Genomic DNA, 144179 nt, shown 5'->3' on the forward strand with positions numbered 1-144179 from the left:
TCATGTTAGCAATTATTGAGACAGCTATGGCGACTATATTGAACAGTGAAGGCGCTGACACGCAGCCTTGTTTTATTTCAGAGTTGGTTAAGAAATGGTCGATTGTAGAGCCATTATGCTGTATTCTAGCGGTGTTGTTGGTATGGAGGCTTTCACATACTGCTAAGAATTATTCGGTTACTCCAAGGCGTCCTATGATTTTCCATAGCGCTCTCCGATTCACCGAGTCGAAGGCTGTTACACATAGGCCGTATAGATCCTTGATTTTTGTTCACGGGCCTCTTGAAGCTGTCGCAGTGTATGGGGGATATGGAAAACTCTGAGGCTTTGTAGTCCAATAGAAAGCTAGGCCGTATTATATTGTTGAATGAAGTGGAAATATGTTATATGATTTGGAATGCAATTAATTAATGAAATAGAAAAAAAAAAGAAATCAAAAGTCATAATGAAAAATAAATGAATATTTACCTCTCCTCAAAAACTCCATGAGAAGGCAATGCAACATCGCAAAATGACAGCGATAATTCATATCCATGGCAATTCCATTTTTTGCCGAAGATAATACACTCGACCTTTCTCAACATTTTATGTACGTTATTTCATAATAGATTGAAAAAAAGTCACTCAGATTTTCTCCATTCATTTCAGAATCAAAAACAATTATCAGCTAAAATTTTATTCAAAACAAAAATGACATAGAACACAACATAATACATATTGAACACATAATAATATTCATAACAGAGATCATAATTATATTAGAAAATTCTGAAAATCTTAGATAAAATTCTTTGGCCAAATATCATGCCTGGAAAATGCATATTCTTTGAAACACAGTCAGAAAGCAGGAGCCAAAAGATAATTCAATAAAAATTCATCGAAAAAATACGGTAATCTGACATAGATCTAATTTATCGTTTGGTGTTACTTCTTTTATACACATATCAACAATTTTGTGGGACTTATGAATTCAACACTCAACATCGAATCGGAAACAGCAGATTAATACATAGGATATAGTATTCTATTGGTACTTTTTTCGTTGATTCTAAGTCCATTATTTTCTGATGTCAAAATTAGATGCGATTTTTCAGTCAAATTAAACAGTCGATATTGTTGGATATGAATTATTGTAAAAATCACAAAAATACACAGAAAACTGTTATCATTATCAAATTCTTGACAGCTAACTATTTGGATTTACATAAAAATTGATAGTTTTCGTAATTCATTTCAATAAGACTTCTGAAAATATTCCCGATAACCTCACCTATGAAGTTGAAAAATGCTCAAAGCAAAATTCATCTCTTACATTCTAGAGAAATATTCCATATAAAATTCAGAAAGATTACAAATACTGACATACTTTCCATTCAAAATACTCAAATAAACCAATACTGTATGAATATAATGATACAAATACCATATAAAAATAATGGGTGTTATTTACAAGTAAGAACGTGAAATGAAATACATATATTGTCATAAATATGAACTTAAAATTACTTTTGATTCAAACAAAACGATATAAGAATTTAATCTTCTGGAATGTCGATTGTGAACAATAAACCTATTACCTAAGAAAATAAATTATATATTTGTACTTATTGGAAGTATTCCCTCTGAACAATATTGCTGAGAATTGCACAAAAAATGCCATCATATGATCCGCAATCTTTCAAATGTCAATAAGTTTTGGTCACAGTTCAAGAAACATTTGATTCTGATTGCAGATTAGATACATAACCGGGAAGAACGTTGAAATTCATGTCTCAATCAAAATTAGGTGATGTCAATTTTACAACATAACAAGATTCAAACTCTCAAACATCGCCCACATCTATAAGTAATATAAATTCAAAATATCCGAGTCAGGTAAATGCATGTGATCACTTCATTTAGTTTCAATTATCTTTAATAAGCGTAGTTTTTATTAATTCAATTTTCATATCCCAATTTCGTTTCGTTTTCAAATATCTGACATGCACGTGTATCATGGGATTCCAAATTGTTGTTCACTGAAAACAAGTTATCTATCCTGAATCAATTATATGTGTACAAGAGAATTCGAAAGGGTTAATATATCGATGTCGATGAAAACGTGAGGGATCTATAAGATCCAATATTAACTATTCAATTTGAATATTTAGGATAAAGAATTCGAAATAAGAGAAGCTAAAAGAAATAACAAGTTCAACAAATACGACGACATTCTACAAAATTCAAATAATAATAATTTATATCAGAAGTAGTTTGTAGAAGCGCATCATGAAATTATCTGTAAAAAATAAATACAAATTTACTGTTGTATGCATTTGAGGAATTCAATGATTCCGACGAAATGTGTTGTAAAAAATATAATCACAGAATTAAATGAATTATCTATATACAGAAAAAAACGCCCAAAATGCATATCTTTTGTGTTTACTATTTTGTAGAAAAAAAGTCAATATTTATTTCAAATAACGCATATTTCCATGTATAATTGAGCTGTTTGTCATGCACGAGGGATGGAGGGTAGTTGATTTTATTTAACTGGCAACACTAACTTTTCCAGCCAGAAATGGATAGAACTTTTGTTGCTGAGGATGAATTATTGATCATTAATGGGTTTCTATTAATTCTTTTTTATTATAGAAATAGAAGAGTTGAAATTATTGAATTTTCTACTTATTTTGCGGTCAATGACATTTTTACGAGTGATTGATATGTTGAAGTGTTATCGAAAACATGCCTTCCGTAGGATAGTATTTGAATTTGTTATCGAAAAAAAATCTCAGTTAATCTATGAATGTGTGATTTATACGATTTTTCTTCTTTCATTAATAACAACTCTACCAAAAAGGAATGTTTTCGATAACATTTCAAAAAAAGTAATAACTTCTTGAGTGTAGGTACGCCATTGACCAAAAAATACATGAAAAATGTAAAAATTTTAAATCGCGCAAGGTTTCAACATTTCATCCACATAAAAAAAAGGCTCGATAAAGAAAAACATAAATGACAACAAGAAGTGTATACGTTGCTGGCACAAAGTTAGAATTGGCATTCTTCAAGAAATACACTTCACACGAAAATTAGGGAATGAAAAAGTGTCAAATTTTCAAGCGATTTTCAACAGGCTATAACTTGAAAAAATACAGCAATTAAAAAAACAAAACTCAGTGACTCGTTTCCGGATGTAACCTTCAAAAAGAAAACCCAAGGGTTGGTTTCGGAAACTTAAATAAATTCTATGCATATTAAAAAAAAAACTCACTCCATGAAGTTGAAATAGCCACGAAAATAGAGCATTTCGTAGTGTTTTGGAGAATCGAGCGCTTCATCGAAAATATCGTAGGAAGCACTAATGTTGAGGGTGCCTTTTACTGTTCGATATTCCCCCTCAAAAAAAAAATTCAGTTCAATCCAGCCACCCTTTTTTTTGTTCCACTCTATTGAATTTTTGAAAAAAAATTGAGGAGCAGGATTTTAGCTCTGAAAAGCTCATAATCTTCATCGATAGAAAAAACAAAACATTTTCACTCGATGAATTTGAAAAAAAAAGAGGAAAATGAATAAATCAATTCTTACAAAAATTAAATCCAGTGGGACACAAAAACGCAATCAATGGCTTATCCTTCTATAGAATACATTCAAGTTAACGAGACCTATCTTGAATCTGTGCGAACACTGGCTGCTGAGATATTGACAATGAAAGGTTAAACGAGCTTTATTCGTCCTTTTTCTTAAGATTACTGGAAAAAAAGGGATTCCAAAACTAGACATTTTTTTATTGCTGTACGCTTAAATTTTTTTTGAGCCACAGCCTGTTGAAAATCACCTTGAAATTTGGATTTTTTGCTGCTTCAACTTTTGAAGAAAACAGTAAGTAATGAAGGTATGAATTTTGTGCGTCACTTTTCACTCTCTCTCTCTGTATATTCAATATGAGGGAACTTTTGAAATTTGAAACATTTCGTTCTCGAAATTCATCGCTTACGTTTGCCCCTTAGGAAGTTCTCTTGAACACAGACAAAATTCGTTACCATTTCTAGATTCGAGGCTTGTAGGTAAGCGTTATACAAATGGTTTCGGTGGTTTTTTTGGCAGTAGTAGGTAGTACGGTGGATTTTGGTTCCTCGTTCACCGGCGGAACTTCGTTGTTGTTGGAAGGGCAAGAACATAGCTCCGCCTTGTTTTTCAGACTGCACGATCTAGATATGTTGCCGTATTTCATCTTGAAGCTTCCTGATTTGGAGTTCGATATTTTCCTTTCGCGATTCTTGAAACTGAAAAATATTGGAATATTCGACAATGATAAAAGTTTGATAGCATGCAAAGAGGTTTTCTCGCATTTGTCTCACTCTCCCTAACATCAGCAATTCCGTGCGCGATAATACATAATACTGATTAGAGCTTATTTTCTACCTACTAGTCTCGGGTTGAACTTCATATGATGCTTTTTTGTTTTATCACGTTGCATCAATCTGTTTCTTATTATTCTTTGCCTTTCATCTTCGAAACAGTTCCTCTTTTGGATATATATCTTGTTATTCTTAACTTCAATATCGATCTGTAGTTTTTCAGGCACATCTGTGTGATATGAGTCGTCTTTTGAGCTTCCCGGTTGGATACAATGTAATGGCTCCTTTTCTTTTTTTTGTTGTTTGAAGGAGGTTTTTTTTGTATTTGCCTTCTTTAAATTTTCAATTTCTGATTTCACAAAATTCGGAGAATTCGGATTAAACTCATTTACTTTTTCTTCGAAATCTCTTAATATCTCTCGTACCCTCGATCGACCCTTTTCGAAAACATCTTTACACCTTGTTTCCGTTTTATCTTCATGAATTGACAGAAGTTCGAACTTTTCTAGTGCACTCATTCCCGGTGGTTGTCCGTTATTTTTCACAATTTCATCCCTATTTCTCTTAATTTCACCCCCGTTCTCGAATGCGTATAGTTTATTTCTAACTTTTCCTGAATTTCTAATAGTATCATTTCCTTCATGATTGGAATTTTGCTGAAGTTTTCGTTCAAAATCTCTACGAATTTTATTGACGCTCGAAAAATTATTTTCTTCCGCTTCATTCTGTTTGAGCTCATATTTACATCCTGCTACATCATTCATGCAACATTCTGACCCACCGCTGGCTTGTCCTAAAAAAACTTTTTTCTTCGCATCGAGGGGCTTCTTCTCGCTTATCATTCTTTGTCCATCCTCGATATTTTTTTCGTTCTGAATTTGGGTCTTTTTTCTTACATAATGAAAACTCATATTTTTTCGCTCACCTTTCAAATTTTCTGATGTATCTCCAATAGTTAAATAATGCATATTCGTCCAAAATTCTTTTGGTCTGTACTCGCAAGCCATCGCAACATCCAAATATCCTTGGCATCTTGCTAAAGGTGTTAAAGAACTTGCCACGAAAACATCTTCACAACTCGACCACTTTTTGTCTTCTTTTCTTTTGCAATTGTAATTTTCCATCTCCAATACGAATTCGTCTCTGTCTTGGACTCTTCTTCTTTCATCTGCCAGTGTTTTGTCGTAATCAGTCCAACTTGGTATATCACTGTAATTCCTGTTTTTCTTTATGACTTTTGGGATTGTTGCAAATTTTTCCCCATTTTGTTCAAAACAGTAATTTCCTATTTGAAATTTCCGATCGATATTTGAACCAATATACTCATTTCCGGAAGACCGTTTTTGCTCCTTCACCTGCTGAATTTTTGCCTCTCCTCTATGAAGAGATTGTTGTTTCTGTGGTACTGCATCACAACCTATTTTACGATCTGGATTGAGTTTGATTCGTTCAGTTTTTATTGGGGGTTTCTCAAGATCCAACTCCGTTTCTTTTGTGTTCTGTTCAACAGTGTGTTTTTGTGTTACCAAATCATTCTCAGATTTCGTAAAAACAACCTTTTCTCTCTCATAATAATTTTCTTTCTTGAGTTTTTCGAACTCTATCAAGATATCGCCTAAGCTGGAGCTATTAGCATCAATTTCTTCAAGAGTTGTTTGCTTTTTTGATAGTGGTTTACAATTTGCCATTCGACTTCTCAGCCTACTACTTCCTGGTTGAGGAGAATCTGGAATTTTCATCTCTTGCACATGTTTATCACTTCCATCATGATTTCTATTGTTCGACAATATCTCTTCTGGAAATCTGAAACCTAAACCTTCAAGAGCCCGTCTAAGCCCTATCTGTAGGGCTTCATCTTGTGAGTTATTTCTTGCACTACTCGCCCCTTGTTTTGGAATAGCACCTTTTCCATTTTGTCCTTCTTCTGAATTAGTTACACGATTTGCTTTGAGAGCGCACGAAAAGCACAAACGCCCATATTTATTTTCATTGCGACTTAAGTCAACTTCTTTTTCATTTATTCCTGCTCCTAACTCTGTATTCGTATCTTGTTTTTTGTTGTCTGAAAATTGAAAAATATGAATTTTCTGAATTCGAGTGCTATTCGAACTAACGAAAAGCATCCCCCTAACTACTTTTATCCAGGAGAAAAAGAATTTTTTGTACCGAAAAGAATGGAAAGCGAAAGAAATTAAGGTGGCGAATATTCAGTTTGTGGGAAACTTAAAATTGTAGATATTATAACTAGTGCTTAAAATACGAGTTGCCGGTCAAAATATCGAGAAAAAAATATATCAAAGAATGCTCGAAACACGATAGTGCAGAAAATCCAACTATCATGACGGATATAATTATGTAAGTTCAAATAGCTTTTTCGATTAGAAAGCATTTACATGAAGCCTCTTCCTTTTTTGAGTATATAACTAAAAATAAGTAAATGAGTTATTCGCTGCAACTAAACTAATGGGTCTTCCCTACACTTACATGTGAAAAAATGCAGCTTGCTGGAAGCAATAAGAATATCCCTTAACCCTGAAACTGGGTTGGACATGTGAGGATATTGCATCAACTGAACTCAAACCTCTTGGCAAAACCTTCGGATGTTATGCCAATCATCTTCGATTTCGAAAAGCCCTTTGAAACGGTCTTAGCTGACCGTCCTAGTGCAATAAGTTTCGTAAATCGTCTGGACAAAAAGTCATCCACGTGGTTTACCGATGGATCAAAATCAGAAAGGGGCATCGGCATTGGCGGATATGGACCTAAACTGATTGTCTCTAAAACCCTGGGAAGGGAACCCTCTACTTTACAGACCGAGACACTGGCTGTTTACGTTTGCGAACCTCAAAGGGGCGCATATCTACCATCACGAACAGCCAGGCCACTCTGAGTTCCCTGGCATCACACTACCAGAGATCTCTGCTGACATAGGAGTGTCGTAATACCATAAAGCAACTGGCTAGAGGCAATAAAGTGACTCTGCTATGGTTACCAGGGCATTGTGGTGTTGAAGGGAATGAAGAAGCCGAGGAACTTGCAAAAAGAGCATTAAGGTTAACACTTGCTGGACCTGAGACTTCTTGTGGGCTCGGAAAAGACCAATATAAGGCAGCCGTCCAACAATGGGTGTTAAACAACAGAATAACCCTCTGGAAAAATAATCCTGGGCTTATTCAGTCAAAGAAATTCGTGATGATTTCATCGACCTATATACCAGAAAGTTGATGAAGCTATCACGGGCTGAGCTTCGGGTGATGGTGGAACTGTGGAGGGGGCATTGTCGGAAAGTCAGCAAATAAGATTTGTTGGCTCTGTGGCTGAGAACCAGAAACAGCTGCACACATGGTATGAAAGTGCCCAGAGCTGGCTGCCCCAAGTACCATTCATATGGGGAAACCGGCCATGAATATTCACGAGGTTACGGTCAAGGCGCCTAAGGATGTTGTTGGTTTTATCAACACCATTGACGACCTCCTTGGATCTCTATGAATGAGTAGGGTAGAGAACAAAAGATCTACATGGCCGCAGTTCCCAAAAGGTTAACCGAGCCACAATGACCCCAAGTTCAAATAATAATAATAAACTAATTGGTCAAGTGTTACCTACTTAAATAATATTTACTGAAAAAAAAAAACAAAGAGAAAAAGACAATCGCCTTCGGAATACTCTACAGTCTACGGGATATTAATCTGTTGAATAGCTGTGGAACAACAGGGGTCGCATAGCCACTGGTTTTCAGGAAAATTGCTCCATAAAACGGTTCGAGTGTGAAGAGAAGAAGGAATGGAATGTTGTGAAAATAATAAATTTGCGCACAAGGACAAATTGATACAGCCAGTTAGAAGTCCTTTAATTTCGAAGATTCTTTTAGTTCTAGTGAGAAGATGAACTGAAGAGAATTCAAAATTCATTATGAAACTGGCTGTTAACCCCGGATTTTTCTTTCAAGAAATCGCACATATTTTATTGATGTTTTCAAGGCTACTCTCTTTTGTGACAGAATATAGAACTCTTGAAAATTAATAAATTCACCAAAAATCGCACACACAAAATATTCGCAATAGCGCACTTAACATCTCCCCAAGTCCAATGCGATTTCACTGAATATTAGATGAGGAGCTCGAAGGCAACTCCTGCGGTTATTGTTTACCACATGGTTCAGTAATAGAGACTATTTGAATCATTGGGGTCATCTGTTCAGCTTCAGATACCCTAAAAATACTACTATATCTTGAAAGCTACGCTTGAGTTGCGTTACAACCCTCGTAAACACTCTACTTCTACTGTGCTATCTACTTCGAAATTGTGTTCGTACGCCGAAGTAATAATGACTTTGATGACACTTTCAGTCTCATTCTTCAAATATGTAAAAAGTACCGAAATAAAGCATTTCTCAAAAACTTTCCCCAGTAACAAGATACCGAAAAAAATATGGACATCCATTTCCATTCGAATAACAAAACCATATGGTTAATATAGAGATTAGGTGTTTCTCGTGGCTTTTCGATAATGCAGATAACAGACGACCTAAGCTCGCATGAGGATTTATTTTATCGATGATTTCTCGAACTTTGAATGGAAGATTTTTGCTGAATAATCGGTTTATTTTGACCAGTCCTATATTCTATTGAAAAAGAAAACAAGTTCACAGCTCCCAGAAGTTTCCAGTAAAGTAATTTTTTTTCGATAAGGTACTACTGATTGATTTCTGATTGCTGGGTGTGTTGGACGGATAAACCAAACCTGCCACTGCGACCAAGCGGTCTATTGTAGCACACAGACAAGCTCTTGGAGCTAGATCTCTCCCTCCAGTCCCATCCTGCCCAAAAAGGAGATGATGTCGGAGGGGCAGTGATTCTTGAGTTCCTCTAGGATCATCTTCGGAGAACCAAATACTCCATGTTTGACCCTGTCTGCCGCCTGGCAGTCACAGAGGATGTGCTCAATCGTTTCGTCCTCCTCTAAGCAGAGTCTGCATAGCGGGTCATTGACGATGCTGAGCTTTTTAAGATGGGCTCTGAGTCTACAATGTCCTGTGAAAGCTGTCATTATAGATCTCAGATTTGTTCTAGAATATCCTAGCCAACGACTGGTGTATGGGCTGGGAGGCACTGAAATAGCCCTATGCGAGTGACGCAGTCCAGGATGGTTGCGCCAATACTCCAGGACCTTTTGCCTTATCCAGCTGTTGTTCCGGTCCCTGACCAAGGAATTGGAAATTTCTATACTAGGTTCTGGGCCAATAAGCGTTGATGTTGCGCCTTCTCTGGCTAGAGCATCCGATACATCGTTGCCTCTGAAGCCAGAGTACCCAGGTACCCAAATCAGTTGGTACTAAGAATGTTTCGTTTTCGCAGACGTCAAGGCAGTTCTGGGACTAGTAAGATTTACAAGAGAAAAGAAGGTTTGCGTATAGCTAGTAATCCACAATGATCATCTTATCCGCCTAAGAACCCGATTATTGCCAAAGTACGAAATAAAAAGAACATAACGTGATTGTAGGAATTCAAAGACATAGCTACTGGTGAAACAAAAGTCTTCAAATACGAAAAAACCTCTTTTAATATATAATGATGAGTGTCTTATGGGAAGATTGAAATGAATCAGTCACAATAAAAATGTTTCGAATCCTTCCCAATTAGAACACTCATAAAAGCTGTTCATTGGCAGTACCAACCTATTCGACCTAGAGCCGTTCTGTTTGGCTCTTCTACTGGTAGATCTATGTAAGTAACTCCTTTTGTCTCTAGAATTGGATCTCCTTATACTAGGCCGCTTCTGTACAGATTCGGCGCTCAAAGAGAGACCTGCAATTCCAACTACAAACAAATCTTTATGTGAAAAATATTCTACCTAAGCAACTAGTCATGTGAATACAACAATCAAGGGGGACACCGCAATCAAACCGATAAGTTACATAATCTACAATATTGGTTGGTAGTTTAAATGTTGCTTGTCTCTATGACCTAGTCATACTTAGAACATAGAATATCAGGAAGGAGCTTTTTCGAATAAGTGTGACGGGAATTGTGCGACGGAAACGGCCATATTGGTCTTCCAAGTTTTGATTTGAAAATGGGCCGACTTGGAAGTCAAATGAACAAAGTGATGTAATTTTGGTATTTTGGATTCTTGAAAGTCGCTAGAAATAAAGATTTTGGACATTTTAGCGTGAATACTTGGTGATTAATCTAGTGAAGTCAGTGTTATAATCCTTTTGAGTATTCCTAAACATCATATTACAAAATCGGAAAATATGGTTAGTTGTGCCGCTTGTGGCTATTGCTTCACATTAAAAAATGAAAATTCCAGTGTTACACTTCATAGGTAGGTGATTTTTTTAAGCTGAATATCAGTTATTAATTATGAGTTTCTGAATTTCATGACATAACAAGGTTATCCCATGACAATAACACTGCATGGGCGTAGGTGATGTCAAGTCATAGACCTTATAGTGATACCATTAAGTATATAGCCAAGCAGTGTTAGGCGGGGTGAATTTCCGCTTTGATTATCAATTTGAACGAGCGTGAAAAAGCTTCTGACTTTACGTCAGTGCTTCCCTAATTTTTTTGATTAATCAGAATCCAACTAACTATTGAAGTCAGTTTTTTGGAAACTTCATTGTCCTACACCACTGTTGAAACGGAAATATAAGTCGGCCATATTTCTCCTCTATTCCGGTCAAATTGAAACGAGCAATATGCTCCTTCCTGTTATTCTATATTCTAAGTAGTCATATTACTCAAATTTATCAAATTTATAAGTAAGAGTGATATACAGGGTGAGTATTGGATTTGTGCATATATTTCAAAATTCGTGTGGATTAATGCAGCAAAAATCAATATCAATTATCAAGTAAAAAACAAATATCACATGACTATATAACAAGAGAGAAGTTGACCCGATCCCAACTTCTTACATTAATTGACCGTGATTATAAATAATAATAATATTATGCGCAGCTCAATATGCAGATAGATGCGAATCGGCATGTCTGGTTCATTGAACTCAATGAATTTCTTTATTGACTATTTTATTTATTCATTTTATACAATTATTTTTATTTTTTGTTTTATTCATTTATTAGGTTTAGTGATTTATAACAAAGGTTAAAATATAGGTATTTCGAAAATATGAAGTTAGGAATTTTAAATTTGGTCTACATAAATGGTCACATTCAGGATATTTGTTACTTGGTAATTGTTACGTGGTACTCGATACGTGATACGGGTTATTTGATGCTGCATAAATCCAAATTTAGACTCTTCTCATCAAATGGAAAATTATCTCAAATTACTATTTCTCCGAATTTCTATCAGTTACAAAGATATTTTACTTTTGGTATCAATTTTATGGCAAGTTAGTTCCTGGATCCTTGATATTAAGATAAAAAGGATGTTATTTTATACTGAAATGATCAAAATTACGAAGTTAAAATACGAAAAAATCTTGCCACTTGTCAACGAATATTTGAAAAAAGGACGAAAATTGTTTGCTGAAACTTCGAAACATTCAATAAAACAATATCTTTCCGTTATTAATCATTATTTAAGTTAAAAAAATAATATTTGAAAAAATTAGGTATATCGGTAACTATCTTCGAAGTTATGAGAACAGTGAAAACTCAATATTTCTTCAATAGTCACAAGGAAGAACAATTATGGCACCCCGAAACAATAAATACAAATTGCAATCACCTACTTGAGATACATCACTTGAAAGATTTTGAATTTAAAACAGATTATGTGTTTCGCTAACAAAATAGCATCTTCAGGTGAGTGAAGGTAAAAATATTGTGATATTTTCATCGAGTATCGGACACATTAATCCAATATTTGTATAGAATGCTTCACGGTTATACATATAAAGAAAATATTCGTGATTAATTCAATATGGCAATATTGACAAATAAACCAAAAATTATTAATCAGGCGATTATGATTTGAAATATGGGCCTAATAAATGTCCTCAGCGTAAAGGAAGAAATTGTAGAACAGTATATTATTAATTGGAATTTTGCGAAATTTTTGACGAGATCTTAAATGGTGCATCAGAGGAAGAAGGTTGCCATTAGAATTTCCTGTTTGGGGATGGCTCGTAGACTTCGAAGATATGCCAATGGCAAGTTTTCGAGAACTCATCCTGTATAAATACAATATAAAGAGTGAGTCTTTGACTCGTACAAATATTTCAACAGTAGATTCTTGAGGTCAAAAGAAACACTTTTTTCCGAATCGGCTCTGTTAAAAAGATACAGGCTGTTGAACCATAAAAAAATGATATTTTCATCTCACAAACGAATTTATCGAATGAAATGAATTTCGGAATACAGTTTTTCATTTATTTGAAGAATCTTTTTCGAACACAAGAAATTACCCACGTCTTCCAGTTTTGTCATTATGACCATTACGTACCATAATAATATCGAAAATTCAAAGAACCGAACTCTTGAAACTAAGTTGGACACTATCTATTGAATATTAGAACGTTTTGTGAAATAAAAATATTTCCTCGTACAATGCGCTTTTTCGAGTAATTTGATGTTCAAAAATTAAAAAGTATCTGTGGAATTTGAAAAATTGGGTACTTTGGCTGAATACAACTCTGTTCAAAAAATCCAGACGTGTAGTGTCATAGATTTAGCTAGTTATTCTGAAGGTAATTTTGTTCTTCTATGGGTGGCACAGCTCATTATGAAAAATTAAAACGGCTATATCTTTTTATCAGGACCAAATCGGAAAAAATGGGATAGAAAGTGTTTCTTTTGACCTCAAGAATCAAGTGTTGAAATATTTGTACGAGTCAAAGACTCACCCTGTATACTATTGAAATAAACGTCCAAATCAAAGACCCAACCTATACATGAACTTGCAGTCAGTGTTGAAAGTTGCGGAACCCTAAAACTATTCATTAAAAAGACAAATTTCTTTAAACCACACAACCACAATTTATAATTTTTTCTACGACAAACTTCACTACTTTGACATTTACAACATTTACCTATTGTACCCGATGAAGACCTCCTCATCAGAGCGTTGGTCAATGTCTTCACGTCGATGTCTTCAAGGAGCATATCGACCGATCCTCCGCAACTGCAACAGTCAACGGAGGGGGCCAAAAACCATTGCGAACGAGTCTTCATTCTCTCAGTCTGTCTCTCGTGTACTTGGGGTAGATAAGTCAAACTTTTCGTACTTTCCGCGTACTTGTTGACCTCCTTCAGTTCGTCCAGTGTCATTTTGGGTCCAGAATGATTCTGGCTGGTCCGCGAACTGTGGCTGCCACTAGACGAATGGGAGGTGTTGTTGCCAGCCTACAAAACATATTTTATAGAATATAAAGTTAATGAAAGCACAGTGAATCTAGAAAATCCAATGAATTTTTTTCCCAGAATTTGTAGTGAATAACAGGGACGTATTCGAATAAAATATTTTGATATTGGGTGTTTGGAAACATGAACTATCCAATGATTAACGGTCACGCTTATTTATAGTCAATTAAATTCCTCTGAGAAAAATTATTACTGTCAGTAGGAAGTTATAGTTGGGGAGCCGACTATGCTTAATCGGGATTTACTCGAGCGTCGTGGAGACCTAGTGGATTTTGAAGATTAGATGCACTTTCAGCGGTGGGGAAAGCGTCTGGCGGTTTTCAAAGATGTAATTCAGGTCTAATTTTTGGTAGAGGTACTCTACAAGGTCCAAGGTCCCCTTATATTGATCCGACACGCTCGAGTAAATCCCGAATTTCCCTCTTGGGCTCCCCAACTATTGAAACAATTCATTCAAAACGATCTCTACATCAAATTTCGTCGTTCTAAGATGCAAATTGCCTAACTCACAAAATGACAGTTTTGCAGGAGAACTAAAAAACTTCGTAAATTTGAATCTTTATTAGAAGCAAACTAAATTTTAATATGTTTCAACATTTCTTGTCTTTCAAATTAGAACTTGGGCCGCTGTCAGATCATTGGTTTGTGCGTTTGTCACTAGAATGCACTAATACCTTTGTTTTCATCAAAAATGGACTTGGGCAATTTGCATCTTAGAACGACGATTTGCTACAAATGATGTCTCAAGCACCTTGAGGTTTGTGTAAGGGTAAGTGTTATGAATAATCCAAAAATGTGATAAGTTATAGGGTGTCCTGTCTGAAATAATAAAGTTTGGTCTAACTTTCCCTATAACCGGAAGTACGCCCGAGACCAATGTATTGTAGTCGAATAGATCTCGGTTATTCATTATGATTAAAAAATTATCAAGAAAAAATCTCCAGATTCTCTAGACAATATCGGGTGATCCAAAACTCTGGAAACGGTGAATTTATTTCGCGCACGGTAGAAAATCGATATTATAATCGATTTCAAGCGAATAACCCGTAATAACCGCTGGTTATTGCTGGTTTTGCCCTTGGTTATGCCCCTTCACAACTTCTAACCTCACTTCAATAACCAGAAGTTTGACCCATCTCTCGAGTATGGTTATCTCCGGTTATCTGCGGTCCAAAATGATGACGTTGAAGGGCTAGTTCATGACGTCAAGATATAATAACCGATAATGACCAAAAGCGCCTGAATGCAGTTGGTCATTGTTGGTTATTGTTGGTAATTACCAATGATGACCAGGTTATTCGCTTGAAATCGATTTGATACTAGGGTCTTTAGTAATTTCGTCCGAGGAACTGAATTGCCTCATCAAATTTTATGCCCGCTGGGACCTTGTATGAGATATGAGGCGCAACTTCGAAATTTTTCGTCCATTTTTGGCCCGTGATGAAAATTTCACTACTTGCTACTTTTACTTATTGAACTAGGTGAGAAAATAAAAATTTTTTAGTATAAGCTATGCTATTTTTAAAAAATAACACACTTTAAACCGTTCACTTAAAACTAGAACGAATAAAAAACATTACAAACACAAAGTGTTAATATTTCACAAAGCTTCCTGAAACACTGTTGACAACTGTCAAAAGTCACCGTTAATACAATTGACAATTGTTGTTTATGGAATGTTGTTCCATACGAATATATTGGCTGGACCCAAAGTAGCCCTGATCTTAATCAGGTGCGAGCTTTGGGGGGAGTTCGGAAAGGGGATACCCGCATGGCGGTGGTTTATCACCTCTACTGCGGAATTTCGTGCTGAAGGGGTTCCTGGACCAGTTGCAAAGGGCCGGCCTTGTGGCATATGCGGAAGACCTTGTCCTACTGATCAAATGTAAGGTAATGGGTGTCATTTTCAATCTGATGTAGAATGCTCTGCGCATGATTTAGCGATGGTTCTTTCTAGGAGGATGGTGCCCTGCAACATCAAGCTTCCTAATTCGCTTAGGATTGAGCCCATTCTATCTATCTTGCTCTATCTGAGCAAGTTCGACATCTTGTTATGATACTGGACCGTAAACTACGGTGAAACAAAAACATCGAGACCCAATAGAATAAGTCGAATATGGTTTGTTGGTCTACTCGGTAAGGCAAGGAGCTTCAAACCACGCTTTATGCACTGACTGTATACTGTGGTGGTGAAGCCTATATCAACCTACGCATCTTAGGTGTAGTGTACATCCATGGGAAGAACTGTAGCCGAACCATTAGGACTAAATGCTAGGTCAGAGCCTGCCTAAGCAATACGTACGTAGATCTACCCCTAAGGCAGCGATGTAGTCTTTTATTTCACGGTGGTGGATATGAAGACATACCTAAGATTCTGGGAGTAGGGACAGTGGACTGTTTAGGGGGAACATGAGTGCCCTCAAGATGAAGAGGATGCTTCTTCATAGAGGGGACCGCGCGGACACCAGCCTCTACCCCTCCTAGAAAGGCCACTTCCTGTGCCTTACGGTCCTACTTGGCACACCGATGGCTCTGTGCTGACCGCTGGAACTGGAAAGGGTTCGAAGCATCTCGTTTCAACCACTCCCCTAGGAAAGGAACGTTCCACAGTCTGGGCTGAACTGTAAGCTGTTCTTGTGTGCAAACTGGAGAATTTCCGTAGGAGATACCTCGGAAAACACATCTATGTATGTTGTGACAGTCAGGGAATTCTTAAATTCCTTTTCGAGGAAAAGGTCAGCTCATACTTACTAGGGGAATACAGAAAAGCTCTGAGTGAGCTGGCTCCGGTAACCTTGTAAAAGTTATTTGGAAGCCGGCGCACGCAGGGTTTCCGGGAAACGAGAAGGCAGACATACTGGCTAAGCGTAGAGCCCGCTCAGCGCTGCCGATCGGTCGTACATCTGTCAGGAATTTATTGGATGGCTCGACAGACAATTTTTCTCTGAGCATGGGAAATGGTCCCGGACAGTCGAGAGATCTCATTGAGAGATCACTCTCTAAGCCTGAGATCAAAATCTAATGGCCCTTGAGGAAACAGCTAAGTCTGGAGACAAGTGCAATGATTGGCCACTAGTTCAATAAACATTTAAAGGAACTGGGACTTATTGGTTGTTCCTTGTGCCGCTGGTGCAGAAGCAGTGATGAAATTGTTGAATATACACTATAATTGGAAAATTTTTGGAAACAAGGGAACTTTCAGGAGGTGGTCATAATGTTTATTCGCACTCAATGTTAAAAGATCAGACAAGTTTGCTGGCTCTAGTGTCCGATTATTCTTGTTTCATGAATCATGATGAAATAAGTAGGCAGAGGTTTTTAATTACCTGGAATAAACCATTTTGCTCCAGGGAAATTGAAAGTCTCGTACATGACTCGAGGAGGGAATGCTCTGTAATTATTCCTAAGGAAGACGAACTAACTTGAGGTTGAGTAACCTCAAGTAGAGCTGGAGTGGACTGACATTCTTCTACGCCGGCATGGCCTGAAAAAAGTGAATATTTTAGATATGTTCGGGTTCGAAATGCTTGAAAGTGATACCAACATGACTCAAATAGTTATTGAAGTGATCCAAAGTTTAACTTAGAAAGAAGCAAAGGTTCTCAAAAAGTCCACATAATTCTCAGTGAAATAAACTTATTGGTGAACTAAGATAAGGACCAAAATGTGTTTTGATATTGAATCATTAGGGTAGGATGAGGCACAGTGTTACACGAGATCTGTTACAATACGCATATCTTCGTCTCTGTTTTTCACTTTTATGATGTTATATAGTTCATCAAGAATGATTGACATCTCTGGTGGCTATGGAAAATCGAATGTTAGTTGGTAATAGCCTAAAGTTAAGAATTTGTGTTGCGGAATTCAAGTTGGTATCCTGAAATAAACAGTGGCCTATAGACCTATTCATCATATGTGAATCTATGCACTGACCGAAAATAATTTGAAATTTGTACTGCTTCTTATGATCTTAATTCAATCGAACAAATTGGAAACATAATCATATCAATTTCGAATGCTGATAAATATGGTCTGAATTTAAATATTTATTCTTTTCAAATACTTTTCTAGGTTATATTTATAAATTTCACTTCCATGATTGAAACTACATAAATTATATAAGACCAGATACATATAAAGCTGCATAAGTGTAGACTTTCAAGGCCTATTGAGGTGTCAATCATTCATAAACGGACTATACACGTTTATAAAACCCTCAAGCAGTCATCTTTGACAACTGCCTTTGCCACAGTTTGTATTATATTTAGGTAAGTAATGTTGGTTTTCCTTTATTCATCAACTGTTGAGTTACGGATTACCGTTGAGTAGTTTTTTGTAAACTTGACATTGTAAAAGTCATCAATATCTTTTTATACTCTTTCTAGTTATTAAAAGAAAATGGTGCGAAATCGTCAGAGGAAGACGTTTTACTGTATTTATAGTGAAAAAGATGTTTACTTTTCCTCTTTTTGTTAGTTTCCTATTATTATTTCCATGTTGTAACATTGTGCCTCTTATTCTGTAACTATGTACACGAGATACGGGGCTGAGTGCTACAATAGACTGATTTAATTGAAGTGCAAATTAAATTAAGAAGATGCTGATAATGCTTTTATTTGTATAATTTTTAATAATGAGAGATTGTTATAGTTTATATCCATGCCGAAAACAAGCTAATTAAAACAATATGCTTATCCCTAAATTCTAGTTTTTTTCTTGTACCCCACCTTTTACCCTAGTATTTTGTTATTTCAACATTGGGTAATTGCAAGAGATCCCAAGTTATTTATTCAATACGCAACAACAAAGATTATAATCAATGTTTTATCAGTGAAATCGTACACATTATATTTTATAAACACTGATAAATTTGGTATATTCTATGATTAATTTTTCGTTTTTTCTGAAAGAATTGTATTCAAGAAGAATTGTATACATTCACCATATACCTCAGTAATTCAATATTTACATATGTACAAAATTTCAACTCTCCGTCAAGAAGGGTTGGGAAAAAATAATCAGTGATATTAGAAATGTTATACCAGGAAGGAATCATTTCAAAAACATTTTTTAGGAATGCATGACATTGTTAGCATAACATGCTACAAGTATTATGATTCTGTTGTCTGAGAATCAAAAGCTGTAAAAATTATTCCTTCCAGATTAACACGCCTTATATCAGGAAATGGGAAATCAGTGAACAATCGAATATTAATTTTTGAAGTTCATGTTGATATCACTTTCCATGTATTTTTTATATATTCAATAAATCAATCTACTTACATAATCAGTGTTGTTCATTGTTAGAATACCTGATACTTCTATTTTCAAACTACTTCAATTACCGAGCAATACGCATGCAAAGAAAATAAACAACAGCCCAGGAGCAAAAAGAGGAAATTTCCAAATCAGCTTATGCCAAGTGTTCCAAAAAGCAGGTGCTCTCGACCAAATTACGATTGTTAGCTTCCAATGTGAGGACCATTATGATGTTTATTTTGGAAATGCATTTTTCTACCGTTAGCTAAGTTCACTGATATGATTTGGTGTCTAGGTAGTCATTCGATATTTTAAAATGATTTACAATAAAAACTCACTGAACACAAACAATTCTTTGAATTTACAAATTTGTTGTTCAACAACTTACTTTCGGAAAAATGCGAACACAAAATTGTGTAATAAAAATGGCAAATTTCTATAAAAAGTTTTATTACAAATAATATCACAGCAATCTTATTAACATTCGATTCAAGCTCAGAATTCAAATTTGATGAACGTACTGTGATAAATTCCAAATTTTTGTGTCCTAAATGAAAATATTAATGGTTAACGATTAACAACATTAAATTGTTCATTACTTCACGAGTTTCAAACGAAAAATAAACTGTATATAAATCGCGCTAAAAACAACATTCATTTTTCATTAGGCAGAAAAGAAACAATCATTTGTGTCGCATTCATTTACAACGTTTCTCTCATCAAATTTGGGTTCTGTATCATATAAATTAACAGTGCAAAAGGAAGAACAAAAATTATTAATAAAAAACAACACCTAACTAAATACGTCTAAATGGTGTTAGTAGCGCTAATGTTACCTTCCAAGCTGTAATCGGTTTGCGAAAGCTCTAGATCACAACGCAGCCATGTGTCACTGCCCAGGGATAAGTGGCCTTCAAAAAAAAAATCAAAATGCGATAGAGAAAAGATGTCAACTCATCATTTCCGAGATATTTGGAAGCGCCACAAAAGCCCCACACACCTCAACCTCGTTTCCTATTTCTGTTAGTTATTGACGAGGACTTTGACAATACACAAAACCAGATATATTGAAGAAATGATTATTTTATCAAGAGAAAAGGTGCAATGTTCGGTAACAAAAGAATTCAGACATAAATTACCTCTTGCTAAATTATGATCTGAGCATCAGTTGCTATGGAGAAATATATACGAAATAAGAATTGAAGTGGTAACAATTGATCTGTTATCAATAAGGAGTGAATTAACTCGCAATATAGGAATATTCAGCATATACTATTTTTTTGAAAAATGCTCCAACAAGTCGATTTTGACTTTAATTTATGCAACTCTCATGTATAATTGATAAGTTCATCATGTAACCTCACTTTTGTGACAGAACTGGATATACCTTTTATTGCTCAGGATGATTCGTTCATTGATGGTTTTTTCAACAACCCCTTTTTATTATAGAGACGAATTTCAATTTTACTTATACATTTTGAGGACAATGATACACTTTAGGGGTGATTGATGTTTTTGAAGGCACTTTTCCTTGATAATTGATGATCTTAAATGAAATTCAAAATATCAAACATAAATGAACATGTAGATAAAACATTTATCCATAAATTGATAACCTACGAAATAGGCATTTTTTCGATAACACTACAAAAAAAATCACGCACCACTAAAATGTATGTCACTGACCTTGAAATATATAAGAAAAGGTAAAAGACGAATTCAACAAGATTGACCATTTCAACTCGGTAATAAAATTGAGGTTGATTAAAACCCCAGTAAACAAAAATTTCTTAGCATCAAAGGGTATATCCATTTCTAGCACAAAAATATAGGATTGCCATTTGAAAAAACTGAACTACCTTCCACCCCTCTTAGTGAGTGTTGAACAAATTCCTCATTATACATGAAAAGTTTCGTAATTTTCTTGTTCCAAAAAGTTTATTTCACACTTTTATTTTGACAAATTGTTTCGATTGTGTGCCGTACTTAGAATATTGATTGACAAGAAAATTGAGCCCTGTACAACAACCATCAAATATGGAACGATGCCTGCGTCTCATTCAAAAACATAATTCACTTGATCAACTGATCCTCGACTTCATAAAGCTATTTGACAAATCAAGCTCTGTGTCGCTATATCCAAATCGCATCTTATTCTTCTAACCGATGATTTGAGAAGAAAAAATAAGAAGTTCATTAAAATGAACTCCCTATAGAGAGTACTAAATATCGGTAGATCAAGCTAATCTTTGATATATTTCAAAGTATTCGAAACTACAATTGATGACAAAACGAGAAAATAATTGATCAGACAAAATTACTAGATTCTTCTATTTTCTTATTTATCAAACCGATGTTTGTGGATTATTAAGCACTAGGCACTAAAAATGACTTTTGTAACGAACTCAAAACTATTATTTTCTCATGAAATGCAAACATTACTTTTTATAACCTTCATTCCGACTATTTTTGATATTTTTCAATTGTTGGTTGAATGAGTTTGTTCAATATTTTTTACATTTATATTATTTAAGAAAAAACATTGTATTTTGAGCCCTTTTAATCCCTCTTTAATTTTATTCGCGTTCATTCTGAGTTGTATACCTTACTGTGATTACATGACCTGAGGTTGGATGAAAATTGGGAATCAATCATTGTCCCCCCTCTTAAAGGTTCGACCAATTCAAAACTGTTAGTTATATATATTCTTAATACTTATCTCTTTTTTCTTGAGTATTCTTTCGTATGCATTATGCATGTAAAGAAAAAGTTTTTGAAGAATACGAGGAAGAATATGAAACGCGTCATTCTTCTTTTTTTTTATTATAAAATGTGCAATTATAAAACAAAGGAAAATATTATAAGAAGTGAGAAAAAAATTATGTTGACTCCTCTCTTTTTTCTTCTCCATTATACTATTTTTCAGCAATTAAATTCAATATAGTCAAAAATACTATTTTTGAAGCAGTCGACTGAAATTACTGCTTTAATTTAGACCTATCCCTAAATACTTCCAAAAATAGGAAAGAAATAAAAAAGATTGTAACTGTTCAGTTCATTTCAAATAATTTTTGACCCTATGACGTGCTATTTCGATACTAAATCTTACCCTCAAAAATTATCTCGGAAAGCCAAAAATATTTTTATTTGTCCAACAGAAAAAATAGGAAGTTTTTTCATTGAAGAAAAATTTCAATTCATGTTATTTCCGAGGTGAAATGATTTTTTCAATTAAATTCCACATAAAAAATTTCTCGAAAAGTCTCGCATTGGCTACATATTCGCAACTTCTACTGATCGATTGATCGTGTTCTAGCAACATCCCACATTCTGGTAGTCTTTACTCCCTTACAACTAATACGGATGACGAGAAAGTCCTGTGGTATAAACTCCTCTTAATTCCCATCAGAGCTTCAAAACGAATATAAAGAAAAGTGAAAATAAAAACGAGCCTGGTTAACAAGAATTTCCACAGTGCGATCCATGAGTGCAAATGTAAGCCTCACCAAATTCAAAATGACTCGATTCCCGGAATTTTGCTTACCAAATAATTTTAGCAGATTTGGGTCAGCCTCATAGGGCTGCTTTATGTGGAAGCGATCGATAATTAACTCATGCAAACCTTCGGAGAACCAATGAGAGGTCTAATACTTGATAAAAACCAACTGACTTATAACTAAGTGCGGGAGTTTTGAAATGGTTTATGACTATACCGTAACCCTAAAAAAATCGATTGTGTTCCTGTCCCAATTCAATACGAATGATTGGAAACAAATAGTTTTAGACACGTCGATGGCTTGATAAAGTGGTCATCCCTCAGTATAAACAGAGACTATCGCATATCAATTCTTTACTATAAACGTCCAAAACGGCTCATTACATCCAACTGGTTGAATTCAGATTTGTCGCGGAGCGATTGAAAGAAAAATGGTAAAAATTCCATTCCTTTTTGAACAGGTGTTCAAACAAGCGTCACTCCTGCCGAAACAATAGGTAACAATAAACAATTTTTTTCAGAACAATGGGTCGATCAGACTGTTCAAACCATATCGGATCCAATGGCACGTCTTATGACTAACTGAAATTCCGAGAAAAAAAGTAGCGATATAACTGATAAGCTTGCTCGTTTCATATGATTAATATCACAATTCCTCGATGACAATTAATATTCAGGTATGCGGTAAACCAGCAATTAGATTCCAACACCTGAATTCGAATAACAATCTAACTGGATTCATTTGTTTAGTCACGAATTCATTCATAAACAAGAAATAGATAACATTGAGTAATGAGTCGCAGATGCAGGAATATTCTTATATATAGTTAGTACTAGCTTAAACCCATGGCTTTATTCTCGTAATATTTTATAGTAAAATTGAAATTAACAATTCCCCACGGCCAAAGACGCTTTCACTTATTACGATTCTAGTCCAGATCTAAATGATCGGACCCCTTCTATTCTCTTCGAATTAGCCCTCACATAGATTTCATTTCTTGCATAAATTCGTGTTTCTTAAACCTGTCATACCCTGCGGAATATCCGATGGAAAACTAAGAGCATTGTTCATCACAAATAAATGCCGCAGATAAGGGTCGTATTTATTTTCATATTGATTCATTTCATGCCAGTCAAAAACTCTCTTCAAATTATATATCTCAAACATTATTTTGGATTGAATTTAAAAATTTTAAAATTGCTCATCGCGGGTTATCCTCGAAATTAATTTATATTCTATGACGGACTTGAAAGAACTTTTTGAGCTCTACAAACTTTTACTGAGCGTCGGCCATAAAAGCATAAAATCAACGGCTTCATTCACGACTTGTTCATGACAAAAATCGATATTTTTCGTAATGTCTTCATTATGTGAGAATAATTCACACAAATACCTACTCGAATGAATTTTGTCCACATATAATATTTAAAAAAAAAGTAATAAATTTAGCTTTTTCATAAAAGTAACATCATAAGAGAAGAATTGGTATCGAATATTAAATAATTACAGGTTAAGCTTCCTCTATGACACTCGCTGCTATAGGTGTCTTGCATGTCGAACAACCTTAATTAAGAAACTACAGTAACTTTCTCGTTGATATGCTATAAAGCTGTTCTCTGCATTCTTTAAAATGTAGGTATGTGAAAATAGGGGTAGAAGCCAATCTATTTACTGAATCAAATTATTTATTTCATCAAAGTTATTTAAGATTACCTAAGATATTCATGTTAGAATTTGAATTCATTATGAATCTTGCTGTATACAATGAACTCTTGATAAAAATGCGAAATTTCACAATTTTGAAGCGTTATTGAACCGTATATCGTTCCATTTTCAATGGCATTGTTTTGAGTTCTCAACTGTCAAATATTGACAACGGGCTATTCAAATCAAATCTCCATTTGGGAAACCTGTCATAATAAACTAATTAAACTGTCATAAGCTCGATCATAAGACAGACTTTCCCCTATTTAGACTTAATATCGACCGATGTTAGAAACTAGACCATATTGGAATTATGAAAGTGTGAAAAATAAATGATTTTTTTTTTACTACAATCTCCACACTAGAAATATTTAGTAATTTATATTGGCTTACATAGATTTTGTATTGTTACGCACTTATTAGTAAATTGCAGGTGCAATTTCAGTCGTCACTCTTCAATTCGGTTGATCCAATAGAAAGATTGCCCTGTCTTATAACTTATAACACAATGTTCAAGGTGCTCTTTTATTGAGTTTCATTAAAGATTGAGTTAAATAATTTTAAGATGCCCTCTAGATACATATATTCAGAGAAATTAGTTATATGTAATACTTCTTCCACGATAAGTTAGGTGGCTCTTTGTTATACGCATTTTCTCTTCTAGTAACTACCCTGTTTAGTTGGGAAAACATTGTTTTGATTGAATATCTGCCAAATGGAAAATTAAAAGGAATGAAATTTGACATATATAAAACGCTTAATGAATGTTACTCCCATGACAGCTTTTGTAACCACGAAATTTTAAATTAAACAACATTTTTCAAATCAAAAATTGGTTGGGAAAATACGAGTTTCATAAGCCACTTTTTTGTGTGGTGTCTTTTTCTTCTAAAATCGTTTTTTTTATTATAAATTCGATAGTTCGAAGAACATCACTGCGGAGTATGGATCGTTCAATGCAACAGAAAAAGAGTATTCGCTTCTCAAAGTTATTGAGAGAGATGTCCCTTCAATTAAACTGATAAGCGAATGATCTGTCAATCACACTAATCGATTCATACTCCGGAATGATTTTATCCTTTCCCATAGAATGGACTAGTTCAGAAACTCTTGCCAACCTTATATTACTCGAAAAAACTCTTCTACTGAAAACGTATTTTTTTTATTTTTCGTAACCCTTATCATTAAACAATACTTGGAATATCTTCGGTTATCAAATCCAACTGAAAGAATAGAAAATTTATATTGCATTTTTTGTGATATGCTCTGATGACTCCTGAAATTATTTAGAATATTTACTCATGTTTCTTGCGTTACATTTATGGTTTTGTCATGATAACCTTTGTAGTTGAAATGCTCGGTAATAGTTCTTCCTTAGGTAAAATAGATTCATTCCTAATGCACTATACTTTCCTTGTAATATGTTGTAACTTCGTTGTATTATCACAAAACTGACAAACCTACTAAACACCTTAGTAATCAATGTAATCTTTTATAAAACAATAAACGTAATGAAGAAAATACGAGAAAAAAGACTTGAATAGAGCCAGAACTTATAATATATCCCTTGAATTAGGTCAACGGAAAAGCACAGGTGAATTTAAAAAAAAAGGTTCCAGAATAAACAGGAAAGTTTTTTCGATTAATATACAAAAGGTTAGCAAGAGTTTCTGAACTCGTAAATTAATGATCGTTCAATGAAGGTGGCTAAAAATTCTACGACGACCGATTGTGACCGGAAGTTCTACAGATAAACAGCAAAATCGAACTAGACAAAGACGTAAGCAAGTATTTAAATCTTCTCAAACAACTAGAAAACGGTTAGTTCACAAATACAATTAGACAGAGTCATACGCATAAACAATACAGGCTAGGCAAAAAGCTACATATACATACTACAAAGGTCAAGTAATGTCAAAGTAAGCAATCAACTCACCAATCAGATAAGGCTCGAGGGCAATGAACTCGTTGGGGAACACCGGATCTTTGACGTTGACTGGCGGGTACTGGAAAGAACAGATCCACTGCCCTTGCACCCTCAGAACCCTTCCGGTCACCCTGGCGTAGAATTCGTAGTTTTCCCTACCAAAGAGATCGCTGGTAGCGAACTCCTCGATCAGATGCTTGACAATCTTAGAGGCTATCTGCGAAATGATAGAAAATACCGGATGAAAAAATATCCGCCAGAAACAGTGAAACCTGCCCAGTATTTCAAGGTCAACGACTATGCATCGGCATTTTAATATTTAACAGGAATATTCAAACATACATTAAACTAAGTCAAAATTGGAATAAGAATCATAACCAGAGCGGTCGCCCTTCCATGTATTGAACTCGCCAAACGATGCAGGACTCTTCGAAAAAACCCAATATCTCCTAGAAAAATTCGATCGAAGAAAAGGTTGCCTTTGTTCGACCCAGTCTGACCGGAATTAGAACAAGGGATTGAAACTTTTTTTTCGTCATGTGTCCTCCCTCATTTCTATTGTCAGAGGAGAGTTTTTATTAATTTCTTTACGATATCCACGTAATTTTTGCAAAAGTCTGATCGTCTTTCTGAGCAGGGTGGCTACCTCCCCAACAATCCCGAATGACGATAGGGCCACATCATTTTGAAGGTTGTGCAATTTAAACTATTTATTGTTATTCCTATTGGGATACTGAAATTATGATCATTTGCTTTTAGGCAGAATTTGAATTCTCATTCCGCCACTTTTCCCATTTTGAGATATTTCTTTCGATATAATTTTAAGGAAAAGAAGTTTTCCCTTTATTTGGTGTACAGTGTGAGAATTGACTACATAAGGAACTACCTCATATTACGAATTCCACATCCAATAAATGACAAGTTATCTGGGTCATTCATAATGAAGGATAAAGTGGAAACATGCAGTGGATCACAGGGAGTATTTTTTTCAGGTGGTTCGATGTAGCTCGGTCGGTGGAGCAAAATCGAAGACCATAAAATACCGAGGGTAATCCGGAATTGGGGAATGAATGAATAACAACGGGGCACGGAGAGAACGAAAGGTTAAAGGTCGCGGCAGTTGCAAACCTCCGGAGAATTATAGCCTGGATTTCGTCCGGGATTCTGACATATTTCTATAGGAATGATAGTGTGCCATCTTTGGAGTTTTCGATACTTGTACGTTCGAAGGTTCACATTCAATGTACAGGGTGGTTAATTGTAAATACATCCCCCTTTAATTTTTTTTGTGACTGTGTACAAAAAAGTTTCGTTAAACATTTGTATGCTTCAAAATGAATTTAGAAATGCCTTTCTCATTTTTTATTATTATTATTCATATTGAGATATCCTTTATACCTAGGTCTGTATAAAAAGACGTGCGTATTAAGTGGAGTAAGAGCGTCCATATTATTTTGGTATATTTTCATGACAACATATTGGCTTCGAATATAAATAATAAAACTCTTCTTGATATCATTAAATTACGAGAGTAAGCAAATGCAGTCTGAATTTTTGTATTTACAACCAACAAAACGTCACAGTAATTCTGCAACAGACGTTTTGTGAGGTGCTTCTAAATAACCTTTATTTTATGAGTCTACCATTCTTTGTAACCAAGATACAGGCTGATAACTAATTTTCGCCATTTTTTCAATTAATTATAACTTATGAAGCACCCAATACATTTTTGTGGTATGTATTTGATTCATATCTTCTCTGTCAGGAGTGCCATCGATTAACATAATAAAAAAAGTCTCATTCCATTTTGAAATTTGATTCACGAATTTGGAAAGAGCAGAAAAAATAGGTAATATTAAATGTATTTCGAGTTTCCGCATCCAACTTTTTCATTTGTTAGCTCGAGTCAAATCTAGATGTTTCGAAAATTAGGTGGCACAAAAGTTTAAAAAATTAATTGTTTTGTTTTTATTCTCCTCATTTCTAGAACCCAACCTTATTGAAAAACCAGAGGGCATGACTGAATTTTGGACAAATTTTATAATCAATGATTACATAACTTCCAAGCACCTTGTAAATTGATCAGACCTTATTTGAAAGAAATGAAAAAGTATAAAAACTGCTCATTTTAGAGGAAACATAGATTAATTCTGAACAAAAATAATGTTGCAACAAATCTACTATAAATTTATTAGTTTAGATTAAGGGTGTTTCGACTATTTTTCGGTGCAAAACTCTAATGAGAGTCTAATCTTGTTAAAGCTTCATATATATTCAGTTGCTCCTGAAGTCAACGATAGTTGACGAAATATATGGATCTTCAATACAAATTGACCCTCATTGGAGTTTTACCTGGAAAATAGTGGAATCATCCTTAATCTTAATCAATAATTTTCCAAACGACTTGTACTCCTTTAACTTTGAATTTTATATAGTATATCTTCCACTTCATTTCTGTTTTTTTATTTTATGTCTGTCTCCAGAATAATCGCTGACCTCGAATTCATAGTTGCTAGGTGACATATTAGAAAATAGAATGGCTCCTTTCAACTTACGTTTACTTCAGCCTTGTATGAGAAAGCATTGTACAGCGAAGCGTAAAGAAATCGAAAAATATTAGACAAAAATCAAATGTGATGTTCACATTCGTAAAAAAAACTCTGGTGCTACTACAAATTTACGCTTTCTATGAAATGCAAATTTTGCATTCACGCAACGTTTCTAAATTATAAGGGAAATTAAGGATATTGTGATTGATTGGAATCCAACTTGAAATAGAGATATCATAGATAGAGGAGCCTCCATTGAAAGGAGTAATATTTCAGGGACCCAATATAAATTTATGAAAATTATTTCATGGCCAACCGAGTGCTTTTATAAAAGTGAATGGAGTCTATATATCGCTATTCTTGCTATAATGGTCCTGCCATGGAGGCTATGAAAGATAACTAAATCAATCGGTATACACAGAATGTAGATTTTTGTGAGTTCGACATATGCAGTTATCTTCCATAGCATTTCGGCGTTAAACTGTGAGCATCAGACTCCAGGAGCAGTTGCAGAATAATGTTATGGGAGGGAAGAAATACACGCTGCTTCATTAAGTCGACAGAGTTTGGTTGAGTTATGCGGTACTGACTCGATGTCAGCACGTTCTCTATGGTGTACTCAGAATGTAGATTTCTGCCAGTCCGATTGATTTAAGAGAGGTATTATAAGGGTAAATCAGCAATTTTTCATATCTTTAGAAACCAATAGCCTAACAATTCGCGTATTTTTTATTGGAAAATATCTGAAGACCCTTGATAAATAGGTCATAATTTCCATAATAACAATGTATTTGCGGTAGCACTCTATATTCATTTGACAGAGATCTACACACAACAAGAATGGTCTAGGTTTAGTTGATTTGAAGGAAAAATCAGGTGTTAGTCTCCTCTAAATATATTATCTCTATGAATAGTTGAACCCAGTTGCAAAGTTTAATATAAAATTCGAATCTCATGACATAGTTGACGAGATTTGAAAATTCAACGTCACTTCCTAAGCTAATATAGAGTATGATACGAGTAGAGAAAGATTGTGCTTTTCATTTTCACGCTTGGTTTGGTTCAACCATGAACATAGAGCATGAATTGAGCTAAATGCCCGAATAAACATGAGCGAGATGTTTGAAGAGAATGGAAAAATTAAACAGTTGTCTATGGACGTACATTCGCTTCTTCTTTTTCTAGTGTACGTCAATTTTGGACTCGTACATCTCTATGCCTATGGTTTCGACCAACAGACTAACCTTAAACTTCATGACGTCCTCCATCTTGGCCACTCGGCCGTCGTGAACGCAAGAATGAAAAAAGCTAGGCGCAACGCTCACTCCCAATGCCTCGCTGGTCATCCCTGTGCAGTGTTTCTCGCTGTTCGAAGCTATCACACGGAATGTACCGAACAGGAGGACGAGTATATGCTGAGTGTACACTGGCAACGACGTCAATATCCTGCAACACAAAAGGGTATTGAAAATTAAAATCATCAAAATTTTACTCATGGAAGTTACTGATGTCAGTTTCAAAATGATCCGTATCGATTTGTTTTCAATCGATAATTCAGTTTTGCGCATCAAACTATTATTTTCCTTGAAAGATGCACAATACCTTCATTTCGATATTTTCAGCAATGAGAATGTATTTGTGATTTATTTTTTCCAAGGACCAGATCGTTGATCGCACCATCAACGTTTTGTGTAAAACCTGTTTAGAGTAGGGATTCACTGGCCAAACAAAACTAAGAAGGAAGTAGGACAGCTGAAAAATTGCCAAAGTTTGACTTTGGTGATGTTGGAATTTCACCCCGAGATGCAAAGCATTATCCTTCGCCTGTGTGCCACTGGCACAGAGTACTTCTCTCAATCTCTTCTTGCTCTGCAGAGCTTGAATGTAGTACAGTTTTTGGCGAAGAAATTGGGAATAGTAAAGGCCCTACAGAGTTTTTATATTATGCTGGGAGGATTGTCATTTCAACACCTCGGGATGTCTATGACTCTTTCCGCATACAATGCGTTGCTATGGAAATATCTTGTATTTTATGAAATCGCCTATTTTCCTTCAAATTGTAGCAATAACTTCGACATTTCTTCTCCAGTGGTATAAAGCCACCATCCTGTCTTCAAGCAACTGGCACAGGGTATTTTTTTTCAAGCTCTCCTTGTTGTACACGGTGGGAAATTTATGTAATTAAGTTTTTCTCGTTAAAGTCGTCTTGTTTCGGAAACAATAGCAGAGGTTAAGGCCCAGTTGTACAGTTCAAATTCAAGCTGAGTTTAAATTTGAACCCAGCTCAACTTTGACAGGTTGAACTCTTCTCGAGTTTGAACTGTACAGGGTGGGCAAAATTGGAGATACCTGAACTACAACTTTTTTACCCAACGAGATAGAGGAAAATGACTCTGCCATTCATGTCGTCTTTTTGCGACAAACTAATAATGCCATCAACTGCATTCCTCTATCTTCTTTTTTTTTCGAGTTATAGGCCGAAATTGTAATTTGGGCCATCTCAACTTTGGTCATTATCTCCGTTCCTGTTTGTGCTAGGATGTTGAAATGAAAACATTATACAGTAACTTTTTTGATAGCAATCTAGTGGCGTACTATGATTTTTTGCAACAGTTATATTTGCTGAGCTATAACATAAAGTTGTGTTTTTTCTTTTGGAAACAGTCGTTTGAAATAAGCTAGAAAGAATCGCCTTTTTTTCCTTATTCAGAAATATATCATACATCGAACTCAGATTCGTTCAGATTTTATAAAAAATATAGTTTGTATGTGATTTTAAATGATTGAGTATTAAGTAGGCTGAATCACAGAATAATATGTCTCTACGCCTTCTTTAATCATTATTTTGCGTTTGAATACTTGATTCAATCCTCCATGGTTTGATCTCGGTTTAGAACAACTGTCAGTTATTACTTATTAGAATTCGAAGTCATTATTGGCGACATTATGGAAATATTCGAAAATTACGAGCAATATGATAATTTAAAATGTTTTATTATATTATACATCATGTTATATCATCTTGGTTGTTTTTTTTTTCATATTTAATATAACGTGCCTTTCTGAAAGAACCAAACATAGCAAACTTATCTGCCAACTGTTTGAAATACCTAACATTCGGTTTATTACGTTCGGGGTAAAGATGGAAATATGCATCACTTGCTGCCATATTATTCTCATGCGCCAAAATAAAACATTTTAACATGTCTTATTTGACCAAAGTTGAAATCGCCCAAATTTCAATTTTGGCCTATAACTCGAAAACAAAAGAAGATAGAGGCATACAGTTGATGGCATTATTAGTTTCTCGAAAAAAAAAAACATGAATGGCACAAAATTAGTGCAAGAATTTACGCAGGAGCAAATCGTTTATTTCATTTTTAATTGATTTTGTTTCAGAGATTGGGAGTGAAAACCCTAAAAAGTTTATTAAAAAATAGTTGTAGTTCAGGTACCACCAATTTTGCCCACCCTGTACAACCGAGCCAAAGTGTAAACTGCATCGAGAAATACTCTGTAATGAAAATGATCATAAGCATTGGCGTGCATATGTGATGTGTGATTTGAAAAAAACTTAATTTCATTTGAAATTTTCCACAGTTCTGTGACCATTAGATTTTGAAATAATCTTGGGGCTCTCTGTCGATTGACAATAATTTTTCGACACATGAATATTCAGCGTCGTCCATTCTTTTCCGTGCGTTCCTACAAAAGTAAACCACTCGTGCCCCAGCTGGACGACCTGCACCGCATAATTAACCGTCAATTAGTTCAATAATAATAATAACGACCAACACAGGCCGGCGAATTCAGAGCGGAAAAATTATGGACCATCAAACGGTACGAAATGTATGACGGTGAGTACTTAAAGGTTCCGCGATTTGGAACGCGTCGTTAGCTTTCGACTTTTTCTATGTCGCGGGTCAACGATCAGATGCAACTAGTTGAACTAGGGCGACAACGGAGCGAATTATTGACAAATAGATCTCTACGGTTATTGTCGATCGAAATTTGGAAACTTTGAACATAAATGGTCCGTGACCGAGAGGGGACACGAAAGTTCGTCAAATATTTCCGACAATCCTATAGCTTTGTTCATTATTTCAACTAGAAAACCTTTTTGTTTTATATTTCGAAGAATTCTATGTATATTATTGGTATATAATGTTACCGCCAATGTGTATAATTCCGACATTCTATTCTATACAATGCCTAGGCAATGTATAGAATGCCTGGGTCTTCTAGGCAATGTATGAAATAATACGAATACGTTTGTCCATTTCATACTTTACCTAGGCATTGTATACAATTAGTAGGTATTATATAGAATGCCTGCTGATCTGCCGGGAATGTGTGAAATGAAATGATTCAGGTGTGAATTCATTATCTTATCAGAATGGGTATTACAGGGTGGGCACAATTCGTTGTCTACTGAGGAGATCTCGAGAACTAGGTATAAGAGCTAGAACAAAAACGGATAATACATTTCCTAGCCCTTTTTCAGAGAAACAAAAAATGGTGAAAACCGTAGCCTCCTACTATTCTTCGTTTTTGAATTATTAGCAAAAAATTAGATTTTGACGATTTAGAAAAGTTCTCATAACTTTTTTGTCTTCGAACTTACAGATCTGCAACTCGAACCTTCTTAGGCACTTTCAAACGTAGAATTTACAGACAAAAGATTTTTTCCAATTCATAAATAACAAATTCAATAAAAAAGGTTTGCATTTAAAAAAACGAAAGCCCGCCTAATGATTCGAAATGAAAAATTATTTTGAGCCCGTCTTTTGATTCTGCATAAAAAAGTGTCTGTAGAAGGTTTAAGTTTCAGATCTGCAACTTCAAAGATAAAAAAGTTATGGGAACTTTTCGAAATCGTCAAAATCTCCTTTTTTGCTAATAACTCAAAAACGGAGAATCGTATTCTCTGGAAAATAGCTCGGTTCTCGAGATCCTCTCAGTAGACAACGAATTTTCCCCACCCTGTACTATTTATTATGTTTTCTTATACGTATGTAATTGATATTATTTTATGATTGAAAAAAAAATTTTTTTAATTTCCTCTTTTGATAGAGCTTTGAAGAAAGAGATATATCTGAAAAGCCATTCTGAACAAAAATTACTAAGTTTTCAGATCCTAGATGATATTTTCACCTAATACTGACTGCTGACCCGATCAATATCATTCCTAGATGATATGTTTAATATTTACTTTTTATTTAAAATTAACATCAGAGACACTCGTTGATCGGCCGCCAATTCAATGAATTCGCAACGAACGAATGCGCTTCTTAAATTGTCAACATCTTCCCTCATCAATGAGACCTAACACATAGGCAATATATGGAATGAATAATATCTCATACATTGCCTGACTTTTTCAGGCATTCTATAATTGTATAGAAATTCTATACAATGCCTAGGCCAATGCATTGTATAGAATTACTTCCAAAAATGCTAAATTCGTCATTTTCGGAAGTTTGAATACATACACTTATTTAAAAATATATCTTAGCGGGGCAAAAGGGGCTTTTTTCTAAGAGGTCATTTTGACATATAATCGTAGGTCCTTTTCGAAATTCCTGACAGGTGTCGATGATCCTCACATAACTCACGAACCAGATGTGTAATTTTGATGAGATATATTGTAGAGAATTCATCCGTCAGTCTCGCTCGCTCATGGCAAACATGTCCACTATCCATCTTTCTCATCATTTTGCCGTAAAATTAAGAACCTACCAAGAACTAGTGCGAATAAAAAACATTTTGACTGAGTAGAATGGGTAAGTAAAAATCGGGTTACTCGAGGTTTTTATTTTTTTCTTCTTTTGTTTCAGTATGAAACTAACAAGTATTATACCATTTTATAATCCTGATTAAATGCGCCAACTTTTAATGGCATTTGCCAAGGCACATTTTTTTAAAGGAGGGCCTATCAAAGTCGACAAATTTTGAAAATTTTAACTTCATAGTTTAACAAATAGTATTAATTCTGAGAAACTTGGGGCAATTGTGTAATTATTATGATGGTTACAATCAATCCTGTCAGCCCGTTTCGGCTTGACGTTGAGTTCTGGGACACCCTGTATATTTTGATGATATTTGGTACGTTCATTCTCCGCAACAAGTACTGACACGGTGACCGTTTTTTTTTCAGTTCCTACAAAAAAATCAGTTTTCAATAAGATTGAATCCAAAGAAGAAACACTGTTTATCATAATTCCTTATATCTGATATGATATTCGAGAAAAGGAGAAAAAAGCTAGAGGGACAAGGTATTTCTGGTACCGCATGCGATTTCAGTACTCAATAATCCTAGAAGAATCTGAATTTTCAGACATCACACTAACCAAAATTTTATAAAACACAATTTTATTCCGCTCTAAGCAATTTTCCAGATTTAATTGAATCTTCAGCCTCTCATCAGGCCCCTTATTTTTTGGGTCACAAAATTGAAACACAAGGAATGAGCGGATTAATCTGGGAAAACTTAACATTAATTTCTAAAATATCAGACCTCTCATTTCGTAGTATTGGTTTCACGTTTGTGATCCAAAAAATTCAATAAAATTGGTAAAATTAATAAATACAGAATGAAATTAAATTTTCTTGAAATTTTGGTTACTACTCTGTTGTTGCATAATATTCAAATTTGATTAGGTTTATTGAGTATTAAAATCGCATGCAGAAATACGAGAAAACCTTTAGTTTTTTCTGCTTTTTTTGAATATCTTATCAAATTCAAGACATTTTGATAAAAGGGGCGTTTTTTTTATTGAACCTTATTCATCGATTTTTCTGAAAAATTCAGTTACTATGTCGGCAGAACAAGTTACAAGTTACTGCAGAGAATTATCGCACCAAATATCATCAAAATATATAGGCTGGTTCGAAAGTTATGGGCTAATTGAAGAAATTGACAATATCAATAAAACACTCTGTACCTTGATTATTAAGAGAGATAGTCCCTTTACAAATTGATTTTTCTGACTCACTTCAGTGTCTCCAATATATCCTTAGCTTCCGCTAAGCACCTTGATTACCGACGTACCTGTTAGTTTGTGATAGCTACTCTGGGACACCCTGTATAGAAAGGTGCCGAAGATTCTGATCTTCAACAAGAACTCGCAATATTTCTCAACAAAACATCGTAGGTAATCTGGATTTCGATCACGGAACTACGTGATTCAAATTGCACGTAAATTGTGTAATCTGTGATGAGTACGATAAACATTAACGTTATTATTGACTTACTGATGAGATATTGTTACAATTAAGAAATTCTCACGTTCGTTCGTAATCAACAAGGTATTGTAGGTAGGTGGTTATATACGAAATGTAAAATTGGGGTCATGGGTGGCGGGACATTTGCATTCTTCATGTTGGGAACATTGTTCTCGGACATGTAATCTATGGTTAACTGGTCGTTAATTCACGCAGGCCACTCGGATGTTTGTGAGTAGTCCGTGAAATGAGGTCGTAATCATTATTTAGGTAGAAGCTTAGCTGGTTCAGTTCCGAGAATCATTTTTTGTTTTTCATATTATGCAATAATGAAACTGTGGAAATGAGCAACAAAAAAATTGAATTAGGTCCATATCAGCGAATTATTCATCCTAATTTATATCGAATCTACCTCCTCTCCCTAAGGCTCAGAATAATCCAATCGTCCTAAAAATGTTTCAACTCACCTTCAAGAATCACCTATCAATGAAAATTATCCCAAACGCAGGAAAATGCGCTTTAATTTCACAAATGCTACTCGTCTAGTGGCTCGAGCGAAGTTTCCAGCATTTTGAGCAACTTTCATTGACATTTTCAACATATTTCCCATCTTCATTAGTAGATATTCAAAATTCACAAATTTTATAAAGGGTGTCTTAGAACGAATAAGCCTGAAATACCCCATAACATTGAGTTCAATTCGGTGGAGAACGTATTATTGAAGGAGGAAAATGAATTCCGATCATAAAACGATCATTTTGAAGGGGATTTTGAGATCTTGGTCAAATAAATCCTTTTTTCTCAGTTTATAGTTTATTTTTCTCAATTTTGAAGATTTGTTGTCGAAACTGTATTCAAGTTTGTAAATTATTATCAATTTTAGGTGAATTACTGTTTTGAAGTATTAGTATTTATGAAAAAAATTCTGAATCAGTTGCAGAGTGCAATAATTTTTTAATCCGAACTTCTTGGCTCTTTACACGATCATAATAGAAGGAAATTGATTATATTGAGAGAGCCACAACTATGTCTCCATTATATACAATGGCCAAAAATTGCAACATTGATGCTAAAGAAAACTTGTCCAAGTTGAACTGGAAATCAGAAGTGATTTTTTTGCTATAAGGACAAGATCCATAGGTCCTTAAACATTGACTAAACGTTCATTTTATCGTGGAAAACTGACATCTTCACAAGATTGTCGTAATCGAAGATTTGCAAATTATGAAAACTTCACTAAGCTTTCCCCATTGTCACGAGATAGAGCAAGATATTTTGAACAGATTAAAATATATTTTTTATGAAAACTCTTATTGAAACACCAAAATATTCTCCGTTTCTCGATGTAAACAAACAAAAGTGTAACTTTTTATTCACAGAAATTGACACCAGGAGGCGTATTGCTTGTTTGGAATTCCCAATAGGGAATACTCCTTCTGACGAAAATGATGTATTTTTTATGAAATATCTTTGAAACGTCACATTTAAAAATAACCATTTCAGCCGTTTCCCAAAAAATATTTTAATTAGGTACTTAAAAATCAAAAATAAAAATAAGTGTTTAAAATTTGAAGTGTTTGGTTTCTATTGCACAAGTTGGCAATATCGACTGAAATATGAGTTGATAATAATGGACAACAAATACACTATCTTGATAAGATAGACAAAGATGGCTGTCTATGAAGTCTGCAACAAACGGGGAAGGTCGTAAAATTTTATGGGGTTTTTATGGCCGGTTGCTGTTGAGGCTCGACAGTGAGTACGCGCCTTATGATGGCTGTAAATCAACAGCTGTTATTTCATAAACAAGCCATTGTTCTTTTTATTTTCTAGTAGGCGCTGTTGCCAAATCGTTATCTAGCAACGAAAGGATTTAAAATTAAAACCTCATATTTGAAGGATGATTTTGAATAGTTTTCGCGGTGCATTTGAAAAATTCCTGAATGAAACTCATAATTATTCAGTTTAAGCTTGCATATGCTGTGATACCCCAAATTGAGGAGAATTTCGCAACATCTCGCCCGCCAACGATGAACACGCGTTCTTACAGCACTTTTTTTACCACATCGTCACAAGAGATAGGTAATGGTGCCTGTATACAAATATGAAACAAAGAAGGAAATATGTCAAAGCCGAGAGTCGAGCCTGCCTCTATCCAAAGAAGACTGCGTAAGGTGGAACTAGGAGAGCATGTTCATGGTCAACAAGGGACTCAACATAGACCAATCAAATGCGTGAAAGAGGTTTTTTTTTTTTTTTTTTTTTTTTTTTTTTGATGTAGCAGGGGGAAAATCTGCAAGACAGACGAACCACCCTCATCTCCTGAGGGGGAACAGTGTGGGGTTTCTCACTCTCCTGAGCTCGAGACCCACTAAAAACCCTACTGCTTCTTGAATTTTGGTTCCGGGCATTTGCCTATAAACCGTTCATCTCTTGATCGGTTTTCTTCTCGCACACTATCGTGCTGGGATTTATGTGTTTATCCTCTATTGGATTAACACTTTATTGAATTTTTCAATAAGTTTCTGTTGTTATTTTAATCTCTTTTTAATTGATCTCTTGGTCTCCTTCGGTAAATTCGCATTCTCCTTTTGTCTTCCTCTGGGTCGTAGTCCACTAGTCTCCTGAGTTCTTGATTCGGATGGTTTTTCGCTGTTTCGAATAATTTCTCTGCTTTTCTGTTCATGAATTCCGTTATGGTTTCCCATTTCAGGTCCTTATAAATCTGTCTATTCCTGACAAACCAAGGTGCATCTATTGCACATCGTAGCAGCTTGTTTTCAGTGGCCTGAATTTTTTTGATATGGCTCTTTGCCGCGAAACCCCAGGCAACTGATCCATAAGTCAGTTGAGGCCTAGCAACGGCTTTGATTATCTTCAATTTTGTCTCTTTCGACATGTGGCTTCTTCTTCCTATCAGAGGATAGAGTCTATTCATCGCTGCTTTCGTTTTGTCGATTGCTTGTTTGATATGACTTTTCCAAGTAAGTCCTTTGTCAAGCGTTATTCCTAAATATTTGGCTTCATTTTTCCAGTCGATTTCTTCGCCGTCAACATCCAGTTTCGTTGTGGGTCGCAGTCTTCTCTTCTGTAGTAATATTGCTTGGCTCTTTTGTCCATTGAGCTTGATTTTCCACTTTATGCACCAGTCATTTGTTTCGTCAATCGACTCTTGTAGAACTCGTTCTATTATTTCAGGGTTTCGGTGTCGAGTTGCTATGCCTGTGTCGTCAGCATATAACGTTAGCATGGTTCTTGGATTTTTCGGAATATCGTGGATGTATATGTTGTACAGAAGTGGCCCAAGTACTGATCCTTGGGGTACTCCAGCCTCTATATCTCTTGTTGAGGAGCATTCTCCTCCCACTTTCACGTTAAATCTTCTATTTTTGAGATAATTCCGTATCAACTTGCATATTTTGATCGAATATCCAGCACATCTCATCTTATATATTAATCCTTCATGCCATACTCTGTCGAATGCTCTGGCGACGTCTAGTAAAACAAGACCTGTAGCTTGTTTATTTTGGAATCCCTCTGTTATGTACTCTGTGAGCCTCAATAATTGTTGTTCTGTTGAATGCTCTCTTCTGAATCCGAACTGTTCTGGTGGAATTAGTTCCAGATTTTCGGTTTCCTCATTTAGCCTCGTGGCGATAATTCTTTCTACTACTTTTCCTAAAGCCGACAGTAGACTTATCGGTCTGTAGTTTTGTGGAAACTTCTTCTCTTTGAATGGTTTATTGAATACTATGACTTCTGCTGTTTTCCATTTTTCTGGGTAGTGTTCTGTCCTCATAATTCCATTCGCGATATTTGTTAGAGCGGCTATACCTTTTCTAGGTAATTTCTTTAACATAACATTCGTTATTTTATCGCTTCCGGGAGCTTTCCTCTTCTTCAAACTTCTTATTATTTCCCTGATTTCATTTGGCGATGTTGGCTTGTCTATTTCAGCAGTCGCTGGTAATTCATCCATTTCTTCATCATTTTCTTCAACCAGTTCTTCCAAATCTTCATTATCGTCGTCTATCCTGTAATTTATTCTCGATTCTCGTTCGATCGAGTCCGCCAATGCATCTGCCTTATCAGTATTGGTATAAGCCATTCCCCTTTCTCCGTGTAGGGGTGGAATTTTAGTCTTTTCTCCTCGTAGGCTTTTTTGCATTCTCCATGCAGAATGATCGATTGTATTCAGTTCTTGCACCCTTTTGTTCCATCTGCTTGTTCTTAGATCTTTCAGGGCATTTTTCAGAACTTGGCTATGTCGGTTGAGGTTCCTTCTATTCAGATCATTTTTGTTCATCCTATATATTCTTCTTAGTCTTCGATTTTCTTGTATAAGATCTTTTACTTCTTTAGGCGTATCGCCATGCGGATGACTTGGAGCTGGTCTCTTCACTCTTCTCGTGCTTTTTTCGTAAGCTTTCAATATAATCTCTTCCAGTTTATCAACCGCACATTCCAGATCGTCTGGAGTGTTTATTGTTGGAATTTCTGTTATTTCCGATTGTATTAAATGGCTGTATTTAGTCCAATTGGTATATTCTCTTATTTCCAACAGTTTTTCTCTTGGTTCTTCTCCAATTGTCAATTCCACGGGATTGTGGTTTGAGGTTCCATCTTCCAAAGTTTCAATCGAGAATTCTTGACTTATATTTTTCAATATCGCGATATCTATTACATCTGGTATTCCTCTTCCAAAAGCAAGATATGTCGGTAGCTCTGGTCCAATAACTATGGCATTTTGTTTTTCGGCGAAATCCTTGAGTTTTTTGCCATTTCTATTCTCTGTTATGCTATTCCATAATGGGGATTTACAGTTGAAATCTCCGATGGAGATTTTCGGGTTTGATCCTTCCAACATGTTGTTTATCTCTTCTTCCAATAGATTGTTTTGTGGTGGCTTATACGCCGAGGTTATTTCGACTCTTTGCCGATTTAATTCGGCAACAATCGTCACTTTTTCTGTTTTTCCTTGTGTTTCGTCGGATCTACTTTTAAAGTAGTGTTTCAGATCTGTTCTCACCAATATTGCTACTCCTCCTCCGGTGTTTGTAATTCTGTCACATCTATATGTTTCATAATTCATGAAATTCAGTCTTCTGTTCCGGTTTATTCTTGTTTCCTGTAGGGCTATAATATCAGGTTGTCTTTCTGATATTATTTGTTCTATCTCGGCTTTCCGAGTGTTGATCCCGTTTATGTTCCACGAGATTATCTTGAGGGATTTCTTCCTAATATCCGTAAGGTCCATTAATTCAGTTTACTGAATAATGCTTGGAGTTTTTTCTCCATTTCCCTCTCAATTTTCAACATTATCTTGTTGAAAATTTTTTCTGTGAAGATATCTAAATCATCGGCTGATTCAGATATCTTTTTCTTATCTTGTTGACTGTTCACAGCTTGTTTCATTGTAAGCTTTTTCTGTCCTTCTTTTTTCTGGACGGGTTTCGGAGTCTCCCTCTTCTTTTCCTGCTCTGTAGGTTGGGTCTTCGCTACTTCCTGAATTTTTTGTTCAGAAGTTGTTGTTTTTGTTGCCTTCTTTTTCTGTTCAACTGATTTTCGGGAATTTTTCTTTCTGGTCACCAACTTGAACTCGCTACATCCTTTGTAGCTAGCTGGATGGCCCTCTTCTCCACATAAGACGCATGTGGCATTTCTCTCTTCACCTTTTCTGGTGAGTGTGCAGTCATTGCTGCTGTGGCTTCCTGAGCACTTTACGCATCTCCACGGGAAGGAGCATTTGTTTTGTGCATGCCCGTACCTTTGGCACCTAAAGCACTGGCTTGGACTTTCAGGCCTCTTTTTATGCTCAACCACAATACAGAGGTTGTAGAGTCGCTTCACTTCGAATATTTCCTTTTTCTGGGTTTTAACCAGGTAGAGAGGTATTTGTTTCTTTGTCTTGTTCGATGTCATTCTGGACACCTCAGCGTCTGTTATTCCCTGGAATATCAGGTCGTCCTTAATCAACGCAAGATCAGCGTCGATTGGTAAATGCCTAATAACGGCATATATCTTCTTCTCCTCCTCCATTTGGTAGGTAAAAAATTCTTTACCACGCTGCTCGAAGAATTTCGTGATTTTTCTAAAATCATCTACGGTTGACGCGATGATTTTTATACCGTCTTTAACTGTAGTTGCACGGTTGTAATTTATCCTTTTTGTGTAGAGAGCTTTAGATATCTCTACCCAATCTGAGGTGCCCATCATCGTGATGGGTGGAATTTTATCTTTTTTAGGCACTTCCATTGCCTTCTTGACAGTCTCCTCATCAGAAGAGGAGCTTTCTTTTCGCGCGCGTTTAGTTGGGGGCGCGTTTGGGGCCTTCGCGACTTGGGTTGTATCATTTTTCCTTGTTTCGGGTTGTGAAACAGTTCCTATAAGGGAATTATTCTTGGAACCCTGTACCGGCTTTGTGATTGCGGCGTACGTGGGAGGTTTCGTCATATTGTTGCGGGTCATTTCCTCCCTCAATAGGCGCATCTCACCGACCAACTGTGACACAGTTTCAGTCAGTTTGACTATTTGAGCTTTCAACTGCCCATTTTCTTCTCTGAGCTTTACAAGCTCCTCGTGTTCGCCTTCGCTGAACTCTTCAGCATCGGTCGCTTCCATGTAGGAGCCCTCATTATCTGAGGTTTCCGACATGGTTTTATAATCAAAAATCTCAAAATAATAAAATATTCAGAAATCTTCACTAAAATAGTCTAATATAAAACTATGGTATAAAGTCGAATGTTTTATACGCTATGATAAAAATCAGAAAAGAGATACGAAAAATAAGCTCACCTGATGTTTTCTGCAGTACCAACGAGAAATTCTCTGGACACTTAGGATGAACACCAACTTTGAGAATTTTAACGAATTAAAATTCCGATAACAAATATAGAACCTACAAAAACTTCGCAGACGGAATCAAATGCGTGAAAGAGGCTATTCTACTGAACAGACCCCATAGACAGGGCCAAACCATACTTCTTCATGACAATGCCAGACCCCCATGTTGCAGAAGTCATCAAAGACGCATTCCAAGGGCTCAAATAGGAGGTACTTCAACATCCGCCGTATTCTCTGGATATTGCACATCGGTGGAATGGATTACTATCTTTTTCGCACCCCATTGAATCATTGCCATTCGACAATGAGGACCTTAACACGTCTTCGGTACCAAAACCAGACAGAGTAATTTTTGGTGAAACGGCATCGAAAATTTTGTCGAGAGATGCGAGAATATCGTAAACAGCAACCGCGAAAACGTAATTGATTAATTTGTTGTTATTATTATTGATATTCGTTCACAACAAAGTCCTTGAAAAACCCTAAGAACTTATTCCCAAACCCAATAGAAATATTCAGCAAACTGACCTATTGTTGTTTGCTTTCTATACAAATTGATCAACAAACGAAAAAAAAAAATTTTTTTTCAATTTTAAAATGACAAGACGAGGTGGTTTAAAGCTTAAGCCCTCGCTTAAGCCCGTTTGCAACAGCCGAGAATTCTCTGGAGAATTCAAAAAATACAAAAATACAAAATTTTGGCAAGAAAACGGCAGAGATTATTTTGTATGCAATTGAATTCTACCAAAAGTACGTATACTGCATTCACATTTATTTTAGCAGTCGGTTGGCCATGAAATAATTATCTCGAGTTTTTGTAACTAGAACGGAGTAGGGTTGGCACTCATAAAATGTCGTTAATGTCATAACGCCGTTGCCACAACTCAACTAATATTACACAACTCAATTAATATTACGAAAATGCCGAAAGTGATTGAAAAAAGGGACAGGATTTCAGAAAGTGCTACTTAGAATTCAGGTCCGCTCATTCAAATAGTGATATTCTAATAGCTACAATGTATCAGACAGTAGCAAACATATTCAATGTAATGTAACGGGCTTTAAGCCCGTTTGCAACAGCCGAGAATTCTCTAGAAAATTTACTAGAGATTTCATGCGCCGTGAATTATGTATCGTTACATACGCACTTTCGGTAGAATTCTCTGTTCAGTTGCGTACTAAATAATCTCTGCCGTTTTCTTGCGAGAATTTTGTAGAGAATTCTCCAGAGAATTCTAGGCTGTTGCAAACGGGCTTAAGAGAATAGAGAATTTATATAATGTTTCATCTGAATCTGAACGATTTATATTTCAGCTGAATATTTCCACAATCAGAAAGATTGTGGATGAAGAGGATGACAAAGAATTTCCCTCTATTGGGAGACCCAAAAAAGTGGTGTCATTTGAGAATTTTATGTTCGAGTGAATTAATGCGAAAAGTTTACTATAGGATTTTCGATGAATGTCATCGTAGAATAAGTTCCCGAAAATTGATTTTTCTATTTTTCATTTGACTTGTCCTATACATTGTAAATGTCTTAAGGTACCAATAAATACCTAATTATTATTATTTTATCAATGCATTAAGATGAACAGCTACAAATACGCTCCAGTTATCCTGCTAATTGTTTATTCATGTGAAATTTTTGTTCAAAGGTGAAGTTCATCTTGATTGAAACTTTCTTTAATTCCTTTTACGTATATTGATGCAAGATGATTTTTGTTGAAGAATATTCATTCATTCATTGCTGTATCCCGTTACCGGGAATAAATCTACAAAAAGAAGAAGACAAAAAAAAAAAGAAAAAAAAAAAATTCGAACAGACTTGTAACTTCTTAGTGCTAGTTGCGACTGTGTGCCTTCCTATGACTAAAGAGACCCAACCGTGACCTGCAGATCATGGATAGTCTCCAACCAGATCTGGCCGCCGCTGTATCCTTCTCGATTCTCCATTATAACTGTGGACCAAAGACCTCCACTGTGACCTGTCTAACGCTAGTTGTTCCCAGTTATGATTAGCATTAACTGATTTTAGGGATTGATGTAGTGTATCCTTAAACCGCTTATACTGGCCTCCTGGTTTCCGAGCTCCCTCAGTGAGTTCACCGTATAGAGCTATTTTGGGGAGTCTTGTGTCTTGCATCCTCAGAATGTGGCCGCTCCATCTGAGTCGGGCCCTCGTTACTTGAGTCTCAATTGTAGTACAACTCGCGCGCTGCAAGACTTCTGCATTCGAAACTTTGTGGAACCATCTGATGTGCATTATCTTATAATTATCTGTTAATTCCTTCGGGAGATACCCATTCCCAACCACTGCATCATATGCATTTCATCTTCGGGTTAATATTTTTGAAATCTACAACCGATGTAACGTATCCAAACTTTAGCCGAAGAAGATAACGAACATTAACTCTCCTCAAGCTAGTGCATATTATGATATTATACTCATACTGATCTCTTGTATTTTCCATGCAAATAACTGGATTTGGTATGCCTTCAATCAGTTTGTATAAACTTCAATTATGTTCGTCACATATTTTCCGAAGAGATTCGACATTGGGATAAAATACGTAATAACAGAAACTTTTACGTAGAACGGGCAACATAGCGTTAATTTAAAACCCAAAAATGTTTCGACAAGCGTCACAACCCCATATTTCCGTACTTTACAGAGTGAAATGTGCCAAATTTCCATGGCCAACCGACTGCTAAAATAAAAGTGAATGGAGTATATGTAACTGTAGAGAATTCACGGTACATGAATTCACAAGTAAATTCACAAGAAATTTATATGTAATTGTCTCACCTGTGGATTTCGTCTCGCTGCCTTTGCAGGTCCTCCATCTCTATGGCCTCGAACAATCGGTTCTCCAACTCCCTCCCGAACACGCCTCCCGGTATCTTCCTGAGGAACTTTTTTAGAACACTTGCGATGGTATACACGCTGAAGTTATCGATGTTGACCAATCTTCCGGTCTGCAGGAAGTGGATTAGTTTCTTCATTACACCCTGATTGCCTGGCGCCCTGAACACGTCCTTGCGGTAGGGCGCTTCCTTATTCAGTTTGAGGATTAATACCTGGAATTAACGGATTTCATATAGGATTATGGGAAAAGCTCAGAATATTGAGCTACTTGGGAGGCCTCAGGGCTCAGATCCGAACGGGAGCCATGAACAGATTCGATTTTGGATCGACCACCGTCTTCAGAACGTATAACGACATTCGGAAGGGTCCACCATATTGAAATTTTAACTGCCAAACGTGTGACGCAATCATTATTAATTTTGAGCAGGTCGAAAATGTCCATAAATTAAAAATCGCTAAAAATAGCACTCAGAGCTCATCAGAGGGATATTAAGAAATATTAAAATTTTTCACTGATTTTTCACAGGCCCCCGTTGCCACTCATGTTAATTGGGCGTCAACTTTTTTGTGAGGAACTATTTCTTTTTTAGTTCTGGGTAGATTTGAAAGAGTTCTAGAGCCCCCGATACAAATATTTAATAGTCCCGGCTAACCGCGGATTCTAAAAAAAAATTAATGGAGATAACCTCGTACATAACTAATGCTATTTTTCTTCGAAGAAAGAAGGAGTTTTGCAATCATTTTGAAGGCAAAAATAAGAGTAGCCCTCGGCGAAGTCAACAAAATATGTTAAAGGAGTTTCTTCGAAAAAACAAAACTTTTCAATTCATCCGCTGTAATAAGATCGGAAATTCAAATTACCAATATTTCGTATGTTGGCAAGAAAATATAATCTCAGAAGAATTCTGAGTAGCGCCTTGTGCTCGTCTTCGCAAATTCTACAAAATATGTCAAGAGAATTTAATCGAAAAAACAGAACTGTTCAATTTATCAACTATTCCGTCGGAAATTCTAATTAGCAATATTTCGTATTTTGCCAAAAACTAATCTCGGAAGAGTTCTGAGTAGCGCTCTGTGAGTGATATCCTCGGAGATATCTAAAAACTTGTGTATGCACCTCGGTATGCACTGATCAGATTTTGTTTTGCCAATTAGGAGAATATGGGATAAGTGTATCAACCATTTGACTTCCTTCAATATGTATACATCAACAAAGATAATGCGAAATATGAAACACAACCTCTTAAACGAGCAACGTTTCGTCCATATCTTTAGACTTATCGAGAGACTTATTCAAAGCTAAAACACAACAAGTTATTATAGAATATTCGAAAAACTCTTGGTGGAGTGGAGGGTTACCCTTACTTAATTGTTGCAGACTAAAGATGCAATATATAAACGATTGAACACATAGAGTATAGATGAAATCATCTTCAAATATTTACAATAGGAAATACTCCTTCTGACGGAAATGATGTATTTTTATGAAATATCTTTGAAACGTCACATTTTGAAATAACCATTCCAACCGTTTCCCAAAAAAATTATTTTAAGCACTTAAAAATGAAAAATAAAAATGGGTATTTGAAGTGTAAAGCGTTTTGTGAGAATTGCACAAGCTGGCAACATCGACTGAAATATGCCTTGATAATAAAGAACAACAAATGCATTATTTGGATGAGATAGACAAAGATGGCTGTCTATGAAGTATGCGACGAACGAGGAAGGTTGTAAAATTTTATAGGATTTTTATGGCCGGTTGCAGTTTAAGCTCGCCAGTAAGCACGCGCCTGTAGATCAACAGCTGTTATTTTATAAACAAGCTGATCGGACATTGTTCTTTTCATTGTCTTGTATGCGCTGTTGCCAAATCGTAAACTCCGCACAAAGCGATTTAAATTTTCAGGCCCAAATTAGAAAATTTCATTCAAAATAAACTTATATTTTGAGGTCGAGAATACATGAAATTCAATATATTTCATTGAATATCTATTTGCTATTTTTTTTTAAATGATGGTTTCTACATGTATCCACCAGGACTCAACTTATAATACAAGTAATATTATTATTTCTTGTGGAAGGCAAGAAAACGGTTTTTTTGTCACTTAAGCAAAGACTAACTTTACACTTAGTACAGCGACATTTTGCAGAACTTTCGCAACCCTCTATGAGAGGCCGCCTTTGACGTACCACTGTTGCAACTGTTTTGAGATGTAACCATAGGGACTCATGAAATAAATATTATTAGAGGTGGTTTCATAGTGAAACCACTAGGAACGAAAGGATTAAAACCCCATATTTGAAGAATGATTTTGAATAGTTTCCGCGGTGAATTTGAAGAAATCATGAATGAAACTCATAATTATTCAGTTTCAACTTGCATATGCAGTGATAACCCAAATTGAGGAGAATTCCCCATTAAAATAATAATAGATTAAAACCGATTAAAACGGACATCACACTTGAAAATATTGGACAGAAAATACACACAATAAATGACAGTTTTGCATCCAAGGGGGGCGCCCACCAAAGTAGCGTAGTACTCACAAGGCACATACATGACACAGGCGATGCTTATTTTCAGATATCGCACATCTGAGTGAAGTGTTAGTTGCCTGAAATATGTCGTTCTCAGTTTAAATCTGAAAATTATACATCGCCTTTGTCATATATGTGCCATGTCAGTGCTACGCTACTTTGGTGGGCGTTCCCACTTAGACAAATATGAGCAACATCATAGCGTAGCTTGGTGGTTAGAGCATCGGCTCCATAGATTAAATAGATGGAACATAAGCTATTTTCCAGACTGTTCATTTTTCCAATAATTCCCACTCCATGCAACTACCAATGAAATGAATTTTCGCTTGTATTCCCCTCCTGATCGCTTCAAAATTTCTAAGACGGCGTGTGTATTTGTAATTGTCAAAATATTATTTCAATCATTCACGTCGTAATATTTTGGAAAATATGCAACGATGTGCCGTAAAAAAGTGTGTTTGAAATAAAAGTGCATTTATACATGGAAGAGGAAAGCGATTCACTTATTCCAGTAAGTTTTTGATATTTTATTCTTGTTTGAGTACACGACTTTATGAAATCAGGGGAGGGAGTTAGGGGACGCCAGGGTCGAATTCTGTTTGAATACGATCTAATGATTTGTGCTTACATTGAAATGTTGAGTTTGTACATTAAAATAATTGATTTAAATTTTAGTTTTCCAAGAAATAAAACCAGACGACCAGACCAGACTGGGTCTTGAAAACAATTTACACTTCTCTAGTAATTTACACTCCAGACTTCAGTATAATGAGAGAAATCGACTTTTACTGTTAATTTGAAAAAGATGCCATCCCGAGTGAGGTAAGATAGGTACATTACCACTTTTTAACTCGCTTTCTTGTCTGAATATCACTTTGTTTGGAATTTTGCAAGTGATTTCTGACAACTTCTAGTTTTGAGGTGAACTTGAAATTTGGTAGATTCTCTTTCTCCTATAATAAATCATGCTTTTTTATATAAACATCCTTCCTGGTTTCAAGATGAACAGTAGAACGAGATTTTAATTGCTTTAACAATGCTTTAATTATAGCCAATACTGTGCCTGTCATCAGTACTGGAGTTTTTGAAGAAAATGGAAGGAAAATGGGACAAAAATCATCAAACATGAATGCCAGTTCAGTATTTGCAGAAATGAAAGTGTCTTGTAGTTCAAGAATAAAACAAGTAAGATACATACCCACCCAGGGTGGTACAAAAAATTCTCTAAACTACTATGGTTAACAGAACTCGTCTTAGGAATGAAAATCCATAAAAATGAGTAAAGGTCATGTTTTGAGGCACACGGCGTTGAACATTTTTTGATAATCAAAAAAGTTTTCTTCATTTGTAAAATGTATTTCAATGGCAATGTAAAAATTATGCTACCTACTACTGTAATTATGAACACAATATTATGACCATTCAAATGGAGCTCGGATATTCCCATTATTTTTATGAGTTATTGAATGAAAATGTCTGTTATCAGGATATTTAGAAGTGAAATTTCAGTTGAAAAATTTTTGCAGGAATAAACACGCGGAGAACAGAAATTGAAGAACAGCTAATTGAAGTCGAAACCGATTTAAGACGATGAGTGTGTCGTCAGTACTTCAAGAAATAATTTGCTACCCTACAAGCCGTTGTCTAGTCATTGGGAGGAAAAATTGAAGATGAAAGCTTGAAAAGCCGAGGCAAATACCTTATGAAAAATTTCTTTGAAGACAGCTGCATGCACGAAAAACATAAATATGGCAATGACCTCAAACAATTTGCTTTAAAGTAACATTATTATTCAGTTAAAGCTTACAGTTTCGTTGAAATTGCTCTTAATTATGATGCACTTCAACACCCAGAAGCACTTTTGAGGTGGTATGAAAATTTGAAGGGGGAAGCAGGTTGTTGAAGTATTTGAGTTGCCGAAAATGAAAGTTTAAAACACTGCTTATTAGTTGATATGCAATATAACTTAATTGAATTTATAACTGCCCATAAAAGAAAAAAAATGATGCTTTATCATGAATTTAGGGATTCTTTCATGGCTAACTCTATGCAATAAGAAATCATTTCTTTTTGATTGCACAATCATTGGTAGATGTTTATAGTATAACATTACTTTTTCATTCCGCCTAATCTGTTCGAAAGACTTGAGAATTTCTTCAATGAACAAACTCTTTCAGATTCTCATTCTACAAATTCCATAAAATTCAGCTGCTTCCACTTCTATTGATCTGAGAATTAACCATTTTAAAGGGAATTTTTTTCATGAAAGTAATTTTTGGTTTTCAGTATATACTCAGTGAATAAAATTTCAAATACTCTGTATGTAGGTTAGGGTCATATTGACCATTAGTGTATGGTAACATTGTATTCAAAATAAATTATTTTTTACACAAGGTGTTTTGGTATTACTAGTTCTATATCCCTTTGTATAGTTGTCTTAAAAAAAAATACTCGAAATCTTTGCAATAAAACATACTTATTTTCCATTCGATATAAAATTATTGCCGACTATCTGAAATATTCACTGCAAGTAGTTCTGAATCAGCCCCTGTCCAGTTCCCCCACCCAAATAATCCAAATTCATATTTATGGCAGTATTTTGTGAATGCGTTTTTGTCGAAATGCTCTATCTCCTGTTTTATTAATCTATGATCGGCTCAGTATATTGCAACCGCAAGGTACTAGATTCGATCCCGGGCTAAGAAAAAAATTTTCTAGTTGATACGGGTACGGGCCACCATTCACTATTGGGTTGAAATTAACAGTGCTGTGCGTATAAGGTGGCGTAAAGACACAGTAACAAAGCCTACACAGAACACAACTGATTCTCCGAACTCGTACAAGCTCACGGAGCTTCTAAGGGGTACTTCGGTACCTACGGAGAATCAGGATAATACTCGGGATAATATAATAATGATAATAATAATAATCATAACATAAAAACGAACAAGAACTCCAGAACTATTTCTTCTTCAAAGAAAAACTGAGGAACAACAGTACCAGAACTTATTTTCTCGAAAAAGACGGCGCCGCGTAAAGTTAGCGCCACAATTATAATCCACGATTTGCCGGAACTGTTCGAAATTTGTATCAGAAACTCCAGAACTCTCTCATATTTAGCCAGAACTAAAAAAAAAAAAATGTTTAAAATACTATTTTTTAAAAGAATTTGCGCCAACTTCACATGTGTTCACAAACCGAAATATTGGTTGAAACCGGTGTGAACCTAGCAGACCGTTTCCAGCAGACCGTTCGGCGGAAACACCCGAACGCGGTAACCAGTGGCGTACAGCCAAAATTTTATAACACGGAAACTATTCGTCGGAGCATAACCATATTTGGTGTGTAGGAGGTTTATATCGATGTGATTAACTACAGAGAAAATCAGCGACTCGCATAGGGATCCAGGGGGTGATTCGTCATCCCTTATATTTCGAAATTCGATAACACGAAAACTATTCGCCGGAGCATAACCATATTTGAAATGTAGGATCTTTATATCAATGTGATTAACCACACAAAAAATCAGCGACTCGCATAGGGATCCAGGGAGTGATTCGTCATCCCCTAAATTTCAAAATTTTATAACAGGGAAACTATTCGCCGGAGCATAACCATATTTGGAATGTAGGATCTTTATATCCATGTGATTAACCACACAAAAAATCAGCGACTCGCATAGGGATCCAGGGGGTGATTCGTCATCCCCTAAATTTCAAAATTTTATAACAGGGAAACTATTCGCCGGAGCATAGCCATATTTGAAATGTAGGATCTTTATATCAATGTGATTAACCACAAAAAAAATCAGCGACTCGCATAGGGATCCAGGGGGTGATTAGTCATCCCCTAAATTTCAAAATTTTATAACACGGAAACTATTCGCCGGAGCATAACCATATTTGGAATGTAGGATCTTTATATCGATGTGATTAACCACACAAAAAATCAGCGACTCGCATAGGGATCCAGGGTGTGATTCGTCATCCCCTAAATTTCAAAATTTTATAACACCGAAACTATTCGCCAGAGCATAACCATATTTGGAATGTAGGATCTTTATATCGATGCGATTAACCACAAAAAAACCAGCGACTCGCATAGGGATCCAGGGGGTGATTCGTCATCCCTTATATTTCGAAATTCGATAACACGAAAACTATTCGCCGGAGCATAGCCATATTTGAAATGTAGGATCTTTATATCAATGTGATTAACCACAAAAAAAATCAGCGACTCGCATAGGGATCCAGGGGGTGATTCGTCATCCCCTAAATTTCGAAATTCGATAGCACGGAAACTATTCGCCGGAGCATAACCATATTTGGAATGTAGGATCTTTATATCGATGTGATTAACCACAAAAAAAATCAGCGACTCGCATAGGGATCCAGGGGGTGATTCGTCATCCCTTATATTTCGAAATTCGATAACACGAAAACTATTCGCCGGAGCATAACCATATTTGAAATGTAGGATCATTATATCAATGTGATTAACCACACAAAAAATCAGCGACTCGCATAGGGATCCAGGGAGTGATTCGTCATCCCCTAAATTTCAAAATTTTATAACAGGGAAACTATTCGCCGGAGCATAACCATATTTGGAATGTAGGATCTTTATATCCATGTGATTAACCACACAAAAAATCAGCGACTCGCATAGGGATCCAGGGGGTGATTCGTCATCCCCTAAATTTCAAAATTTTATAACAGGGAAACTATTCGCCGGAGCATAACCATATTTGGAATGTAGGATCTTTATATCAATGTGATTAACCACAATAAAAATCAGCGACTCGCATAGGGATCCAGGGGGTGATTCGTCATCCCCTAAATTTCAAAATTTTATAACACCGAAACTATTCGCCAGAGCATAACCATATTTGGAATGTAGGATCTTTATATCGATGCGATTAACCACAAAAAAACCAGCGACTCGCATAGGGATCCAGGGGGTGATTAGTCATCCCCTAAATTTCAAAATTATATAACGGGAAAACTATTCGCCGGAGCATAACCATATTTGGTATATAGGATCTATCTATCGACGTGATTGACCACAAAAAAAATCAGCGACTCGCATAGGGATCCAGGGGGTGATTAGTCATCCCCTAAATTTCAAAATTTTATAACACCGAAACTATTCGCCGGAGCATAACCATATTTGGTATGTAGTATCGTTACATCGATGTGATCAATCACACAAAAAATCAGCGACTCGCATAGGGATCCAGGGGGTGATTAGTCATCCCCTAAATTTCAAAATTTTATAACGGGAAAACTATTCGCCGGAGCATAACCATATTTGGTATATAGGATCTTTACATCGATGTGATTAACCACAAAAAAAATCAGCGACTCGCATAGGGATCCAGGGGTGATTCGTCATCCCTTATATTTCGAAATTCGATAACACGGAAACTAGTCGCTGATTTTTTTTTGTGGTTAATCACATCGATATAAAGATCCTACATTCCAAATATGGTTATGCTCCGGCGAATAGTTTCCGTGCTATCGAATTTCGAAATTTAGGGGATGACGAATCACCCCCTGGATCCCTATGCGAGTCGCTGATTTTTTTTTGTGGTTAATCACATCGATATAAAGATCCTACATTCCAAATATGGTTATGCTCCGGCGAATAGTTTCCGTGTTATAAAATTTTTAAATTTAGGGGATGACTAATCACCCCCTGGATCCCTATGCGAGTCGCTGATTTTTTTTTGTGCTTAATCACATTGATATAAAGATCCTACATTTCAAATATGGTTATGCTCCGGCGAATAGTTTTCGTGTTATCGAATTTCGAAATATAAGGGATGACGAATCACCCCCTGGATCCCTATGCGAGTCGCTGATTTTTTTTTGTGGTTAATCACATCGATATAAAGATCCTACATTCCAAATATGGTTATGCTCCGGCGAATAGTTTCCGTGTTATAAAATTTTGAAATTTAGGGGATGACTAATCACCCCCTGGATCCCTATGCGAGTCGCTGATTTTTTTTGTGGTTAATCACATTGATATAAAGATCCTACATTTCAAATATAGCTATGCTCCGGCGAATAGTTTTCGTGTTATCGAATTTCGAAATATAAGGGATGACGAATCACCCCCTGGATCCCTATGCGAGTCGCTGATTTTTTTTTGTGGTTAATCACATCGATATAAAGATCCTACATTCCAAATATGGTTATGCTCCGGCGAATAGTTTCCGTGCTATCGAATTTTAGGGGATGACGAATCACCCCCTGGATCCCTATGCGAGTCGCTGATTTTTTTTGGAGTTAATCACATCGATATAAAGATCCTACATTCCAAATATGGTTATGCTCCGGCGAATAGTTTCCGTGCTATCGAATTTCGAAATTTAGGGGATGACGAATCACCCCCTGGATCCCTATGCGAGTCGCTAATTTTTTTTGTGGTTAATCACATCGATATAAAGATCCTACATTCCAAATATGGTTATGCTCCGGCGAATAGTTTCCGTGTTATAAAATTTTGAAATTTAGGGGATGACTAATCACCCCCTGGATCCCTATGCGAGTCGCTGATTTTTTTTGTGGTTAATCACATCGATATAAAGATCCTACATTCCAAATATGGTTATGCTCCGGCGAATAGTTTCCCTGCTATCGAATTTCGAAATTTAGGGGATGACGAATCACCCCCTGGATCCCTATGCGAGTCGCTAATTTTTTTTGTGGTTAATCACATCGATATAAAGATCCTACATTCCAAATATGGTTATGCTCCGGCGAATAGTTTCCGTGTTATAAAATTTTGAAATTTAGGGGATGACTAATCACCCCCTGGATCCCTATGTGAGTCGCTGATTTTTTTTGTGGTTAATCAAATCGATATAAAGATCCTACATTTCAAATATGGTTATGCTCCGGCGAATAGTTTTCGTGTTATCGAATTTCGAAATATAAGGGATGACGAATCACCCCCTGGATCCCTATGCGAGTCGCTGTTTTTTTTTGTGGTTAATCAGATCGATATAAACATCCTACACACCAAATATGGTTATGCTCCGACGAATAGTTTTCGTGTTATAAAATTTTGGCTGTACGCCACTGGTCACCGCGTTCGGGTGTTTCCGTCGAACGGTCTGCTGGAAACGGTCTGCTAGGTTCACACCGGTTTGGTTGAATAGTTTGTGGCACCGCCACGAAACAAATCTCCCATTCTCGATTTGGTGGAATCGAGGGTGGAATGCGGTGTGATTTCACTGCATGCAAAAATTGAGTATTGACTAGTGCGTACACCATGCTTTTGGAAATCTAATTCAAGAGAGTTTACTTAACACAAATAAAAAAAAACTTTTCATTTTTTCGACTATAATGGGGTGGGAAATTCGAATCACCAATATATCGTACTTATTATGGCGAAAGCGAGAGAGAAATGTAATTCTTTCTTGTTTATCGAAAATACCAGAACTCATTTTTGTGCTAAAGACGGTGCCGCGTGAAGTTAGCGCCACTGTCGGCGCCACTAGATCTGTTTTTTCCACGATTTCTCGTAACTATTGAAAATTCGTGACAGAGCTCTTTCAATTCTACCCAGAACCAAAAAAAAATATGGTGTTTTGAAAAAGTGTGGGCACCAAGTTCACTTGACTATTTTGAGGCACCCGTTTTCAGCCGAAAGAAGAGATGAAAGAGAATTCGTAGTGAATTTAATTGATAATGCCTGTACAAAATGTTTTGATGATTAGATTATTCATTTGCTTAGTGGCAACGAGAATTTAATCGTTGTTTAATGAAACGGTTCGGAGACGGTGCAAACGAGTCATAAGAGTGTTTTTACAATTCTTCACAATAAATTTTCTGAATAATATACAGGGTAAGCCTTTAATTCGTACAAATATTTTAACAGTAGATTCTTGAGGTCAAAAGAAACCCTTTTTTTTTATACCATTTTTTTCGAATCGACTCGATCTCGGGCTCGATTTAAAAAGATACAGGTTGAAAAACCATAAAAAAAAAGTTTTATTGAATAAAATGAATTTTGGAATAGTTTTCTCATCTACTTGATGAATCTTTTTCAAACACCAGATATCACCACGTCTTCCAGTTTTCTCTTTATGACCATTTAAAAATATCAAAAATGCAAAGAACCCAATGGACGCTACGTATGTAATGAATATTTGAACATTTTGTGAAAACAAAGTATTCTTCATATTTTCTCGAATAATTCGCCGTTTTCTAGTCATTTGATGTTCGAAAATAAAAAATATCTGTGATTTTCAGAAAATTAAGTACTTTGGCTAAATGCAACTCTGTTTAAAAGATCCACAGATGTGTTGTCATATACTTAGCTTGTCTGTTCTGACGGAATTTTGTTTCTCCAGGGGTGGAATACCTTATTATGAAAACTTAAAATCGATTTATTTTTTTATCAGGGCCCAAGCAGAAAAAATGATATAGGAAAAAAGCGAGGAAAAAAGTGTTTATTTTGTACACAAGAATATACTTTTAAAATATTTGTAAGAGTCAAATACTCACCCTGTATATTCTGCGTTCCATTTACCTAGAACTTTCATGAAACTGAAAAACTGAAGATAAGAATGCGGTTTCCATGCATCCATAATGAGTATACTATCGTATAGATATTATGAATGACCTGGTTTTTAGGAGCATTTTTCGTTTTTCAAACTTGGCAATGATAAAAAAAACTGCAAAATTGAAAGTCGCATTGTTTCCAGAATTATCAGAATATTTTATCCTAGATTCCATCTATCACAATTTCAAACTTCTCACAAGGATTTACGGCCGGTTTCATAATAAAACCTTATGTCGCTTTAATTTTAAAGCCAGTTTTAAAGCTTCCTTTAACCCTACTAAAAATGACACTAAAGGAAGCTTTAAGCTTAAAGTGACTTTAAATTTAATTATAAAACCTGACGTCATTCTTTCCAAATTGTTCATGATATTCAAATTCATCACTTATAAGAACGGTTGTACAGTTCAAATTCGAGCCGAGTTCAACATCGAACCTGTCAAAATTGAGCTGGACTCAACGAGGGACTCAAATTTAAACTTAGGTTGAACTTAAACTGTACAACTGGGACAAAGTGTTCCTAGAGGTATTCCCAACCAATGTTGAAATAAAAACTTGGATGAAACTTATGCGATAAAAAATGGTTTCTGCAAATTGAAATTTCAATATACAGGCTGCCCCAAATTCGAATCTTACTGAAAGCACTCTGAGAAATATCTGAACGTAGATCATAGACATCTTGATTCATTTTCGAGTTACAGGCTCGGGAAATAACTCTTTCAAATATTTTTTTCAATAATTCATTTCCTTGTATGCTATCTTTAACTTCACCCACCTGAAGATGCTATTTTGATAGCGAAACAAGTGTCGTGGGTTAAAAAATGATTTCGATGATTTTCCGAGTAAACCTTTTTCTAAAGTTTCGTTTTCGTGTTTAAAATACAGCTCCAGATACAGCTTGAAAAGTAAAAGGCGATCATTTACTGTACACGATTTCGACAAAAATAATAATAACGCAGATAAGTGTTCCCGAGAGTGTTCCATTCGGTAAACATAGAAAATAATTAAATGGCCAATATTTCAAGTGAAACTATGTTATTTCAACGTTTTTCCGACAAACTCTTCAAACAGGTGTGTAAATAATTACGATTTCTTCACGATTTCTAGTACAGCATTTCCGCAATAACAACAATTAGTTGAGAAAGTTCGCAAGTATTATAAAAAATTTCAGGAAGTTAGCACCAAAGAGTCTGATCAAAATCGGCGCAATCTTATATCGCAATTCAGGAAAGTTGTCGGAAGCCGGCCGGTGTGAAAAACATCTTATCATAAAACGAGATTAGGAAAGGTAGGTAAATAAGAAAATAACCGAGAAAATATCTGTGTTGATAAGACTATCGAATGACCCATTATATTCATTCATTAACAATTACTTCCATTATGAAAGGCTCCATGAAATGTTAGTATGAAATCTTTGGATTTGATTGTTTTTTGTTTATTTCATTGTCGCAAAGTAAAGAAAAATCCAAGGAAAAATCATTATTATTAATACTCATTCATCAGAGTGATCCTCGGAGTGGTCTATATGTACCTACATACTTTTTCCCTATGGAAACCAAACAATTGTTTGTAGATACATAAATTGCAACACAAACAACGCCCATAGACTAAGGGCAATATTACTTTATCATTGAGAGACAACAAGCTCGCCAAAAAGTTCATTTTTGAAAAAATTAATAAGGATAGGCTTGCAATAGGAATTTTCTTCGAAATTTTCACATATGCTTTGACACCTGTCAAACCGATAACTGATTTAAAATTGCTGGGAATTCGACAAGTCAAGCTGAATGGGATTCAATATTTTCGGACCTTTGCTTTGAAATGAACAGAATATTATAATTTTTTTGGCAGAACTTTCATCATTCCTTATTTTCCACAAATCATTACAATTAATGACTAAAAAGTCCATTCAGAATTGAAATGATCATGTAATTCAGTGATAATTCATTCAACATTCCTATTCTACTTCAGCTTGCAAGTTGATTGAAGATACTTTCGATTTCATTGGTGTCAGTAGAACTGATATACATTTGAAAAAAACAAACAAACTTTCAGTGGAATTAAGTAAATAATTGAAAGATTACTCACTAAAAGTGGTCCCGGGATGTCATTTTTGCAGACTTCTTCTAGGGGCACCCCAAATTTAACCTTCTCCAACCTTCTGGGATAGGGTCCTGAGGGGTGACCACAAGAAGTTACAACGTTGCTGAAGGTAGCAGCTCGCCTATGCATTCTAGCTGCCCAGCTACTCATTTTCACAAATTAATTATATACTGATAACAACAATAATAAACACACTGTCCGCCGGAGTACAAACTAACACTCATTTTCATAAAAACATACTCATAATATAATGGTACTTGGACAATTCCACATAAAAAACTTGAATAAGAGGCACTACAAAAAAGTCTGTTTTGAGCATTTAATTCCTCCGTTCCGCATGTTCATCCTTAAAATACCACACCTCCTACACTTCACACAATAACCCAAAAATCAATGGACGGTTTTAAGTTTTTCCACCAAACACCTCGGCTGTCGAGTATACCATAGAGTTCATAGACACGGGTAGTGAATATTTTTGTTTGGGGGAATTTCAATTCAACTACACTGACCTAAAATCGGTCGCCTCTGAGCAGCTGCGAAATTTCGGATCATAGAGTTATGCTTTGTGCTTCTTCTCAGCCAAAAATGTACGAAATTGATGGGAGTAATTATATGCATATCTGAAATAAAATTCTTATATTTTTTGCTTTCTCTACTGCCTACAAATGTATCAATTCAATCCCTCATCATCAAAGGTTATATTTACCAAAGAGGAATCTTTGTAACGTGCGTTCAAAAAAATTCGTCGTCAAGTAGGCTATGGAATTTTGAACGTCGATATTTCGTGTCTAAACGTAATTCTTAGCTCGTGCTATACTATTTTCCAGGTGAACTGTCATTTTAGCATTTTGGATTGTTGTTGAATTAAAATTAACAGCAAATTATAAAGATGGTTTTTACGGACGTGTGAAAGGCTTTTACTATTGAATCCTACTTCAAAATTGGGAAGAAAATTGAAGAAGAATGGAAATATTTTGTTCCGGCGACTTCATAGAAGCCTATGTTGCTGTAGATCATCAGCCTTCAAAATTTCATAGCCTACTTGACGACGAATTTTTTTGAACGCACGTTATTTACCTGACAGTCAAAATAACCTAACCTAACTCAACCTAACCTATACAACTTGAACTTGACATTTAAAATTTCAAAAACTAAAAACATCTACAAATTCCTAAAATTTCAAGAGCCAAGGCAAAGAAGAGCAGTAATCTTTCTGAAAATGTTTGCGACTTCAGAAAATTATTGAAGCTGGAAATCAGGCTAATGAAAGAATTCATTGGAAGCAAACTAGTATCATTCAATATGAAGAGGAATAATCAACACAAACACATTGAACTAAAGAAGTTCAATGCACAAACACAATGTTATAAAATTGATGGAATTACTGAATAGCTGTTCAATTTCACCCAATCAAATTACTGTGTATGTAGTCCAAAGACTACACCACCATAACTCAAGTTTGATTTATGCTTTTCGGAAACTCATTCCCAACTCCAGAAGTGTACTTGAAATTTTCAGATTTTTGGATGTAACACTACAATTTTTTTCTGGCGTAAAATAGTTGATTTCACATGCCTGCATTAATAAACTTCAATATTAAATTTTTTTTTACAGGCCAGAAACCGTTTTAGGAATTAGGTATCAATTACTGGCCAGCATAAACCAACCTTTAATTAAGTAACAACTTACTTGGAAATTAATGTACTGCAACTAATTCAAAAAACATCAGATCATATTTTAGAGAAATATTTGTTACTCGTTACAAAAATCAGTTTAAATTCCTTCCCATATATTATACAGAGTGACTTATTTTAAAAGATCCACCAATATAACTCCTTCGGAAGACCCTGGGTAAAGAAATATTTCAAAGAAATTACAGATTGTTAGACATACTGGTCGGAGTCACCAGACCTGCCAATCACCAGATTTAACAAGTCTTGACATAGACAGTATTTCTGTGGAGGATATTTACGAAATATTTCAAAGGCACCGACAATTAGAGACAATATGATGAAATGAACCATGATTTCATCCAGGTGCAAACCGCATCATATGCTTTCATCATCTATCCGAAGCTTTGAACAGAGGATAGTACAGTGCATTCCTAATCATGGGGAAACTTTTGAACATTCGATTGGTGAAATGAAATTTTTATTGTGGTTTTTTTTTGTCTCTCACTTTTTCAAATAAGCTCAGTGGTTTGTGTGTAGAAGATTTTTATCATAACATTTTTGGGCATAACACACTTACAACAATCCAAATGGAAGAGATGAAATGTTCCTAGTTTTTTTTACAGAGAATAAGATTCTGCAAAAAAATTTTATATTCCCCATTCAAAGAATCTACTTGATCTTGAAATCTCCATGGTAAGATTGAATGTCTGCATTTGATGTCCCTGAAGACTCGAAAACTTTTATTTGAAACATTTCTCTCCTTAAGATGATATTTCAGTGAATCTTTTGAAATGTCGCTTTAAAGGTACTTCTCGTATTATTTTCAAAGTAACTTGCTTGTTTGTCTTTTATTTTTAGAATCAAATGATCTTAACCATCAAAACTTACACATTTCATCATTTATAAAATGATCATTATAAAATGAACTTGTTATAATCCATATTTGTTACTTTTTTAAACAAAATATGCTCAATATAAATTATATGGCTGATTGAAATTTTGATCAAATTATAAGGAGTTCTCAGTTATTTGAAGTTAAAGCCCAAAGAATAAATGCAAAAGTAGGGAAATCCGAATATGTAGTAATATCTCAAAACTATAATTTTAATACTAGCAGGCCTCTGCCTGGTAGAGGTATCTGGTAGATGTGAAGTAGCGACCGTAACGATCTTTCTTTTTCACATCCTATATACTGCTCTCATTTCTCTACCCCTTACCCAAACAAAAGGGGGTACAAACTCATGAAAATGATGATAACGAGAAGCCTCGGAAACAAGTCGCTGCCTGGGTATCGTCCCGGCATGTCTGGACATGACAGAATGCGGGACGTCGGTGGCAGGATGCTGAGGAAGCGCATTTCTGCTGCTGAAAAAGCTACAGCTCCAAATCATCAACGGGTTCAATCCGATTGCCGACTCAAACCGCGAAAGGTTTTTCAGCCAGTGCTCACCCAAAGTGAACAACGTCCATGAACGAAACTATTGTGTGCATATATAACACCATCACGGGACTAGGCCAGAATACAAACAACTATTAAAAAGACTCCATGAGGAATTCTGCAATGCCTACCCAATTGTAAATGTTACTGAACAAAGAGTAGTACTGGTAGAATCGCGTGACTTGGGACAGTCCTGAAACTTGGGACAATTACCCCCTTGCAGATTTATTTGTTTCTTACCATTTATGAGTGAAGGGCCAAACTTATAAGATTTTGTGTAGCGTCTTTTCTGTTAGTTCAACGACTAATTCCTGTTGAGTTTGCCGTGACCAGACCGTTTGAATTGACAGGAAAAATTAACGAATTCAGGAGAGTACAAGCGCGTTTTTTTATGGCCCTCCCAGCAAACATTTTTAACTCGGCCCAACGTTGGGTTAGTGCTGCGATGTTAGAGTCGGTATACTGCAAATAGTGTCACATCGGCCGACAGCCGCCCGACGGACTATGAGCCGACATGTTGCAGAGTCTGCACACCGCAGATCCGGTGACGATTCGACTGTGCAAAAACACATCGGTTTAGCGTCTAGACTATGCTTCAAATACGCTCCTCAAATTAATCGTTACGACGTCGGTTCAGCTTCTACAAAATATTGGAAGAATGCTTTTACAATTGATCGGCACCACGTCGGCTTAACGTCTAGACAATGCTGGGAATACGCTGTTCCAATTGATCGGTACAACGTCGGTATAATATATACATACCTGCAATACTAATGCTCGTTCTCACCAACAATCTCTAAATTTTAAGGGACACCTAAGCATATTTACGTGACATTTCTTACTACTCATGTACGATTTCTTTCTCATCAGCTTTTAGGAGACACTTAATACCAACTTAACGTTGCTAAAATTGAATTCGTACTAGAGTTAGAAAGAAATGCCAAGTAAATATGCTAAGGTGCCCCTGAAAATTTGAGAATCATTGGTAGAAATTGGCAAATCCAAAAAAAATTAAATATGAATTATTTGATCAATAATTTCTGATCTTTGAATGTTTCTTATGAAATCTCGGAATCATTTCTCATGTTGAAGGAGATCTATTTTTTGAAACCCTGCAACACTTCAATTGTGATTAGGGCAAGAAAATTTATACAGCCAATTGAAAAGAACCTTCATATATTCAAACAACTTAAATATAACGCTCATATAATATTATACATATATAAATACTTGGTTGGTTGAAAGAACACATAAAAACGACTAGCTTACTTGAAAAAAAAAAGTATATATTTATTCACTGCTCATTATTGCCTGCTTCTTTTTCCTCCGCTCTTTTCAATCTGCCTCCTGCTCTGTCACCGGCATTGCGAAGCCAATTCATTACATGATTCATTTCCACATCAGTGGCACTTCTTGTAATAGGATTTATCCTTAACAGATCCTGGATAATAGAATTATTTCATTATTTGTATAAAATAAATTATTGAATTTCATATAGAATATCATCTCATATGTGTTTAAATTAATTAAATATATGTCAACATGCAAAATATGTATTCAATTTAACCCTCTAATACCCAAGTCCGCCTTGAGACTGGTTGCATATAAGTGGATACAAAATTATTCTGCCCATGTCCGCCTTCAGTATAGGTTCATTTTGTGAGTATACAGGTGTTAATGTAAATCAGTTAACTATTTGCGAAAAAAAGATGCAGATTACATAAGCTAATTTGAAACTATACGGAAATAATTTTGAAAAAGAAAAAAAAACTTGGGCATTAGAGGGTTAAGTAACTTCCTTACATTAAAAAATGTCAACATTTTCGATCAATACAACATGAAAACTCACCATGATTAAGCTCAACAATATTCGCCATTGCTTCTAATCCATTTTTATTATTAATTCCTACCCGCCCAATTCAGGGAAATTCCTGATTCATGGCTTATTATGAGTTAGATTATTTTGCGTGTTGTCTCTGCTACGTCCTTACCACCGTTGAGGCCAAATTTGGACAACTGAAAAATATTTGTATATATAGATTTTTCTTTCTTTCAAATTGTAGAATTTTTTCTCTAGAATAAAAAAGACCAAAACCAAAAATTGAAAGCATATCCCAAAAGAGTGGATACATAATTCTACCTACACATTTTTTCGAATATTCTAGATCATATATAAGTATATCAGCATCGAATTTCTTCAATTCTTCGTACCTTTTTATTTTGATGGTGTTTTTATCCATTTCTATCTCTGCATTTTTTTTATCTCCATGCAATCTCAAAAGATCGTTGAAGTACTCGGTTCTAATGATGGTGATGTACTACTTGGACCTAATATTTCGAGAACTCTCTGTTTCACGTGATGATATTCCTGACGCCTACTCCGACGTTTATTAGAAATAGAAATACTATTTTATTTTGATTTCTTGTACTCACCTGCCCTAGGACATCACTGTTACTATGTTAATACAACACAACACAACAAGGAAGTTTTCAGAAAGAAAAATTTCGTCAAATAGCCTACTCTTAAAAACTCTTTTATCTTCGAAACACGTGCACACGTACGCCGCCTGAATGAAATAACGCTTCGATACGGAATTACGGAAATTAGATTGTCTGGAAGCTCTTATGCAAAATCCCGCGAAATTTAAATAGTACAGCTTGACCTTATGTTAAGGGTAAAAAGCGCTGAAGATGCATCTAACCACAACCGATCCGATGAATATAAAACGCCAAGAAGTTGCTCATCTAACAGCAGCGTTTTGCCGACGCTGGCTAGATGCTCATGTTTCGCCACATCTTCAGCAGCGTAAACCATGTCCTCGGATCTTCAAAGGTCCGATGATGTGTAACAGCAATACGCACTTCGCCAGCAGTAACAGCACACAGCCGACGATTTACCGACGATAAATGTTTGTTGGGCTTATACTTTCTACTGTTCTGTAAATGAGTTTCACTTTATGCATGTGTAATTTTTTTTTCTGGATAAGTGGGATATGTTGTGAAACAAGGTTTTTACAAATCAAACGGCAACACGGATCTCATTCATTTATTTTGTTGTTTCATAGAGGGTGACTTATTAAGACAATGCCGAATAGATACAAGCGGCGCATTGGCTGCAGGAAATATGCCGATTTTTTACAGGATATTATTATTTACGTTATTTTCCCAAAGAAATCACCAAAAAGAATGAAAGAAATCAAAGCACCCTTGTTTTGTTTAGTTTTTTACATTTGAGTTTCAATAGGTATATTTTCTTTCGCTGGGGTTTATCATTTAATTTCCTTACCGAATTTCAACTATATAATCACAAATTCTAATTTTTCAAAACTATACACCGTCCCAAGTTACCTATTTCATTCGAGAGTTGAGAAATAAATGGATTTCAACTTGAGTCCCAAGCCTCCCAACTCCGGTGGGTGACTTGCGACAACTATATTTTATTTTTTTTAAATTTATATCCGAATTCTGAAGTATGGTATATATCCTAATCAATAGTCTGAGCATATGGTAAATTTATCGTTTAACGCCCCCTCGGATTTTTGCATTAAAATTTTTTTTTAGTGGAAAATATGTGTTTTAGTATGATTCTTAGTAGTTTTCAATAATGGCATTGTGTCCGAATGATTTAAGGAATAAGAAAGAAGCCACCTCAGCTCTTATACTTGAGGTGACAATCTTGACAGGAAACTGATGAAACCAATAATAATAATTTAATTGATGCGTGAATTCTGAATGCTTGAACTAATCCTTAAAATCGTCCAGGATATGCTAATCAACCTATTTTTCAGTTATCAAAACTAATACCAATACTCTAATCATCAGATTACAGTAAATGAAAAGCTCTTTCGGATTTTCTTGAGGTATATTTACTCTTTCGATGAACTTTTAGAATACTAATCCAACGAAATTCAAAACCTATAAAAGCCTTTTTGTAGTATACCTACCTACTGATTTTACAGATTTCAGAGTCCTTGAAAGAAGAACGGTGGGAAAATTTCCACATTCCTAAATAGGAATGTAAACGAAATGTGGCTTGAGGAAAAATGAATATTTCAGATTACCTACTTACCTATTCAACAATATATTTTTCAAAATCTTTCGTATATAAAATTTGATGAGTAAGGTAATGGTAATCAATTTCATGTGGTCTTATTGTTATCAAGGGCAAGCTTCTGTGGACCTTAAAACATAACGACTAAATCTGTTTCACAGGACGTGAATTTTTTGTAATGCCTTGTTGTGGACACGCTACAAGTAGCAATTTTAAAGCTATATCGAGCTCAATTTCGCAAGGATTATACGGATTCACGATACTAAAGCCTATATTTATTTTAGTGAAGATAGAAAAAACGATTTTTAAGTTATTCAAATGAAAAAAAAATCACGCTACAGTCCGCAATTCCATATCAGTCGATGTGAAATTTTGCGCGTTGGCGATCAACTGAAGCGTGATGGCAAACTGAGATTATTGGGTTTGGTCAGAATAGATCCGTTCTCGGATTTTTGAGATTTAGTGGGATACTTTTTTAGAAAAGAGAATTTCATTACAGGTTATCAAAGAGGAAATATTTTTCTGGTAAAAAAAAAATCGAGATACTACAACATCCACTATAAAAGAGGTAATTTGGATGTTTAGGTGGATTTCTTTTATTTATATTACATTTATTTTTCTATAATTATATTACAGGTGTTCTACCTGATGTCAATTTTTGTAACTAAAAGGAGTACATGTTTGTTGTTTGTTCCTATCGAGAGACGAGATTTTTGATCTTTTACCAAGTAGAGTTTTCTAAAACTCGTGAAGCGCTGTGCGTCTGGCGCTTGTAGAATCTTTTGTGTCGATGCAAGCGTATTGAATCCTCTGATCCACTTCGAAGGTAGATCTACCTACTTTTAATCTTGTTTTTGATTTATCTGCGGAATAAAAATGTCAGTAAAACACCCATTCAAACTGAAGTCATCTTATTTGTGAATTTTAATATATTACAGAATTCTATGTTTCAGTGTTCTTAATTTGCAGCATTTTAAATGAATATTTACAACATTTCAGAGAAAATATGGAAAAAAAAAACTAGATATATTTCAATATAAAAATAAAATTTGGAAATGAACAGAGAGTAAATAATTTATATATAGATATATATTAATTTGAATATATGTGTGTTTACAAGGTGTGGTAAATCGCTCATTCCAAAAGTGCTAAGATGGACCCCAGGACATCCATCGTTTGATCATCTTCCAGTACTATGTCGAAGTAGTTCAAATAGTCAGATAATTTTTTTTCAGCCTGAAAAATTATTATTAATTTAGTTTATTTTATGATTCTCGAATTACTAACTCACCAAATCTTTTTCAAAGTATAAGAAACCTATTTTGAGCACAGCATTTGTATTGGGAAGACCATCAGCCATTCCAGCGTCTCCAATGGAATCTCCCAACAATATCACATTATTACGCTGGGAAATGAGTTTGAAATAATCTGTACCCTCCAGGGCATGCTCGTTTTTGCTATAGATGTGAATGAGTTTGCCTTGAAAACCCTGTACGACATTGTTCTTGTCGAAATCCAAAAAGTTAGATACAACCTGAAAAGAAAAATTATTTTCAATTGAACGAAATTAATTTGAATGCAAAGCATCCGGTTATATTTGATCATATTCACCTGCCCTACTCTTGAAGGGACCATTTATGATTTTTTATTAAGTTATTAGTTTTTTCTCTTGGTGAGATCATCAATCAACAAAGGAAGATGAAACGAAATTATAATAATCTACAATATTAGCGAAAAAACTAAAATTTTTTGAATGTTGATTCTTGATTAAAAAAACTTTTATCTAACTTATTGCTATCTCAGGTTATTAATACATATTCAGATGCCACAAGATCTTATCACTATGTTTTTAATTGTGATCCCATGAATCGGAAAATTTGAAAGTTTAGGAATTTGTTCATAACTTATTGCTTGTTTGAATAAATATGTTTCTGTTTTGGGCTCATTATTTTCGACAATGTACATTTGGAATCGAACACGAAACAATAATTAATTATCGTCCAAAATCCACAAATTTCGTTTTGAAAAGAAACGAATAAAAAAAATGAATCATCCATTCGGCTTTCTTCTAGTGTGTGTAAGTAGATGAAATTTTGAAAAAAAAACAAATATGCGATGGCCATCCTATAGCTCCTCACTCATTCATTTTAAGGATCGGAAATTCTGGCAAGCATATAAAAATCGTATTTCTGAAAGTGTTGTTGCCACACACTCAAAATTGGAAATATCTATTGCTGAAATTATACTTGATATAACATTTTTACTGCCTTAGTTTAGCTCAAGTAAATATGAAGTATAAGAATTTCAAACATTTTTTTCCTACTTCACACCACAAACTGCTTTTGTGGCAGAGGTCTAGCGTAGCGACCTGCAAACAGGCGATTGAGGGGCCAGTTGGCAAGCTCAATTTTCATAAATTCTGTTTTAGAAGATGAAACTTGGAAATATTTCGATTATTTTTCAAATATTAAACCTAGGTGCACTGCGATTTCAGAAGTAGATTGCTCCAAACCTTTACCGAATGTTACCCCAAAATTAGCAACTACCGTCCTCTATTCCATTTACGCTTTTGCCCGGGATATCGAAAACTGCGGTAATGCAACCAAAACTCATATTCCATGTAAATGATGGGTGGTCTTTTGAAAGAATTATTCAACTTATCGTTCACATGATACCTGAGATAAGGATCCATCATGAGAGATATGCAATTTAAAATTTAATGAAACAGGTGTTTGATGAGATATATTTTGAAAAGTTTACCTTGACATTTGTGCGATAAATTCCATTGTGCTTCAATAAAGCAACAACAGTATCACCTAGACCAGCGGAAAATACTAGTACAGGCACATTCTTCTCCTCTAGAGATTGAAATATTTTTTTACACCCATCTCTGAAAACGAAGAGAACACAAATTAATTACCTGACAGTCTAAGCATGGAAATTTATTATTGTTGCAGTGAAAGATATCTTGATGTATTTTACGAGTTTCAGGTTTGCAACATATCTATTATAAATATGAGAATTGATTTCAACATTCCATCAGGATTATCTTGAAAGAATATAACGGGAAAATTAAGCAACATTGATAACATTATCAATAATTGAAAGATTTTATTCATTCTCAGTGATATTAGACTGGATAAAATTCATCATATTATTATGAATAGTATACGGCACCATACCATACATTCATGAAATGTGATAAGACTGGACATCGATATTATTGTTTTTCTGATTTCGACAATTCTTATTTTTCGTTATTCCAATACAGTTTTGAAGTGAACGAATATTGGGATTCATAGAAATACGATATCGATTATGTGTATATTGAACAACAAAAGACAATCACATTTCTTGCGAAAAAGCGGTTGTTTTTATAAAAGAACGAAAGTAGGCAGAATTGGTGCATATTTGATGTCACTATAATAATTCCAAAATATCAAAAACTAGTTAACCAATTCGGTATTATAAAAAATTCAATTAGTTAATAAACTACTGCGCGAAATATCCTAACTTATTTTTGATGTTTTGTGATATATTGCAGCACTAATATTATACAACATCACTAAGGTCATAAAACTGAGAAAAAAAAATTATACAACAAATGGAATTCTATTAAACGCACACACTCAGAAATAGAGGTTTTTGTCCTTAGTGAGTATATGAAATGAGTCACGATTCTACGCCTACTAATCATCAACAACTTTTTTAACGCATTTTCAGGGTAAATTCTTTTTTATATTTTCTATCGATTGAAAATGGTGAACTCGATAAGATCCGTTTTTGGGCAGAAATCCGTTCACGGTGATGCTGCAAAATCCTCCAGTTTTCTCAACTATTAAAGGTCAACATGATTTTTTAAACACAAGCTTTTTTATATCTTTAAATATTCGGTTATTTTATTCATTGGAATTTTAAATTTTCGCCAAGTGTGATACAAATATAAATTCGCATTATGTTACCCATTTGCACCCCAAGTTGAGTTAATTGCTGAGAGGTTAGTTATATCACGTATTTCTTGTTGTTAATTAATTCATTAGTTTTTTGTATTCCTCCTCTCTTCAAAATGGTTATCTATTATTTTACCACAACTGCTTCTCAAAATCTGTTCAAATTCATTGATAGTTTTTGAAGCTACTTATGAGTACGTCTCCTAGGTCAAGATCTTCTGTTTTTTACGGGATAAATAGGTATGTAGCATTATGTATTTCGAAAAATAAGCAATTCATAAGCAAGTTATGAATCAAAATGAAAATTAATATTGTCGATGGGTATTTGAGTTGATTTGAACGTATTAGAACGTACAGTATGAAATATATTAAATGGACAAATATCACTCTCATGCGTTTTTTATTTCATCCTTGATAATAAAAGGAGACAGATTTCTAGTATGAATATCAGGTATATGGTATATCTCCATTGTGTATAAATATTCTTGATATCGCGTACTGTAGGGATAACCACTCAGTGGCTCAAAATGGTCATTCCTCTAGGAGGTTCATTGTGAAAACAGAGAATTTGAAGGAAAAAATTTCGCAAAAAACGCATTAAAAATTGGGAGGACAGAGATTGAGTGGACTATTGGAAGCTAGTTTAGGTGCTTCTTTTAATGCCTTCTTAATGGGTAGAAGGTTGATGAAAACATTTTTTGTTCGTGATCATTGGGGACCCCATCAAGCTGATGATCATTCGAGATTGCGTTATAATGCTTATTGTATTAGCAAAGCTGTAAAAAAATTATTCAGCAACTTCGATGCATCAAAATGGAAAAATTTAGAGAGCCTTTATATAAGGCAGTCAATAAATTATAGTGAAACAAAGAACACAGAGTAGGTAATGTGTTGTATGATGCTTAAACAATATACAGGGTGTTACCAAATAAGGGCAGAAGGTTTTAGGGTATGAAGGGGTCTTTAATGTGAATACAAACTCTTAGGCCTTTGCTTGAAAATTTACACGCTTTAAAAAAAATATATATTATATTTTCATTTGGAAATTGCTTACGAGTTGAAGAATGGACATGTTCTACCAACAAAAAGGGCAAAAAGGCTACGTACCTATGATAATTTTGTTGTGATGTTTTAAAAAGGTGAAAAATTCCTTGTCTATTTTTAAGAGAACTATTTTTAATGCAATGAAATTTCTAAATAGATATGAAATTATCAAGGGATTTTTTCTTCGAATTTCTAATAAAATTTAAGATTTTATACTTTTATGATTGTATTCATAGAGTACAAAATAAAGGCCCTTTATTATTATTATTATTATTATTATATTGCAATAACCCGACTGAGTGGGCAAAACGGATAATGTTGACGTTTTTAGAATTTCTAAATTTGTTCAAGAAGTTCTATATTTTTATTATTATTCAACTTTAATTATTTCAACCTTAATTAACACATTAATAATCACAGCATGAATGGCACCTGTCAAGCACTCTAGCGGAAACTAAGCCACTGTAATGAAAATTCGTATTTCAATAGCAAATTTCTTTATTCTCTGAATTATCCATAAAGAAGTTAAATATCAATTATTCAGATAATTCGAACCAATCTGGACTGTATGAGGTGAATAAAAGTAAAAAATATTTACAGACGTTCTAAACATTAGTTCCAAAGAAAATCACAAATATGTGCTATAACCATGTTTTAGCATATATTTTCATAAAATTCCTTTCTTTGTGAAACGCCGCCAAGAAATGTTGCAGAAGTCAGTGATTCGTTCAAATGAAGATCATCCCCGTAAAATTTGCCAGATATTCTCACAGATCCGTTGAAACAGACAAGAAATCTTAATCGGGTGCCACTGCTTAAATATGTATTACAAAAATGTTCAAAAAATGCACTGAAACAAAGAGTAGGAAAATGCAATTAATTTTATTTAGTATGAAGAGAGACGGAAATTTAAACGAAATACCTTTTGACCTTTCCATCTAATCAACGAAAACAAGTTCTCATTTTTGAGACCGCGATACCTCAGAAGGGGTGCATGTTTGTTCCCATGATTCCTCACGAAATAATGTTTTCGGACAAGGAATCACCCTCTGCATTTTACCTCATCTTCAGCCTTTATAAAATGAACTCGAAAAATGTAATTTTCACCATGGAATATAAATGGTCGGAAGTACTTAATATTAATTTAGGAAGTGATGGGTAGGTACCTAACCTAGCATTTCTTGAGACCTAAGAATGCCGCCTAAAAAACCCTTGGGTTTGCTTTGATTACAGTAGTAGGTAGTTATAGTAAATAGGACGATCTCTTTGGCGGACGTTTTACAACCTTATTTCCTACTAGCATAAAAACACTTAAACCAATTCAAAAGACTCGAAAGAACCGTCTGGGCTCACCGGCGCCGAATTATTTGTAGTAAATCATTTTTTTCTGCTTTATTTTCGATTTATGCAGTTATTGAATAGATGATGCCAATACTCGATGAAAATCCATAATTCAATAACGAACTTATTTATAAGATTTTCACTAACTAAGGGGATATGAGACGATGGGTGTGAAAAATTACTTAATTCACTTTCTTCAGTACAAGATTCAACCAATTCAGGTTGAGATTTAATACTCAAGGTAAAAGCAGAGGAAAGTGAGTTTGTGCGTGAAGAAATGTTTCAACCCCTAACATCTTGGAGAGTAGGTAGTTCTTTCAATGGATCAACAGTAAAATTCAGAGATGAAACATGCAAGTTATTGATTTGGAGAAAAGGCCAACCAAAATAACTTATTTTGAAAATTAGCTATTTCTATAACTGCCGGGAATATAGCGATTCCAAACCGAAAGCAGGAGTTTAGTTCATGGATCACTTTCCTGTAAATATGTTTCACATTCTGATTTTGACAATATGATATTAGCACTTGGTGGAACACAGTTCGGTGTTGAACAAGACCACACTCTTAAAAACATCAACTACTAAGTGGCTGAACCTCTTGATTTTAAAAATGAATCAATTGTTTGTTTAGAATGTTGAATTCTCAATAATTGTCATAGTAAATAGAACTAATACTTCTCAGACTTTTTTCTTGTACGGTTATGGTGAAAATGAAATTTTTTTTATTACTCACAACTTGATCTGTGCATGGAACCAGTCATAATTATTTTTCTATACATCCACTTGAATCCTGAGACTCAGTTTACCTTCGATTTCAGCCGAAGAATAATCTCGAATCTCTCAAAAACTTACTTTTTTTCCCATTCTTCTAAGCCTTATATTAATTCACATACTTATTTTCATTTGTTTGATTATTTTGTAAGATTCTCAATACTTTCAAGAAAATTTCTATTTCATATTCTATTTCTGTATCAACGAATAGGTGCTTTGACAATACTGAAACGGGTGAAATCTTGTATGCAGTTCCTAATTGGTAACACTGATGATTAATTAGTAAAATTTGAGGATATCAGTTGCATATGAAATGACGATTAGAAAACACAGGACGTGTTCCTTCAGAAGAATAACGGCGCGAAAAGTAAACATCGACCTGGTTTTGATGATAGTCTTTTCAGTTAGCACGATCAACCTTCGGTATTATTTCTGTACGTGTTCTATTCGGTAGTGGTATGACGCTTGTCACCCACTCTTTCTTGAATCGATTTTATCTCTATTCCCAGGTATTTTAATCACTTACCTAAGGCATGGTCCGTATTTTTTCGCTATGTCGCTGATTTCCTCTGGACTTATTTCTATGCCCCTGAAAAATAAAAAGCAAGTTGAGGTTGGGTAAGTTATAAGTTATTGGCGAGAATCAAAAAGGGAGATATTGATGAACTTTCGAATTACATATTTCAAATTGTAATTGTAGGAGGGAAGATGGAATTTCGGCATACCTTTAAACTAAAAACTTCAAGAAACGGTATGGGACAGTATGTAAAGTATGGGTGAGAGTATTTTCTGCGTAAGACATTCTGTTTTTCAAATGGAAAATATAAACCGTATGTGGGCTCGTTAGAAAGCTCACGAAAAATGAAATCTCATAAAATTTGTTTTTATTTAATTAAATATTATTTTGATTTTTTCCAAGAGATTTATTCTGATAGCGGAAGTTGGAAGGGGCTGGACAAAAATATTCAATTTTATTCCCAGAGAATAAGTACAATCGGAACTGGATAAAGGTGTTTCAGTACCTTAATTGCAAGTTATTGGTTGAGAAACTATTAATTTCTATCTTGTCACAAATTGAAAAACAGAAATTATAGTGGGATTCCATTCTCCGTAAGCTTCACAAGGAGCTCACACATGATACCTACGTGTTTCCATTTGAAAAACGGATTTTGGATGGGGTCGCTTAAAGAGGTTGCAGAAACACACTCAATATTATTGCCAAAAAATGAAGGTAATGGGTTTCAGCGTTTTCCTTCTGAGTTATCGGTCGAAGAAATATTTTATTCCGAACTTAAACCAACCCTCTATAGAATCCTAGAAATTAGGAACTGATATCGCGAGGATTTTTCGAATTCCTTTTTATTTTTGTCTTCATTTCATCAGGTAGTTCATCAGAAGTCTACCGCGTTGTTGGCATAATTTGCTTCAATGATATGGAATCCTAAGGTTCTGTCTACAAGGTGTACAAATGTTGCAACAGTTGATTCTTAAGGTCAAAAGAAACAATTTTTTCTATACAATTTTTTCCAATTTGGCCCTGATAAAAAGATATAGCCATTTTTAGTTTTCATAATGAGCTGTGCCACCCCAGGAAAAAACAAAATTACTTTCAGAATAACTAGCTAAATCTGTGACACTAAACATCTGTGAATATTTTAAACAGAGATTTATTTAGCCAAAGTTTTCAATTTTCACAGATTGATACTATTTAATTTTTGAACATGAAATTACTCGAAATCTGCGCATTACACAAGAAAATGTGAGAAATACTGTTATGGTTTAAGTTTTCTAAAAATAATTTCGTTTAGTTTGCTGTGTTAGGAAATTTTGGGTAGGCATGGAGACATAAAAAAAAAATAGGGATTGTCAGTCAGAATATTTTTGGAGAAAAGTCACTTATTTTAGTTGAGCATTGAATTTCTTTTCAAGTTGCGATTCCGTTGCTTTGTAATATAAAATTAATTCATAATATAAAATAAAGTAATAATATACGGATCGTAACAATACTTTTATTTTATAAAACGTTCAAATATTCATTACATAGCGAACAACTCAATTTCAGGAGTTGGGTACTTTGAATTTTTGGTATTTTTATGGTACGTAATAGTCATAATGACAAAAACAGGAAGACGTGGATATATCTTGTGTTCGAAAGAGAATCATCAAATAAATAAAAAATATTCCGAAATGTATTTCTTTCGATAAAACCGTTTGTGAAAAATAAAAATAACATTTTTTATGGTTTTTCAACAGCCCGTATGTTTCGAACCGAGCCATCTCGGAAAAATGGCAAAGAAAAAAGTTTCTCTTCTGACAAAGACTCACCCTGTATATCTGGTAATGTATAATGGTTGGATCTAGTTTTTGTAAACATGTTAAATTTTTTGTTAAATGGGACCTTTTCTCCCATCGAGGTATTGAACTCTCTCAAAAGAGTCAAACAATTCGCTTGAGCTAGAAAAATGATTATACTCGCAGTCGAAATATATTTCTTTTACAAACGTGCCTCCAACCCCTTTCTTGCACGCATTTTTAATTTCGAAGAGACACTTTGCCAAACGGTATGGGAAAAACGCCTGCTATCTCGCATATGCATATGGAAAAGAAATAGGAGGTTTTACCCGCTCTCAAATATTATAGAGTAAATTGAATTATGTTATGTTTGTATGCACTGAACGCCAGAATGGCGTCTATCGTTGCATATGAATTAATCAAATCAAACTAGATCTGTTTCGTAAAATGGATAATAATATATGTATTTGAATCGCTTGTAGAAAATATTGTTTGTAACTCTTGTGGAAAGTGGCTTGCCCGCACTGGTTAGGAAAATATCTATTTTCTACTCCGGTGCTTTTTCCATTCATTTTCCCGCTCTAATTTCAGTCTTCACTGCTATTAGCGGAAGTACTAGTTCAGGAAAGTGATCTTTCAGAAACTGAAATAGGTGAAGGAAAATCGGGAAAAAAATGTGGTAGTAAAATTGGTGTTCCCAGCTCATGCATAAAGTGCCTTTCTTGCACTTAACGGCCAGCTTGAACTCGCGTCGTTCGGGTCGTCGTAGGGTGCGAGAAAGTATTACTTTCCGCTCCGCACTTTTTCTACTCACGTGCGTTTCAAACCAATTACCAGCACTCATTTTAATTTTGAAAATGTCACTTAAGAAGTGATTATCTACTCGGCTATTTGCGGCAAGTGATTTTTCCCGCACTATTTCGGCATCGAAATGAATTTCACGGCAACGATTTTTTTTTCGATTAGTTATTCATGTTACTCGCTGTTGTTAGAAAAAAACTATTTTCTACTAGCGTGCGCGTTCAACCTTTTTCCCGCACGCATCTCAAGTTGCAAAAAATCACTTTCCCAAAAGGTTCGGGAAAGCGCCAGCTATTCCTGCACGCATTTGCGTGCGGGAAAGAAATAACAGGGGTTTTTTCCGCACGCAAATATGTCTCTATGCACCGAAAGCTAACGAAGACATGGTAACGACATGCAGAATTACGCCTGCCATTATATATGAATTAATCAAATCAATTATTATTTGTTTCGTAAAACGCATATATTCATATATTTCAAGCGCTCGTAGAAAAAATATTGTTCTTGCGGAAAGTGCCCGAATTCTGCTTCGTTGCATCGTTCGGGCAACGGCAGTTTCGTGCAGGCAAGTATCACTATCCGCACTTTATAGTAAAATAACTATTTCATCGTGGTAAATGTTTTTTCTTACTAGCGTATGGAAAGTATTACTTTCCACTCACATTGACGTTCGGAAAGTAGTACTTTTTACCCAAATCGTGCGGGAAAAAGCCCTGCTATTCACTTTCCGCCCGCATATACGCACGCAAATAAAGGAGTCTCATCAATCATAAAAATTTGGCATGTCTCTATGAGCCAATCATAAAATTCAATCGTTTCTCTATGCGGCGCTCAGCTATTTTTATTCGAAGTAAGAAATAGTTATTTAATCAACTAGGTTATTAAAAGCGATTAATGATTGAGATATTTTAACGTATTCGCTTTGCTCGCACGTTAATGTTCAAGATCATTAATCGCTCAATTAATAAACGAGTCGACCACATTTTGAATTGAATGTGAATTCTTCATTGCAAACATTTTCTATCGATACCTAGTCAAATTTGACACCTTATAAATTTTCTATGTTCATATCGGAATGTCGATATTTAGCAGAGTTCCAGAATTGCATCTCGGAGGAAAGTGAGCGAGCAGATTTTCAGGTACCTTTGCTCTGATCGTAATGAAGGAACGGTATTGACGTAACAGATTGAAAAGATGCGATTCTGGAACGAACCCTTTATGCGGCCGATCGAACAATGCGAGAAGTCCATAGAGGGCATATTCGAGTTGTGACATTTTGAATAAATCACATTGATATCGTTCCCTATAATATCTGTTAAAGAATGTGTGTAGCTGGTGGAACCTGGAGTTGTAGTACATAGATATATTGATTACTCTCTAAGCATCATAATTTTTCTGCAACCTCATCCACAATTCATCCCTTCTCAATTCATCCGCTAGGTACTACGAAAATCAATGCGACAGACAAATAAAATAATTATTTGGAAGCTGCTGAATACTTCTATGTTCTATTACCCATGACAATAATGCATTAATAGGAAATCAACCAATAAAAGGGATCATTAACAGCTGATTTCGTGTACGTTAAACAGTGCTATTATTAAGAAGTAGGCGGAAAAAATTATGATAATGTAATGAGGCGTGTTATTGAAGGCGAGCCATGAAAAGTCACTTCTCCCCCAAATTGAAATTTTTTTTAACGTTTTGAAATTGAAAATAATCTTCATATCGAACTTTGAATTAGATTTATTTTCAGAATCGTTATAATTGACTGATTATTGAAAAATGAGGCTAGATACTGTTGTCATCTTTTACATAGCAACGCTTTTCCCTCCGGCGGAAAAGAAGCAGCATTTCTTGATGATCCTGTCAGTCAAAATATTATGTTGTTATTTTCTGTGAAATTTTTTTTACGGGAGTTGCAGGAGTAGATACTCGTCCCGTAAGATATAACTTTCGGAACTTGTTACGTAAATTACTAGTTTTCGGGACCGAAAATGATTTTTAGTACTAGCGTTTCGAAATTATTACTTTCCACACGCAGTAGTACTCTTCCACAATCGTGCGGAAAAAACCTATATGCGTGCGGAAAGTTCGTTCAACAGTAGTCTCTTGCGGAAAAGTATCACTTACCACACTTGTTAGGAAAATAACTATTTATTTTTACGAGTTGAAAAGTGGAAATATATTTTGTCTAGGTACAATCTAAAAGGTTAATTTTTTTCTCGGGAAAATAAAGTTGAGTTTTCTGTGGACTGAAATATATTTTCCTTGGGATCGAAAAAAGTTGTCGTCGAGGTCAAAATAGTAATATTTAATAAGGAGTAGTGTCATTTTACATGGCGAGCCTGTTTTTGCCTGTGATTGGTAATTGAAGGCGATCCATGAAAAGTCACTTCTCCCCCCGAATGGAATGTGTTTTTTTTTAGACACATTCCTTTTCGGGGTCGGAAAATATTTTGTCTCCGGGTCAAAATAATTTCTGGAGCGAAATGGATTTTTGCAAGTCAAAACAAAGTATGTATTATTTCTTGGGGTGGCCGATATCCTTTATCTTTGTGGAAAAATGTTTTTTTTTCTGATCGAAAATTTTTATTCCGTGTAGGAGTATATATTTTTCGTGGAAAAAATATTTATTCCAATTTTGCCACACTTTTCAAAAATCATTGATGTTTTGAACGCAACTGGAGATGCAGTTTCATAGCAACGAAGTAAAAAATAAATATCTCCAAATTCACTAGAGGATTTGAAAGGAATCTATGAGGGACGCTTGTATGGACGTTTTTAGTACATTGAATTCAAGTAGTCACATCCTATTCAAAACTAGAAAAAATATTGTGTAAAACACGTTGGGAAACATTATTCTTGTGACTCAAGCGGTCTTTGGGGCAACGAGTGAAACTAGTGAGTAATATCTTTGAGTATTCAACAAAATAGTGACAATGGTGACAATGGTAATATAGTCCAAGAGCTAGTGAACCCTCCCAGTACCGGTCTTCCTGTAAGTTTGGAACACTTATGATTTACAGCATGCTAATGGCAATAGCCATGACCTGGCAGGCATCAGCCCTGCACGCCATCAGCCCCTTTATTTTTTAAATTGTAAAATAAATGGAGTGTATAAACTTATTTTTGTAAGCATAAAAATTAAGTAGGCTGTGGTTTATTTATTGTAAATCTTGAAAAAAAATTAACAGGCGATAACAATGAGCAAAAGTATGTGACAGGCAGGTGAATTGAAAGGGGCACACTTGATGGGGTAAAATAACTTTCTCCTGCATAGTTGAAATTTCGTTATGTTTTTCAGTAAACGTTTTATAATAAATATGTAAAATGACAGGCGGTTATGAATAGCATAAGACCTTGATAGGCGTGGAAAAAGCTGCTAAGGACGTGCGAGTAAGAGGTCACTATATACGTGAACGTATATAGTGCGAGTGACATAAAATGAAAATAAAAATGATGAATACAGTTTTTTTGCACTTTTTCTAAAAAAACACTTAACGCATGAGTGGAAACATAATTTTTCAGACGACCCTGTTTTTTATCCACTTTCCTGCGTGCGAAATCATCACTTTCTTTCACTACTGCTGGAAAATATCACTTTCACATAAAAAGTGCGGGTCGTGAAATATTCCGACTAATAATAAGCCAAGAGATTCGAAATCGTCCTATTATTGTAAATATGTAAGTATATACTTACTTAAGTGATTTTTCCGTGTCGGAATACCATTCCTCCATATGCTTCTTTCTTTCTTCTATTGGTATCGTAAGGTCGCATTCTATGGGCTTATATTTTCTAGCGAAGGAGTCGGTTAATTCTACGTGTTCTTTGGGTAGCGATGGACAGCACCTGAATATCCCTGTAATAAAGATATAATCCATGAGGGAAAAGGTTGAGCTGTTTCCGCTTGACTTGAAATGCTGAATATTCATTCTCGAAGGGTTATTGCACAGAGAGTCGGGATTGAGATTACCAGGTAAACGGGATCTTTGTGATATATTCTGTGGGTGTCATTTCAACGGTAATTACACTCAACTTAACGGATTACTGGGTAAACCAGCCCTTGGTCATAATAAAAGGATTTATAAATGCCGACGTTATTTTGACATGAGAGTACTCATTCACTAAAACCTTTATGTAACCAATTCAAAACTGAATCAATCCCAAAAGTCAGTGCTAATCCTAGAACTTATTCGGAATAAACAAATCGAAAATGTTGGGAACTAACTAACTCATCTCTCATGACGTGAATCAAAATAATCTACAGAATTTATTTTAGAAAAGGAAAGTGTATATGTAGAGAAATAAAAGAGGACAAGATATCAAAAAACCAGCAGAAAAAGCAGAATTATAAAATGAAAAATGATCTTTCAAAAAAATTAATAATCTTATATAAAAGAAATAACTTTAATAATTTATCTTTATATAAAAGAATATCAGAAAGGTAATCTGAAATTATACATATGACGAAAAAAATTCGATTCATCTTCTTTTATGAGAAGTTAATTTGTAATGAATGTGGCCTATTCTACATGGAAATCGATAATATGGGGAATCTGGATTACATGATTTTAACTAGTGAGAACTTTTTATCAATGAACATGTTTCACCCACCTATCAAAGCTTCTGAGATAATGGAACACGTATAGGTATTAGTAAAAACAAGTGAAAATCGTGTTTGTCAGTTTCCTCAGTTTGAGTTTTCTGCATTAACTGACCTTTTCAATGTTATTCCATAAGTATTCGGTTGTAATTAACCCTTCCATCTATTAATCATAAGGGGTTAGACACAGAGTTGAGAGCTGATGATAATAATATTAACAATTTAGACCAATGCAACAAATGCTGAGAAAAGTGTAGAGGAATTCTCTGAAGATATATCACAAAGATACAGATTTGCTTTAAAAATTTTGGAATTGGAATGAAAATAAAAACTATAAGACCCCAAAGTTTACCAACAAGAATTTGTTGTGTTTTTCGCATGTGAGTGTACATCAAAGAATGGAATTAGTGAATATTTCAATTATTATGTATTCCCCTTTTTACATGCGGTTCAGTCAATTTCATTATTCATTCTTGTAATAATTTACTTACACCTTTTTCGAGTTCCTGAATAAATCAATGGTATATTATGATAATATAAGTTAGTTCGAAATAACAAATCGTAGGTAGTTCATTTTTCCCGCACAAAGACAACTTTGTATTTCATTTGCTCAAATCGGTTTATTTTTGGTTGCAGCTCACTATCGTGTACACAATTCGCGAGGAACTCATACTCACAAAGAAAAGATTTTGCAGCTGAATGCTCATTTGCTTTCGTAAATCACCGTGAAATTTCTTTCCATGCATGTTATGTTTCGCAAAGATTGTATTCTCTCCTACGTTATGAATATTTGAAGTACTATACATATTCGGAAAATTCTACTCCGAGAATAATTAGAATTTTATGGAAATACCCAAAAGTGTCTATTTTTTTCAATCACAGGTCCAGTTTGTGATAAAGGATAGCGATTTTTGGTCATATTAATAATAGATTATTGTATCCTCACCCCTAATTAAAATTATTCTAAGTAGTTAATCGAAAAAAAAATTAAATAATAAATGTAAATTATAACAACTTCTTTTACATAATTTGAAATACTCTTGTACAACTAGTTTGAAAAAATAATAAAAAATAAATATTCTGAGTGATAAAAATTATGTAGATGATAAATGTGAAATGAAATGGACAGATTGTGAAGAAATTTCGTAAAATCAGGAAAAACTGTTCAAATGCTCTTCCTTTTTCGGAGTAATAAAGTATTCTGTTGAATTTCAGAAGAGCACTTAACTGTTTAGCAGCCATAAAGTATTCCGTTGAACTTTGAAACCCATTCAGAATAAATGTAGAAAAGAAGTTTTACAAGTTTCGTTACCTGAGGATATGATTTTATACATCCAAAAGGAATAACGACTACTCAACATTTCTAAGAATTATAGAACCAACAGACCTTTCGTACTGCTTCGAGTATTTCAATACCTTATGGTAATAGTGGTAGTAAATGGCTATATTTATACAACATATCGCTTTTTCGTAGTTTATGAATCTGTTGATTATAAAATATTTTTGGGAAAATTTTCAAACAGGGGCTTTCCAATAAGATCCTCAATCTTCGGAGAGAAATATTTACTGTTTTCTGCAATTTATTTTAGATTTGATTCAATTTCAATTAGTTTCGTTTTTTTTTCCAAATTGCTTGATATTGGCTATGTCAGATATATAAACTTTTTTATGAATTATAGTATATGTATGTTAATAGCTATATCAAAATTTTGATAATTTTATTATTTACATATGTATATCGAAAATATTCATGAAGGTTACTATAGTTATTTTCCTATCAAGTGCGGAAAGTGATACTTGCCCGCACGAAACTGCCGTTGCCCGAACGATGCGAAGCAGAGTTCGGGTAAGCAGTTGAGTGCGGGCAAGACACTTTCCGCAAGAGTTAGGAACAATATTTTTTCTACAAGCGCTTGAAATATATAAATATATCAATTGCACGATACAGATCATATCTCATTTGATTAATTCATATAAAATGACAGACGTAATTCTGCATGTCGTTACCATGGGTTACTCATCGTTGACGTTCGGTGCATAGAGACATGATAGAATTTCATTTATTCTATAAGATTTGCGTGCGGGAAAAACCCCTGCTAATCCATTCCCGCACGCAAATGCGTGCGGGAAAGAAATAGCAGGCGTTTTTCCCGCACGTTTTGGAAAAGTGACTCTTTGCAACTTGAAATGCGTGCGGGAAAAAGGTTGAACGCGCACGCTTGTAGAAAAAAATTATTTTTTCTCGATACATATTTTTTTGAATTGGACTCGATGTGACAAAAAATATGAGATGTTTCTTATGTAATGTCATTGACATATTGAAATTTTTCCTGCGTGAAGGTTTTTTTATAGATTTTTTCATAGAATATTGTTATCAAATGTTATATTGAATCATTTCGTATCAATTTTCATATAACACAAACCCTATTGAGGTTCCGGTATATTTGTATAACCCAATAACTGATTGTTCAGAGGATCTGAAAATTATGAAAATTAATCTAGACCATTTTTATGATTGATATTTTCACGAATTGAGTTTCATTGGTTTCGCAAATCTCATCAATTTATCTCTGATATTTTCTGACCAAAAGCTTCGGTGAAGGACTGGCAAATTTTCTTATCATTGCATGTAATCAATGATAATAGAGGGTGTATGATTCAATTTTTTATGTCTAATTCCAATGGTTTTTCATATCGATAATAGACTAAAAGCATTGAGTATAAGTACTTCAATTGATACTCAATGCTTAAATTAAAATGAAAATCAGCTTCACAAGGAACCCTTAATTCCTCAAACTCAACTTTTTTTGAATCCCGAAAGGATTATCACACATTATTGTCAACATGAAAATATATCTCAGATAGGGGTTTTCAAACTGTCGGCAAGATAATTGATAGGAACTATCTTTATAACGAGGATAAATTCTTCAAGTACACGTGCCCAAATGAATACCCAATAGAGGTTCACTGATATGATTCATGCTGCCTAATTATTACCTGGAATTTCGGGAAGATTATCTTCGCAAATTGAACATCAATTAGTGTTTATCTATAAAAAATTATTGTTATTTGTAGGGAGTGTCCCAGTGAAACTGATGAGAGTTCTTTAGGTTTTGGTTTGTTAGTGATCGTAAATAGGATCGACTGATTCAAAAAATCAATTGTCATCAGTTGAGTGGCATTCTTTTATTCGGATACCGGATATGTTTCACGTAAACGTATGATACTTTACCTTATTGAATGAGCAAAATTTAAGTACTATCAGAATGATAGTATTTTTCAACGGCTAAAGCGAATGTGCTGTCGGCAAAACTATGGAACATAGGCATGGAAAGTTATTAGTTATTACGGAAAAACAGTTTTTTGTACAATTTACTGGTTTTCAAAATGATATGGAGACTATTTATGAGTATTAATTCTTCATTATTTTTTCCAGCTTTCTCGGAAACAACATAATTTTTCATGCACAATGACAAGATACTTGGAAAAAATGTTGCTTATATTATCTGAATATTCATCAAAATCTCAATTACATAATAGGTACTAATTTTTTCATTTCTATACAAAAACCTTTGTTCACGAAGTTTGAAACACACATTCCACTTAATGAATAAAGACATAGTAATAAAGGTAATTTTTCAATAATTACAACAATGCATTTTATTCAAAATCACATTGAAGAAATAAAATGAACATTCCGAAAATACATACCATAAACAACATGGATATATTTTCCGTATTTCGATTTCAAATTTCCTCACAGTATTTTTGAATGATGATGTTTGAAATGAATATAATATGCACCATTATATTATAAATGTACATATATACATGTATAATTGAGAATTCAGAAAATATGAGAAAAATGTTTCTAATTATATTGTGCGAGTAAAATTTTGCCGTTTTCAGACAAACCAGAAGTAGAAATTATTAGTTAGAAATTGTCCCCATGCCATTAAATTTTGAAATAAAGTAAAAGTGACAAAAAAAATTTTTTATAGTTTTTCTTCGATAACTTCCTATTCTATTCTATTATTATTATTATGCGTATGTTCGATAGTTTTTCCTATACCTACCATGTTTAGAAAGCCCATGAAAAATACCAGCATACTGATAGTTCACTTTGATTTTCTTCCATGAAAAAGTCACAAAATCCAGTGACGCTTACGTGAAACACACTGTACATGCATAACGCCCGTTGATTGAGAGTGGAAAAACATTTTTCTGATTGGAGAAAGTCAAATGACGCAATTTTCGAAACGACTAGAGTTTGATGATGCATTCGCTGTTCATTTCTTCCTTATTTGGTGAAATCAACTTCTTTCAGGAAACGATAAAAAAACATTTATGAAAGTTTTCGATTTTAATTTTAACATTTCTACTTGTGGAATTTCTACACAAATGGTATTTTCTATTAATCAAGTATTTGCACCAGCCTCGGAACTAACTCCGATATTCTAAATATTTGAAATGATATTGTGGTTATGTTATTAAAAACGACGTGCCTTAAGGCAAATTCGCCACTGAATGTAGCATTGGTGCCAAGACTGGTGCAAGGTCTGACCCTTGCGAGACACCAAACTTTGAAATTTTTTTCTTAACGCTTTTTTTTCATTTAAATAATATAATGTAGGTACATATATTGATATCTAGTTATAATTAGTTATATTTTGGTAGAGAGGTTATGGTAAAGAGGTTACATTTGACTGCTTAATAACATTCTCAAGTACCTTAGATAGGATGTTTGCTGCTGTTATGGGACCTATCATTTCCTGGTCTATCTCTTCTTTCTTTTTTGTACATGTATAGGAAACAGTTTTGCACAGGCGGAAAAATTCTCCTCCTTAAGCTTCTTATTTATCAACTCTAACATCTTGATCTTTTCATGGATGTTTTGAACTTCCTGCATTGTTGTGTCGTCACTTTGGCTACACTTCTCCCATACATTTTTCGAAGCGAATACATTCATTTCTGTATGTTCGTTTATTCCGGGTGGTAATAGTATGGTCTATTTTTGTATGCAGTGCACTTGCGATATTAGTAAAATAGTTGGTCATATGTTTTGATATAATATCTTCAGAAGTTATTGTTTCTCATTCAAGATTTAAGGGGTTGCTGTCTTTATGCTCACAAGGTTGATACAAACAGATTGGAACCAACCGCATAAAATGTCGAATCAAAGCTTTTTTTCTGATTTTGCATGGAGGTAGCGATATTCAGGGTGGTACCTTTTGAAATTGACAAGGTGTAAGTACAAACTAGATTTGGAAAAAGTTAAAAATAATGATGAGTTAATTGGTGAAAATCAGGTAATTAAGTTTCTAGTTTAAAACGTTTAAAAATAACCATCTTCAGGGAATTCAATTCAACAGTCTGTAGCTATGATAGCCCATATTTTGTTTTCGTTCTATTTCTTGACGTAGAATGAATTTTTTGAACTTGTATGAGAGAACATTTTGAAGATTTTCATTTATTTCATTTATTTATTTTAGAAAGGTAACATATAATATACAGAGTAATATATTTGTAAGAAAAGACTGTCAATTAAACCTAGGGTTTGTGCCTGACAGTCTGAGGAAATAGTAAAAAAAAAAATCAATTCAAACAAATTAGACATGAGCTCCTAAATTTTTCGACAAGTATTAAGTTTATTCATTTTCCCTTTATTTGATTTTTTTTTTTTTTTCGACCATTTCTAACTAATTTCTAATTATTTTCCAACAGAGAGTGACCGAAAGAAGAGCCATCCTAAATTGAAAAAATAAAACTTCTTATACTTTTTATAAAGTATTTTAGGCTATTTGCTTGCTTCGAATCCTTCGATATTGTGTTGTACAAACGTATACCAATACAATGAGCATGCATCTGCGCGAAAGTTCTCCGTGATCTCGGGATCTGTAGCTGTCCCCTGATTTGACCTCTGGTGGAATAAGAATGTTCATATCCATCCAGTTGAGAAATATTTTTATGAACCATTATCAAAGCACTCTTATAGAATAATTGCTTCAAAGTGAAAACCCGAGCCTCAGAGAAAAGCAATTCGGATGAAAATAAGCGATCCTTCTTCATTATAATCTTCAAAATGAACTTTTGTAGTATTTCCAAATTTACAAGATGAGACGTGTATGCTGCGCCCCATCCAACAATTCCGTACTCCAACACCGATTGTACAAGGGCGTAATAAACCGAGAACAAAGTCTTGCGTGGCAATATATTAACCAGTAATTTAAATTTGGGAATCGAGCATCTGATTACTTTCAACAAATATTTAATATGTTCTTTCCATCGAAGAAGTTGATCTATATGTATACCCAAATATTTTATGGAATCAGTCATTTCAATGAACGACTCGCAGTCACAGCTATCAGTGGAATGGTCCTTATCATGAACAACTATAAATTTCTTTAAGTTCGAAGTGGCAGCCTCCGTCAACGCGAAAGTTATAAATTTTGTTTTTTGTGGATTAATTGTCAGTATCAATTTCCTCATTTCAGATACCACGAAATTCAAACCCTCCTCCGTCCGTCTATACACAGTCTCCCACGTATCATCCATAAATAAAATGACCGTGTCATCAGCATAGGCAATGATTCTGAAATTTGAATTCTGTTGAACATTTAGCAGGTCATTTAGATAGATATTAAACAGTAACGGCCCCAAAACCGTACCCTGGGGAACGCCATAATCAATCAATTGCTCACTACTGCTCACTCCATTTATCACTACAAATTGAGTTCGATCCTCAAGATAAGATTCGATAAGATGAGATAAACTCATAGACGAGCTCACAGATATGTAGATAGGCAATTATGTAAGTAGAATTTATTGAACTGTACAGATTCATATCAAATCAGCACAACAAATTTGAAAATCGAAAATCTTTTCATAACTGATAGATACCTCTGGCTTAAAAAATAATTACTTGATTACAATACGGGCAAGTGTTCGGATCTTATCTCATTTAATATCAGACAATAGTTTCCCATGAGAAATTTGATTACATCAGAATGTTATCACCAACAATGAGCAAATCAAGGCTATATGTATGTATATTATCAGAGAAGACCAGAGAATCTGATGATTGAAGGTGTAACTGAACCTTTACAATATTTTGGTTTATTTCCAATAATAAACATTAAAAAAAATGGTTTTAGGTATCACCGAGGGTATCACACTCATAGTTAAGGACAAAGATCGGAATTGATTTCAATTTCAAATAATTCGCTAATACGCAGTAGCGTAACATTTTCAGGAGGGGGTTGAAAATATAAGTTCGTGCTAAATCTTTTTGTCTTCATAAAATGTGGCATTATACATACGTATATATTTTATTTTTATTTCGGGTAGGGTGCTCGGGAGGGGGTACGCGGCTTCCATCTTCACCTTCCCGATGTCTACGCCCCTGATTCTTGATATCATTATTACATTGCACAGAAATCACCCGTTTTTACTTCATGTTACATTGTGTGAATCGAGGTTGCAACGAAAATACCAAATTTCAATAGTGGTTGTTCTCAATATTTGGCGCTATTTTTGGTTCCCTTAATGGTTCGTCACCCAAAATATGCGAAGCAGCTTGAGGGTATTGCCAACAAACAACCAAGCAAACAACATAAAGGTATAAACATAAAATGCATGATCAAAGAAAAACCTTTGTTCGGGAATGCCATTTAAAAGGGATTGGTTGTTATTACCAACATATGTTAAATTTATAAAGAAACAAATTATTCAGAAAAATTAAACAATTCAGAGAAATTAATAGAGCCCGTTGAAATAAAATTCAAACAAGAAAAGGAGTGACATATGAATGAAGAATACCCTCTAAAATACCATATAGATATGGCCTAATTGACAAGGAAAATCTAGTTGTGTATTTAACTGGTGATTTCCTTGTTAGCGCGACTTTGAACTGCTATGATAACGATGCTTCTAACTAAATAAGATATAATTGAAGCATAATTTGTAATCCTATTCATAGTATGACTAGTATGAGATTATATCTTCACAAAGGCCTCAGGGTCCTCAGGAGACAAAAGAATAAGAATGTTTATGTTATCAGAATTGAAACGACGGAATCCATTCAGATGTAACATATATTTGCTTTTATTGCAACATGTCATAATGGTCTGATATCGATATTTTTGAATGAATGAAATGATTAACTGACAACTCATTTCTGTGACCTTTGATAAACACAACCCCCAACGTCTGTGACTCCCATTATTATGGAATAGAATAGAACTGCTTGAAAACTCCTCAATATGGACTCACCAAAACTACTCAGATGTTTTTTTCCATTCTCATGTTGCTTGGTGATAGTTTGATCAAAGTCTGACACAATTTGTAATTGCTTAAAACCTCCTTCTACAATTTTACCAAGTATTTCATTCACTCTTGTTTTGTCTTTGATGTGCACATTCACTCTGTTCAAAAGTTTGATGTCACTAACTAAGTCTCGGACCATTTTCTGATATCTCTGCATACAAGTACGATGTGTAATGATTGGAGAAATTACAAAAATTGCTTTATATTTATCATATTCGAGGTTAAACGTCAAATTTGTCGCATAGAAATCGAAAATGAGTGGATACAGAGACATCTATACGATTCATGTAGCACAATAGAAATCGTTGTGCAGGAATCGAGTCCGGTCACGTCAGTGCCATCTTCACCACAGTTACTACAACTACAAGTGACTTTCGTCAGGGAATACACCAAATGTAGGAGATTGGAGATATGATATGCACTACATATAACAGAGGACGCCACCATTATGAAATTTATGAATTCAGTTGAAATGATCTATGTATTTTTGAAAAAGTGGTCAGCTACTGGTTTTTGAAGTAGTTCATTTATGAGGTGAATGAACAATACAACTTGCGTAATGGAGAAGTTTTGATTACGTCTGTCATTAAAGGTACATGAATTAGTCGAATCAAATTTGATTTGTTTCGTGAAAGGAATATATATTTAAAATTTCAAGTGCTTGTAGAATAAATTTTGTTCCTAACTCTTGTTGAGCCCGTTTGCAACAGCTGAGAATGCTCTAGAGAATTTAATCGAGAATTCATGCGCCGTGAATTATTTGCCTTTACATACGCACTTTCGGTAGAATTCTCTGTTCAGTTGCATACAAAATAATCTCTGCCGTTTTCTTACCAATATTTGGTAGGAAATTCTCCAGAGAATTCTCGGCTGTTACAAACGGGCTACAAAAGTGTTTTTCCCGCACTCAACTGCGGGAATAATGCTGCTTTGCATCGTTCGGGCAACGGCAGTTTCGTGCGGGCATCACTTTCCGCTCTTTTCAGTAAAATAACTATTTTGATGGTGATAAAAGTTTCCATACCTAATAAATGTCATTCACTATGTGAAAAAATTTCGCCCAATTCTGCGGAATGTCAATTCTGAATACTTGGTTGGGCTAAAAAAAACATTATTTTCCAAGATGAAGCAATTGGTTTAAAATTAAAGATCACAGGTGACAGAGGCGTTTTTTGGGACAACCTAAGAGAAATAAAATTTGAAAAAAGTAGAAAATTGTGAAAACAGGAGTTCGAAAATCATTACAGGATGTTTTCAATAAAAGACAGAGCAATATAAATATACAGGACTTATAGATTTTTTTTTATATTTATCTGATTACATTATGAATTAACTTGTTACCTGATTCCGGCTTGACTTCGACTTCGGTAAAACCCTGTATATACGACGTGAAGAGAAGTTATATGTAAGTACAAAAAGGGTTGATAGAAACACCCCATAAATGATCAAAACATTCCCAGCAACGAAATGTCCATCAATTTTTTGTACACAAAGTTACGATTGTTATTTCAAAATTCAACTACCCTCACCTATGGTAGAGAACGTATGAAAAACTCCTAAATTTTTCATGAAATTTAAAATGAAAATAGATATGTTCGAGCATTTTTTACAAGTAGTAAATTCCAAAGATAATAAAATATAAAGCCCGTTTGCAACAGCCGAGAATTCTCTAGAAAATTTACTCGAGATTTCATGCGCCGTGAATTATGTACCGTTGCATACGCACTTTCGGTAGAATTCTCTGTTCAATTGCGTACTAAATAGGCTCCGCCCTTTTCTTGCGAGAATTTTGTACAGAATTCTCCAGAGAATTCTCGGCTGTTGCAAACGGGCTTTAGATATGAATATTGTGCGTAACTTTTTACTAACTCCGTATGTTCAAAAGAATGGTGCATTAATGTGTCTTTTAATATACTTGTTTGAGACAATCAATAAGAAATTCTAAAAGAATTACCTACATTTCGTATTTATTGAGGAATAGAACCATATAGGTTATATCGAACTCAAGAATATGATCAGTCAGTCTATTTCATCATCCGACGTTTAATTCTATAACCCAGCTTTCGAAAAAAGGCATTATGAAACTTTACACCTTTAAAATGATTCAATATTATCATTAATTCGGGATTTTCTGTATATTTTTAGGACTTCACAATCAAGTAAGTTGAAGGTGATAGGTGAGAACAAACTTCATAAAAAGTCTCGTAAAAATAATTGTAAAATACAAAATTATGAGAGATTATCTGAATTTTAGCGATTAAGTCCTTTACCAAGAATGATTGATAAAATCGACCGAGACTGGTTATTTGGGATAAATTCATAGAAGAAAGTTTCCTGACAACCTAAAACTTGTCTTCTATTCAACATCAAGAAAAAACGAGAATAGCAAATTTCCCTCATCGATTCGCATAATGCTGTAACTAGTACTGGAGGTAAGGATGCTTGCAATATATTTTTGCCAAGTTTTTCTTGAGTGCTTTCCTCTCTCCAGCCAGTCTGCCACCTGGTAAAAACTCATCAGGGAAATTGATTGAAATTATTAGAATTTAACACAAATTTAACGACTACCTTGGTGTGCGACAGTCTTACCCTATTATAGGGAGAATAATAGGTTGATGTTTTTTTCAAGATCAAATATATGTTTTCAACTCACACTGATTTTATCCTTTGAGATCATAAGTTCACATTATCCTATTCACTTATTGTCTTACGGCCGTTTCAATACCATCAATTCATAACCAAACAAAATTTCAATGTCAAAATATATTATTACTGAACATATTCACCTCTTAATTGCATACATTTATTACAGGGAACCTGCAACGTCTCTCCACCTTTCAAAAAAAAAGTTTCTTCTTGCTCTGCTGATCAGACCTCCACAGCTTTTATTACCTTCACGTTGGAAGAAAATTGACGAATTTTTAAACTTTTTCTCAGTTGAGGAAAGAGATGATAAACGGATGAATCCAAATCTGGTGAATGAGAGGGGTGGTCTAGTAATTCGAACTCACGTAATTCGAATCACGAATTTTTTGCATGGCAACATGAGATTTGTGTGCAGGGGCGTTGTCCTGCAAAAAAAACACCTTTGGATAGCTTTCCGCGTCTTTTCTCTTTTAGTTTTTCCTGTAGAGTAGTCAGTAATGTCGAATAGAAATATCCGGTTATTGTTCTACCTTTACCCAAAAAAATCAATCATGATTACTCCATGGCAATCCCAAAAAACTGAAGCAAGAACTTCTCCAGCAGATTTTTGGACACGAAACTTCTTAGGTCTTGGAGAACCAGAGTGTCGCCATTCCATCGATTGTTGCTTTGTTTCTGGATCGTAGAAATGTAGTCTCATCCATAGTAACAATTCGGTTTAAGAAGTCTACATCGTTTTCAAATCGAGCACAGATCGAACGCGATGCTTTTATCCTTGCACGCTTTTGGTCAACATTCAAACATATGGGGATCCATTTTGCAGCAATTTTTTTCATGTCCAAATTGACGTGAACTATATGATGAACGCGTTCGTATGAAATATTCAGTGCTTCAGATATCCGTCTTAGCCCAATTCGACGGTCTGATAAAATCATATCATGAACTGCATCAATATTTTCGGGGACTGACACAGAAACTGGCCTTTCCGATAGCGTCATTATCTTCAATGGAAAATTTACCTCTTTTGAAGCTTGCAGTCCAATTTTTCACGGTCGCATACGAAGGACATTGATCACCAAGGTTATGTAGCATATCTTCGTAAATCTGCTTACCTCTTAACCCTTTTAAATACAGGAAATTGATGATGGTTCGATACTCCAATTTTTCGATTTTCACAATTTCGGTGGACACCTTCTTTCTTTTAATTTATTGCGTAATTCTGGTTTACTTTTTCGACCTCAAACTTCACACTGACAGTTCTAATGAGTTAATGTTCGTTGTTATGGTAACGCAATATTTCTTTATGCATGGAACTGGTGTCGGTTAACTATAGTGATATCAATACATCCTCGTATATAGTTCATATTACAATTACAAAATTACACCTATTTCATCACCCTACAGAATTTCAAAAAAAATTATAGCCCCCTTCCAAAATCACTCGCCACTGGACATAGTCGTATTTACCTGAGCAACAAATAAGGCACAACTATTTCTATAGGTGATTAAGAATCGAGTTCGACATCTAAGAGTCAAATTCTGATAGAAAGAAGAAATATGCGAATGAATAGCATGGCGTTATCACTCACTGAAACAGAAAGAATAAATATTTCAATTTTGAGAGGATAATATATGTGTAATATTCATCCAACGTTTTGCCGTGATTTTTGAAGTTATCGAATTGTTTCTTGGTATTCAATCTGTATTTTTTGAGGTCATGATATCTAGCAACATAATGAATTTGGGTATAACATATTTTCGCTGTATAAAAAATGTTGAAATTGAGTGGAAATTCGAGATGTGTAGAGTGGTATCGTACTTGGCGTTTCATTTGAAAAATTTTAGTTATCATTCTTCACAACTTTGTGGTTCACCCTGCACCAATTCATTATAGATATGTAAATTTCAAACAGCCCTACCACTTTTATATATAAATTTTTTATACGTATACGTTCAAATAATCTACAGTTCTGGTAGTTTTGCTAACTTATAATATGAAGATAATATGCACAAAACTTCAAATCAACGGAAGGTATAGTGTGCATACTCACAATCATTCACAGCAAACAATATTTCATGTAGACGGAATGATGAGGATATGAAAGGAATGAAAAGGATATGAAAGGATATGAAAGGTATAGTGGGAATAGACGGTTCGAAAAAATATAGTATATCCATACCATATGAAAGGTATCTTCTAATCATACTGTGCATACTTCTAATCATTTGCATTGCACAATATTTTAGGTAATATAAAAAGAGGTAATATAAGAAGAGGATACGAAAAAGATAGGATACGGAAAGGATATGGAAGAATGGTTAGGATCAACGATTTCTAAACTTCCTCATTTCAAAAGTTTTATAGGGGAAATACGTACAAAATGACATAGTCGCCTTATTTCAAGATTGGTGTTCTTTAGCGACTTCCCAACAATTGTACCATGTGGAGGCAGCCATAATTATAATACTGTGAAATGTTGTGCGCAATGGCAATGGCCACAGTCGCGCCGCAGTAATCAGTTCGAACGTCTTTCGTGCCTATAAAAATTTATTTTACAGTGATTTTCTCCTTTCTCTCTGGTGAGCTATTTGTTGCTTTTTTGTAATTATTGCTATTGAAATCGATAAACTATGGAAGTATCTAGTGATTCCAGTTAATTTCATTGCAATTATTGGTTGTTTGATGAAATCATAATTTTTTAATGTTTTTTGTTTACATTTGGACAAAATGACATACATTTACAATGGACAAAATGACATAGTATGTCATTTTGTCCATAAAGTTCATGTTAATAAATATTTATCCTTTTGTTCAGTTGATATGCCGTTGAAACTACGAAAGAAAAACTAATCGGCAGTCTTGGAGCCAAGAATCTATGAGTAAGGCTATTGAAGCATATTCCGTTGATTCAGAAGGATATTGCATACATGCAATACTTGAACTTATTCCCAGCTCACATTTGCAGTCAACTGAATGTCTCATTATTTCTTCAATTCATAAAGATGCGAGTAACAATGTTGAATCTATTTTACATTCAACGGCAACAAATAACGATAAAGTAACTTCTTCACAAAAGACAAAAGTTCAAACGAGGCCAAGGTAAAAGAGAAAGAATCTAAACCAGACAAAGGTGATTTTTTTTCAACTTCTGCTCCAAACATTCAAGAACTTATTGCTCAAAACGGACGAAAGGATCCACGGGCATAAAAGAAGAGACAACTTAAAATAAATCTCTGATGATGAGGATGAAAGAAATATTCCTGCTACCAACACTCCATCATCAGAAAAGAGATTGCGACTATCGAGGCACCGTACAACTGCTCAGATCGATGATAGCTCAAGAAGCGAAGATTTATTTTCAAGTTCTTAGCCCGATGAGGGTTGGTTACGATGTAGGATTTGTTCTCTTTTGGGTTCATGCTTATGCGCTGATCTCCCAACGTCTACCAAACGATACACTTGCTAATTGTGTTGTTAATATTTTAGTGTGTCATTTTGTCTGTACTATATGGACAAAATGGTTTTTGTGATCGGTTGAATTTTTTTCTTAATATGTATTTTATTATAGTTCCTACTTAATTCAATTCAATTCGATTCAATTTATTCATCAAAAGGTATACAACCAAAATAAATATTGAACAATCTTGCAGGAATATGCAGCCTAAGCAAGCTTGTATGCTGTCATACCCTGCAACCACAAGTGAAGAACCTTATCCCTATAACCATATAAAGCATGTAAAATTTCTCAATAAGATCCCCAAAACTAAGAAAAAGCAACACAAAGATAAATGACTAATTGACCGATATGTATATCCAAAACAAAATTACTCCAATAGAGTAGCTTCGAATCTAGAATTCAGAATCACACAATTTCGAAGCTGGTATTTAAAAACTCTGCCCTTTACATTTAGCGATGATGCCCTAAGTTCTTGGGGAAGGAGGTCAATGACGGCTCGTCCGGGTATGCAGGGTCGGCTGGGCCGACCCAAAAATAATTGAGAAATGGAAAATAATTATAATTATTTTATTCTTCAAAAATTATTCCAAATGATTAATTTCGATATTAAATTCTCGATTAATTCCCTAGTAATACGTACGACAACTTATTTCGATCAACGTGACGCCCCTGTCGCCCTGAGTTAGTTTATTGCGAAGTTCTCTTTCCTTACGATAAACACGCTACACGCTAGGTCGGCCAGCCGTAGTAGCCTAGCGAAACGCTTCAAGTTATGGTACTATACAGCACCTACGTCGTACGCAGTTATCACCAAGTTGAACATCGTATTACGTCGCTGCTAGATACATACACGGTCGGCCAGCACGAGTTGGGCCTACCTTGCTATGGTTTGGGCGTTTAGTTGTCATATTTCTAGATTCCCTCATTGTCTATTCTAAGATATTATATTATCAAATGAATAGTTAATCATTAAATATTATGTCTATTTTAGAAAAGAGCGTATTCGCACCTTTTAAGAGTAGTTTAGTCAATGAAAATATAATATATCCCTAATTATAGTTAGATTTTTTTATTATTAAGTGAATAGTTAATTTTTGAAAAAGGGTATTCTGACCGTATAAGAGTAGTTTAGTGATTTTTTGATCATAAAAATTCGTAATTCCTAGTGAATTTATAAGGGTACGGTGATTTCGAAGCTTCTTGAATACGCGTAGATCGGCCGGCCGAGCCTCGGAGTGGGGATATAAGAATCCCATCCGCATCGCTGTTTCCATATGAAATTATGAATGGAATTAGGTCAGTGTCGTAGAATAAGAGAAAGGGGTGCACATGTTTATCAGTTTTCTTAGATTCATTTCGTAAATTTTGATAATCTGAGTGGATTCTAAATTTCTTTAATTGTTGAATAATTGGAGTAGTAGCAAATCGAAACAAACTTTGCATCCTGTCACAAGATCATGTGACAGTAGAAGGAAGAATGGTGAAATAAAGGAAAAATTATTACATTTTCACTTAAAATCAAAATTGTAGATGTGTTTTAGTGAACTTAAAATTTTCATTCGTATTGACGTTGATGTTTTGTGTTGTAATAAATTTGTTATCGGTATTTACAGAGAGACCCCGAAGAAGAATAAAACTATTATTCAAAAGCTGGGCAAAAACAAAGAAGTGTAGTACATTCTTTCTCCAAAAACAAGCCTTTATATCGCATTGAAAACGAAACTTTTATACACTGTTGTATGAAAAAAATCAGACTATATCTACAGGATGGGGCATAAGTGGTATTACGGCACTCCCATGTCAGCAGAGATTCCTGGTAGTGTGATTCCAGGGACCTCAGCGTGGCCTGGCTGTCCTTGGTGATATGATCTGGAATAAAATTAATATTTCTTCCATATTAATCAACCACTCAAAATGAAGACGCTGAAACCCACCAATTGCTTTTCAATTGCCTTCTTCTATCAATGAGTAGTTTCTCAACCAATAACTTAACATCAAGATGCTGAAAAACATGTCAATTGATTTCTGATTGCATTTATTTTTGAAAAATAAAATTATATTTTTTTCCACCCCTTAGCCGCAACCCTATCCAACTTATCTTTAGAAACTTAATCGACAAAAAATATATCAATATTTAATTTTAGAAAAACAGAGATTATGGTGGTATTCCGCGTTTTCATTTTCAGTTATTGGTTGAAAAAATAGATATTAATTTTATTTCAGGATATTCCCCTGTATATCCTGGGTCTGGCCGACCCACACCTTATGGGCACGAGCCGTCACTGAAGGAGGTTATGCGATTTGGGGCCATAATATGCCAGACTCTCCTGTAAGTGTTTTTTATGGAACCGAGGAACAACTAGATCCTTACGCAGAATCTGTCTGGTTTGAAACTCGTGGTGAACAAATTGTTTTTTCTTTTTGATCTGATATAACAGTACTTCATAGATGTATAACTGTTTCAAGCTCAATTGTCCAGACTCTATATAAAGCCTCTTAGTTCCAGACCTTCTACCAACTTTCAAGATTGTTTTAATTATGACCTCATTGACAACATCAAGACAACCCATGTTATTCCTGTTCACACCACCCTACACTATAATGCCGTATCTCAATATTGACAATACAAGTGCCTCATAAACACGAAAACATTTTTCCCTGGATAGAGCACTCCTGGTGTTAGGTGTTATGTAGAACAGTTTCTTGAGTCGCCCGACAAGATAGGCAGCGTGTTCACCCCATCTTAGATGCTGATCAACGAGGACCCCTAAATACTTAATTGACATATATAGTTTTCTCCATTGTCGGGCAACGACATCCCAATCGGTCGCACCCATCCCCATGCAAACTTATAAACCGAAAGTCAGGCTGATCAGACGCCGTAAGTGAAAACGATAGATAAATCTTGTTTTATTGGTGTTCAAACTCAGCAAGCAGTGTGACAGCTGAACATAAATGAACTTCAATCCCCCCACTGCACTCTTATAAACTTCCTCCCATGTGTTCTCTTTGTAGGTTATAACAGAATCCAGGGCCAAATATCCAGATTTGAAACACGAAGCAGCCAATTAATAAAAACAAGAAAAAGGGTTGGACCCAATACAGTTCCCTGTGGTATACCAATATCAACCAGCAGTGGTTGACTCAATACATCCCCCCTCTTGACGCACTGAAACCGGCCGTCCAAATAACTCTTTAATAACGTTAATGCAACACCCCTGATACCAGCATTCTCCAATCTGCAAAAATCAAACGATGGTCCACCGTATCGAAGGCCTTTGTTAGGTCCAAAAAACAGAAAGGACTTTCTTATTCTTATCCATATTATGAATGACCCCACTAATGAGTTCCTGTATAGCATCTATGGTTGATAAATTAATCAAAAGACTTTGATACTGATAGTCAATGAGCCTGAAAAGAGTAAAAAACCAAGGACATTGCTTAAAATTGCTTTAAATAAATAAATATGATGAAAAAACAAAACACTATGTCATTTTGTACGTACTTCCTACAGGTAATTGTTGGACGAAATGGTTTATTTCGATGTGTTTTACCGCTTGTTGAAACTGAAGACTCACTTTCGAAATATTGTATTATGTAACGACCAGTTTCACAATCAAGTGCCCTCAATTTTGAAGCTCTCTTCAGTTTCGTCTCTAGTTGAACTAAAGGAGGCTTTAAAATTGGAGGGACTTCAAAATTGATTATGAGACTGGTCGTTATATTTTTATTGAAACTGATATTTGTGTAAAATTGAGAACGGTTTCATGACCGCAATATAAATGAATGAGGAAAATATCTTCCGGCACTTTTTTTTCCGAGATGGAATCAATTCCATTTCTTGGGATAAACAGTTTTCCACCCTGAAATTTTCTGCTTTCCATCGTTGTCAATACTATCTAAGGAAAGAAACCTATGAACCCAAATCTCGATGATTATATGCTTGGGGAATTTCAGACCAAAATGAGCTGTGATTTCGTTATTTATTGAATCCCAGCAAACAAACCAGTCCGCTAAGGAACGAAAGCGAACTATTAGAGAAAGAAAAAACTTATCGTTCCTGCGAGTAGAGAGCGCTTTCTTTGAGCGGGGATTTATTATGAAAACGCGAAAAGTTTGGACAAACAAAAAGCTGGAATAATAAGATCCGAACCTGAGACGGGGATACGCTACCTCAAAAAAAAAACCTTTCCACCTACAGAGAACCTCCTGCAATATCCGTTTCTGACTTCCCAACTTTTAATATCCTAAAGTCATACACCCAGGTTAGCATTCCTGCCTTTGTTCAACTGCCATTACGTTTCTCTTGTCAAATCAAAGGATTCACACTGTTTAGGCTTCATTGTATCACGTCAATACAAAACTCAATTGAATGAATCCTAATTTTAGTACCTTTTACGCATCACTATGGCATATGTGATGGTAATCGGTACCCTCCAAAGTCCTTTCATAATCAGTAGTTTTAGATTTCACCAAGAAAGATAAAAAGACGTTCTGGATAGGTAGCAATACATACAATAACCAACAGTGATCTCGGTGAGAATAGTAAGGTACTTGTTACATAACGTCATCAAGTTTCCAATTGAGACAATCAATATGTTGTTATCTGTTTCTGAAATCTTCGTTAAATGCATTTCCCTAAGTTCATGAATCTACGGTCAGGTTTACGGAAATTCTTCACAAAGTTTTTTCTTCAGACAACAGTTTATTCACCCATATTCATTCCAATGGGAAATAAAAAATACACAGGGTGTATTTGAGGGTGAGGCTTTTTTTTGAACAGAAGGTAGAATTAGTCAAGATGACGCGTTTCACCAAAAATCACCTATACAAAACTTTCAAAATGACAAAAATGAAAAAAAATTGAGAATGATTACTGAAATAGATCCTAATACGACCCTAGACCGTTTGTTAGCTGAATTATCGCAAAGCAGTGGAAAAAACTTATCGATTCGACCATGTGGTTTCGTTTAGGATATTGGCAAGTTCGATATTTCTTGCCGAATTGTTCTCATTTTTTAGTAACTTACATGATTTTGTGAAATGGTCATTTCGATACCAACTGACAGAAGAGACTTGGGACACAAGTGCAAAAAATAAAATAACACTTCAAATTCTCACCAATAAAATTCGTCCAAATTATTCACGAATTTTTCCACAATGGGCATCACAATTTTCTTGTTCGAACATTACAACAATCGTCGTAAAAATGGGATGAAATGAGTAAACATCATAGCACTTTTTCAACATAACTAACATAAGCACTTTCAAGAAACTGTCTAGATTTTCTACATTTCTTTTTTACCCTGAATTGCACGATACAACAATTATGATTCTCAAAAAAGTGACCTGATGGATCTAATCCGATAAACTTGATACTGAACCATTCGCTGTCCATCGTGAAATTCAATGAAATTTTGTCAAATTTCTAGGGGTTGTATCTCAGCCATCTTGGATATTTTATATAGACCATTTTTGGTTGAACGACTTCTTTTGATGAGTTCTACCTTCTGTCAAAAAAAATCCTCACCTTTGAAAACATCGTGCTAATAATGACCTGAACAAATGTTATAAAATAGAGAGAGTAGTTTCTTATTTCATTATAAACCTACTTTTTTCCAACCTTATTATATTTTTAGAAAAATGCATTTTTCGTCGACCTGAACAAAAAATGACATTTTACGTACTAATTTCCAAACGAAAAGTGAGCTATTTTTGAAGGCGAGTACTTTTCGTTCTGATTCACTTTTCGTACTCATTTACTTTTAGTCCGGCTTTCTTCACTAAGCAATATATTAGATGCCGCGGAGAATTTTGTGAATACAGAATTTGATGGAAACATGAATGCCTGTGACAATAACTGTCATTTGATGTTGTCACATCAATTCTTTACGAAATCGGCTAGATTCTAACAGTGGATTAGGTACGTGGTCTGAATGCTAGTGATCAGTATAATCAAGAATGGATAGTGATAACGATATGGATGAAAGCACCACTTCACCAGAGCTCAGGGAATCTGCAATTACGGTCAACTAGATGAGGCCATAAATCGGAGAACTTATTACTTTCATAAAGGTATGTGAGGTCGACGAAAAAATTTATTATGCACCTCCGCACAAAACTGTCTATATATATTTATTGTCTCGCCTACTTGCTATCCTCGGCTACGCCCCGGTTAGCAATTTGCAGGCTCGAGTATAATAGAGAGTTTTTCGTCCTTTGTACATAAATAACTATTATAGTAGTAATTGATAGGTTGTGCCATCTTGTGGAAAAATTCGGACTTAAATCTATCCAAAATCACTTTTTTCGATCTTATTAAATTTTTTTTACGGGACATACCTGTTTCTGAGATACGGCTGGTCGCCTTAGGCCCGGTTGCTCAGTGCAGGAGTAAGCCGAGATTTAAGTTGATCCCACATTAACCTGACAGAATTGAACGAAATAATGCCAAAATTAATCTAGGATTAACTTCAATCCCGAACTGACCAACCTGGCCTTAATGAATCACCCTGTCGATGTGAATATTGCGAAATGAATCTTTTGAGTTCTTGAAAAAATATCAGTGATATTATAAAATCCAAATATGTATTTATTTTTGTCATCGAAGGTTTGGTGAAAATTGCAAAATGGCGCATGGGCCAGTCACAAATTGTTCCTTTCATGTAAAAGAAATACTGTCTGAACTATGAATTTAGTTTGTATTATTGAGATAATGAAGATGAGATTTAAGGTATTACCAAATTAGAACTTAGACTTCAAGTTTTGCGTTTCTTGGGCTTGATGAAACATGTTTTTTATTATTTGGTTTGCACCAGTATATAGTGTTTTGTTTGTTTCGTTTATATTTGGTGAATGCTAGAATTTTTTTTGGGGTTTGTCAATTAAGCGTAAGTTTCAACTTGCAGTGCAGAAATAAGCACATTGCAAAATTCATAGGGAAGAAAGCGGCCGTGGCTCACAACGTGATATTTGAAGTTTATTCTGTTGATGGTTCAACAGAACGCACGTGCCGTTTGATGATGACAAAATGAGAACTATAATTGAATCCAATCGTCATACAGGGTGTTCTATAAGCTCTATGACAAACTTTGACAGATGGTAGCTGTGCTCATTCTGAACATTTTTTTCCTATGAACATATATCCGATTCGTTTTAGTTTAGAAGAAACAAGCATTTGAAAAATCATATTTTTATGTTCAAGTCATAATAATAAATGGAAATTTTGTGACTATAAAAATTGTCCACCTTCGGCTTGAATGCAAGCTTTACATCGACGAACTAAAGATGCCGCCGAATCAGATTTGGGTCGTTTCGAATTTGTTTTGCTGAATTTTATCAAGTAATTGTTGATGAGATTGGATTTCAATATGATAAACAAGCTGCTTCATATGTCTATATCTAAGGGATTTATATCAGGCTAACGAGATGGCCATTGTATTGGTCCTCTTTGACCTATCCATTTATTCGGGAAATGTTCATTCAGCCAACTGACTACTTGTCTCCCTCTATCTGGTAGTGCACCATCGTGCTGATATTAGATCCAATTCAAAACAATGTTGAGCTGGAAGTCATCAATGAAGTAAAAATTTTTTTATACAAATCTGCATTTAAACGATCATTTATAACATGTACTGGAATCAAATCAATGTTGAAAATCCCACCCCAAACGTTCACACTGGAACGTTGCTGACATCGTCTTTATCTAATGGCACATTTATTCTGCAGTGCCATACATGATCATTATGGTTATTGTTGAAACCAACCTCAGTGAAACAAGTGTCAAATGAATAATTAAAATAAAGTCAATTACCATATCAACCGATATTTTTTGTCGGCCTACTTAATAAAAACATGAAAACAAATTTGTTCAAAAGAAGCACAGCTACCTTCTGTCAAAGTTTGTCATAGAGCTTGTAGAACACCCTGTATAACTGTGCGAGACATTATAAAAAAGTAAAATGTATCACACACAGACACACAATAATTGAAACTCATATAAGACGAATTCAAATTTTCGGTTCCGCACGAATTGAAAAAAATTTACTCAACAAAACAAATCAATATTTAGAATCAATGGAAACAACATACTTGTGATACGTATATCCGCCATATCAAACGTAATGTATTCATTTGAAAAGAATTGCCACTGACGATCAAAACTGATGAACCAGTATAAACATAAAAAAAATGCGTTGTATCAAAAAATATCATACTGTAAATTGGGTGATGGTGAGATTACAAAGGTGTTGTTTGAGCTGCTTCCAAATATTCGAACGATCGACTCAGATGTTTACTGTTAAAAACTCGTGAAATGGGAGGTAGCACTCAAGGAGAAAACGCCAGAATTAGCAAATCGCTAAGGAATCGTGTTTCTCCATGACAATGCGAGGCCTCACACATGCTTAACTGTAGGAAAGTACTTGGATTAGTTGGGTAGTGATAGTGGATTTCCCATACAATTTCGACTTTGCACCATGGGAAAATCATTTATTTCGAAGTTTACAAAAATTACACTGATCGACAAAATTATAGCTTTGTTCTCCCACCTAAGGAAAATATATATATTTTTAATCTTCGTAGCCAAGGTATAAACCCACGATAAATAAAAAGTGGAAGTTAGCTCTTGTTGTTTTTTAATAAATATATTCATGATTTTCAACAAAAACAATGCATTATAATATTTGCAATAGTGTAAAAGATTCCGATCGTTTAGATCTTTTGTCTTTTCTGCTGTAGGACGACTCCAGTATTTCTCTTATGATGGACCAACAATAATCAGCAAGCGTAGAGGGTTCCCCTTTGCCTTGGTAGCGTTTTTCGAATGACGCGATGTCTTGATGGAATCGCTCTCCATGCTCGTCACTTACGGCTCCCATATTTTGTGGAGAGAAATTAATATGTGATTGCAAAAAGTGTATTTTTAAGCCCGTTTGCAACAGCCGAGAATTCTCTAGAGAATTTGCTCGAAAATTCATGCGCCGTGAATTATATACCGTTGCATACGCACTTTCGGTAGAATTCTCTGTTCAGTTGCATACAAAATAATCTCTGCCGTTTTCTTGCGAGAATTTTGTAGAGAATTCTCCAGAGAATTCTCGGCTGTTGCAAACGGGCTTTAAGGACATGTTGCATCCCATTTTTTGATGAGCCTGTAACATCGTTTTGACGATATTTACATATTGCGGAGATTTGTGATTGCCAAGAAAATTTTTGGTCACTTCTACAAAGGACAACCAGGCTTCTTTTTCAAAGTCATTCGATGCTGCCAGAGACCGAACTTGTTTCAATAGTTTGTTTATTTTATAAAGTATCGTAGGATACAGAAGTGCGAACATGGACAATTCACGCATGTCTTTTATTTTGATAACGGGAGCTAAACAAACGTAACTACTATTATTTTTGTAATAAGGTGAGGAATACCTAACAAAAAAAATATAAATCTCTTAGGTGGGACATGTTGCATCCCATTTTTTGATGAGCCTGTAACATCGTTTTGACGATATTTACATATTGCGGAGATTTGTGATTGCCAAGAAAATTTTTGGTCACTTCTACAAAGGACAACCAGGCTTCTTTTTCAAAGTCATTCAATGCTGCCAGAAACTGAACTTGTTTCAATAGTTTGTTTATTTTATAAAGTATCGTAGGGTACAGAAGTGCGAACATGGACAGTTCACGCATGTCTTTTATTTTGATAACAGGAGCTAAACAAACGTAAGTACTATTATTTTTGTAATAAGGTTAGGAATACCTAACAAACAAAATATAAATCTCTTAGGTGGGAGAACCCTTGTTGAATAGTGTTATTGATTAGAAAAAATTTCAATAGCCTATTACTAACATATTTTCTACAAAATAAAGGGTGTTTCAAATTACGCGTTTTTTTTTTTTTTTAATTAAATAAAACACATAATTTGCAATCGTTTTCAAAAACTTTTTATTGGCAATTGAAGTATCAGTTATGATACTTCATGATTATGATACAGCTCTACAGACGTCTACTCTTTTGTTTAAATTTCCAATGAAATTTTGACATAATTAATGCTCCAACTCACTGATGACACGAATAATTTCATTCTTTAGTTCAGGAAGCGATTGTGGATTATTCTTATAGACCTGGCTTCTCACATAACCCCCAAAGAAAATAGTACAACGGTGTCAAATTACATGATTTTGGTGGCTGGCCAATTGACATCAGCGTTTCTGGAGATTATTCGTCCAGGAAATTATTGTTTCCATAAATCAATTGTGTCATTTGCAAAGCGCCATCCTGTCGGAACCAAATGTCCTCTTTATCAATATTTATTAATTCAGGTCACAAAACTTCGGTTATCACCGAACCGGTCTCTTGAAATTTTTTAATAATTCGACCAACAGTGCTTTCAGATGGACGATTATGTCAACCATAAAGTTAACCAAATTTTCTGAAAACACTTCTCATAGAACGCTGATTTTCATGAAATAATTTAACAATTTGGACGCGTTTCATGTACGAAGCCATTTTTATAAATGTCGTACATCGTACTTTTTAAATGTTAAAATACCCAGACGATTTCGGTGCGCCATCTATATTTTATTTATTCTTAAAAAAACCGCGCAATTGGAAACACCCTTTAGTAATTAAATACCGAAGATATGAATTAAGAGTGTTATTTTTCAGTTACTTTTTTTAAAATTTTTATTTCGATCTACGCAACTTTTTCATAATGGAAAAAATTTATCACATGAGCCGTGGAGGTTCTTGAGATTTTTTAAATGGACACCTTAAATTTTTGTGTCAGAAATAGATGGACTGGTTCCTGAGGTTGATTTGGTCATTGATGGGGTTTTTTGGCCCTTTCATTATAGCGAAAAAATGGTTATTCAGGTCGAATACATTTTTTATGTATTCTGAGATCAATGACATTGATTTTAGGAGTTATTGAAAACATGTCTCATTCGATGAAGCGCGGTAATAAATTATCTGAAATAAAAATGACACATTCTCACATCTTTCATAATTACTACCCTACGAAAAAAGCGTTTTCGATAACAGTTCAAAAACATCAATCCTAAAGTCTATCAGTGACCTCTAGTGAAGCCCACGAGACCACCGAGACGAGACTTTATTGTAGTCTCGTCTCGCCGATAAGACATGAAGTCTCGTCTAGTCTCATCTCGTTCGAGAGTCTCGTGAAAGACTCGTAGTCTCCTCACTCAGTAGCATACTACAGTCAGAGTTTGTCTCTGCTGCACTTAACCTTTCGAATAATTTTTTCGAATTACTTATTTGCCTTTTAAAGTATGATTATAATACCATATCAAATTTTATTTATTGATTTTCGTACTTAAGACCTGTAGGAGTAAATAAAGCAAAAACTTCCTTCGATCGTCCAGTACCAGAAAACAAATAGTGATAATTCTTCCAAATTTTATGATTGAATTTTGCTTCCCGACAAAGATTTTCAAATTTTCGGCTTCATTCGACTCATTCTGAAGTTGATATTATAATATCAAATAAAAATCACCTTTATTAGGTGTTCATTTAGCTCCAAAGTTTTTAAATGTCATCTGTCGAAAGAATGACAGTTTTGATATAACAGGTACGTTTCAGTCTACAGTAAAGCTTTTGGTTTTCAATAATTCTCTCCGTTCAAATCACTAGTATAACTTCAAAGTATCTAACTGAAAATACACAGATTCTAATGCGAAAATCCTCTTAGCCCTGCGCCTAGACGAAGTAAGCGTCGTTTATCCAGGGTGATTCTATATGTCGAGAAAGTTACGACCTTTCGGAAGCTGTGATTTCAACTTAACTTTGTTTCAGCTCATTCTTATTCTGGTTCGATTCGTTCGCATCGAACAGTCAAAACCGTTTTGTTTACTCTTCCGGTTTATTCTGCTCTGCGCCCCAATCCTTTACCCCGATGCAGATATCTCATTCCTCATGCAAATACCGGTGGCAGACGGAGGAAGCCTTGTTTATCCTTCGCGAAATAAAACGGGAACGTCTTGGTTCTTGATTACTATAAGCTCTTTATTGAACTCCCGCTTCTACGTATTGATGGATGCGGTTAAAGTTCCAACGGCACTTCATTTTATGTTTGTATATACATACTATCTTTTACACGAAGTTTGGTTCGCCTTGATTCGCTGCAATAATGGAATAGTAATTTCTAATGCAAGTGCATAGTACAAAACATTTGAAGGACGGCATCAGATTAGGGCTCCTGTAGGAGTATTAGTTTAATTTCAGTAAATTAATTAGCTCCGATAATCGAATTTCTTTCACAAAGTGCTTATAGTGGACTGAGTCTGACTGCCTGAATCATTACATCATTATATACATGTTTTTCCTAAATTGGAGGTACGAACGGAAAGGGGAGATTCCTTAAGCAATTTTAAGAAAAAAAAGTCCCATAAACATGGGATCGCAAACGTTTCGTTTTCGAGATACAGGGTGTTTAAATTTGAATTGGTATCAAAACTAGTTGTGAAAATATTCATTATTGAAATACCAAGTTGAATCTGATGTGTCAAAACTAATGATGAATTACTCACCACAGCTTCCTAACTGAATTTTTATGACAATTTGGATTTTTGTGAGGATTTCGAGAGAATTGTTAAAATAATGACATAATATCAACCGGTAAAGCCCCCCTATGATAATATAACGGTTTTCTACAAAAATATTTCGGTTGTCAGGTCTTATCATGCAAGTATCGGTGAAGAAATTTCCTTTTTGTGGCGGAGCAAAAATTTGCAACGTCACATCCCCCTCCCTCGTCGACAAGAAAAAAAACGAAGTGTTATTTTTATGGATCCAATTTGAACCTGTGCTGTGTGCAGGTGGTGAAAACGTCCCTAACATAATTCGGTTTTATTCCAGCGGTCTTGCAGTGGGCAGCCACTACACTGCCGATGAATGACCTGGTTGAATCGGTGTCGAAGAGTACTTGAACTTCTTGTCCCCTTGTCTCCTATAAGAACATTTTGGGACGGTTATCAGAAAGCTTGGATCAGTTGGGTTTCCTTGGTCGTTGATACTACGCTTCTTACTTCTCTCACCCCAGCGGTTTCAGTAGGAGATGATGCAAATGAAACTCTCCTTATTGATTCGGCAAAATCCCTTGCTAGTCGTTGGTTCGGTATGTTGGTAGCGGTTGTTCGACGGTAAATGGAAGGATATCGGCTGGCGGTCGGTTATACATACGTCGATTCTGCAAAATAGCACGGTCAATTTCTTCGGTTATTACCCTACAAATTTCTTGACGGTTTCGCTGCAGCCGCTCATCGTGAGTGGTCGGACGGGATGTTTCACCCTCTTCTCCCAAGTCTACCAAGTCTGCTTCCTCAACGGTTGTTGAACACGGTATCAAGCCTGGACCAAGCCTTGATGTGAAGTCCGGTAATTCCAGGTCAATCAGGGACGCTGTGCTGGCGGACAGATCCCTTGGAACAGTACTAAACCAGTGAGTATTCTCCAGCAGTCTCATAGCCACCCTCAGAGAGTGCTCCAGCTCGAATTTCTTGTGAAGTAGAGTGGCAGCTTCCGGAGATACACTTCTCAGTCGGTCTTGAAGGTGCAGTAGCCGGCTCCTTATGCGCTGCAACTCATTATCTGTATCACCAAAATCAAACTCACAAATATTTCCTACAAATCTTACAACTTGGCACCACAAACACCAATTTCCTTTGCCTGGTCAATGTCATGTCTTGGTATAAACGGAATTTCGGAATAGATAGCCTTCTCAGTTGGGCTGTCTTCTCCTGAACGGTGTATTCTACAGTGCAGCCCCGTGCCTCTAACGTGAGTTCGTCGCATTTCAGTCGGTTATGACATCTATTTCACGGCACCAAACACTCGGAAGAAATATTTACAATATGTACTATATGGATATATACAAGAAATAAAGAACGGTCACCAATTTGCCAGTGTAGAGTATTTTGGTTCGATAAGAAAAAATAAATAAACGGTATATGGACGGTTACGGTAACAGGAACTACTCACAGAACAGTAGTCCCTGCTCGGGCGCCAGATGTTATAGACTTTTTCTCACTCTGGCTGCTTTTTGCCTTTGCTCGGGCGCCAGTGGGCAATCAGTGAACCCCACGTCTGTCACAGAATCTCCAAAAATAGAGAGCCAGGGTAGACTGAAATTATCAGTGGAGACGGGTATCAGTAAACACCAGGCTGGTAGCGTCTTCCAAGTCTCTGCTTTCCAACGGTTTTTAGTACCTACCTCTTCTAAAAAAAAACCTAGATGTAACTGAATTAAGAACAAACTCTCACTGGATATAAATGGCTACAAAGTAAATGATCAGTACTTGATGACGTTGAAATGAATAAAGACTGATGATTAATATGAATAAAGAAAATGAGTTGCTTTATTAGGACCGAAAAGGATATATATCTTCAGATTAATTATTATTTTGTAGCACTCCTGATGAAGAGGCAATAAAATATCAAAAGCTTGAGCTGAAAAAGACTACAAGTTGGTTTCATTGACGAATTTCTAATAGTTAACATCCAATTCCCGATAAGTCGAAAAAAACTTTTTGTTCTATAGATCCAAAACATTCGATGTCGTCCGTAGTAGATTCACAGTATAGACACCCACCAGTAGTCGCACTCTGAATAAAATAAACTGAATTCTTTACTCCAAAAGAGGTTTCTCGCATACCTCGGTGCGTATTGTGTTATGCATTCAGTTGAGCGGGAATTTGGAATTATATTCGAATTGTCATTCTGCTTTAACCAAATTTATGTACCGAAAAATGATCTCTATTATAGTTTTATCAGAAATTATAGTTTCAACAGAAATGAGGACGACTTCCATAATATCCCCAAACAAATTGTATCACATTTTTTCTGAGAAAAAATACTTTCAATATAAAAGTGAATTTTTGACAACAGACCATCAAAACTAATTGTTCCATAGAACACTCATGTTTTTGTTAACATATCTGCCCCTTGTTCCTAAGTTCGTTGACGAGTTTCTTAGAGATGCTATAAACTTTTTTGTCACTACAATCACAGTATAGACACCATGTCTACATGGTGTCAATTTGCAAGAAAAGAGAATTTTCTGAAATATTTGAAATAAAAAGGCATATTGTAAGAAAAGATATATATTCATCATGATATAAACAACTAAAATTCATTTTCACAACACACAACATAAATTATCTAAAATAGGGAAGAGTAGTATACAAAAACAATTATATTTTGAATGGAAAATGTAATAAATAGAAAATACATGTATTGAAAAATGAAACAATATTTATTTATATACAAGGAATGAATACATAATAATATTTATTTATTTACAATAATGAATCAACACTAAGAATTAATAATAAAGTTAAACACAATACATATTTACAAGTGTTGTATTTTTATAAGTTTTTCTTTTTTATTTGATTTCTGCATAAAAAAATTTCTATTACGAAATTTCAAATAGAAATGAATCCTCAATCTTACGAAGAGGCTCAATAAATAATCCAATAAAATTCAGAGCATGGATGTTGGAAAGAGGAGCTGTTCTTCTCCAATTCTTTTCTCAATTTCATTCCAACATTGTTTTGGATAGAAAAATTTGGAAATAATTCAATGAAAGTATTATCCAAATTATGGATAAATTTATACCTTTTTTTTTTACTTTATACTATTTATATATACTATTGGGTGGCATCTTCAAATTATCAAATAGTTCACCCTCCTTAAAATTTCTTAATAGCAATATATAGTTTCATTGCTCCAATCTTTTTGAGAGACAGCAAAATTTTCGCATACATAACACTTATGTTTATTTAAACATTGTTTTATTGAGTACCTACAAACATAAGAAAGGAAATTTTTTCGGGCAATTCAATATCATTATAATCCTTTGGATCGACTTTTAAAACTTCAGAAAAAATATTCTTCTCTAGAAGAGAGAAAACATTTTCTGAAGTTTCTTCTGCCTCCAAATCATTGAAATCAATGAGCACTTCTGATAGGTCCTTAATACAATTAAACCCTTGAATATGTCGAAAAAATTGGAGATAAATATTTTTTTTAAAGGAACTTTTGAATTCAATGGGAGTGGGGTTCGTTGCACTTCCTCCCTGAGCCCTTATATTTCCAAAAAAAATTTCCAGAGCATCTTGGTTCATATATCTTGTACAGATGAATATTATTATTAGTATTGAAGGGATCTCAAATTTATTCAATACATACCTTGCTCACCAATGCCGTCTTTGAATACATTTGGAGAAGCATCTTTCTTCAACCTTGATCCAAATCTCATTTCTTTAGGAAAATGCTCACTGCATACCGTTCTTTTGTGAAGAACTTCTGGCTTTTCAACAATCCATTTAGACCTTCCTATTTCTGGAAGCCATATGATTTGTCCGGAAAGAAATTATAAAATACTAGCTGACCCGGCAAACCTAGTTTTGCCATTTAAATTATCTCTAGGGTAGATAATAATAACGAACTCATCATTTTAAATTTTCGATTTACTCGATATAACTTAACTTTTTGTCCAAATGTCGAAAACCTATAAGTACTCTATGATTGCTCGATTGGTCGTAAGAAAAAGGAATGCCTTTTTTCTGTTCTGTACAATTTTTTGTGTGAATATTTTGTTATATAAACCTTGCCCTAACAATAATAAACACAACAAAAAAAGAATTGTCCAATTTGGTGCGATCGTTTGAACAATACAGCATTTTGAAGTAAACCATAGATCCTCTTTTATTAATATAGATTTGACCTGATAATATTACGAAAAGTACAAAATTATCTACGATAGCATTAACACGTGCCTATAGAGAAGTATCAAAGAGGAATCTTTGGTAGGATCTCCATAGTTTAATAAGGTTTCCCTAGAACATAATATATAATAAACAAGAGCCTATACAATAATAATACCACTTACCTGTAATTGTCGGTGGGTATAGCAAAGAAACTAAGTTTAGGTTTCTTAGAACTATTGTTTTTACAATTATACACGCTACAAATGTTGACCATTTTGCAAGAAATAAATTGAATAACTCTGAAACCAATACGAATCAAGATAGAAGATAGAATTTTCACTTCGACAAACGTTCAACGGGGATATTCAACTGAATTTGAGGTTAGACGCACCGATGTATGCGCGAGTCCGAAATGGAGTAAAGAAATCAACGGAGTGCGACTACTGGTGGGTGTCTTTACTGTGGTAGATTGTGGATTTATTATTTCATCATATGATGCTGACAACTACAAGGAATTTGCGTCTTCAAAGTAGCATCTTATGACAAGGGACCTCATGGTCGTTAGTACTCACGTCGTTTATTCTCAACCGAAAACGACGATTCCTCACGGTGGTTTACGAGCTCACATAAACGGAGTCCGCATAATTGCTGGGGTTCTTGATGAACGGCTCCCCGGAGGGGTAATTAGACCAGGGCCTTTCGCCTTCGGTTCAAAAGTCCCGTCTCATATAGCGCAGGCCTTATCCCCGAACTTCTAGTTCCTTTGTGCCGTCGCTGTTTCTTGCGTCTGGATACTTGGACGAGTTAGAACGCCGGATGCTGCGATATCACAACGAGATATCCTGGAATTAACTGCAAACAATCCAGTGTTTCTTGATAATCTTCGCCGGGAAATTATTGCTTTGTACCTGGTAACGGATGGATCCTGTGACTTGCCAAATACGGCATCAGAGAATTTAGCAGGAGTGTTAGATTCCTGAGCTTCTAGAGCAAGTTATTCATTCTAACAATTCTAATGAATCTTGGAATATTTCCAATAAACAATTAACGTTTGGGTCTTGGAGATAGTTGGTAGCTTATAAGAACGAAAATCTTCTCTGTAGTCGAGCCAAAATTGGTTAATACATTCTTCAAAGTATACTTTATAAGTAATCCATCATATGAATTCCTACGAACAAGTTCTGAAGTTCGCAATCATAATTTTGGCTTGGGTGATTTTCTTTGTAATATTGTTTCTAGGAATGGGATTGTTATCAATCTTCCTAGAGGTATGTATTAAGTGATGAGAAATTCTTGGTCAAATTCGAATATGTCAGTCCGTCCGTCCATAAACAGTTTTCAAGACTCTTCAATCGTAAAGCTTCTTTCAGCTACTCATTTTAGTGGAAGTAAGAGGAGCTTCAAAATCAAAGTGACTTAGAAAATAATCATGAAACAGGCTGTAACTTTCAAAGGAAAAGAGCTAGGTACTTAACCTTCAAGATTGCATAGCCTACTTTACGACAAGATTTTTAGCTCAAGTTAGTTGAGGCGTTCTGTGACGAAACAATGAACAAAATCTGTAGGTATTTTTGGATATACAGGGTGATTCATAACTATTGGGACATAGGTTTAGGGCAGATTGTTTGGACCATAATATGGCGATAGGACCAAAATAAATATACCTCAATAAAATATTGCTGTGGAAAAAGATAGAGGGCTTTAAAGTTGAATTTTTTTTCGTTTCTTGCTAATAATTTCACTGTATATTTTTCATCCGTTTTTAAGAAAAATACAATTGAACAGTTCAGAGCATGGGAAGGGGATTTGAAGTAACGATTTATTTATTTTATTCATTTATTTCGACGATAAATCATAATTAAAAACAATGTAACATAAAAAGAATAAACTTAAATTAAATGTTCTACGTGGCCTCCTCCGACTTCTATGCCTTTTCTTATTATTTCAATAAAGGACTTTCGAACTTCGAAGAAAATATTATTCTATTCCCTCATGAAAAATTCAACTTTAACGCCCTCTATCTTTTTCCACAGCAATATTTTATTGAGGTATATTTGGTCCTATCGCCATATTTTGGTCCAAACAATCTGCCCTTAGCCTATGTTCCAATAGTTATGAATCACCCTGTATGTATTAAGAAAATTAATACAACCCTAATAGCACAAAGTAGTCCTATGGACATCCATAGGAGGTCCTCTTCGGACATTACGAACATCCATGGGACGTCCATTTCTGGTACAATGGACCAGGCCCGGATCTAGGGGGGGGCAAGCGGGGCGCTTGCCCCGGGCGCCAGCTCAAGGGGGCGCCAAAATCAACCAGAGGTTAAAATTTTTTTACTTTTGATTTTCTCGTAAAAAATCAATTTCCTAGTGCTAAAATGGAAAGTGTAGAATGGAAACATGATAAACCATCACTATGCCTAAAATCTTTAAAATCAATGAGGGATCAATTAACTGCATATTATTCAGTCATCTACGAATGACCGCCACACTTGGGTGAAAAAGGTTGAAAGATCTGATATGTTCACACTGCGTCCAGCAGTAATTTCTTTGCCTGTCGACTCATCGCCTTCTCATCTGGAACTAAGGGCCAAAATTTCCGATTTTCTATAGACCATAACTTAAAAACTAATCCTTTCAGCATAATTCTATTTGCATATTCGTAATCTATGCCTTAGTAAAAACACCAATTTTGGTGGAAATCAGTGAGATTGAAATTTTTTCAAATTTTCCATAGATGTAGGTACAGAGTTTTTCACCATAATTTGAGCCCCCCTTTAACTTTGTTACTAAGAGAGGTACAAAAAATAATTGTTTTATACAAAAGTTTCACGAAATGGAGTGTTTTAAAATGTTTTCACAAAATGAAATATATACAGAGTGGGCGATTTTTTGAAGAATATTTTTGGTCTCCGATCAAAACCGAATTCATTCTGTACACTGATTCGAGGGCGTAGAACACGAATATGCAAACAGATTTTCAAAAAAAAAAACATTTTTCAAGTTATGGTCGATGGAAAATCGGAAATTTTGGACCTTCGCGGAAAAATTCATAAAATCTGAACTGTTCGTGATAGATGAATGAAGTGTGGTTTTTTATATTCGCAAAGAACCAATTCATCACAAAAAAAAACAGCATATGACTAGTGCCTTTTTTCTAGCTGCTACAGCTCTTCAAAGTTGACCAATATTTCCGAAATTTTGCACTAAAAGTGATTTATTCCTCAAAATACTGATCCTCCAAAAATCTAATTGCATATTCGTGATCTACGACCTTGAATTAATATGTAAAATGATCCGGGTCGACATATGTAGCTAAAAAAATAAATTTTTGTTCGGAATAATTTCGTTCATGAAGCGCGGGTAAAAACGATAGACGAGGGCGGGTTGTAAACGACATTCTTGTAAATACAAACTTTTTTATTTTTCGCACGATTACAATCCGAGTCATTTTTTTTACTAATTCGAGGTCGTAGATTACGAATATGCAATTTTTGGGAGTATTTTGGGAAAAGAATAACTTTTAAAGGAATAATGAGAAAAAATATGTTTTGATGGAACAATGGGAAAAAAATAAGAGTGATTTTTTTCCCAAAGTACTCATCTTAGGAAAAATCTAATTGCATAATCTATACCACCTCGAACTAGTGAAAAAAATAACTCGGGTTGAAAGCGATGACGAATATGCAATTAGATTTTTCCTACGAACCTTAGAAGGGGGGGGGGGGCGCCATCATGAATTTTTGCCCCGGTCAGAAAAAATCGTAGATCCGGGCCTGCAATGGACGTTCTATGGACATCCGAGGGACGTACAAATGTCACAACTTTGAACCGAATTCGGACGTCCATCGCGGACGTCCAATGGATATCCCGTTGGGACCATCATTAGCTATCTCAACGGTACAAAAAATTACCACGACGTTGGCTGTCCTATCTATTACAATTTTAATATCCTAGAACCCAATGTCTTACACTCAGACGCAGATGGTATTTTCTGCGTTGTTCCCATTTCCATCCATACTTACTAGAAAGTTTTTACACTTGGCCCGGATTCGAACTCACGAATACTTGGGGACATCGTATTACTGAGCTCTCGCTGCAACCGTCCTAGCTACTGAGACCATACGATATACCTACTTGTAGGAACATATTCATTATATTGTTAACTGATTTATGGAATAGTAGTCGATCAATACAGAAATACCATATAATAAGAACTAAAGTCTTAAAACTCAAACATAGATTATTTTATAATAGTAATCACTCAAGTATTTAGTCTTCGTTCATCATAACGTTATACATAATATAATATCCATGAGATATTCATATACTGCAAAGCGGAAAAGAAGGAGTTTAGTGAAAAATAATATTAAATTTTGGTGTTCATTGATATACATGTATGTATTATTTGGTTCATATTACGGACTCCTAGTGAATATCCGGTAAGGACATTCAAAAGATGTCCCTACCGGATATCCACTAGGTGTCCGTGATGGACGTTATACGGACCATGTAACTTATACACGTTATTTGGTCCATATTACGTCCCTTACGGACTCCTTGTGAATATCCAGTATGGACATTCAAAAGATGTCCCTACCGGATATGCAATAGGTGTCCGTCATGGACGTTATACGGACCATGTAATATATACATGTTATTTGGTCCATATTACGTCCATTACGGACTCCTAGTGAATATCCGGTATGGACATTCAGAAGATGTCCCTACCGGATATCCAATAGGTGTCCGTCATGGACGTTATACGGACCATGTAATATATACATATTATTTGGTCCATATTACGTCCATTACGGACTCCTAGTGAATATCAGGTGAGGACATTCGAAAGATGTCCCTACCGGATATCCACTAGGTGTACGTGATGGACGTTATACGGACCATGTAATATATATGTATAAGTTATATGGTCCTTAATATGTTCATCACGGACACCTAATGGATATCCAGTAAGGACATATTTTTGACATTGCCTGTATTGAGTCGGTCAGGGACTATTTTGGAACTATATGATACGGTCATATAGTCCGTATTATGTCCATCACGGTCATCCAATGGATATCCGATACGGACATTGTACATAAATTGGACTAACAATGGATATCCATCTTGGACGTCCTAAAACTGTCCGGAAACGGACGTCCAAAGGACATACAAATCAAGTCCATGGACGTTCCGACGTTAAATGGACATGAATTGTACGTCCCATGGACGTTGTGTGCTATTAGGGAACCTTGTGGAGGACAAGCAACTCTGTGAGAGTACAATTATTATTGAATGGGAGACCGATCTGATTACTAATTTTAACAAGTTGCTGTCTTAGTCTTTTGGGATATCTTTTACCAACATTACTTTTCTGTTGAAAATTAATTTTTTCAACTTACATTTTCTGTAAGGTCTTTTATCTTCCTCTCATTTATAATGACGTTTTTTGGCCAGTTGCATATTATTTTTTTGTCGATCGTACATTCCTTTATGGAAGTAAGTGTACTCACCTGTTTGCTGATCGTTAGAAGTGTTACTGATATCCATCAGTATCACTATCCACTCTTGCTTATTATGAACACTAATATTCAAACCACGATCCTAATTCGCTCGTAAGATCTAGCGAATTCTGTAAAAATGATTTAACAACCGCAAATGACACTTTTATTTTTCTTGAACCGTTGATTCATGAAATGAGCTCTCGTACCTTGCCATATCAAAGTAATCATAGTGACGACAGTGGACTAAATGTGTCTGTGGACGAAAAATAGTTGACTTTTCATTCGGTAATCAGTATGTGGAATGTTTTTTTGAGGTTAACGAAAAAATTATTTGCTATATACGCCAGTGATTATCAATTATGGCAGATAAGAAGTTACGATTTGTTGACTAACGCTAATTAACCAATACCATATAAAGACCTCCCTTCAGACTTTTTTTATCGTTCTTCATTTTATTTAACTATCGAGTTTCGCTAATCTTGTTCAGTGTGAACAAAACTGGTGATTGATACCTGAACTACCACTTTTTAACTTTCAGATATAGAGGAATGGACATTGCGATTATGAGTCAAAATTGGCATTTTGGCTATTTCAACTTCGGTCATTATCTCCGTTTCGTTTCTGTTCTAGTTATGAACTTGAAAACATGAAAATAATGGTTGAATGACGAAAGTACTAAGTACAACAGGTCATGCATATATCATCCGTGGCTTGAGTACTTTGATTTTCACATATACAAACTATATTTTAAATTATATCTGTAATATGGGGTAATATGGATAATATACGGTATGTTATAAATTTTCTTATCATTAAAGAAGAGTTGATTCTTTTGTGTCATTATGAACCATTAGCGCAACTAGAGGTGGGACTGGGCCATCCCTAAGCTTCGAAAAGCTAACTGATCGTGCCTTGCTAATACCTTGAAAAAAACATTTTTGGTGCTACATCCAATAGGCATGCAGCTATGTGTGCCCTCTCCATAACCTGCTGATGTTATTGCGAATTGCTATCAAAAAAGTGTCTGTATACCTAATGATTTTGCTTCAAGCTCATATTACAAACAGAAACGGAAATAATGACAAAGGTAAATTTTTACTCATAACTGGACAATAAAGTTGCCAATCGGGTATCAAAAATTTTGCTCACCCTGTACAAATCGGGTCCGTGAAGTTAGCGAAAAGTTGAAAGCACTTATTCTGAAACTATGTCAAATATTTAGTGCCTAATTAGTGCCTATTAGTGCCGCATGATTCTTTGACAGCACCATTGTAGGTTTTGAGAAAATGATAATTAAAGTTCTTGTTGCTGACGTCACGCTCAGCACCAACAATTTCAAATAACCATGAAATTAGAATACCAATATTTAGCGCTTAGTGCTTTTTGGAACCAATTAAAAAAATGAATGGTTTTCATAATATCACAGATTATTTCCTTTGGTGCTGACTTCACGCTATGCACCAACATATTGGAATTTCGTGAGAATTTTTGTTGCAATAATTAGTGCCTAATTAGCTCATATTAGTGCCGTTAAAACGGGTGCGATATCATTTTTAGTTTTACAGTAATTGCCTGATGCTTTTTGAGCAAGTGTGCAGTTAGCGAAAAGTTGGAAGCACTAATTCTGAAACTACGTCAAATATTTAGTGACTCATTAGTGCCAATTAGTGCCGTATAAATCTTTGACAGTACCATTGTAGTTTTTGAGTTACACGAAATTATCTGTTTTGATACCGCGTAGCCATCTATGACATAGTTTCAGAATTAGTGCTTTCAACTTCTCGCTAACTTCACGGACCCGTACAAATCGAAGCCTTATCCTTTATGCAACAAAAATATTAATACGAGAATTGATTATTGCAATCATGAAAAGTTTCATCGAACCATAAAATCTTTCGATGTTATCGAAATACTCTATCTATGTCAACAAAGCATACTACGTTGGTTCCAACCCGTCCCATGGAGTCCGTCCCGTCAAGGGTAAAGAAACAACGGCCATTTAATCGAGTGCTAGCGACTAATTCGGCGCGGTCCCAAAACATACCTAGTGACTCCGAAATCCAAATCTAAATCCCCGGGTGACGATGCCCGGCTACGCGAACACTGAGAAAGAGCAAATGTTCGTCAGGGTCGGGGATTACAACGATAGAGAGTGCGACTCCCCGAATTTCTTGGGATTTGAATAGATATTCGTGGGCCACATGGCTAAGTCCCCGGATTCCCACGCAGCCTTTCCCGCAGGTTCTCCCCCTGCCCCGGAAACGAACTGTTAAATTAAATACAATATACATTTTAAATTGTATCCGGTTGCACTTTCTGGAATAATGGAATATGAGAGGTGGAATAATGCGACGGCACCATCTTTAATTCTGCTACTCCCGAGGTGCTGAATTAATTATTTCCAGGATGGAAAAACTTGGAGATTCTCGCTAAGAAGTGTTATCTGAGAAAGGACCGAAAGCGGGTTCAACGAAGAATTCCTCTTACCATGAACAATGATGATCATTCCATTTTCCATCTCCGAATATGGCAAAAGATCTCCGTTCTTTTTAATTGCGAACATTCTGTATACCAAATGAACGAAATTACCTCGGAATATAAATCGACCAGTGCAACAGGCACGAAGCATTATCTTCTTATATTTTCGAAAACGAAAGGCATATTCTTTCATCTGGAAATTCGCACTGGTTCAACTTTATCTGCCGAATGTGTATCTGAAATACACTCATCGGCAAAATAATAAATACAGTTGAAGGTAGATTAACGCCGAAAGGCAATGAAGGATATCAAAATAAGTCGGACTGGCAGAAATCTATAATACAATTTCAGTATACCATAGATATTCAAAGCCCTGGTTGAAGACATAGTCAATAGTCTCCTAGCACTATTCCGCGAGATCTGGGAACAAGGAGATGTGCCACAAGACTTCAGAGACGCTTTAGTTATCAACCTCTTTAAGAACAAAGGCGATACGTCACATTGCAACAATTACAGGGGCGTATCGTTGCTTAGTGTGGCCGGTAAAATTCTCTCGAAGAATGCTAATCGTCGTATTCCACTCTTAAAAAGACTATAACCTAAATCCCAGTGCAGCTTTCGACCAAATCGAGGTACAGTGGACCTAATTTTTACACTGCGGCAGCTACAAGAGAAGGCCCGTGAACAATAATCAAGGATCTATACGGCCTACATCGATTTAAGTAATGCCTTCGACTCGGTGAATCGGAGAGCGACCATTTCTTAACCAACTCTGGAATAGAACAAGACTGCGTGTTAGCGCCTTCACTCTTCAATATTTTCGCCATAGCTGTCTCGATAATTGCTGACATGAGTATGCCTGTAAGAGGTATTGAAATAAGATTCAGATTTGATGGAGACCTGTTATTAATCTGATGCGCCTCAGAGCAAAAACCCGTACGAAGTTTATCACGGAACTTCAATATGCAGACGACTAAACACTTATCGCTAGCAGCTCAGAGGATCTACAGAAAATGTTGGACACCTATAAATATATATACGAAGCCTTAGGCCTAACACTCAATATCGACAAAACCAAAATCCTGGTTAGTCCACCAGAACGCCTTCAAACAGATATCAGCCTGGAAAATGAAACTCTAGAACAGGTCGAGCTGTTCAAATACTTGGGAAGCTTCATAAATACTAGGGCTAACCTGAACAAGAAACAACAACACAACCGTATCAATTCAGCATCACGGGCATTCTGGAAGATTAAGGAGAGTATTTCAAAATCACGACCTCAATCTGAAGACCAAGACAGCTCTTTACAAAGCATTCGTCCTCCCAACGCTACTTTACGGAAGGGAAAGCTGAACGCCCTACAGGCGACATATTAAAGAGCTTGAACAAACGCAACAACGTCATCTAAGACAAATAACGTACATCAGAATATTCCACAAAGTTTCGAATGCAGAAGTCTTGCAACGGGCGAGTTGTATAACAATTGGATTCTTTGTTAAAATCCAGTAGCAGCACCGTAGTACTAAATGTATGGATGCGATATCTGGCGTTCAACGACCTAAGCTTTCTCATACAAGGCTGTTCAAAAGTGAATATCGACGTACATTTCTGTCCGTTCTGTTCTGCAACTATTCCAGTAAAGTGTGGCTTTAACGCCCATAAGGCTATGGCAAGCATTCAAAACAATCGGACTGGCAGAAATCTACATTCCGAGTATACCTTAAAGAACGTGCTATGGTGCCACTTGCACTTGTGTTCGAGTCGAGCAGCCTGAAGCCTGAAGTATTCCCAACATTCTGTAGGCATTGTCATGGGATGAATTATGTCTTGGCATAATGGAAATTCGAATTTTTTATTTGTATAGAACAGTTTGATCTTATCGAAGAATAAATACAAACTGAAGGTAAAATCATTAAATTGTGCATGCATGATACACATACACAAAAAATTTTAATTATTAAACTTGATGAAAACCAGCTTCAGAACAAATAAGAAGATGCTTCTATAATCGTAAGTTTATATGTAGTTGAAAAAAAATTGAAATAAAACTATAATATGCGCATCTTCATAAAACAACATGAATTTTTGACAATTAGTTCCTTTTTCCTGAGGGTCAAGTAAGAGTTTAAGGAGTTCAATTTGAAAGTGCAAACAGGAGCCTCTGACTTCATGTCAATGCTTTTTTCAATTCAGTTCAGCATACCCTCTTAGATAAGAAAAAAAAGATGAGGGCAAAAAGTTAGATGTTTAGCGCCTGGGCCAATTCATCCCCTTTCTCAGCTTTCAAATACTGACAGAGATGAGCTGTAGCAGGAGCCGTTAATAACAATCTTAATCAGCAATAATAGTCAGGTTGGAACAGTCTAGTTATAATTTCCGAGGAGGATTACACCTCCTGGACAATGTTGCGGCAAAGTTCCTTTGTAGGTGCAGTTTACGGGTCCCCGAAGCTCATTAGATCTAGCCGCTCTTCGGCCGACAACTCCTTTAACTCATGCTGCGCAATTGCAGTCGCTTAAAATTATATCCTCATAGTGCAATTTACTTTTCAATTGTGACATAATTCGGTGCCGTTTCTCGGCAACACGGCGGAAGGGCCGTAATGAGGGCAAGTGTCTCGTGCACGCCATGTACGTAGGGAAATGGACGATTTGGGCCGTTCGCTGACGATGTGGAAATGGCCCTTCGTCCGTTCTGCTTCAGCGATAGACCTGCATGTCGACCGTAAAACGTGATCTACTGCATGATGTGCCTGCAGAAGGCCGCGATGTTGTTATTTGGGTAGTAGGGGTTGAAATTTACAATTGTCTGAGGGGTTGTTTGTTAGGAATTCTGAGAAATAATGTGAAGCCTTTCTTTTTTGAAATTTTATGGATTGTTATGTGTTTAATCGAATTCCTTGAATATGTTTCGAATCGCTGCTTCAATCTATTAGATGATCTTTATTCGAACATAAGCAGTACACAATCTGAAAAACAGTATACAGTTTGAAAAGTAATTGAGCCACTCAAGAGAAGGCCAATCGATGCCTTAGGCATATACCTATTGTGCATTACTGATCTCCCCCAAGTGCCAAAGAAATTGTTTATTCACAAAAAACAAAAAAGCAGCATCTGAAAAAATATCGAAAATTTGAGAGGATAACAAGAATGATGTAGACTTTGTTTTGATTTTTTCGTAGTGTTGAACAAGCGAAACAAACGTATTGTGAAAATTAGTAGTGGAATGTATAACCAGATAATTGAGTTGGAGAGTTGAAGTTGGATACAATTCATTGTATATCGTTCACAATCATAAAATAAATAAATAGCCTGCATGAAGCTAATTAAAGGTTCTTTCGTTTGCATAAAAAGTGTAGTACTTTTCTACACTCGATTTTAGTATTCGTTTGCTGATTGAATTTACACTAGTGTAGAGGAGTTATAGTTTATCTACATCTCGTTTTGACTATGTGTAGATAAACTACACTTCCTCTACACTGGTGTAAATCAAATCGAGTGTAGAAAAGTGCTACACTTTTTATGCAAACGAAAGGACCTATAGTAATAAATACAAATTCTTACAACATCTATACACTCAGGGAGACATTATTCAATTAAAAACCGAGATAATTCAGAGTAGTTCAAATAAGAATTCACTTGAGGTCAGACTCAGACTTCGAGAAAACTCAAAAAATTAAAGATTAGCCCAACGTTTACAATGACAGAACAATCAATGATAACTGATTGCGAGAGCATCAAAAAAACAGAAGATTCGAATAATGAATTTTAATGAGAAGGCCGAGTTGTAATAATGAGTTAGGTGAAAACTACATTGTTATTTATGAGAGATCAGTATACTGAATGAGAGTCAAGCAATAATTATAATTTATGAGCAGAGCAAGAATATTTTATAAGTTAATTAAAAAGAGCAAGATTATTATAGTTACTATGAGAAGAGCATGAATTTTATAATTAATATAAATAACGTTGGTCTTGAATACAACATTTACAGAGACGGACTGCTTAAAAGTAAGCACGATTAGAACGTCCATCAGAAAAATAAGAGATACAAATATTGAAATATGAGAGTTACAAAATGGGAGTACTAATGTGGAAAACCACTAATCGTTGGTTACGAGAAGAGCAGAATGCTTGAGAACTAATCTGTATGTCTAGCAAGATACTACCAATTCCAGAGTCCACCTGGGGAACATGGGGATTCATTCATCTGAAACGTGACAACAGTAGTTAGTCTATGTGAGTTAGAGGTTAAACATATTTGACTTGAGAAATTGAATAAACTGATTCAAATAAAAGAGGACAATAAATCAGTATTTATTATCAATGGGAAATACAGGAGAAGGTTGAATTTTGGTGCTACATACCCCTTTCCATGTGAGAAAATCTAGAGAGGTCTGAAAATTTATGTGAATTATAAAATATCATCGAATACATATTCCGGAGAAGGCATTTTATATCGTGGTCTTGAATGAACACATCAATTGAGCATTACTAGTAAGGATTATAAATCTGTTTGAAGATTCTGAACTAATCTTGCACGGTGACTCATTTCATAAGAATGAGAAAAAACATGAGAATGGTTAAATTAATAATTTTGAGAAGACAGAGAATATATCAGATGATTCATTAGCATTGATGGTACATTGACAGAGGAATAATAATTTTAATCGAAATATGACGATGATATCAAGGAGGACTCAATGAAATATTGCTGAGGGAAAAGATCAAAGTTGTTTGGTTTTCGTTTTCTGCTGATAATTTAAACGTTTATTTCTTCTTGCCATCAAAATTGGCACAGAGGTGGGAAAGTAATCTTATTTTATGTATTACTTCAAATTATGTATAGCTGCCGCTACCTGAATGACTTCTGATGATTAAATAAAAAGGTAGGTATTTTTGTTGAAACTTCCTAGTGATTAGATTGAAAGGATGTAGTTTGCTCATTATATTGGTGATATTAAATGACACGTCCCAAATATCGTATCTGACAGAAAAATAATACATAACAAAGCTCCTTATTAGATGTCTTGATAAAACATGACATATATGTTTGTTACTGGTCACCTGGGTAACATGTGTGTAGGGCAGAGTTGGACAAAACAGAATAGTTCAGATATGACAAAAAAATGTTCTCGTAAAAATCCTGAAAGATATTTTGGAAGACGCCATCGGGCAAAATGGGATACCAGGAAGTCTGATAAAACTGGATACTATCCCGTTTTGTTAAACAGGTCTGAAGAAAGATGAGAAAATATTCGAGAAAAACGAATCGGCAGTAATGAACAAGAATAAAGAAAAAGTCAAAATATAATATCTAACAAAAAGTCAAAACCAGAGATGAGAGGAAGAAACAAAAATTGTAGTAGTTCAGAAGATATAACCTGCATTTATTTTTCAGAATTGTACGTACGGCACAAAGAGTGATGACGGTTGGGTAATGTACCAAGACCACAGATTACAGAGTAGAGACCAAGACTGTCGTCTTTGGTCTCACGAAGCTTGTGCCGGGGTGGAGAATGATGGTGATCTGTACTCGTGTGATTTTTGTCCAACGACAAAGTCTCAATCTGTTTTTTATTATAAGTATAAGCTTTCTAAGGTGTTCTGTTTTATATTTCAATAGATATATTTGACTCTCATAATCATTTTCATTTTTATTTATACACCATCCCATTTTACCCGACTAGAAGGACAAAATAGGATACTTTACTTTTTATCACAAATATAACTATTTCTATATAATCATCAAACAATGTAGGAATGCTTGATATTCAATGTACAGAGGAGACAACAGAGAAGTTATTGTGCAGAAGTAGCAGTTATCAATAGCTTGTTTAGGAAGTTATGGGTTATATAACGTTAGCTATCCCGTTTTGTCCAACTCTCCCCTACACTTATTTCAAGAAGCAACTTCCAGACTTGTTTCTGAACTTTTTTTCAAACTGAAAGTCAGAAAATTAACATTATTTCGCAAAAAATTTAAAGTTGAATTCGATATTTTTTTTTGTTAATTTCTGCAACTGACGGCTCATCCTCGGCAATTGACGTGATACGAAATAACCATGGAACGATTGCCGTCTCTACTGACTGTGTCCCCATTGGTGCATTCATGAAGCATCGGTGGCTCGTGCAGAATTCACGTAACAAAAATTATTACTCATTCCCGAATTCGATTCGGATTCAATTTTACAACTGCTAGTGCCGCAAATACGTGGGGCGTGAAATAACGCAATTATTATTTCGATGAATAATGAAATTTCCCGTGCTGGGGCCCGCGTAGTACTTGGAATGGTTCAAAGTGGCTTTCCGATTTGGCCTCTGTATTTTATTAACGGGTAAGCAGATAACGTTATATATCCGATTTAATTATTCCAACATCCGCGTGTAGGGGCCGCCATTGTTTCCTTGCATCGTTTGTTTTGTTAAAATTAGATTCGGAGGTGGTTTTACTGGGATTTATGTGTATAGAGATATTCTGGGAATAGACAGAAATCAGAAATTATATTTCGAACCATGAAAATTGAACGAGCAATAATTCGGTTTTATATCCCAACTGACATAGAAAAAGAACATCCAGTAATAATTAGTTCGTATATTGATATGTCTGATACTTGATGGTGTTCCAGGAATTAACTGAAAATTATAAATCACAACATTTGAACAACATCCTAAAACGAATAACCTACATAATCTTCTGCAGCATATTTCGGTGTCAGTTACACTTATTTATTTATTTTTTTTTACATCTGACAGACAAATACCAAATTACAGTTGTGAACAGGTAACATATAGGTACACACATTCATACATAGCCGTCGTCAGCCGAGGTTAAACTAAAAAGGACCAAAGAAAAATTTGTTTCTTTTAAAAAATAACAATTACTTCCTAAACTGAACAGAACTAAGGTAAAACATTAACTGAGGGTAAACCATTCAAGCTTCCGCAGATCGATGTCGAATGTCGCCTATGATCAAAATGTAAACTTGAGTGTGTTTCAGTTCAGTGTGGCTGAAATATGTGAACTGATATGTAAGATTAAGCCCAAGAAGTCCAGTGGTCTTGATGGCATACCTAACTTCATCCATAAAAAGTGTTTCAGCACTATATAATTGCCAATTTGTAAGTTGTTTAATAGCTCATTGCTGTTGGGAAGATTCCTCCTTTTTTGGAAGAAGAGTTTTGTGGTTCCAATTTTTAAATCTGGTTCGAGATCGAATATGGAAAACTATTGGGGGGTGGCGGTTCAATCTGCCATTCCTAAACTTCTGGATAACCTAATGTACAACTTTCTTTCGTGGAATTCCGGATCTATCCTCATTAATGAACAGCATGGGTTCCGAAGGAAACGATCAACCACTACAAATCTTTTACTTTATACAAACGAAATATTTGAGTCTTTCGAAGCCAGGATGCAGGTTGATGCAATATATACGGACTTCTCTAAAGCCTTTGATAGGGTCAATTTGAACTTTTTGGTTTCTACACTCGTTGCTTTAGGAATTTCTGGGTCTCTACTGGTGTGGTTGGGCCAATTTCTCTACGGTCGGACCCAGATAGTGAGATATGGTGGATATCATTCCAGAGAATTTGAAGTGCCGTCTGGTGTGCCTCAGGGGTCTCATCTGGGCCCTCTCTTGTTCAACCTTTTCATAAATGACCTGAGTAAAGATTTGAAGGGCACATTTTTGCTGTTCGCAGATGACATGAAAATTTACTCCCTGATTCGACATCTGGGTGATTCCTTCCTATTGCAGGACCAGCTGAAGAGGTTTTTTGATTGGGCTATCCTCAACTGCTTGGCCTTGAATGTGTCAAAGTGTGAGACCATCATCTTTTACCGTTGTAGGGAACCTGTTGACTTTCGTTATAACCACAATGGAGCGGAGCTTGTTCGGGTCGGCTCGATTGATGATCTGGGTTTGAGACTGGATAGACTGCTGGATTTTAGGGAGCACATCCGTGGTATCACTTCCAGGGCATATCGCACGCTGGGTTTCGTTTGTCGTAATTCAACCGGGTACTCATCTGTAACATTTAGGTTGTTGTTTTGTTCGCTTGTTAAGTCCGGCTTGGAATATGGACTCCTACTTATCGTTGCCACATTGATTGTGTTGAAAGAGTCCAAAATAAGTTTTTACGGATTCTAGATAGATAGATCTGGTGGCAACTTAAATGCCGGAATGACTCATGTTTCTTTTGGTGTTGATGAACTGAAACATCGTCGCACTCTGTCTCACTCATGTTTTCTGTTTAAGTTGCTGAATGGCATGATTGATAGTCCTGAGATGCTAACTAGGGTAAGTTTCAATGTTCCTGAACAACTAGGAATACCTTCTTGTTTCGCATTGCTACTCATAGGACTACCTATGTTTTCAATGTTTTTCCAGCACGCGCAGAGAGAGTTGTCAATTGTCGCTTGAAAACTTTGGATTTTTTTTCGTTCTCCTTTTCGGCGTTCAAATCTCAGGTGCGTAATGGATTGCGAGAGTTGCAGTAGTAATTTTGTTAGTTTATTATTTGTGGTAATGTTGGTTTTATGATTGTTGTTATGCTGTCACATTTTTATACTTCATGTATTTTATTTATAAGTGCCTATGTCGAATTGGTTAATTTTCAATTGAATAATATGATTGTACTCATAATAATGAATTTTTTTTGTATTGAGGGGGGTTTCCCGTTATCCTGTAAATTTATAGTGTCAAATAAATAAATAAATAAAATGATGTTTTGGGTGTTGCAGACACTGATATTTAATTCTAAAAGTTATAATAAATTTGTTCTGGATATAATGCAGGGTGTATTGAAATTTAACAGAGATAGCAGATATATCGAATCGACTTGTTCATCAACTAATTTGAATGCAAATATTGTACCTGAAATTTTTCTCCCCTTTCTCAAACTTACAAAGGTGCACTCGACTAGTAGGGAGTTATAGTTATGATGGAAATAATAAGGGTAAACGTTATGTTTTTTGTAGTGATGTTAAAATTTCTTTGTGGGCATATTCCAACGCCATATTATAGATATTTTTCGTGAGTGGGATTCCTTACTGAAGCACAGTATTCAAATTTGATACTGATGATGATTTCTTTGCAATTGCGCAAAACGATACCCAAATATCTATTGGATTCACAGATACCTAATCCTACCGATGTTGAGGTCGAATGGAAGCTTGCTATCGAATTAAACACCTAAATCCGTACAATCGCTTACCCTTCTCATGACATCGTTGTTAACATTATAATTAGATTCTTCGGTTATTAATTTTCTTGAATAACTCATAACATTACATTTACCGATATTTAAAAGCAGTTGATTCACAGTGCACCATTAATAAAGGTCCAATATCTTCCTGAAGTATATGAAAATCCTGTATATCGTGAATCACTCTGAAAAGAAACAAAAGTTTTTTCGAGCTAATTACATTTCATATATCATCAATAGATATAATGAATAAAAGGGGACCCAAATTAGAACTCCGAGGTAGGTACCTCTGAGCGCACAATAAAATTAAATGACTTGACTACAGCTCCACATTTTAATGTTTGCCAAAGAGAAAAGATAACAATAATCGATGAAGAAACAAAACGACTTAACTTCCTCAAAAGCAACCAGCCGAAAGCTTTACTGAAGTCTGTGTAAATAACATCGATCTGTCTAAGATTATCTAAACAATCGACACATATTGTGTAAATATTGTACAAATATAAATAAAAGGTTCGTAACACTACTCCGCAAGCCCGTGGAACCATGTTATCATTCAGATAATTTATTGTAAATCTGTGAATAAATCAGGTCAAAAAGTATAATCTCAAGTAACTTCGAAAAAGCCGACATATCAGCAGGTTTTTCCGACTTAAACAGTGGAAAATATTTCAAATACGTGACACCCTCCAAAGTTTAGAAAATTTGCTAGTCCTTAAAATGAAATTATGAATAAACAACAAAGGTTTAAGGAGTAGGTAGGTACTTTCATATGATTCTTAACCAGTTTAGTTGGAATATTGTCTGGACCACTAGCTCATTTTTACCTTTCAACGTCATTGCTAAAATTTTATTGATTTGAAAAGAGTCAGTGAAGCTGAATCCATGTTTTATTCTGAATTACCCATAATAAACACTCCGAAATTGACTTGCAGAAGCGTCAACAATGGACCTTGGGGATGAAAATTTTTCACCCTCACCATACATTTCACCGGGAATACGAATTTTATCCTGCTTGGAATTCAAAAAACACCAAAATTCAGGAGAAATCTCTATTGAGTTCGAATGGTCACCAAAAGCGGCTTCCAAAATCAAACTTAAAGTTTCTGATGAAAGCGAGGTCACCAGATCTGGAGTGAGATGGAGCTTAGAGAGCGGCTTCGCAAGCCTGCTTTGGGCCAGCCCAGGTTCGGAACTACGTGAAGCTGGCAACCCCAAATGTGAATTTTGGAATCAAAACTTCAGGGTCCATTGTAGGTTCTTTTTTTCATTCGTGCAGGCAGCGTTTGAGAGTTATCGAAAAAGAAGTTTTTTTCTTCCATTTGCTGAGCAGCACCCCCGAAGTGCTTTGATGGTTAAGATCATAAGTCTAACTTAAATCCACTTTTCTCCGACCAATTATTTCATTTGCGCACCCACTGAACCATAGAAATCAATCTGTAAAATTTTTTTAAATACATATGTGAAGCACCCCCAAATGCAAATTTCGAATACCAAATTTCAGGGTCATTTGACGATCGTAGGTCCATGTTTGTCCACCATTTTTTTTATTTACCAGGCACCGTCCTAGACATATAAAAAAAGTAGTTTTACCCGTGCATTTTATGAGCAGAGCCCTCTAATTACGATAAAGTATTTATAATGATGAAGGTCGTTTGTTCAACATAAGTCCACAGAACCATAGAAATCAAATTCTGGAAATTTCAGATCATAAAACTCAAAACTCAGAAATAACAGGTTTGTTCACTTTCCAGAGTTGTATTAGTCAGGAAAAAAGAAAGAATGTGTCATCCGTTTCCTTCTAGCTGCGATAGTTCTCAGTAGACAACGAATTTTGCCCATCCTGTACATTAGGTTAATATCAGACATGGCAGTGGTAGGTATAGGTTTATGTTGCCCATATTTGGGTCAGACATGTTTCGGCGATTCTTCACTATCAATGCGGTTACTTTTGAAATAATTATTGTTCTGAAATATCTAATTATTCTATGATACTATAAAATTGACTACTTCTGGTTCAGCTCGCAAATTGAGTAATTGAGTAGTTTTCGTTGTTGACTGCTAACATATCTGACAAATGGCGATTTCCTTCTTGTTTTCCTTCGTAAACTCTATATGCCTAAAAGCTCATTATTTTTTCGTCAAGCAGCAGACACCACCTTCTTGAGAGAAATAACACAAACGGGACATCCTAGAAAACTTCTTCATAATCCCTGAAACATTTTCTCTATGAAATAATGCGAATAACACCCAATAACTTGTGAACCTCCAAGAAATTAGCCCTGCAAATTCAAAACAGATAAATCTTGAGACATTTTTGTGTAGAAAGGGATCAAATTAGGATAAGCAGAAACTTCTATCTGTAGAAGAGGAGCACTTTGGAGAAGATACAAAAATACAGATTTTTTAAACTTTTGGATTATGAATCAATGTTGATAATTATTCACTACTCAAGATATTATAAACATAGCCTGAAGGACTTACGGTCGATAGCCTTTTGAGGAAATATAGACTACAGTGATTTTGTATTCAAAAATAATCGAAACTATCAGTGTCAACAGAATGAAACACGTGAATCATTTTATTTCGAAATGTGACAGAAAAGTGAATAGAATTAGTGCGTGGATTTGTCAAAAGTTATGAGGAAGAATTTCATGAGTAAAAATATATCAGGAAGACTGAGAAAACAGAGGTCTATTAGTATGCCGTATAGCGAGACCCTAAGGGCGTATAACGTTAGACAATTATGTAGAGTGGAAAGTTCACAGTTTTGACTTTTATGATAGTGGGATATCTCGGGAAAGAAGATTACATTTCCAATTCATGAAGGAGAAGAATTTTTGATGGATGAATGGCATGCGTGCGGACCCTTCACGGGATACATGGGCTCGGAGAACAGAAACAATTTTCGCTTCAGTTTTAAGCTCGGTTGGAATACCAGAATGTTATCCGCATCTTTCCACAAATATCGGTTATTTCGATCAAATTTTTGGTTTCTTTCTAACAACGTTCCAACTCGTCACCATTAAGATGGGGAACAAAGAGTGAAGTTTGTCTACCTTGTTAATCTTTCAGTTACCAATGGTGTCTTTCCTTCCTGTCTGAAATTGTCAACAGTAATTCCTATATTAAAAAAAGATGATCCTACTCTTATATCCAACTACAGACCGATTTCTTTGTTGAATGTTTTTCCAAATTGATCGAAAGAATAGTTTTCGATCGCATAGAAGATTTCTTATCCAGGTTCGGATTGTTAAAGGATAGCCAGCACGGATTCAGGACTGGTCGTTCCACACAAACTGCTTCTGTGTCTTTCATTGAATACATATGTCTACAAGTGCCTTGATGATGGACTATGGGTCTGTGGTTTGTTCTTTGACCTTTCTCGTGCGTTTGAATGTTTGAGTTTTAAATTCATACTCGATAAGATGCACAACTAAGGGTTTCGTGGTGTCTTCCTACAGTGGATAAAAAGTTTTCTGGATGACAGAATGATTTGCGTTAGGCTGCTTGAGCATATATCTGACATATTCAGTGTAACTTTGGGAGTTCCGCAGGGGTCGGTCTTGGGACCTCTCATATTCCTGCTTTTCATTAATGACTTGCCGGATCATGTGATCGCTGAGTGTATCATAATGTTTGCTGACGATACATCTTTTGCAATTTCTGCTGCAACGAGAGAAGAGCTAATTTCGAGATGTTTAACTTTGATTCATAGCTTCATGAATTGGTGCGAGGCTAATTCCGTTATGGTTAATAAGACTGAGTTAGTAACTTTCTGCCTCAAGGCCAGAAATGATAACCTTACTTTAAAATACGGTGACATAACTATCACATCGAAGTCATCTATCAAATTTCTTGGCTTAATCGTAGATGATCAACTGAGGTGGTGTGATCATATTGACTACTTGAGTGCTAGATTGAATAAGGCTCATTACGCTAATGTGAATTATGGTTTGTTTCATTCTCATTTGAATTACAATATTCTACTTTGGGGTAATTCGGTGTCTGTTGGAAGAATATTAATAGCACAAAAGAGAATCATACGTCTTATTTTTGGGTTGAGCGCTCGTACTTCATGTAAAAGTTATTTTAGTGGAAAAAAGATAATGACTGTGCCTTCACTGTACATCTATAGATGTTTGATATATATTAAAGAAAAAATTAAGACTGTATCACATCTCTCTGACAGTCACAATTATAATACTAGGAATACAACGACTTTGTCTATTCCTGTTCACAGAACATCCAAATATGAGCATTCTCCTCACTTCCAGAGCATTAGGTTATACAATCATTTACCATCAGCTATTAGAGAGTTGGGATTCACTGCGTTCAGGAGTAGACTGAGACAAATGTTAGTCAGTAGGGCATATTACTGTGGTAATGAGTATCTATGTGATGCCGATTCTCATGTTTAAGAGAAAGATTTGTTCTACATTGGTTTGATGAATTTTCTTTTGTCTTTATGTTTATTACTTGTATTGTATTGTTTTGTTTGCTTTATCGACGTGCCCATACATATGTAAATGTCGGAGGGGATTGAATAAAATTATTATTATTATTATTATTATACAAATCATGCATCAATGCAGTGGAAACGAAAATACTCTGGGATGGACACCTTTGAACAATACGACAATTTTATATCTTAAAGTTTGAGAATGATCAGGTAGTAATTGCAGGAGATAAAGACCTGAAATACTTGCCACGTAAACAAGAAAAGACGTTCTTATCCAGATTGGGGATTAAAAATCATTCTGTAAAAAACTAAATACCTTTGTATAGGAGACGAATTGAGTAATCTAGACATTGGAGAAGCAGAAAAAATACAATCATGCATATGTATTTGGGAATAATGTTCGAACTGAAAGAAAAAGAAATGAGGATAAGAATAACAGGAGCGAGAAAAGTAATTATACCTATGCTTGAATGAAATACTATGGAATAAAAATTTAACAAGATCTCGAAACTTATTATTATTACTAGCTGACCCGGCAAACGTTGTTTTGCCATATACATAATTTCCTAGTCTAAAAAATAAAAAAAAAATTTAGGGGTGGACTACCCCTAACATAGGGGGATGAAAAATAGATGTTGGCCGATTCTCATAGATACCGGATAAGCACAAAAAATTTCATCAAAATCGGTCAAGCCGTTTCGGAGGAGTATGGCAACGAAAACTGTGACACGAGAATTTTATATATTAGATTATTACAATGGCAAGAGTAAAGGTAAACCTATAAACTCAAAATTAAAAAAAATACAATATGAAACTAAGAGTAACTCAAGAAGCGATAAATAAAATCGGAACGTTGAATTGATTGGTTGAAAACAAAAACTATCGCTGTCGCTGGCTGGACCATTTATCCAGAGAGTTCTTAAAGGAGTTCACTGATCGCGACGAAACAATCCTATCCGGAAGTCGATTCCACGCCTCAAACACTCTGTTGGGGAGGAAGTTGAGCCTCGGTGTGGTAATAAATTTTTCCTTGGCAAGTTTGTAGCGGTGTCCCCTCAATAATCGGTTCCGGTTGAGTGGGAAGAGGTGAGTCATGTCCAATCCAAAGAGGGAATGAAGTGCTCTGTAAGTTATTATCAAGTCTCCCCTTTCCCTGCGCTCCAAAAAGGAGGGAAACCAAACAACCGCAGCCTTGTCTGGTAGTCCGGGCGATTTCTGCCAAATGGTATACGGGTGTTCCATCGCTGCACGGATTCTAAAAGTTGCTGGTCGCCCCTCAGATTAGCCCACCAAACGGGACCAGCATACTCTAAGATAGGACGCACATATGTATGTAGTGTAGAGAGCCTTGCTTGTTGCTTTATCACATCCAGCGAACGTTTTAGACAGTTGGTAGGTAAAATGTCTCGCTCTTGACACAGCAGTTGAAATGTGCTTGGACCAACTCGAATCATCAGTGACGGTAACACCCAGGTCGCAATGCTGAGAGACGCTACGTATTCTCTCCCGGGCGATATAGTAGGGAATCTTAGGGTTACCCCTGCCGATATGAAGAATGCAACACTTTTCGACATTTAGAGGCAACAACCACTCCTCACACCACTCGGAAAGCCTTCCGAGGTCATCCTGAAGACATCCCGTATTAACTAATGGGCAATTATAAAGTTTCGTGTCGTCAGCAAACATCGCGCAACTTGATCGAAAAAGACGAGGAAGATCAGAAGTATACAATAGGAAAAGGAGAGGTCCCAAAACTGAACCCTGGGGGACCCCACTGAGAACACTCACATCTGAGGAGGAAAAATAACCACCGACTCTCACCCGGAAAGTACGGTGGGACAGAAATGATCCGATCCAAGAAAGCAAAGGGCCCCTCACTCCCAAGTGTTCAAGTTTACGCAGGAGTCGGCGATGGGGGACACGATCAAATGCCCGTGCGAAGTCGAGGTAAACAACATCCACCGCTTTACCAGAATCAACCCACCTGGTCCAATCGTCAACGCAGGTCAATAAGTTTGTGATCGTGGACCTACCTGGAAGAAACCCATGTTGTTCTTTGGGGATTATATTATTTTGCAGGGCATACTCCATCAATCTATCACTGATAATTCTTTCGAGCACTTTGCAAACACTGGATGTTAAACTTACTGGTCTGTAGTTGCGAGCCGAAAGCTTGTCGCCCTTTTTGAAAATAGGTGTAACAGACGCCGACAACCAGTCCAAGGGTAGCGAGGATGTCCGAAGAGAATAGGAGAATATAATAGAGATTGGCTCGGCCAAAGCATCGGCGCAGGAATGAAGCAGCTGTGAAGAAATGCCATCACGACCAGGGGAGGAGTGCTTCTTTACCTTGGAAAGGTAACCAAGAACCAGTTCTCTGCTCACGTCGACCCCCGATATCTCATCGTCAGTACGTGGAAAATTAGGACTGGGAATAACACCACCTGAGTAAGGTTCTCGCAAGGCTCCCCAGAAGAGTCACGTACGAAGGGTATTCCCACCTTGCTGTTCATAGAAGAACGAAGATATTTATAAAGTTTTTTCTTATTCTTGGAGCAGACCAAATCGTGTTCAAAATTTTTCTTGGCTTGTTGATTTGTAGATGATACGACGTTGGAATATGAACGGTGGTTACGGTTATCCTCATCTGCTCTGCTGCGTAAGTAACGTTGCCATAATGATTTTTTCCTACGGATCATATTCAGTATCGACTGTCTTATCCATGGTTCCAAAGGATTGAATTTCTCCATGTAGAAAGTGGTACAAATAGATACCACATCATTGATTATATCGGTGAACACCCCCCAGGCATCCTCCATGGACGGTTGTGAAGAGATAATGGTATACCAGTCATAGCCCAACAGTATCTCGCTCGCTTGATTGAATTTTATACGACTTCTCATCATCAGATTTTCCTATAGCAGGTGAATATTCAATTTCGAAGATGGTGTTGGGATCAGAAGTGATGAACATCTCTAACAAAATGGGAAGGTGTCCGTGAAGTTAGCACACACTTTTTTGAATAATTTTCGATAATTCTTGTTGCTCTCGTTAGTAACTATTTGTAATACGATAATTTTTGTTTGTATCTTAAAGATAGTGGCAGAAAAACACTACATTCCGCTGAGTGTTAACATCATGCGCACCCACTTCTCGATTTTTCGCGAAAAAATACAGTTGGAAAGTCCATCTTTAGTATCTAACATAGATATTTCATTAATCTATGGTATCTAACTATTCGTAACACAAAAATTTTTGTTTGTAACATATAATGAGAAAATGACGAAGTTAGCACCCACAATTTCGTAAATTCTCCAATTTTTTTGCTTTCAATAGCACTTCGTTAGTAACTAATTTGTAACGCCAAAATTTTCGTACTATTGGAAGCAAAATATCAATCATCAAGCGGCGATGGCGGGTGCACGCGGAATTTGTTGCTCTCGATGTTCAGAGAAAATTGATAGATATAAAGATTCAATACTTTGCGTAAATTGTGAAAGAAGTTATCATATCGAATGTGTCAAGATATCAGTGGAAGATTTCAGCCGAATTCGTCAAGATGGAAGTGTTAGTGAGTGGAGATGCAATGATTGCTCCCAGTCAAAGAGTACAATGGAGATCATGGAGCAATTGTCAGACTCTGCTGGATTTCTAGTTACCAAGGAAGAATTGCTAAATTTGAAATTGGAGATTGTGAGTGATATTACTTCAGTCTTCAAAAATGAGTTAAAGGACTTGAGGAAATTGGTTAATTCGCAAAATAAACAAATTGCCGATTTAAAAAAGGAGATTGATAATCTCAGAAATGATAAAGTTGTTATCAGAGCGGGACATGTGGATACTCCGTATGTCCCACCCGCTCGGAATGCCGTATGTGAGTCATTCCTAACTGAAACAGAAGGTAAACAAACCGAGCTACGAAATTCTAACCAGATTGTCGATATTGACACATTAAAGACAGCCGAAGCGGAAAATTCAGGTTTGACATCAGCCAGCAATAACAACCCAAATATAAACAAAGGAGATTTGACAGAATATACAGAAAGAGAAGATCTTGCAACGAAGTGGACAACAGTGACAAGAAGGGAAAGAAAAACAAAGAAAAGCAGTGAATCTGAATCGACTCGAAATACAGTACATAGGAAAACAAGAAGGAGTATTTTATGCACCGGAGACAATAAACTAGACGATAAGATAAAAGGCGCCATTAGGAGAAAATGGATTTACGTGGGAAGAATTGCCGGTTCTGATGTAACAGCTCAAGATGTGAGGAACTTCCTTTCGAATCTTCCTGGATATGAAACAATTGAAATAAATAAATTAACAACGAAAGGTACAAACTCGGCTTTCAGTATTGGAGTGCCTGAAGGTGAGTTGTATGAAAAACTTAACGAACCTACTTTCTGGCCTAGTGGTGTAACACTGAGAGAATTCAACTTTACAAATTTTTTTCGAAAACCATTAAATTCAATAAAGTGAAGAAAAATATTGAACTTTGTCTCTTTCACCAGAATATCCAGGCCATTAGTACTTCACATTTTAAGCTTGAACAGACTTTAATAAAACATAACGTCGATTTTTTATGTATTACCGAACATTGGCAGGACAGGGAGGAGATAATGAACTACATTCCTGAAGGATATAAGTTAACATCAGAATATAGCAGAGAGAAAGGTCATCATGGAGGCTGTGCTATCATCGTCAAAGAAGAATTCCATTATTCAGAGAGAATTGACTTTAAGACTTTCAGTGATTTCGGATCTATCGAGTGCTGTGCCACACTTGTGACAGTCAGCTCTGAGAAGAAGTTGCTGATAATCTGTGTATATCGGCCTACCACCCGGCCCCTAAGTAAAATCGAGGTTTTCTTCGAAAAATTTAATGGAATTCTTGACCAGTGCCTCATGGAAAATATTCCCTTTATAATTGCAGGGGATTTCAATGTTAATATTTTGTCCTCCACAGATGAGACTAATATATTTCTATCTATTCTAGAAACATACAATCTGACGGTGACTAATCGTGAGCCCACTCGTATAACTCCACACTCGGCCACCTGCCTTGATAATGTAATATCTAATCTGGAGGGCACTACAACTGTCCAGGAAGAGCATATGGCTGATCACTCGGGGCTTAAATTCATTTTTCAGAATGGACCATTACCTCTTGAGTCAGTAGTGAAGAAAAAGGTGAGAATATTTAATGACAACACACACCAACATTTTGAATGTCTACTCAAGAAGGCGGACTGGTCTAGTGTTTACCTTCTGCCAGAAAATAATGTGGATGAAATGTGGAATTCCTTTTCCGAAATTTTCGGCATGATTTATAGTATTGCTTTTCCGGTGAGGACAGTAAACAGGAGCAAGAAAAACAAATTTCAGAACTCTCCAGAGGTTAAATCATGGAAGCGGTTAGCGGATGCTCTGTTTGTGGTTTCTAGGTATAGACCCGACATGATGGAAAATTATAGATATGCAAAATACAGATACGATAAAGCAATTATTTATAATAAACAATTTCATTATAGGAGGATCATTGATGGAGCTGATAATAAATCGAGCGCAGTCTGGAATGTCATAAGGCAGATAACCAAGAAGAAGAGGACATCTGATGCCAAACTCCCAGCGCTAAGCGAAGAAGGTAATCTGGCGGAGGCTGCAGATGCATTCAATAGATTCTTTACGAATCTCCCACCGAGACAAACTGGAGGCCCAGAGGTCAATGTTAACAGCGCTATTCCAGAACGAACACATAAATCCCTCTATCTATTCGACGTTACTGAATCAGAAATATTGTCAGTTGTAAAAAATATGAAGAACAAGAATAGTTGTGGTCATGATGGTGTCCCTATGACTGTAATCAAACGACATATTTCAAATATTTTAAGACCTCTTTGTTATATAATCAACTGTTCTTTCAGGGGCGGCATTTTTCCGGATTCTTTCAAGCTATCACTGGTTAAACCCTGTTATAAGAAAGGTGACATAAATTTGCTCTCCAACTATAGACCAATCTGCTTAACTACAGCATTTGCTAAGATTTTCGAGAAAGTACTTGCCAAGCGAATTCTGAAGTTCTTCCAAAAATTTGAAATTTTATCTAGGAAACAACATGGTTTCATCCCGGGACGCGGCACTGAGACTGCCATTTTCGAGGTCCTATGGCAGATTACACTCACTCTCGAGCGAGGAGAGATACCAGCAGGACTCTTTGTTGACCTATCCAAAGCATTTGATTATGTTGACCATAGACGCCTGCTAATGAAGCTGGAGAGATTTGGTATTAGGGGGTTACCACTCAAGCTTTTTGAAAGCTATCTTGGCAACAGAAGACAGGCTGTCGTTTTGGACTCGCCTGGGGGGCGGCATATGTCATCTGAGGCCTCTGTTCTGGAGGGTATCTTTCAAGGCACAATATTGGGGCCGATCCTCTTTGTGGTCTATATAGATGATCTACCCACAAGGATTCAGGATGAGAATTACGTGGTTGATATGCCGGTGCGTCGGGATGCTTGCTTATTTGCGGATGATACAAATGTCATAGTGAGTGGTGACAATATTGAGACCCTATCAGAAAACATACGAGAAACAATGCAGCGTATTCAGGGTTGGTGCACGGAAAACAAGTTGAATCTGAATGCAGACAAAACCAACATTGTCATATTTTCTAACATTAGAACTAATCTATTATTTCCAGAGAAGATTACACTTGGTGATGGTGAGGTTCCTGTTAATCAGAATACCAAACTGCTAGGCGTAATGATTGAAAGTAATCTGGGATGGACGTTGCACTGTGATGCCTTAGTATCCAGGTTGAATTCCGTCATTTATACGTTCAAGATATTGAGAGATCAAGTCGATGTGGATACCTTAAAAACGGTATACTTCGCAAATTTCCAGTCTCTGCTGGCTTATGGGCTCATATTCTGGGGAGGTGGATCACAGGAGGAACGTGTATTCATTGTACAGAAAAAGGCACTGCGGACAATGTTTAGAATGAGCTACAGGACATCATGTAGGAACATTTTTAAAGCGCAGAATATTATGACTCTTCCCGGCCTTTATATATACAGAACCATGCTTTTTATGCACAAAAATAAGAATTACTTTCAGGATTTTGAAAACACGAATAATACAAGGAGAAAGTTCGCATACTTCTTTCCCACTCATAAGTTATCTCTCACCGAACATAATCCTATGTACACAGCAATAAAACTTTTTAACTTTCTCCCGAAACACATAAGGGACATTAAGGAATACATTACTTTTCGTAAATCACTTCACCGACTCATCATGAATATTGAACCTTATTCGATTTCTGAATTTAAGTGCGCCTGTGAGCGCTGAAGCAGATTTTCTTGTTCTCTGGAGTCTATCAAGCTATGTAATGTTTTCTTTTGACTTGTTTTCTCTTTATTGTCGTGATGATAATTTGGAAAATAAATGCATATTATTATTATTATTATTATTATTAAAAGAGTGTTTCTCTAACACTATCTTTGGTGTAGAAATAAAAAATAATTACTACTGAGTAACTAACGAATGCAAATAAATTATGTTCTTTTCCGAATATGTGGGTGCAAACTTCGCATTTTGAGGGTGTCATTTTCCCATTATAGGTTAAGTAACAAACCTGTTTCCAACTGTATTTTATTTGTCGCGAAAAATCGAACATGGGTGCCCGTGAAGTTAGCACCCATCAGTATAAGATGTTTTTCTACCACTATCGTTGAGGTACAAAGGAAAATTTTGGTGTTACAAATAGTTACTAACGAATGCAAACTTATTATCTTCATTTTCGAAAAAGTGGGTGCTAACTTCGCATTTTGGTGGTGCCATTATACCATTATAGATAAGGTTACAAACGGAAATTTAGGCGTTACAAATAGTTACTAACGAAGTGCTATTGGAAGCAAACAAAAACTGAATAATTTTCAAAAACATGGGTGCTAATTTTGCGTTTTGTGGGTATCGTTTTCCCATTAGAGGTAAGGTTACGAACAGAAATTTTTGAGTTACAAATAGTTACCAACGATGGTCTTTTCAACTGTATTTTATTTTTCGCGAAAAATCGAAAAGTGGTTTCCAGTGAACTTAGGACCCTACGAGTGCGATGTTTTTTTAACACTATCTTTGGGGTACAAATGAAAATTTTGGTGTTGTGGAATCTCCATCTTTTCCCTTTCATACAAGCAACCTTCCTCTATCCCATAAAAATTACCGTAGGATCATCACCTGATCCCAAAATAATAGCTATTAATACGATTTAAGGCACATTTATTGAAGTATTCCATGAGGAATATTCCTTAGAAACTACACCTTGTATAGTTAGTAGGTTTAGAAGTCTTTCTGAAGATTCCACTTCATAAAAGGTGAAGAAGAAAAAGAATATTATGAGTTTATAAAATTCGATAACACTGCTCCTGAGCTTTTCGAAACGATCTGTATGTATGAAGAACTCAAACTTAATATTCCTAAAAAATTTTTTCACAAACTGCAATTCGAAAGCTACGAAGATAACTCACAGAATTTCAAATTATAGTGTGCTCTTAGGTGTTCTATAAAAAAACTTTCTAATTTCACTCTCTATACAAGTGAGCCTGCCATATTTTATTATTGAATTATTGAGGACTGATTTCATTCGACCACTTTTTCTTTAACTCTTCTTTTTCAGCATAAAGGGCATACCTACAGTCATTTTGGCGGACATCCTGTACACGTGTTCTGATTTATGAAGAAAAATACATATTCGGGATTAATGTCGCATTATGAATGATATCGACATTAAAAAAACATAAACAGATTAACTGTATGGAAAAATTGCGAAGAGTAAGACTTATTCGAATGTTGGATAATGAGAGACTTTCCAATTCTTCTTGATGAACGCCAAGTACAGATAATTCATTACCGGAAAAACTTTTGCAACGACTCCATTTTCATTAATTCCGGATCAATCAATCTCACTCGACAAGAGGACCTTGTTAACCTCTATTCCTGTCCCATATATCGACATCCTAATGCAGGCGTCGACCTAAGCCTGCTCAAATCTTGAGACGAGCAGCTTCCGTAATTAATTTGGAGGAGGCCTGGTCTAATTACAAGGTGAACGCGGCTTAAGGAGATTTTCATGAGGTGGCATAATTAATTCCGGAGCATAAACAATGACGTTATACGTTTCGAGTTTCATAAGGACTGATAGGTGTGTGCCCATAGTTGATTAAGTTCTTTTGGTATATGTCATGTTGTGCATTCGAGTAAATTGTAGCTATACTCCACTTTTATTTCAGCACGCGGTTGGCCATGGAAATTTGACACATTGCACTCTGTATGGTACGAAAATGTGAGGTTATGACGCTTTTGTCAAAAAATTTTTGTGTTTTGAATCAGCGTTATGTTGTCATCATCATCATTGCTGTATCCCGTTACCGAGAGTAAATTTACAAAAAGACTCAAAAAAAATAAATTATCGTTGAAAACAGACTTAAAATTTCTTAGGGATGATTACGACTGTGTGCCCTCCTGTGACCAACCGTGACCTACAGATCCTTCCAAATTTCGGCCATGGATAGTTGTAACGTGACAAATGACCATGTATGGACTTGAGCATGAGAATCTAAGACTGATTTTTCTCAGGGGAGGCTTGATTCTCCCAGCAACAAGATTCCTTATCGGTTTTTGACAATATATTAAAATGTACGAAATAATGAATACAACAATTTTACAAAATTTCCAATCTCTCAAATTACATAGTCCTATAATTACTTATCTAAACTATCTCGACTCGAGACAAGATATTTAAAGTGAAGTACTGCGTGCTCAGAGTATCAGTACCTACTCCTTGATCTTCAGTATGTGTACTTGAATTGAGGTAGTTTCTACGAAAGCGCTGAAGTGCCACACAAAGAAAGAAAATTCCAAATGTACAATTCCGACTTGCAAGTCGGAATTCTGAGATGCAAGTCAGAATTCAGACATGCAACTCCGAATTCTGAGATACAAATCAGAATTCCGACATGCAAGTCGGAATTCTGAAATACAAGTCGGAATTCGGAGATACAAGTCGGAATTCCGACTTGTAAGTCGGAATTTTGTGATGCAAGGCAGAAGGAGGGCTAAAATAGGTCTTTTAACTTTTGTTTTTTTGCATTTGATCCGTGAATGTGTTTTTGGCTTTCTGGAGGAATTTTGGATGAATCTTCGGTTGCACCATAGCTGAGCTGTCCCAAAGCTTCGTGCTCAATGCTTGTGAAAGCACTTGGAGTGTTTTTGTACTCCCGAGAACTATTTTTCAAAACCTTTCTTAGTGCTTTGTGATTCCAGCACTTTATCGAAATTCCTACATCCAGTTTCATAATCAAGTTCAAAGTCACTTTAAGTTTCGTTTAGTGTCAGTTTCGGTAAGGTTAAAGAAAAGCTTTAAAATTGAAGGGGCTTTGAGTTTGATTATGAAACTGGCCGTTGGTCCTTAGTAATCCCTATAAAGTGCTAGCGAGAGGCCTTCGGAAATCGTGTCAAAACACGACGAAGCGATTGACTTATTGTCACCCTACAAGCATATATGGATACTACAGTTATATTATATATTATCATATTATCCTGATTCCTCTTAGGTAACGACGAAATCCTCCGAAGGTCA

The 144179-nt window shown here is 35.5% G+C and overlaps 3 protein-coding genes across 5 annotated transcripts in view; 1 reads left to right on the forward strand and 2 right to left on the reverse strand.

Annotated features, from left to right (window-relative positions):
* Positions 1–660: 660 nt before the first annotated feature.
* LOC123309128 lies at positions 661–59299 on the reverse strand. Of its 3 annotated transcripts, XM_044892047.1 has the most exons (9): positions 58750–59299; positions 45490–45761; positions 29861–30062; positions 26077–26284; positions 19776–19850; positions 17007–17206; positions 13350–13662; positions 10024–10165; positions 661–4271 (listed from the first exon to the last, which is right to left on the reverse strand). In XM_044892047.1, the coding sequence occupies exons 1-9, from the start codon at positions 58912–58914 to the stop codon at positions 4034–4036; spliced, it is 1815 nt and encodes a 604-aa protein (XP_044747982.1). In that variant the 5' UTR covers positions 58915–59299; the 3' UTR covers positions 661–4033. The 3 variants fall into 3 exon arrangements, with proteins under 3 accessions (XP_044747982.1, XP_044747981.1, XP_044747980.1); XM_044892046.1 differs by lacking the exon at positions 19776–19850 and having other exon boundaries at positions 10024–10153; positions 17007–17164; positions 58750–59297; XM_044892045.1 differs by lacking the exon at positions 19776–19850 and having other exon boundaries at positions 17007–17164; positions 58750–59297.
* A 7521-nt stretch (positions 59300–66820) lies between these two features.
* LOC123309861 (7-methylguanosine phosphate-specific 5'-nucleotidase) lies at positions 66821–89255 on the reverse strand. The gene is made up of 6 exons (XM_044893151.1): positions 89004–89255; positions 79829–79988; positions 73559–73621; positions 68687–68816; positions 67218–67460; positions 66821–67162 (listed from the first exon to the last, which is right to left on the reverse strand). Exons 1-6 carry the CDS (start codon positions 89212–89214, stop codon positions 67061–67063), a joined length of 909 nt encoding a protein of 302 aa, XP_044749086.1. The 5' UTR covers positions 89215–89255; the 3' UTR covers positions 66821–67060.
* Positions 89256–137153: 47898 nt separating this feature from the next.
* Positions 137154–144179, forward strand: part of LOC123309588 — an 11655-nt gene continuing 4629 nt past the window's right edge. Inside the window, exons 1-3 of the mRNA XM_044892776.1 lie at positions 137154–137910; positions 138537–140150; positions 140241–140477. Of these exons, the coding sequence (XP_044748711.1) occupies positions 137154–137910; positions 138537–140150; positions 140241–140477 (2608 nt within the window). The remainder of the gene's footprint in view (positions 137911–138536; positions 140151–140240; positions 140478–144179) is intronic.

Source organism: Coccinella septempunctata, chromosome 3 (assembly GCF_907165205.1).
Source record: "Coccinella septempunctata chromosome 3, icCocSept1.1, whole genome shotgun sequence".
Classification (NCBI taxonomy): Eukaryota; Metazoa; Arthropoda; class Insecta; order Coleoptera; family Coccinellidae; genus Coccinella; species Coccinella septempunctata.

What these genes read in the sequence shown, in the direction of transcription:
- LOC123309128 (XM_044892047.1), bottom strand. Translation starts at nt 58,914, where the DNA reads ATGAGTAGCTGGGCAGCTAGAATGCATAGGCGAGCTGCTACCTTCAGC. An exon ending in AGGACGTCATGAAGTTTAAG is followed by an intron (nt 26,285 to 29,860) that starts GTTAGTCTGTTG and finishes ATCATTTCGCAG; the next exon opens with ATAGCCTCTAAGATTGTCAA. An exon ending in AACCGATTACAGCTTGGAAG is followed by an intron (nt 17,207 to 19,775) that starts GTAACATTAGCG and finishes ATCACTTTCAAG; the next exon opens with CATTTCGAACCCGAACATAT.
- LOC123309861 (XM_044893151.1), bottom strand. Translation starts at nt 89,214, where the DNA reads ATGCAGAGATATCAGAAAATGGTCCGAGACTTAGTTAGTGACATCAAA. An exon ending in AAAACATCTGAGTAGTTTTG is followed by an intron (nt 79,989 to 89,003) that starts GTGAGTCCATAT and finishes TCTTTATTACAG; the next exon opens with GGATATTCAGGTGCTGTCCA. An exon ending in TTTATCGCACAAATGTCAAG is followed by an intron (nt 67,461 to 68,686) that starts GTAAACTTTTCA and finishes TTTTCTTTTCAG; the next exon opens with GTTGTATCTAACTTTTTGGA.